Source organism: Sitophilus oryzae, unplaced genomic scaffold (assembly GCF_002938485.1).
Source record: "Sitophilus oryzae breed Bouriz unplaced genomic scaffold, Soryzae_2.0 scaffold_172_pilon_pilon, whole genome shotgun sequence".
Classification (NCBI taxonomy): Eukaryota; Metazoa; Arthropoda; class Insecta; order Coleoptera; family Curculionidae; genus Sitophilus; species Sitophilus oryzae.
The window spans coordinates 7,899,928-8,000,923 of NW_022146424.1; the positions used below are offsets into that span (position 1 = coordinate 7,899,928).

The 100,996-nt window shown below is 32.9% G+C and overlaps 2 protein-coding genes across 4 annotated transcripts; one reads left to right on the forward strand and one right to left on the reverse strand.

The window, feature by feature from the left end:
- Nucleotides 1-2,405: 2,405 nt before the first annotated feature.
- LOC115881747 lies at nucleotides 2,406-72,343 on the reverse strand. Of its 3 annotated transcripts, none has more exons than XM_030899381.1 (10): nucleotides 71,997-72,343; nucleotides 70,497-70,743; nucleotides 21,148-21,367; nucleotides 15,994-16,122; nucleotides 14,829-15,124; nucleotides 14,662-14,691; nucleotides 6,986-7,135; nucleotides 6,745-6,924; nucleotides 3,983-4,109; nucleotides 2,406-2,675 (listed from the first exon to the last, which is right to left on the reverse strand). In XM_030899381.1, the coding sequence occupies exons 1-10, from the start codon at nucleotides 72,186-72,188 to the stop codon at nucleotides 2,501-2,503; spliced, it is 1,746 nt and encodes a 581-aa protein (XP_030755241.1). In that variant the 5' UTR covers nucleotides 72,189-72,343; the 3' UTR covers nucleotides 2,406-2,500. The 3 variants fall into 3 exon arrangements, with proteins under 3 accessions (XP_030755241.1, XP_030755240.1, XP_030755242.1); XM_030899380.1 differs by having other exon boundaries at nucleotides 14,644-14,691; XM_030899382.1 differs by lacking the exon at nucleotides 14,662-14,691.
- LOC115881749 lies at nucleotides 54,549-68,511 on the forward strand. Its single transcript, XM_030899383.1, has 6 exons — nucleotides 54,549-54,722; nucleotides 63,999-64,131; nucleotides 65,127-65,300; nucleotides 65,529-65,721; nucleotides 67,230-67,485; nucleotides 67,696-68,511. Exons 1-6 carry the CDS (start codon nucleotides 54,707-54,709, stop codon nucleotides 67,809-67,811), a joined length of 888 nt encoding a protein of 295 aa, XP_030755243.1. The 5' UTR covers nucleotides 54,549-54,706; the 3' UTR covers nucleotides 67,812-68,511.
- Nucleotides 72,344-100,996: the final 28,653 nt, after the last annotated feature.

Sequence of the window (100,996 nt, forward strand, 5' to 3'; positions counted from 1 at the left end):
TTGTTGCGAATTCTATTCTTTTTAGAAATTAAGGTGTCAATAAAACAATTAAAAAAGTAAAAAACCAATAAGTAAACCAATCAATAAAATTCACTTAGGGTAAACTAATTATACCGTGTTAGTCTTAAATAAGTGCAAATATTTTTAAGGGTAGTATATTTCGACCCCAGAAACCCGATTAAGAGGTTTTTTTGCCAAAAAAATTGAAAATTTTGAATTTTCTGAAAAAAAATTTGGATTTCTTTTAGTTAAAAAACATAATTTCTTGATAATATGGCAACATAGGTAGTAGATTAAATTTAAAAAAAATAGAAAAGATCCAGTGGTTTGTAAAATTTGGAAATTGTTTGGAAATTTTCAAAGTAAAATAACGGTAAAGAGAAAATAATATGTTTCTTTTAAATTCTTATAAGGCTTTAATATTAATGAACCTAAATCAAAATACTGTTTTCTGGGCTTAAATACAATTTTGTGTATATATTTTTTAAGCAGTTTTCTACTTCCAGAACTCATCATATTTTGAAATGTTTATAATAAATTAGTATTAATACTAGAGGTTGCTCATAAAAATATGAAAAATGGTATATCTTTTCCAAAGTTTAAGAAGTCAATTTTTAAATTTGGAAATCCCAATTCTGATTTATGTGAACATTATCCAACACTATTTACGTTAAATATCAACTAGCAAATAATATTTAAAATATAAACCTTAGTCGAAAATATCATATTTTCATTTTCAACCTCTTTGAGTCATATTTTCCACTCCACGTACACAAAACGTTCGATACCAGGAAGCTATGGATTGAATATAAACTAGGAAAGTTTTGTTCCAAAATATTCTTTATTTTTACGTTCCATTGGACAAGAAGGAAATAACAATTGCAAACAAGACAGTCTATTTACTAAAGTTAGAAAAATATCGGATTTTTTGATTATTTTTATATTTTTTAATCTTGAATGGCAAATAATAAAAATAGCGTTCTTCAACTCACATCGAGTCAATTTTAAGAAAATGCGAAAGGTCTTTATATAAATTTAAAAAAAGTAACAACACATACCGGGTGTTTCTCAAAAGTGGCACATCCATATAACTTTTCTATTTTTTTCAGATAAAAAACGAGATTTCGTATATGACGAAAATTGATAAATTCGATTAATTCATTAATTTTGGCGACTGCCTTGTTTCATGGAAAATACTACAACTTTTGATTTTTAAATGACACTCCCGGTATTTTTTACATCAATTGAGAGAAAATAGAATAATGTATCAACAATATATCAACTTTTGATATTTTCAATTAAAAAAATAACATTCTAAATTTCAACTTAGGGTGCCATAGCCATAAATGTATACATATAACGACAATTATTTAATTCGAAATATCAAGTATGCGGTATCAAATTCTTCGGACAAAAATGTAAACATGATAATGAGCTACTATCGCTCCGTTTGAAACAAATTAGTTATGTGATTGCTTCATCCACTTTACCGTAGATGGAGCTAAGAAGGCTTAGGTAGGGTATATATAAATAAACAAAATACGAGTAGCGAAAAAAGGGGCCAAAAAAACCACATATATGCTTATTCTCTGCATTAAGTTCATCAAACCGAAGGGAACAGACATTCGACGACCGGTTTCGGAGATTTTTCTCCATCGTCAGGCCGACTTTGCTGTAACCCTCAATCTGACCATCGAAAAGTAGAGAATAGCATTTGAGTACAAAACGTACTACTATGGCGAGAGTGCTAGACGCTCTACGCCATCTAGCGGCAGCTGTGACAATCACAGATCGTACCGCCAAAATTAAAACCAGCGGCCTGCTGGACAAACATGCTTGCTTCATCCACGTTACCGTAGATGGAGCTAAGAAGGCTTAGGTAGGGTATATGTAAATAAACGAAATACGAGTAGCGGAAAAAGGGGCCAAAAAACCCTACATATGTGCTTATTCTCTGCATTAAGTTCATCAGACCGAAGGGAACAGCCATTCGACGACCGGTTTCGGAGATTTTTCTCCATCGTCAGGCCGACTTTGCTGTAACCCTCGATCTGACCAACGAAAAGCAAAGAATAGCATTTGAGTACAAAACGTACTACTACGGCGAGAGTGCGTTATGAGAAATTGAAATGAATGAAATTAGTTATGATTAAAAATACGATTTGGGCATCTTTTAGCCAGTCAGGACAAGACACAAAAAGCATTAGACGATCAAAACTGTTTTTCCAAGGCTTCTTGATTAGAAATTATTGTTTTTAATACAGCCATGACATTCTAGGGTGCCATTTAAAAATCAAATAGTATTCATTTCAGGTGAAACAAAAAGTGACCGAAAACAGTTGAATACGGCATCAATCAATCTTGATTTATGTCATATACTAGGGTACCAAACCACGTTTATTTATCTAAAAAAAAATAAAAAAGTTATAGGGGTGAGCCACTTTTGATAAATTTAAGAATATATTTAAAAATTACATATTATGTATCTTAATATAAATAATCAATCTTCTTCTTCTGATTCCTCTGATTCTGATTTGATGATTCCCAATGTTTTTGCTACTCTCTTCACTTTGTAGATCACTTCCTCTTGGACAAGATTGAAACTCATTGCTAGCAATGATATTCCGAAGAGCAGATAGAGAGAACACAGTGCAATACTGACAGTTGCATGGTATCTAGAGAAGAGAAAAATTAATGTAAATAAATATTTTTACAATGAAGACTCTTCAAATTTGTGACTAAAAGAATGTTAAATAGATAATTTTAACATACTACAAAGATAATAGCGTTGATTCAAACAATTGGGAAGATACGCAACTTAATGAGCGAATTCGTGATAAGGCTGATTTGATTTCCCATTATGTCTCATGTGCTGTACAGTGGAGCCACTACTCGTCGTGCGACTATCGTATAAAACACTCAATTTCTCTAATTCTGCCAGCGAAGGAATATCGATGACGTTATGAAACTGCGACAGTGTTGCCATATTAAAATATGTAATATCTGTAATACGTTTGACGAAAATATCTTTAGATGAAAAATCCGCGTTTATGTATTGAAAATTTATTCGCGTTAAACATAGAATAAACAACAAAAATAAAAATTCTTTTATATATGAACTGAATACAGTTCCTGTCGTATGATCGAAAAAAGTCGTTTAGTTGGCTTGAAAATGACGATTATTGACATTTACCATAATATGAAATAACAGCGATCTTCATTTCCAAGCCAACTCGAATCGCCGTTCTTTTTTAATCGTATACTATTATATTAAATTGTTTAATCTGTAAAAATCCGTAAATCTACGCATTAATCCGTAGTTCTGGCAACACTGTCTCCGGCAACCACTCACTCTGTCGACTGAAAGCAGAACTACGGTACAGTAAGAATACTGTACCGTAGTACTGTAATACTGTACCGTTTACAGCACATAGGATAAAGAATTACCCTATGTGCTGTAAACGACTAACATCGCGCAGCGGCGCAGAGCTAAACTAAATCTCGGACAGGCTGACAGTAACGCCAGCTACATCTCAGACATGTTTTGTCCCAACGCTCATAAGGTTGCGCCTCTTCTTATTGCTTCAATCGACGATAATACGTAATTCTTGGGCACATCAATGGGTCTTATGAATAAAAGTTAAGCAAATACTTTTACTTAAATTTCTTGAAATAGACTTATACAATTTGTAAAGAACCAACAAAGATAGTTCTATAGAAAAAGCAATTGCTTCTCTTTATTCATCAGGCCCAATAAGTATTTTTCAATTGAGCTCTTTTTGACGAAAGAATTTTTATCTACAACCTCTCGGAATATGCTTTCAGGTGACATTAATTCAAGTGACTTGATCAATTCATATTGAACAAGGATCATTGATCGTGCAAACGCACCTTTAAAGTAATCGAGCACCAATGTAATAAAATATAAAATGCGAATTTCGAAATCCAAAGTAAGAAAATAGTTTGATAAGAAGTTTCGTACTTGTTTTGAGTTACTCCTTTCGCCGGCACCAAGTCTCCGAATCCGATCGTGGTGAGGGTGATGAAACAGAAATAAGCCGCATCCAGATAATCCCAGCCTTCCCAACTTTTAAACAGATAAGCTCCGGCTGCAATGTAATCAGAACTTTGCTCAGTTCAATAGAAAACCAACTATATTATTATCGTTATGCGTTGGAAAAAGAAAATGGGTTAGTTAATAGTCTTTTAGAGCGCCTTAAGAAGTTTATTGCGCAAGTTTTAACAAGTTAATTCTCAGTAATATCATACAATGTGTGTTATCTTAACTGCTTTATAAATGAGTATAACATTCCAAGACCAATGCTTAACATCTTGTTAAATGTTTGTATAAAACGATTCGGGTAAACAGAAATCACGTCTAGCTTCATTCAGAACCTCGCAATTAGTGGAATAAATTAGTGGTTTCGGTTACACTCATAGTTTTTAGTTTACGATCATTCACAATGTCTAAAACCACAATTAAAATTAATAGAATATCTTAGCAACAGCTTGCGGGAGTGAGGTGTATCCATAGAGAAAGAGTAATCTATACTAATATATAAAATCCTTAAGTGACTGACATACTGATTAATCACGATCCTGCTCAAACCACTCAACGTAAGAAGCTCAATTTTGGCATACAGGTTGATTCTAGGGCGTAGAGGTTCGATAAGAAGGGATTTTTCGAAATTCCAGTTCCAAGAGGGTGAAACCACCCCTCAAATATTACAATATTTTTTATTTAAAAAACGGTCAAGTGTCCGAAAAACGCTTAAACACGTATATTTTATTTTGTTTTTTACATATTTTAAGATTTTTTAAAAATATATACAGGGTGTTTCTAAAAATCTGGTCATTGATTAATCACGATCCTGCTTAAAGCGCTTGACGTAAAAAGCTGATTTTTGGAAAACAGATTGACTTTAGGGTGTAGAGGTTCAGTAAGAAAGGATTTTTCGAAACTCGAATTGTAAGGGGGTGAAACTATCCCTCAAATATTAAAATATATTTATTTAAAAATCGATGAGTTTTTCGGAAAAACTCTTAAACACGTATATTTTATTTTGTTGTTTTACATATTTTAAGATTTTTTATAAATTTATACAGGGTGTTTCATCAAATATGACCATTAAGTAATCACGATTCTGCTTAAACTACTTGACGTTTAAAGCTAATTTTTGGCAAACGGTTTGACTGTGGGGTGTAGAGGTTCGATAAGGAGGGGTTTCTCGAATCTCAAATTCGAAGAGGGTGAAAACGCCCCTCAAATATTACAATATTTGTTATTTTAAAAACGGTTAGTCTTTCGGGAAAACGCTTGGAAAAGCATAATTTATTTGGTTTTTTTACATATTTTGAAATTTTTTAAAAAATCATACACGGTGTTCCAAAAAGTTGAGTAATTTTTGCTTGACATAAAAACCTTATTTTTGGCAAACGGAGTTTTCGAAAGTCAAATTCCAACGAGATGAAACTTACCCCTCAAATATTACCAAGTTATATAATAATATCGCCACATTGTTTTTTCTCATGCTGACATAAATGTGAGAAAATTTTATCCATTTTTTATGTTAATGGAAATTCTTGCATTGCTTTATCATCACCATTACAAATGATTAATTCGACGCGAACGAAGTCGCTGGTACACGCTAGTAGCTTATAAAACAATAAACTTTTGATTTCTAACTACATTTTCTCTTGACAGATGGTAATCAAAAGCCAAAATGACATTCTTCCCAAATTTTGAAGATTAATTAGTGGAAAATTTAAAAGTTTGTTAACTTTTTCTACTAACTGAAAATTCATTATACTAATTTATACTTTTTAGTTTACGATCATTCACAATCCTTAAAAAAACACAATTAAAATTAATAGAATATCCTAGCAACAGCATTCGTTAGTCAGTTGTATCCATAAAGAAAGCCTAATATTGAGCTTATAAAACAATCAACTTTTGATTTCTAACCACAGTTTCTCTCGGCGGAAGATAACCAAAAGCCAAATTATCATTTCTCGCAAATGTTGAAGTATAATTAGTAGAAAAGTTAAAAGTTTGATAACTTTTTCTGCTAATTGAAAATGTCTACCAATAATTTTGACGTTCTGAATGCTTACATTGAAATTAAAGGAACAAACTCCTACGCTAATTGAAACCACTAATTTATTTCTATCTAATTGCGAGGTTCTGAATAATGCTTAAACGATAAAATTAACTAATTTTATTGTTTTTTTTTCATTAAATTCACCTGAAAAATCGACAACGGTAACTGACTACACTCACCGGCACGAAAAACGAGCACCTTAAATTTTGATGTATTTTAAAGTTTAACATATTTTGTTCTGGTGAACCGATTGTGATGATTTTTAAGCAATCTGTAACTAATTCATATGACTTTTTGGTGTATCTTTCTAAAGTATAAACGTAAGTTTCCATCTGACAATTATATGAGGTAAATAAAAATGGTGATATTTTGGTGATAGTTTTTTGGTGAATTTAAAAATCATTTTATCATCTAGGTACATTTTTCATCGATAGTTTGTTTTTTTAGTTTATCTCAATAGCTTTATTTTTTTAGAGATATTCGCTTTTGAAAAAGACAGTAACAGTAATCGATATAAATGTTATGGTAATAATATACAGGGTGTTTCAAACTTTCGCCAAAATAATATTTACAGTCGAGGTTACAAGAAGGGTCGGCATTCGAAAAAAAGTATTCAATTGAATAAACTCAAATCTCCTCTTACCCAGAATGTAGCTGATAACCAAAAGCACACAAAGCCAAATCGGTACAGGTTTTGACTTTTCACGGCCAACTGGTTCATAATAAGAGCCATAATCTTCATATTCGTCCGAATCTGGATCATCCAAATACTTATTTCGGTGTCCATAACCTAACGGTGTCATCATTTTTGGACTTGGATTTGCTGGAATAAGATTTCATCCAGGATAATAAAAAATTGATTGAAGAATTTAGTTATGGCTTACGTAAAGGTGATCTAGATCTCCTTGGTTTGATTTTCTTCCTGCTTCTTAGAGGTTCGTCAATTTCTTCTGGGTCTGATGAAGATTCTGGCGTATAGCTTCTGGGAGGTGCAAGATAATTGGATGTTTTGGGGACAGAAATTGCTCTTCGTCCTACAGAATAAATATCAGATTATCTAACAATTAAATATGCATAGCTGACCAAGTACACTTTGCAAAAATATCTGCGTTATGTAAATGAATTTGTAACTATATCAAAAAAAAACTTTTATATATAGATTAGTTTAAAGTGTAAATATTATTATGTAAAATTTCCAGTAACGCAGACCTTTTAGCTTACTCTATACAGAGTGTAAAAAATAGTGCACCAAACTTCAGTGGGTGATATTTCAAATAAAAACAAAAGACAAATTTCCTATGAACATATGCATAAAGGAGCTTCCTGATGAACAGAATCTGTGAATCCTACAGCCCAGGCCCTGTAAATTTTAGAACATATCTAGTAAGTAACTACATTGCTATTAGTTTTAATAGACTCCATTCAAATTTCTACTACATACCAATCAAAAATTTTCTTAAATATCTTAATTTGGCTAAACTAACCTAACCTAATCGACAACGTTATTCGCTTTGTCATTAAAAAATGTGTGTAAAAATACCAAATTTCAAAACCAAGGAATAGAAAATAATGAAAAACAAACGATCTAGCTAGAAAAGTAGCAATCACTTCACTAACTCGACCAGAACCGTTCTACTTCTTGGAAAGTGAAAACCAAAGATATTTAAACTCGGGAGATACAATGATCCATTCATAAAACGCTCCAAAGCTTCATCACACATTGGTTTGCGAAAATCAACGAGTGCAAGGGAGAATGGATAGAGAAGGAAGTAGGGGTATCTGCTCGATGGCAACAATATCTTGTTCCAAACCTTGTTCGTCTCGGGCGAATGAGATTCCCTCTATTAGTTATTTTAACCTAATAACACAATATTTTATATATAAAATAATAAAAACTTTATTATTATATATATATGAATTTTAAAACTACAATAAAAAACAGTGAATAAAATTTAAAATGTGCCTTATAATTTTTATTAGTTCACAATTGTACATTAATGAGGGAATAAGAAGTAAGAAAATTCAACATTTATTTACCTTAACTTTCATTTTAGGGATGTTTCAAACACAGTAAATCAGAACTGAAAATATAAGATGTATATTATACCCTATGATCGAATAAAAACGGCGTCAGCGATGGCTATGAAATGAAGATCGCTGTCATTTTATATGTAAATTTATATAGGAAATGCCATCGATCGTCATTTCCAAGCCAACTGGACGCCGTTTTTATTCGATCATACGGTATGTAGGTATATATCTAAACAAAATTATTTGATATTATAATACACAGTCATCAGAAAAGTCTAGCGATAATTTTACAAAATCATAAATAAAATAAAATGGTGATTGTTTAGTACACGGTTCTTAGTTTAAAAAAATATTTAGTTTTTTTTCTCTTGTTTGCAAAGAAAAATTCATATTGTTTATAAATAATAAAAAGTACATGTGCAAAGAATTTCAATACAATAAAATGTAAGAAAGTCATAAAATTCATGTAATAAGAACATTAATTATATGTATGTCAAAAGATGTCCATTTACATTATAGCAATCAAAATTTAAAACAAAAGCCGTATAAAATTCTAACGGCAACAAAAAAAGTAAGGCCGCAAAATTCCATCTTTGGTACACCCCAATAAAATTTTCACAAAAGGTAGGTAATGGTTTGTCAAACCCAAGTAGATACCTAGATTAGATTTATTCTTATAAGAAAGTACGGTTTTTCGAAAATAGATGTTGTTTACAAATTACAGGCGGTTTATAGAACTTAAATTTAATTTTTAACATTCAATACCCTTTCTTAAAAAGGAAACAGAAATTGTTATTAACTTATTGGTAATTAGTATGTACCATGTACCTTTTTCCTACAAATAATTAAAATTAATAAATATATAATTTAAAAAACATAATAAATATATGATTTAAAAAATAAACCTAAAAATGTAATTTAGAGATCTGCTATTTTTTATGTCTAGGTACGCCTCTGATCTACAGATATAAAATAAGATATAGTAATATACCTAACCCTACTTATTTGTATTTACCGGTGAAAAGTTAAATTTGGATTTAAATGATACACTCTCTTGTACACAATACATGAATGCACCATATTTTCAAATTAATGTCCACAGAAGTCCACAAATTAACGCAAAAATACTATAATACTGCAAATAAAAAATATGGAGCTTGATCGGCGGCATAGCAACATCGCAAAAGGAGAATCTAGGATTTTCCATTCATCCTCGAAATACGTGGTACTACGCCGGCATATTTCTAAAACTGACGTTGCCAAACTGCTTGTTATTATTAAAAGAAACACGACCATGATATTTTTATTCCATTATAAAATTTAAAATAGTAAAGCAGTTAAGCAAATGAAAAAATTGACGTTGGCAAATTAATGTAGTTGACATATTACAAAAATATAACGAAATTATTTATTACTTAATAATTGGTTGTGGTATTTAATCAAATACTAATACCAATATACAGGTAAATCTGGTAAATGTTTTCGGTGTAAGAGAGATGGGAAAATAAGGATAGAATAATGGCTGATGAAGGAGAAAGATAAACAATTGTATCTCTTGAGTTTAAATATCTTTGGTGAAAACCAACTTATAGAGAAACTCAAGAACCTGGAAGGCTCCATCAGTAACCTGGAATAGCAATCCTCCAACGGTCTAAGACACTCAAAGGAATTTCTCAGAACTTACTACCGAGAAGAATCAAATATTTTTCTCGTTTTAAGTAAGAACAATATTCGGAGTATCACGGAGTTTTTAACAGGACACTGTCTCGTCATTGAATATCTCGTAGATTGAAGCTAAGAAACAATGGCGAATGCAGGTTCTGTGAGAAAATGGAGAAAACACCAGAACACTTCATCACTGGCCGAGATGACAACCATTCGAGCTATAAAGTTTGTTACGACTAATATCGGAGATGTAGAACTACAACCTCTGTAAAACCGCCTCAGATACTGGCTTTTGTCAAAGCCCTGAGACTGTATGATAAGTTATAACCAGTTATAACTCAAGAAAAGGGGGGACATAATTGATCTATAAAGCGCTTTGATTTAATAACTTCCCTTTTTCATACAATCTACAATCTACACTACCAAATTTCAAAGAAAATGATTTACAAATGAGGCAACCAGCGCAAAAACGGCCTAATCCACTAACCAGAACATTTAAGATGGATGATATTTATTTTATTAAATTCATTTTGTATCTAAATTGCTTCATTAATAGTTTTCGTGCAATTATTTATAATTAATTATATAATTATTATTAACATAATAACCTAACCTAACCTTACAAATAATTTCATAAAGAAAAACGGCCTAATCCACATTTTTTAATAATCAACATTTATTATATATACAGGGTCCGGCAATAGTGCGTCGGGCATCTGTAGCTTTTAGAATAAAAAACTTGGGAATTTTGTTTAAGTGCAAACCTAAAGTATATACTAGGATGCATTTCAGGAAAATATTTTAACTTCTATAGGGTGGCTCAAAAAAGTATGAGTGGATCGGGATGAATTTTTTTAAAATGGAACACCCTGTATATTATTGCATTTTTGGCTTCCTTTCAGATCACTTTACATAATCCTAAGACATGAATAAGTATATTTTGATAATTTCAGAGATATTAATAAATAAATAAAAATTATATATTTTTCAGCCTTTCTTAAAAAAAATATTAATAATACAAGAATGGTCCTGAAATCAAAACTATATTAGATGTTTACTTTAGATGGTCTGTACTTACTTTGTTATAAATATGGAAATCGTAAATCATACAGGATGTTCAAAATTCTACGGCAAACTTTCTAAAATATAAAATAATTTTACTTCGTTTTTTTTAAATGGAACACCCTGTATATTATTTTTTCAATAGATGGAGAATTAAAAATTGAACATTTTTTGTATTTAGAGTATTTCAAAATTTTAACGGTTTCGAAGATATTCCCGGTTTTATATTTCATATGGCATTTTCCACAGTAAATTTTTATCAAAGCCACCCAATGATTTTTCTCTCGTATTTTACCACTGAAAGCGCCATATGAAACAATACTGCGTGTAGCCGGAAAACTATTAAAAATTTTGGAATACTTTAAATACAAAAAATGTTAATTTTTTCATTCTCCATCTAATAAAGAAATAATATACAGGGTGTTCCATTTAAAAAAACGAAGAAAAATTATTTTATATTTTTGAAAGTTTGGCGTAAAATATTGAATATCCTGTATGATTTACGATAACCATATTTATAGCAAAGTAAGAACAGACCATCTAAAGTAAATATCTAATATATTTTTGATTTCAGAACAGTTCTTATATTTTTAATATTATTTTTAAGAAGGCTTGAAAAATATATATTTTTGATTTATTTTTTAATATCTCTGAAACTATCGAAATAGATTTACTCATATCTTAGGATTATGCAAAGTGATCTGACAGGAAGCCAAAAATGCAATAATATACAGGGTGTTCCATTTAAAAAAATAATCCAGATCCACTCACACTTTTTTGAGCCACCCTATAGAAGTTAAAATATTTTCCGGAAACACATCCTGGTACATACTTTAGGTTTGCACTTAAACAAAATTCTCAAGTTTTTTATTCTACGAGCTACAGATGCCCGACGCACTATTGCCGGACCCTGTATACTTATGTTACTTCCCCTAGGAGATGCAAGACCTTGTCTTTGGTGGGGAAGCTCCTGGTCAGGTGCTGGGGGGAATCCCCCTAGCGTCTGGCTTGGTCTAACAAGCATCTTACTCATCGTCTTGTCCCTGGCTGTAGTGTCGTGGCCAGGGAATTGCACCAAGACATATAACGATGCCGGACGAGGCTACCCCCTACCTGTCAGTCATACCAGGAACCCTCTACTGGCTGTGGTCATATCTCGCGGGTAGAGTGTGTGGGGGGGCCTTGGCTTAACCGCCTGGACCAAGAGGAGACAACCTCACCAAAAACCTAAATCCTGCGATGGCGGGACCAGGTCAAAGGGATGCGTGGCTAGATAGAGGACTAGCCATTACTGGCCTCAACCTTGGGGCATCAGGGGGCACCCCATTGTATTTACCCCTTACTTCTACATGCGGAGCTCTGTAGAAGTGGACCGACTATCCCTAGCGACTCGTGGGAACACTATGAGATCTAGCATTAAAAACACCACCGGTGAAGCTGTGGGGAAGCCCCCTAGCGACGACTGGGAACATTACAAATGAAAGTTCCAAATCCAAGGAAACTACAAAAGAGGCGGCTGACACTTGCTTGGGATCATCCTCCACAAGTGGCACATAAGCTACTACCTTCTCCAGCAAGGGTCGGGAGCCTACCTCTTGACCCAATAAGCGACACAAGCTACCGTTTCGTCTACCCGGCCTGGGTCAACCAGGCGGGCTAGACGATCCTCTGAAAGTAGGTCTTAGCGGAACAGAAGCACGAAGATACCTCCCACTGCTCCACGAAGGACTTGCTCCAGCGGAAGCAAAAGCGAAAACACTCCTCCGAAAAGGGAAGAGTAGAGAAACCAAGAAACAACCTGACTCATCCCCATCAAAAGGTAAGAGAGGGAGAGAGAACCTCTCACCTCTTCTTCGGCAGGGAGAGAAAATAGCCAGGATGGAAAGCCATACCACACCGGGAGGCAAGCAGGGACGTATCACCAGCTTTGCCGCTATTGCTGGACAAGTGAAAATGGCGATGCTGCCAAAGGATTTCCCAGGGGTTGCTCTGACCACCGACCAGCAAACGTCTCTAGAAGAGGTTATACTGGACGAAGTAGTGGCGATCGGATCGCAACACAACGATCTACAAAATGTGGGTCAGCTACGTTTTGCGGGGATACACTTCAGATGGCATGATCCTCATAGATTGTGTATCTCAAGAATCTGCGAATGGGTTGGTGGAAATCGCACCTAAGCTTAAAAATTGGCAAAGGCCGAAACTGGTTGCAGTGAAGAGAGAAAACATCCCTAAAGGAGCGGCCATCACGGTCTTTCTGCCGAGGAGCAATGAAAAGACACCACCTACCTGCTGAGCCTTATCCAAGGTCAGAACTTCAATGTAAGGACATCGAGTTGGCGAGTCATCAACTCGAGGGAGGAGGGTCATGGCCAGGTCCTCACAATAATAATTGACCTCAAATCCAAGGAGGCAATAGAGAAAGAGAGGGACATATCCTCTATTATAGATACGGGACAACACCGGTATCAGGTCTAAGGAGAGATCAAGTTAAAGAGGTGAAGAAAATGGAGACAGATCCTCCAGCCTCCACCTCACGGGTTCCTCAGCCGGAGGCAAGCTCCTCGACTTTGAAGGGCGGCACGGAGGGCCAAACTCCACCGTGCAAGGGTGTGTACCCTCGAAGAAAGAACTGTTGTCAGAGGAGGATGGGAAATATCCTGTCCCCTCTACAACAGGGGTATGATGGGTTATAGACTGTGTGATGACTCAAGGAAGGGGGGCACAATAGATCTTTAAGGTCGCAGTGAATAACCCCCCTCTTACTCATTCTACATTCTACTTATGCTAGGGTTGCCAACCGTCCTCTACTACAGAGGACAGTCCTTTTTTGATCTCACTATCCTCTTTTCTCTCGCGTATTGAAAAGTCCTATTTTTTACATACCAAACTCAAAATCTAACTAATATTTGTCTATCGCCATAATGCTTTATAAGATTGTTAATCTGTGTCTTTTGCTACTCCCACTTGTTTGTACAGAAGATAAAATGAAGAAATATTAATGTATGTACAAGAAGTACTTCTGGAAGAGCTAAACATGTTTAACTATTTTATATTTACTTACTGTAAGCTTTTTGAAAAAAGTTTTGTTGAAATTAGTTTGTTTTATTTTAATAAGTTTTGAGTATATTTTTTTAAGAAAGTAAGAAAGACCGTGCATACCGTTTACATAACTTTTTGGTAAATTCTAGACATTTGGGCGAGGTTTGAAAAAACGTTTTGCCTGTACCTCTTTTTTATCCCCCCGTCCTCCTGGTAAGTAATGTCTATATTATTAAAGTAACTTATGTCTAAATTTTAGTTCATTAGGTCCTCAGACAATAATATAAAAATTGTTCGGAAATTAAACTAATAGCGCTATTGTCATTAAACTTTATTTCAAGTTTTCTCAAACGCATTTTGTCTCGCATTTTGGTATTAGGCCGTTTTTGAGCCGGTAGCCTCATATATTCAAACGAACTTTTTGATTTATTTTTATCTGATGTAGTGTCACCCACTAAAGTTTGTTACACTAACTGTTTTTTACACTCTGCAAAACAGAATGATAGGATTACAAATGAATATATGTATAAGTAAATGTGCAATAAAAAGATAAGAAGTTAATTATGTAAACTTAGTGAATCCAAGTTCCAAAATTACTGAAATACTCTTAAAAATATATAGGTACATAGAAAAAACAGGGAAGTAGTTAAACCAACAACAGGTGCTGAAAAAAGTCATTTTAGAAAAATTGGGTTAGAAATATTATTCAAGGAGCCAAAGTGGGACATGAGACTGTTTTTACCTGGTATATTATCCTTACCATATCTCTCTGACTGTCTAAGAGTTACACCTAAGAATGAAAAGATAATGTTTGATAACATATTCATGAATCAAAAATAGTTTTTACTCTTTCCTGATCTGAAACTCTGTTTGAAATTTACTCTATTTATTACTTTAAGTATTTTTTTTTCTAAACTTAAAATTTACCTGGAACTTTAGAACTGAACGCATCATTCCTTCCCACCACATATCTGTTGCACAGAATTGGTGTTTTAGCCAATAAAGTCGGATCAACATCAACTTCCTTCTCTTTCTGTTGATTTTCGTACTTTTTCCTGTCTAAAGAACCACCACGTTGACCCACAGAGTTCTGTCGGTGATTTCTATCTTTGGCAGAAAATTTTCTGGATGGTGCTGACGATTCTGTAAACCGGTTTGGACGGCTCGGAAGACTGGAACCTCTTTGGTGTAGTGGAGTAGATCTGTCAAAATCGTCTGGATATCTAAAAGATTTATAATAAAATTATTATACTAATATTTTATAACTTTTCTTTAAAAGATAAAGTCAAAATATTAATATGTAGTGATGAGAGCTTTGGGATGAGAGATGCGTCTTGTGGTTTTGGTTTGGTTAACTCACTTTAATTTGTATGTTTTGAGCCAGAATTGAAGACATCAGCCTTGTATTAAAAATGGAATAACCTCATTACTCTTTCTTAAACTTGAAATAAAAATAAAACACTTATCAATAAAAGTAAATTACATTAGCAGAAAAGAGTCCTCCTATTCTGGGTGCCAGCTCACTAATGGATAGAAGGCAATGAAAAAGCAAACGATGTAGCTAGAAAAGGAGCGAACACTCCACTAGCTGGTCAGAATCGTTCTGCTTTCCAAGTAGAAACCAACTTAAATCAGAAGTCTGGGGGGGTAATGGAATGCTCCAACGGTCTAAGACACGCGAAGAAATTCTTTAGGACTTACGACTGAGAAAAATTAAAGATTTTCCTTAATCGCAAGGAAATCTTCGGATTATCACGGAGTTTTTAACATTGACACTGTCCTTTCAATGAAAACCTCAGTAGAATGAAGCTAAAAAAACAACGGCGAATGCAGATTCTATAGGGGAAATGGGGAAACACCAGAATATCTCATCACACAGAGTGAGAGATGGAGAACTAGCCTCTGTAAAACCGTCTCAGATACTGGCTTTTAACAAAGTCCTGAAGGGAGGAAATCCCCAGCGTAAAATCTACTATCGTTGATTGAAAACCAAACCAATCCAATTCTTTCAATCAACGCTACTATCTAATCTACAAGTTACATTAATGCAATGAATAATAAAATCAAAATCAGGAATGTATATTTATATTACCTTAATTCTGTATCAGAATGATAACTGGGCATAATGTCAGAAACTCCATATCCACTATCAGCTGATTTTCCAGATGTTCTAACAGATCTACGAAAGGACATTGTCGACCTGGATCTAACAAACCTAGAACTAAAATTAATATACTGGAAAAAAATCATTGTCTTCCAATCGTCATCAAAAGAATGCCCTCAGAATTTAAAAAGTAAATGATATTAAAGTTGATGAAATTCTTTTCTTAATGTTCTTCCTTTGTTGTTGTTTATTTTTGCAGATTGACGTTCTTGTTTTCTAACAATGTTAAATGGTTTCTATTCGGCACTAAACTAACTCAGTTTTAATTGTTTGCAGCTTCAAACCAATTTAATAGCTTTAGCAACTGAATTTCTCTATAACAGGTGCAAAATATTGCACAACAAAGTTAGTTAATAGGTTTTCAGGTACTCCACTCCTTGTTATAAATGATTTTTACACACAACACGTTCCCTAAAAGATTTTGAGGAACTAATTTAGATATAAATTTTAATGTTTTGAATTAAGAGTTTTTCCAGGTGTGTTTTTCTCTTTTAAATATGTTTTACCTTGTAAAATAGATTATTTTTTTAAACTAACTCTTAGTGGAACATAAGATAATCTACCTACATGTATATGTTACAGACCATATGTGAAAACAGACTGTATATGCAGGGTGAGTTTCCTACGATGTTCTCTATTTCTCTATGGGTATCTCGGAAACTACTGGAGATAGAGAGTCGGTTAAATGGGAAATTGCAGTTTTGTGGGGTCATAAACATACGCCTTTCAGATTTCGGAAAAAGTCCATGGCTTACAAGATATTTCGAAAAAAACAAATTTCGGCTATTTCAAAAATTGTCCCTAATTCCATTATAATCTCTTTTAGACAAAAAGTTTTCAGATAAAAGTTGTAGATAATCACATCCTTAATGAGTTTGTGTTTTTCCTTTTTTTCCAAAGCCTGTCATTTTTGACATATGACACAAACATATGTTTTTTTAAATGGAAACCATAGTTGGCCATAACTTCATAAAAAGCGCAATTTTTTAAGCTTTTCAGCGATATAATCTATAATATGTTATAGCCAATTCTTAACATTTTTAAACAAGTTCACTTAGTTAGCCATGGTAACAAGTTCAATCGTTGTTGTTCTCAGTAATGTGAAACTGTCACATCCAAACTTTGTAAATTAAAATAAACAAAAATTAAAAATTGTAAATATGATTTCAAGTGAAGAAAAGCATGTAGGATTATTGGTTCAACTTTTCTTGACCATACGTTTTCGAGGATACGTTGACCGGTAAACGTTACTTAGTTTTTAGAAAAGTTAAATTTAGATACTCGCATATCCATAGAGTGGTTCTAACATGACTTTCATTATGACACTCCCCCTCATAATGAAAGAAATGTTAAAACTTATTTATATCATAATTATGCAAACTCAGGGATAGGAAGAGGTAAACCAATTGCAGGGGCCTCCTCGATCACCTGACCTATCATTTTAGATTTTTTTATGCGGTATGGTTAACAAAAGAACTTATAAATTAAGAGAGGCATTCGAAGAGGCGGTACGGGAGAAGTTAATTAAAGTCGACCAGCCGTTCTGTGGGAAAAGCATGTAATTCAGTTTTAAAAAGATGCATTTTATGTACTCAAAACTCAAAACAATGGCGGTTTTTTGAACATTTGCTAAAATAACTTAAAGTGTATGTATTGATATTAGTTTTTTTTTAAGTTTTAGTTTTTCTAATGTAAATTGTAAAGAACCATTTAATAAAATAGTCTGTCTTCTTATAAGTTATAAATCATAACAGAATAAGAATACCATGCCAAGTAAGTGAAATTAGTAAAGAAAGATAAGAATTGGCTATAACTCAGTAATTTTTCGAAAGAAACATAGTATAGCTTATATCGCTGCAAAGCTTAAAAAATGACGCTTTTTATGAAGTCACGGCCAACTATGGTTTCCATTTAAAAAAACATATGTTTGTGTCATATGTCAAAAATGACAGACTTTAGAAAAAATCGGAAAACACAAACTCGTTAAGGATGTTATTATTTACAACTTTTATTTGAAAACTTTTTGGCTAAAATTGATTATAATGGAATTAAGGACAATTTTTAAAATAGCCGAAATTTGTTTTTTTCGAAATATCTAGTAAGCTATAAACTTTTTCAAAAATTTGAAAGGCATATTTATGCCTCCACAAAACTGCAATTCTTTCCCCATTTAACCGACTCTCTATCTCCAGTAGTTTCCGAATTACCCATAGAGAGAGAGAGAGAGAGAACATCGTAGGAAACTCACCCTATATATGACATGGTTTTTGCCTACGAGATCTGACTATTTATAACTACAAATTTGCACGAAAGAGCTTTGAATGCGTTGGTTTTAACTTCTTTGGGGATATTTTTAACTTCTTGGAGGGATATGGGGGGGGGGGATATTTTTTTTGTTTCAATACGAATCAGATGATTGACATAGGTATCAATGCACAGCCGAAACCGCTTGACTTAGAAGCACGACATTTGGAACATACGTTCCTTGAGTGACTCGGTAAATGAGTATTCAGGGATTTTTGGAAATTTGACCTCTAAGCGTGTGAAATTAGGTATGAAAAATTGCATAAAAAATTGTTAAAATCTGTTCTAGGAGTATGAAATTTTGCATGGAGGTTCCTTGGGTAACGTAATTGAGACTCATTTGACCTGATGAGTGAATCTTGTATACAAAAAAAATAAAATCTGTCCTAGCAGTATCAAAATTTGCACAGAGATTTCTTATATTGCGTGATTGAACAGGTAGAAGCGATTCTCTGAAATTCGTCTTGTAAGGGGGTGAAACTGGGGGTGAAATTTGTATGATTTTTTTTTTAATTAGTACAGAGGTCCCTTAAGTGACGAAAGTGAGTACTTGGAAAAGACTTTTTTTGAAAATTTATCTCTTATCTTTTTCTCTTAAGAGGGTAAAAGTAGGTACAAAAATTTGTTAAAATCGGTAATAGAAGTAGGTATGAAATTTTGCACAGACGTCTAGACATTCCTTAGGTAGCACAATTGAGCACTACAAAGCAATTTTTGGAAATTCGCCCTCTAAAGGCAGGCGGCCACTGCGAGCGAAACTAAAGAAAGCTAAGAATATAGAAAGAAACGGTAACTAAACGAAAATAAGCTAAGTCAGCTAAGTTAGCTGCGTTTTCGTATTGTGTCTCTGCTATCATAGAATTAATCGCTGTGAAAAATTCGCTGGAACCTGTCACGAACTAAAACGAGCGAAACTCTCTATTGAATCTTCGTTCAAATATTTTCGTTCAGTTTCGCTCAAATTAGTGATGGGCGGTTATTGGTAAAAAACCGGTTATAGGTTAACCGGAATTATCTTTCAAAAATAATAACTTGACAAAATTAACCGACACAAATTAACCGGTTATTCAAATAACCTAACCTAGCAAAACTAAATATTTAGTTTTCCTATAGGTTTACTTACCTCTACACTCCATAGGTCTACTTCAAATTTAGAAAATAAACTTAGTTAAATCGCATGATTAAATAGAGATTGTAGCAATGTAAGTATGTATATGTACAAAATGAATTTAAATAAAAATGCTAACCTCACTTTTTTGAGTAGACATGGATATGATATTAAAACTAGTAATTACTTAACGTTCAAACAAACCACACAACTCACAAGTTCTACAATCTACAACCAAGTTATTTTAATCAAATACCAAAGAAAAATAAGGAGACTGAATGAATAGATAATGAAAGATTATCTTCATTCATTACTTGAACTTTAATTTTGTATTCTTTAGTCTAAGCTTCAAGAGAGACTTCAAACTACATACTATAAAATATATTTACGGTGAAACGTGGGTGAAACTGGGCGAAACCATGGAAAACTTTTGAAGAACTGTTGAAAATCCGTTAAAGTCGGTTAAAATTTAAATATAGAATTTAGAGAATCTATTTGTAGTTAGGTTCGTATCACTTGGCTAGCTGGTGGCTAGTAGTAGTCTATGCCATTAGTACTTTGTTTTACGGCCTGACCTGTCAGGACCATTCGGCCGTTGTTTTGATTATTATCATGAGGGGTTCGCCTGATGCCTGATTTAATTTTGACATTTGATGTTTGATGTCATATATTTTCGTTTTGGGAGCGGGATCTCCCGTTATCGTCATAATATCTGGAAGATCCGCCGTTCGCTTCTTCGAAATCTTCGATCTGCCGTTCGCTTCTTCGAAATTTACGATTCAAACAGCTAATATTTAATTGTTACTTGTTTTAAACAAGTACGATTTTTTAAAAAATAACCGGCTATAGGTTATTGAACGTAATGCAAGGTTATTAGGTTAACTGGTGAAAAAAAAACTACCTTTAAATAACCGGTTATTTTAGAGGAAAATACCGGTTATTCAAAAAACCGGTTACTTTTGCCCATCTCTAGCTCAAATGGCCGCTGATGCATTTAAAAGTATGGGAGCTGATTTTTAAAAATCTTATCTTCGCTTGGCTTAGTTTAGTTTCGCTCGCAGTGGCCGCCCGCCTTAAGGGTGTGAAATTATAGGTGAATATTCTGATAAAAATCTGTCCTAGGAGTTTGAAAATTTGCTCCAGAGGTTTTGTAACTTCAGAAGCACAAAATTTAAAGAATTTTTTTTGAAAAATTACCCCGTTGCGTTGGCGGGGTAGGGAGTGAAAAATTTATTACATCTGAGTCTAAAAACGTATAAAATAATAAATTAAGAAAGGTTTTTAATGAGCACACTACAAAATATCAATCAATTCAAATAAGTGATTTTGTAAAAATTTGTTTTTAAATTTACAGTCAGACGACCTGAAATTCGGAATGCCTGATTTTTTGTTAGCCGCAGCCCATAAAGGGAATTTATAAGAAATTCGAACTTTAACATTGCATAAGATAAGCGAATATTTAAATATGATCGTAAATATTAATTTAAGAAACTATAAGTTGACCGGCTGGTACTGAATAGTCTGTGGTGTTGCCATAAACGACGTTAAATATCGAAATTAAAAAACTTGTCATGATTTTTCTTCTTTAAGGGTACTTTTTCAACAATGTGAAATGAAAATATCAATTACAGGAATAATGTAATTATTATTGAAATGAAATTGGTTCTTACTCGTTTCTAGGTGGCGCTCTAAACGATCGTGTTCTCTGCTTCTTTTTAGGTTTCTTTTGACAGGCATAACAACAAACTCGCCAATACAAAAACCGAAATGATGTCGCCATAATATCGCCTATATTTGACAAACATAGCAGCATAAGGGGAATTCCTAGGATTGCGTAAAAGATAGTCACTACTTTGCCCCAGTTGGTTTTAGGCGTTATATGACCATAACCTGGAAAAGAAAAAAAAATAGTTAACTCAATAATTAGTGCTAATTTATATTTTAATGTTTTAAATTTGACTCAAAATACTAAATTTGCGGTGTCAAATTTCAAATTATTCTTAAAAAATGCTTTTTTCAAATATGCTAACGAACCGCCTCTGTTCCATTTGAAAAAATTGCGACATGATTAAAAATACTGTTTGGGCATCTTTTAACCGGCCACGAGAAGACACGAAAAACATTAAACTAATCAAATTTATTTTTCCAAGAATAGGATTTGATTAAAAATTAGTGTTTTTAACACAGCCATGGCACTCTAGATTGAAATTTTAAAAACGGTTTTTAAACGAAAATGTCAAAAGTTGACATATAATATGCCATTCTATTCAGAGTGTCATTTTCTATAAAATAGATATATACCGAGGGTGCCATTTAAAAATCAAAAGTTGTAGGTGGTAAAAACCAAAAACGGTAAACTAATAGGATTGCTCATCCTCATAAGACGTACGTTCACCTCTTCCCGCCCTTCAGCTGACAGTTGTGACGTCATTGTAGTCCTCGTCATGATAGTGTGTATTATTAGTTGCCTTGGCAAACTTATAAAAATAACAGCTGAGAAATTTTGAGTTAATTATTTTGTCAATTTTAAATGTGAAAAAGGTGTTGTTAAAGATTTTAGAGCTATAGAGTTTTAGTTTTCGTTTAAAAGGTGAAAAGTAGTCTAATCTTCCTAGAAATTTAAAAAAAAAAAAAAAAAAAAAAAAAGTGTAAAGATGGGCAATTGCAAGATCAAGTCTTGGTCTTGGTCTTGCTTAAGAATCTTGCAAATTATGGATTATTTTAATAATTTTCACTAGATGCACTTTCTACGCAAGACCGCAAGAGTCTTGAATGCTTGTTCATGATCTAGGTCTTGCGGAAGTCTTGCACTGGTAGCATAAGAAAAAGTAAGAGCAAGACCGTAACAAGACCAAACTCGCTCATTACTATTTAGTAATTTAGTACTTGAGAGAAAAATTCTGGAATATGAAAAGAAAAATTAACATTCCAAGTATAACTTTTGACCACCAGATACATTTTACACATGTGTATGTATAAACCATGTAATTAATGATCTTTTTATTTTCATCTACTGATTTAACAAGTAAAACACGCAACATAAATTTGTATACCCATACAACAAGTCATTTAATTTCGAACACACACATATAAAAATTTAAATTAAAAATACATATTCTCTCTCTCTCTCTCAATTCCAATTGATGAAAAAAAAAGAAGGAAAATAAAACAATGATTCGTTAATTCGACAGGTATTTTACGTCGACATTGACCGAAATTCGGACCGTCTCAAATTTCGTCCTGTCATTGTACCGGGACGATGGTCATTTTGACTTTGTTTCTGTCTGGCAATCGAACCGACTATTTGGGTGATTCTCTTCAAACTGTTTAAAAAATATATGTTTTCTCAAAGTAACCAGACGTCTGATTATGCTACCTTAGAATAAATTAAGAAGTGAAAGCAAAATGATACTAGAATAGATTTTGAAGATTTTTCCTAGTTTAACAGACAAATTATTATTAAATTTTGTTTGTCTTTTAGGGACTAATGGTCATAGAGAAGGAATATTTACAGTTACAAGTTTACAGGAATATTTACAGATCAATAAGTTATAGGCACACACAGCCGAGGGAAACTAAGCCTGTCGGGGGCCCGCACAGTGCTTCGCCCCATGGACAAAAATCGAAAAAAAAGTTAAAATTTAATAATATCTGAATATGTAATTTTATACTTATAGCAATGTTCAGCCATCCTGTATATTATTTTTCATATACAGCGTTTTTTGTTAGCAAATATTTTCACTAAAAATTAATTTTGCGATCATTATCTTATATCAGTGAAAAGAATAGCATTCATAGTAGTTCTGTATATGGAGTTAAACGGTACGTACTTAATTGAAAGCCACTATGGATATTGTTAAACAAGGTATGTACTTTAAATTTATTTCTAAACAAGTTCGTGATTGTTTAGTTTTTATTTATTTTTTAAGATGATTCTTAAATGGGTATAAAAATTTTACGTTTTCAAACTTCAAAAAGGCATTTAAAAAAAACATATCAAAACATATCGTATTTATTGAATATTTGTGTTGTCATATTCATACACTTTTAATTTTTGTATAGTTCACCTGCGTCTGCTTGCGACGAACTTTATTTTATAATACTTTTCAGATGGAGTAAAATTGATTAGCAATGCCGATCTGGTTAATACTTGGCTTGATCATAAGGACAAGAACTCAAAATTATTTGTATTTCAAAAAATATGTTCTTTATTAGATATTGATGAACCTTCCAGTCAAATGAGACACCACTTGTGCCTGAAAAAGCCCACTATATTGGAGCGAAACATCGCATAAAAAAGTTTTCATCTTTCAATTTATTATGAAACCTCATACCCAAAAAAAGGAAAAAATAATATATGGATATGGTCTATTAAAGAGGTAATTAACATCCGAACCCCTCATACCAACAAAAAGAACAGTAACTACGCGAAAAAGTAACATATTAGAAAATGATGTACAGAAATATCTTATATGTGAGGATATTTCATCTACCTGTGATTTGGGTACTATAAATTTGGAAGATTCTGTCAGCAGTGATTCTTCTGAATCAGAGTAGTTACGATCTATGCATTTTGTTGTCCTAAAGTAAATTTATAGTATCTTAAGTTTTCTTTTTAATTAAATATAGCATTAATGTTTCTTTTTCATTAAAGAAAAACATTTTTTTCTTATATTAGGCTTATATTGTAGGTTTGATTTGGTTTGTTATTTCAATTATTTTTTATCACAGGGATTTATTTAATACTTACAACGTTTTCATACTATAAATTATTATTTCCTTAGATGGAACACAGCTACAACATTTTTATTATTTATAAGATTTTTTTTCATAAACGTGGGACTAAGCACATCATCATTTAGTACAATGAGAGTACTCATCATTTGTGTCAAATAAACCTAGTTTGAATAAATTGCCTACAATAAAAAAGAAGTTTTGCATTTTTGTCCTCTAGAGCCATATGTTCGAAGCACTGTGGCCCGGGGCGGCGAAGCTAAATGTGGCCCCCGGTCTGTTCAGATAGTGATATACACAGGTGATATACTTCTAATGCACATTTTGTAAAAATTGAATGACGTATGGATAATGGTTGACCAAATTCAAGTATTTATACAGGGTGTCCCAGGCTGAGCCTGCATCCTGCATTTGAAGTTTCTAGAGAACTGCAGTATCTAGATATGGGATTTTGTGCATATGATTGTTTCACAACGAGATCTATCGATTAAAAATATTTTCAATATGGCGGCACTTTCGGAAGTACCGGAAGTTGACAGCAACTTTCTTATTTTAAATGGGTGACCCCATTTTTATTACATACTTAAATTCTCTGTAAATTTTATGAATTTTGATATTAAACACTCTATACCTAACGTTAACCGTTTTTGAGAAAAAAAATATTTATTATTTTTGGAGGAAAAAAAACTGCCTGTCAAAAATATGTATATAGCCTAAACGTCAAATTTAGTGATTGTCACAGCCACTCTACCATAAAGAGAAGACATGTGGCTATCTATGTCAAAAATTAATTTGTCCGAATGTCATATAATAATGGCCGCATCTGTCATGGAATTGAGCGATTAAAAAATAATCATAAATCATTTTTTTTTCAAATGGAAATCCACTTTTTGGAACTCGTGAAAAGGCTTTCGTTTTTAAAATTTGTTACTTTTTGACTATACATGTTCCTGTACCTAAAATAAATCGTTTTTAAGTTATTTAAGATTTAGCTTTAAAGCGTATATTTTTCTTGATTTTAACCAGTAGCCTATTACAGTATAGTCTGTCCAACGAGAAGATCCTTGACAGTGATAGATGTGTCTGTCATTTTAATTTCAAAGTAGTTTATTTTATTTTACAAAGAAATAAGTTGGTACAACTGGAACGCATAGCAGGAAATATTTAAAATTTGATTAACAAGATGACAAGTGATTACTTCAAAATTGTATAAAACTGAAAAAATGTAATCGAGTTATTTTATTTAATAAAAACGGTATGTGTTAATACAAAACAAACAAGAACAAGGCACTACATACCAAAAAAATATAAAAAATAACTATTATTTACTTTCAAGCTTTATGAAACTACCCGCATTTATGATTATATTTATCAATATAACTTATGTACAAATACAAATTTGTAATATTCCACAGGTATAAATAAAACAACATAGGTAAATACAACAACTATTTTATTAATAATAACACCTACCAAATTTTATACCTTAAAGGTGGATTAATTACCTTTAATCTTAATTTTTTTAAACCAGTACCTTTTGACATTATTTTTCTGCACCAGTACTAAAATCCATTATTTACCTATCGTGTGATGTCGATATTTTACAGCTACTCCAGTTTTTAGTATGTGTTTAGTTTGATCCTTATATACGAAATGCACTTATCTACGACGAAATGGTATACAAACTTTATCGATGGCAACTTCATTGGTGTATAAGACTTTCTGCCTGGGCAGCGTGTATTAACCATAAACTGTGCTCTGGGCCTACAGTTAATTTTCACTCGATTTTTCCTCCACTTGACTTCAAAAGACACAAAACACACGTAATAATACGAATCAAAATGCATCATCTTCCAAAACGCAGGGTATTTAACAAAAGTTGACACAAAATTATAACCTATAATTTGGCAAGACTTTGACAAGCGTCAAAAATGACAAAAATCTAAAGGCGAGTTCATATGCATCGGCGTCCGTTTGTCGTTCATCGTTCCGTCAAACCAATAAAATTGAAATACGATCTGTCGTTTTTTAAATAAACCAATAAAATTGGTTAAAAACAACAAGACACGACGTATGACGGATTTATATTTAAACCCATCCATAGATAACTTAAAAATGATTAGAAACTTTTTTTAGTAAAATAAATAGATTGGTATGGGACGTCATCTGCTTTTCTTCTGTCATCGTCTGTCGAAATCTTACCTGAGAAAAAAAAACAGAGTATAGCCACATGTCTTTTCTTTGTCACAGGGGCTGTGATAATCACTAAATTTGACTTTTAGGCTGTACAAATTTTTTTGACAGGTAGTTTTTTTCGTTCATAAATTTTAAATACTTTTTTCTTAAAAATGCTTTCAGGGAAATACCGCGACAAAATATCGCGATTTTATAAGTCCTCCAAGATCCAAGGGGCCCCTTTGCTGTCTCAGGCCCATGGCCCCCGTTATACTAAAGACTTCACTGCTCATCATCGGTAAAAAAGCTAGAATGCAAGTTATGCTGTGCATTGGTTGTAATTTAAAATGTTTATTCAGTAAAAATAAATAATGAAACCATTGAAAAATAACTTAAATAAAAAAAGCTAAAATAAATAAATTCAGTCTCAAAATATATAAAACATAATAATTATTCGATATTTTAAACAAAGAAAATTACCCCTTGATTTAATTTCCTAAATAGAAAATGCCATTGACAATTACTGGGGCCTGATAAATTATAATTAAGTAAATATCTGCTTCCATTTATACTGTTTATAGTTGGCGTATACGTAATACTCCACCCACAAACTACTTTATAACTTCTGAACACATATTGGCCTTGTTTGCCAGTTATAAAAAATTACTTATTAAGATTCGGGAGGCCCCCTAAAAGACGGGGCCCGTGGCGGACCGCCCCTTTCGCCCCCCCCTTAGTCCGCCACTGACGCACAGAAAAGACACGATTATTTTTACCTTCTTTAAACTGTATGGTATTTACAAAATGCATTATGACAGGGTCCGGCAAATATTTTGTGAAAAAAGTACTAGTAGAGGCGAACTATTCTTAAAAATACGAAAATATGGTTATAAGCCCTTCGTAATATAGTTATTTGTGTAACTAGTACAAAAAAGACATATTTGTTCCACGACGCATGAGTTTTCGACTTCGTCTCGAGCTGCAATCATGCTGAGTGCAACAAATTGTTTTTTGCACATGTTGCACACAACATTTTTTCCACGATCGAATTGAAATTCTTATTTAAACGTTTATTAAACAGTTTTTACAGTAATTCACAGAATATTACCACTAACAATGACACTATTAACAAATATTAGTTTTTTAATAACTTTTGAGTTCATTTTAATTTTAATGCCGTAGTTTGAACAATTCACTACGGTAATTGATGGACAAACTTCATTTCCAGTAATCTTTTGAATTTTATTTTCATTTCTGCTCGCGGAGGTCTCGGGTTCCTCTTCTTCACTTAATTTTTTTTCCGCAATGTTGCTGCGAGGTGTACTGGTACTTAGTTACACAACCTTCTAGAATTTGACAAATTTTTACAAAAATTTACCTGTCAAAGAGTCCAAGAACTGGGAGACTGAACCCTCCATATAGCCCTTTGTCAATGGCTTATCACTGACTAATACAAAAGGCATTGTAAACAGAGCCTATTTTACCATAAGGCCCATAAGGCCCGGGCCTTAGGCCCGGTGGTCTTGGGGGCCAGTAAAGGTTGTAAAATATTCATAATTTTTGAATTTTATCGGAAAAGAGGGCCCGAATTTTTGCTTGGGCCTTAGGGACCGACCAGATGAAAAATAGGCCCTGAGTACATGCATATTATTTCGTATATTTTTCATTTTATTGATTTTATGGAAAGCACTGTTCATGAAAAAGTTGTATCCTATGTTATAGGGCTTATTTCTCTCTACAATTTTCTGTCTCACAATGTACCGTTTGTGTCCAGGAAGAGTTTATAGTTTCATAGTTGTCGATTTTCGAAAGAAATCAGTACATATTGTAAACACTTACATAAAATGGCTGCCCCCACGGTTCGGCAATCCCATCCCCACTATAGCTTTGACAGTCTTTGACAATTCTGTTTTTGCTTATTAGCCATAAATTTAAGCAAATATTTTCCATTCTTGATACCAATTAAACTATTAGTTACGTAATCGAGGGTGTTATTTTTAAATTCATTTTTGCCAACCATGGACATATTCGGCGCCGCGCCGGGATGACTAACTGGAATTTAAATTTCCCGCTGTGGATTCAGGTAGCAGTTTTGCTGTAAAAATGTCAAGTTGCCACAATATTTATTTATTTTCTGACATTGTCATTCGTTTTGACACTTTAGTTTTGTGTTACGAGTTTTTGGTTTAAATGAGTTGTGTTGTGATACTTTAAGCTTAAAAATATTTACTAGCAGACCCTGCAGTCGAACATTATTCTTTTTAGAACCTCTTTTAGTCCAAAGTGTATAAGATAGCTTAATAGCCGCAAAAGATTCGCATTTTTATTAGAATATTTTGGACGGAAGAGCGGTAGTAATGGCCCTTTATGTCCATTAAATGCTGTTAAGAAGGTGAGTTTTGTTGATGGAAATAATAACTGTTTATGTATTTATAATTAATTTATTTTTGTTTCCTAAAATATTTTGATTAAAAGAGAATATGTAAAAGTGAGCAACGCTGTGCGGGTCAAGCTTAATCACGTGACTAAAAGTTTATTTGATATGAACTATATAAAGTTTTTCGCTTTCACCACATTCTAGGAGATTTGTTGACCACACATCAAATGTATTCCAATGTAGTAACATTTTACAAAGGCAAACTGCTAATTCTATTAAAAGATTGATAATGTATATACGACTGGGAGCAAACCTGTGCAAGACATAATAAATTACAATTTGAATGGAATCACCCATTTCGCTTTTTTGTTTTTATCAGTTAATTTCCTTTTTCGCCATGCGTTTTCCGCCTATAACTATATAACTATGCGAGGATTGCGAAATACGTACGCTATTATTACGAGGACGATCCGAACGATGCGATGGACCGCTTTTAATTAATTAATTGACTTAATTGAATTGTTTTAAAGTCCGAGAAAATCAAGGATGTTTTGTCATGGACGAGGTAACAAAACACGGAATTAGAAAAATCCGTAAAATTTGTGAAGTTGTTTTAATATACCTATGTGACACTTTTATAGAAATACAGGGTGGTTATGAAGATATACATTATACACATACATATATACTAAAAATATTTTGTTATACAGGGTGAGTTTTCTACGATGTTCTTTATGGGTATCTCGGAAACTACTGGAGATAGAGAGTCGGTTAAATTGGGGAAAGAATTGCAGTTTTGCGGGGTCATAAATATGCGCCTTTCAGATTTTTGAAAAAGTTCAAGGCTTACTAGATATTTAGAAGAAAACAAATTTCGGCTATTTTAAAAATTGTCCCAATTCCATTATAATCTATTTTAGACATAAAGTTTTCAAATAAAAGTTGTAGATAATCACATCCCTAATGAGTTTGTGTACTCCATTTTTTTCCAAAGTCTGTCAATTTTGACATATGACACAAATATATGTTTTTTTTTAAATGGAAACCATTGTTGTCCATGACTTCATAAAAAACGCCATTTTTTAAGCTATTCAGCGATATAAGCTATAATATGTGTTCGGTCTTTTTTGTTATTTGAATATGGCGCGAACAACGACAGCGCCTCTGTCGCCAAGAAGTGAAAAGAGGGCGTACGTGACCAGCACCGAAGAGGAGTCAGCTGTTGACGACCGTCTAGATATATCGTATCGTATCTTAATTGTTAGAACTTTGTATTTTAGAATAAATAAAGTCATTATTAAAAATTCACACCATCTTAAAATATTTGTTGCAAATTGTACTCGGCAACACAATCGTATTCATTGGTCCTTCGAGCCGGATAGAAGATCAGAAGAAAAGCAAACAATTTCGAGTCAATCCAGTTTCCAGGCAATCCGAAGCTGAAATCTATACAGTCGATCAATATTTTAAATCAAAGTAAGATCAGTCCTTAATCCTAATATCCTTTATTATCCTTTTTTAAACAATTGAGTTAGAATAGTTTCGTAATTTTCATACATTTTATTTGCATTTATAAACATACAACTTGGTACCTATAAATAATTCATATATTCTCAAAGATTATTCAAAATGGCTGAAGCAGATGCTGAATTAAAACAATTAAAAAATATTCGTGCTACACATAAAGCACAACTGACAAGGTTTAGAAACTTTTTAGACAAGTTTAAAACACAAGATGTGCCAGATTTAGTTCAGCTTGAGCTTCGAATGAATAGTTTAGAAGGCATTTTAGATTCTTTCAATACAACACAAACAAACATAGAGGCTTTAGATGTAGATACGTCCGAGGATGAGCATTCACTCACGCGGTGTAATTTCGAGGACAACTATTTTGAGTTAATGTCGATTGCAAAGAGGTTTTTGTCATTACATGCAGTCCAAAATGAACCTAATGTGTCTATACACTCATCATCAAGTGGAATACAAGAGGCAAGTACACCTAATATAAAGCTACCACAAATTACTCTTCCAACTTTCGATGGAAGTTATGAACACTGGTTGTTTTTCAAGGACACATTTGAATCTCTAATACATAAGGAACCTTCAATTCCTTTAATAAACAAATTTCATTATCTTCGTTTGTCCTTGAAAGGTCAAGCAGCAGACCTTCTTAAATCATTAGAATGTTCATCGAGTAATTACGAGGTAGCTTGGCAGTTGTTAGTAGATAGATATGAAAATAAACAATTATTAGTAAAAAATCACATCAAAGCTTTATTTCAACTTGACTCAATCAGTAAAGAATCATTTTCTGGGCTACGTAACCTCTTAGACAGCATGACAAGACACTTAAGGGCACTTGAAGTTTTAGGTCAACCGGTTAGTTCCTGGGACGCATTGCTAATCCATTTGGTTTCATCCAAGCTAGATAATAATTCAAGACGTGAATGGGAAGCTGATTCTTCAAAACTAGAGAGTATAACTATTGCTGATTTCACCAAATTCTTACAAGAAAAATGTAAAATCCTTGAAAGTATTCAGTCTACACAAACACCAACTACTTCAAGAAATATTAGAGGGATGTCAGTAAGTAAACACACCCCAAAATGTTGTTTCTGTCAAAAGGAGCATACTATTTATAACTGTAACTCTTTTATTGCTCTAAATGTCCACTCACGATTATCAGAGGTTAAACGCCTTAAACTATGTATAAATTGTCTTCGAAATAATCATGTTGTAAAGGATTGTCGCTCTATTCCATGTCGAAAATGTCAGCAAAGACATAATACATTGCTCCATATTGATTATACTCAAAACTCTAAAACAAAACCTATTCAGAATAGTCCAGATCAATCATCTAATGAGTCATCTAGTTCTAATCATGAAATAAATCAAGACAATATTAGTTCAAATACTATAAACCTTTCTGTATCATCGTTTGATTATAAATCTGCTAATGTTTTATTATCAACCGCTGTTGTCAATATATTTGACAGCAATGGACGAAGTCATACATGTCGAATTCTTTTAGATAATGGTAGTGAAGCTAGTTTTATTTCAGAAAGTCTTTTCGAAAAGTTGAAATTACCTTCAACAGCAGTTAATTTGTCAATTACTGGTATTGCTCAAAATCAGGCAAAGGTCTTAAAGCAAACAAAACTTCTAATAGAATCTAGACAATCAAACTTTAAAATAAATATCAACTGTTTAGTATTGCCAAAGATTACTTCAAAAATCCCTTCATTTGTTTTCGATAAATCTGATTTAAATATTCCCGCAAACTTAATATTAGCAGACCCATCTTATCATATACCAGGTAGTGTTGATTTGCTTATAGGAGCCGACTATTTTTGGGATTTATTAAATATTGGTCAAATAAAACTTGGCAAAGACTTGCCTATTTTGCAGAAAACTAGATTCGGTTGGGTCATTTCTGGTAGATTTTTCCCTAAGAAATACATTCAAAAGGATAGCTCTGGGCTTTCTTGTAACTTTTCATCCATAAACAATTCCTTGGAGAATATGTTGGAGAAATTTTGGAGTGTAGAAGAATATAGCTATTCTGAACATCTTTCTCCAGAAGAAAAGACATGTGAAGAGTTATTTGTAAAATCCACTGTAAGAAATCCAGATGGCCGTTTTGTCGTACAGTTACCTTTTAAAATATCCCCATCTTGTCTTGGTGATTCAAAAGAAATCGCTTTGAAACGCTTTTATTCTTTGGAGAAAAAATTTCAAAAAAATCCTCCTCTAAAAAAGGAATATTCTGATTTTATACGTGAATATGAAACTTTGGGTCACATGACTAGAATTGATTCAGTAGACCACGAGAAACCTCACTTCTATCTACCACACCATTGCGTTTTTAAAGAAAGTAGCACTACTACGAAAGTTAGAGTAGTGTTTGACGGATCTTCTAAAACGTCCAGTGGCTTTTCGTTGAATGATATCCTTTGTGTGGGTCCTACTATTCAGAACGATCTATTTTCAATTATTTTAAGGTCTAGAAAGCATAAGATTGTTTTAATAGGTGATATAGCCAAAATGTATAGGCAAGTTCTAATTAAAAATAATCAGAGAAATCTTCAACTTATATTGTGGCGATCTGATCCAGATTCAGAAATTCAAACTTATCAGTTAAATACTGTAACTTACGGAACCGCATCAGCCTCCTATCTATCTACTCGTTGTTTACTTGAATTAGCCCATGAATGCTCTAAGACAGACCCTGAATTATCTAAAATTATATCTAACGATTTTTATGTAGATGACCTTTTTACAGGAGGTTCTTCAGTTGAAGACGTTTTAAACATTAAAACTCGTATTTTGCTCATTTTAAATTCGGGTGGTTTTGAACTTAGAAAATTAATGTCGAATAATATTGAAGTTGTAAAGGAACAACCATCTTCTGAAACACTATTATTTTTTGATCAGTCATTAGAAACTAAAACTCTGGGTCTTACTTGGGATTCTAGGTCTGACACGTTTAAATATAGTATTTGCTCAAATAATGACACTAGTTTTACAAAGAGAACAATCCTCTCAACTATCGCTAAAATTTTTGATCCTCTTGGTTTAATTGCTCCAATCATTATTGTTGCTAAAATATTAATACAAAGGCTTTGGCAGTCAAAGATCGATTGGGATGAGTCTATACCCTTGGATATCTATAGAAGCTGGATTAATTTCAGATCACATTTAATAGACATCAATAATATTAACATACCTCGTTACATATTATCAACTAATACACTCACTACTGAGTTACATTGTTTTTCTGATGCAAGTGAACAGGCATATGGGGCATGCATATTCATTAGAACCATAGATACAGATAATAGTATCACAGTAAATTTGCTTTGTGCTAAAACTCGTGTGAGTCCGTTAAAAATTATTACAATGCCTCGGTTAGAATTATGTGCAGCTCTTCTAGGGGCTCAACTTCTGAACAAGGTAAAAGATAGTTTAGATATCAAGGTCGATGAATACTTCTGTTGGTGTGATTCACAAATTGTTTTATCCTGGATTTTATCACCGTCACATCACTGGAAAATATTTGTTGGAAATCGTGTGTCTCAGATCCAAACTCTCACTAGTAGTGATGCATGGTTTTATATAAATTCTAAGGAGAATCCCGCCGACCTTCTCTCTAGAGGTGTTACACCTGGAGATTTGATAAATAATCAATTATGGTGGAAAGGTCCTACTTGGCTTTCAGCATCTAAGGAAAAATGGCCTACGTATTCTCCCACTGATGAGAGTGTATGTGACATAGATGTTTCAAATGAACGAAAAACAGTTAAACCATTATCATTCACAGTAACCACTAATGAAAACAATTTCGATTTATTAACAAAATTTTCATCCTTCACAAAATTACAACGTGTAACCGCTTACTGTATAAGATTTTCTATAAATTGCAAAAATCCTGATATAAAAAGAACTGGTTCATTAGACACAAAAGAATTAACAAATGCTTTAAATATTCTTATTCGTTTAATACAAAACGATGTTTTTGCCAAGGAATTTTCCACATTAAACAATTCAAAATCTGTAAATAATAAAAGCAAATTAATAAAATTACATCCTTTTATAGATCGTGATAATATAATTAGAGTAGGCGGCAGACTTAGACACTCTAATTATAATTATGATAAAAAATTTCCTATTATTCTTCCCGGAAAACATTACTTCTCCAAACTTCTTGTAGAATATGAACATAAGAGGTTACTTCATGCAGGGCCTCAACTTTTACTTTCTTCTATACGTGAGAAGTTTTGGATTCTTTCAGGAAGAAATTTAGTTAGACAAGTTGTAAGAAATTGCACTGTGTGTTACAGATGTAATCCGGTCCCTTCAGAACACCTAATGGGTGATTTACCATCCTATCGAATTAGTCAGTGTAGACCGTTCTTTAATGTTGGTGTTGACTTTTGTGGTCCATTTATGTTAAAAGATAGGTGCACACGAAATTATAAAATAATAAAATCTTACGTTTGTATATTTATTTGTTTATCAACCAAAGCTATTCATATTGAATTAGTCACCAGTTTGTCAACAAGTGCTTTTATTTCAACACTTAGACGTTTCTTTGCTCGTAGAGGTATTAGTGGTAATATTTATTCAGATCATGGAACTAATTTTGTTGGCACCAAAAATGAATTTGATAAATTTCTTAAAAATTCTAAAAATAAAATTCAAACTGAACTAAGTTTAAATAATGTAAAATGGCACTTCATACCTCCAAGGGCACCCCACTTTGGAGGATTATGGGAGGCAGGAGTAAAATCCGCTAAGTTTCATATAAAAAGGGTTATGAAAGATGTACCACTGACGTATGAGGAATTCTTAACCATTTTAACTCAAATTGAAGCCTGTTTGAATTCCCGACCTTTATATCCTTTAACTAACGATCCTTCCGATATTCAACCATTAACACCCTCCCATTTTCTGATCGGAGAAAGGATTACGACCATACCAGAAGATGACTACACTACAATCCCAAACTGTCGTTTGTCCAGATTTCACATGCTGCAAAAAATAATTCAGCATTTTTGGAAAAGATGGTCGAAGGAATTTATCTCAGAGTTACAACAACGCTCTAAATGGCAACGAAATTATTCTCAATTGCTCAAGCCTGGTGTCATTGTTTTAATTAAAGAAGACATATTCCTCCTTTGAAATGGAGTTTGGGTATTGTTGAAGAAATCCATCCTGGATCGGACGGCGTAGTTAGGACAGCCACTGTCAGAACTTCAGTAAACACTGTGAAGAGACCTGCTGTCAAGTTGTGTGTACTACCAAGTGAAGATTTACAATTATAATTATTGAAGCCACGCTGACTTCAAGGGGGGCGGCATGTTCGGTCTTTTTTGTTATTTGAATATGGCGCGAACAACGACAGCGCCTCTGTCGCCAAGAAGTGAAAAGAGGGCGTACGTGACCAGCACCGAAGAGGAGTCAGCTGTTGACGACCGTCTAGATATATCGTATCGTATCTTAATTGTTAGAACTTTGTATTTTAGAATAAATAAAGTCATTATTAAAAATTCACACCATCTTAAAATATTTGTTGCAAATTGTACTCGGCAACACAATCGTATACAATATGTTTTTTTTTTCAAAAAATGACTGAGTTATAGCCAATTCTTATAATTTTTAAACAATTTCACATAGTTATCCATGGAAACAAGTTCAATCGTCGTTGCTCTTAGAAATGTGAACCTGTCACATCCAAATTTTGTAAATTAAAATTAACAAAAATTGTAAATATAAATGTTTCAAATGAAGAAAAGCGAGTAGGATTATTGGTTCAACTTTTCTTGGCTTTTCGAGGATACGTTGGACCGGTGAACGTTACTTAGTTTTCTAGAGAACGGCTTTGAAGACATGTTAGAAAAGTTAAATTTAGATACTCACGCATCAATAGAGTGATTCCAACAAGAATTTGATTATGACCCCCCCCCTCCGCCATAATGAAAGAAATGTTAAAAATGATATTAATGATGTTAAAAATTATTTATATCATAATTATGCAAACTTAGGGATAGGAAGAGGTGGACCAATTGCATGGGCCTCCTCGATCACATAACCTATCCATTTTAGATTTTTTTATGCGGTATGTTTAACAAAAAAGATTTAAAAAAGAACTTATGAATTAGGAGAGGCACTCGAAGAAACGGTACGGGAGAAGTTTAATAAAGCCGACAGTTTTAAAAAGATGCATTTATGTACTCAAAACAATCATGGGCGCCGGACAGGGGGGGCAAGAGGGGGCATTTGCCCCCCCCCCCCTGGATCACTGAAACAATAAAAATAAAAACTTTTCTTACATCTTCTTACATCCATCTGTAAAAAAAATAATCATTATTATGAAATTGTTATGTGTTACCTGTCAAATAATAAAAAATGTGGTAATTATTGGGAAAACTGGAAATCGTCCGATTTTCACCAAAATTGGTATACACACTATTTTGAGGTCGTAGATTACGAATCTATTTTTTTCTTGGCGGTCTCTTACCGTTTTTCAGAAAAACGGAAAATTATTTCAACATTGAATTTTTCTTTATTTCGGCCCTATAAAGTAATAATTTCACTATATTTTCATTATATTATAGTTTATCTAAAAGCCACACTTGATTGGGGATAGAAAAGTGTCCAACATTTTACTAAAAAACACTTTTCTTAACAAAATAGCAAAGAAAATTGAGACCAGATGGAAGTTTGACATTTGATATATCCTTCTTTCTCTCTCTTATGTAATAAGATAGACAAATATATTCTAGACCTAATCTAAAAATTTGAAAATTTACAACGTTGCCATATCTTCTATTTTTTCGGGTGATTCGGGATTTTAAATAAATTACCTATTATGAGATCGACAATAATTAAATATACACCTATATCCACAAAACTACGCGGAAGAGTTTTGATTGCATTGGTTTTAACTTCTTTGCGGAGGGGGTTGAGATGAACCGCCTATTTAAATATAGATATATTTCTTTAAATCTAAAATATTCAGTTTTAAGACACTCTGTATACATAAATAAAATTACTGATTTTTAAAATATTATTCGCAAAAGTAGGGAGAGGGAAAGAGGCGACGACCAGAGATGATAGTTGTAAGAGATTAGCTTTGAGACTACGATTCGAGACGCATTGATGTTATTTTTGCTTCTTGAGTTTTGTGACAAAGAATGTTATTAAAGGTAAAGTAAACATTTTCTCATTATTTAACTAATGTTAACTAAAGCATATATTTTATTTTTCTGTTCTAATATTCTGTATTAAAGTTTTTCCTTGTTTATTTCATCTGAGAATTATATCATATAACATGTGTATGTATTTAATGGAATCTATTTATGCTGTAAATAATTTCAGTTTAAAAGTAATCTAAATACAATAATATGCTGTCCAGTCGTGTCGATGTTTGTGGTTCCGAGGTGAGAACAAGGGCCTTGTTGAATGTACTAATACTTTTCGACCGTGACTGGGCGAATATCTTAACTCGCAGAGGGCAACTAAAAGCAATAAATATAGTATTAAGATATTTACACCAAACATCCAACTTTAGCTTCGAGATCCGAAACCAGGACCTTAGTACCTGCAGGCGGCGACGTGCTAACTAACCAAACACTCTTCAGTTTTGAATGATATAAATGTGGCATGTTTTGAATGTATAAAACTACAAACCTTGGTATGAGGACAGCTTCTATATTATTATTGTTATTTCTCTTTTATTAAAGTTAAGGACAGCATAGTTAGAGTCTCTGGAATAGTGATCATGGTTTTCTCTGCCGTGCTCTTTTACATGTGAATTCCAGGCAGAGTACGGCACTCCTTTCATTTCATTTAATAAAATAAGTAGGGCTATTTACAAATTTAGCGTTTTATTTACATAACGTATTCTCCTCAAATTTCCCAAAATATTGCTTCTGTCGAGGCGCATCCGAGGTAATCACAATAAAAAAAATAACACAACGTAGGTTCCTTTCTTTCATTTAAATTTCTTGTTATACAGTTGGCCAAAAATATTACCTCTTCAACTTTGTTGCCGAATTTGGGTTGTTACCCTAGAGGGTTAATCTTTTTTTAGTTAATCTAATAATATAACAACAAAAGATTAACACCCTCTGCATGGAAGTTGTAACCAATGCAATCAAAACTCTTTCGTGCAACTTCGTCGGTATAAATAGTCAGATCTCGTTGGTAAAATAGCAGTTATGGGAAGGAGCCGTTCTTCTGGCGACCGCCTTTCGTAATTCCAGAATGAGCGAAAAAAACACCCTAAATTTAGGTTTAGCATTGGCAATGTTGCTTTAAATGCCAGAAACACATAAACTTACTTCGGGTTTCTGTTATTACCGATTCTGAACCGTCCTAGAACTATAATGCGTATGCGCAGAAGGAAATATGAAGACATTATTTCATTTGCGCATGCGCTGCAAGTTCTTGGACGGTTCAGAATCAGCTTCTAACAAGAACGAACAAGCTATAACCTAACATTTTCTGATTGTTTAAAAATTTATTTTAGCAAATTTTCCTCTATTATGCATAGAATTGGTTAAAAAAGTAGCAGAAAATAGCAAAAACATTATTGATTATTGAATACCTAACAAAATATGTGCTAGAAAACATTGAAAATATGAGAAATTAAGAAAAATTCGATATTGAAATTATTTTCCGTTTTTCTGAAAAACGGTAAAGACCGCCAAAAGAAAAAGTTCAGATTCGTAATCTACGACTTCAAAATAGAATTGTATACCAATTTTGGTGAAAATCGGACGATTTCCAGTTTTCCCAATAATTACCAAAAATGTCAATTTTTTATTAATTTTTACCTTGCCCCCCCCCCCCTAAATTTCATTCTTCCGGCGCCCATGAAAACAATGACGGATTTTTTGAACATTTTCTAAAATAACTTAAAGTGTATGTAGTGATATTATTTTTTTAAGTTTTACTTTGTGTAATGTAAATTGTAAAGAACCGTTTAATAATATATTTTGTCTTTTTATAAATATATATAAAATTCAGTTTATAATCATCTGCTGATGATGCTAACATGGTTAGCGAAACGCGCGTCCAGTGTAAAACTAAAAGTGTTTTGGTGTATTGTGGTGATTTATTGTTTTTATTTTGCTGTTTAACACCAAAGGTTCCAACCCTCAACTGTAATCTTTTTATAAGTTATAAATCATAACAGAATAAGAATACCATACCAACTAAGTGAGATTAGTCAAGAAAGATAAGAATTGGCTGTAACACAGTTATTTTACGAAAAAAAAACATATTATACATGTCTTCAAAACCGTTCTCTAAAAAACGTAAGTAACGTTCACCTGTCAACGTATCCTCTGAAACGTATGGCCAAGGAAAGTCGACCCAATAACGCGTCCATTTACTTTTGCACGCTTTTCTTCATTTGAAATATTCATATTTACGATTTTTGTTAATTTTAATTTACAAAGTGTGGATGTTACAGTTTCACATTTCTAAGGGCAACGACGATTGAACTTGTTTCCATGGCTAACTATGTGAAATTGTTTAAAAATGATAAGAATTGGCTATAACCTATAACTTTGAAAAAAACATATTATAGCTTACATCGCTGAAAAGCTTAAAAATTGACGGTTTTTATAAAGTCATGGCCAACTATGATTTCCATTTAAAAAAACACATGTTTGTGTTATATGTCAAAAATGACAGGCTTTAGAAAATATCGGAGAACACAAACTCATTAGCGAAGTGATTATCTACAACTTTTATCTGAAAACTTTTTGTCTAAAATAGATTATAATGGAATTATAGGGACAATTTTTCAAATAGCGAAAATTTGTTTTTTTCCAACTTTTTCAAAAATCTAAAAGGCGCATATTTATGAGCCCACAAAACTGCAATTATTTCCCCCTTTAACCGACTCTCTATCTCCAGTAGTTTCCGAGATACTCATAGAGAACATCGTAGGAAACTCACCCTGTATATGTCACAGGCGTATAGAATAATCCGTTTTTTTTTGTCAAAAAGACTAGGCATATTATAAAACGCCGACTTTCTTCACAAAAGAAGGATTTTTACAAAAAGCCTATCTATTTTCAGTCGCTTTGCAAAAAGCCTAATCAGAATTAGGCATATAAACAATGACGATATTTTCTGTACACTTCTGCAAAAATACTCTCTGTTTTCAGTCATTTTACAAAATGCCAAATCGAAAATCGAGGCCAGAAAGGTTAAAAAATGATCAAAGTTTAGTCAGCTATGAGCATAAGCATATTGAATAATTTACACTTTAATAAAAAGAATATATTAATTTAATAAAATTAATATATAAAATATTTTCCTATATAAAAACAATAATTATTTATGTCAAAATTTTATTCTGTTTAGACGAAAACAACTTGAGTTCTATTTCATAAACTTTAATTATAAATAACATAATTTTAAATACAAAATATATTAAACCCTTAATATTAATATCTCATTTAATTATTTTACTCTGTAGTTCGATACCGTGTACATTCTACGTACGATTGCTGTACGTAAAGTTGTAAAGTTTTTCTTTTTAAATTATAGAACGATTTGATTGATTCATTTCCCAAACTAATATTTATTTTCTTGTTTCATCTTTTAACTCTTCCAACTTATTCAATTTTACTTAGAAACTCCATGTACAAACTTTGAAAAACTCACCCAATTTATCAATGTTGTTCACTGGCAAGCAATTACTCCAACATCAAAATTTTAATTTGTCTTCCTTCTCTTAAGAAATATTTTTAAAATTCTGTTATATACAGGGTCAGACAATAGTACGTCGGGCATCTGTTGCTCCTAAGATAAAAAAAACTTCAGAATTTTGTTTAAGTGCAAACCTAAAGTATGTACAAGGATGTATTCCAGGAAAAATATTTTAACTTCTATAGGTTAGCTCAAAGAAGTGTGAATGAATCGGGGCTTTTGTTTTAAATAGAACACCCTGTATATTAGGTATTGTATTTTTGGCTTTATTTCTTTTTTTATTTCTATAATTTCAGAGATATTAATAAATAAAAAATAATATATTTTTTTCATCATTCTTCAAAAAAATTATTACAAATACAAGAATCTGTCTTGAAATCAAATACACTGAACCAAAAGTCGACATAAATATAATGAAAATGTTTATTAACATAATGAATTAAATCATCAATTTTGAGCTGATGAACGATTTCATTGGCACTATGAAATGTAATTCATTAACTCTATGAACTCTAAATTCATTAAATCAATGAACAGTGTTCATTAATTTGAAGAACACATTCATTGGTACAATGAACAGATTTCATTAATATAATGTACCTAAATGACCTAAATATAATATGATATATAATGGTCTACGTTTTCAATAATAACGTTGTCAACTGTAATGTTATGGATATTGTTGCTCATTATCTTGGTCTTCTTCAAGTTCACTTTAAGGCCAATTTTCTGGGATTGGTCATTTAGCTCATTTAGCATGGTGTTTAGTTCTTGAATGTCGGTGCTTAGCAAGACAATATCGTCTGCGAACCTCAGATGGCTAAGGTATACCCCATCGATGTTTAGACCTCTATTTTCCAATTCTAATTTCTTGAAGACATTTTCCAGTGCCAGTGTAAATAACTTGGGAGAGATGGTATCTCCTTGTCTCACGCCCTTGCCGAGTAGTATATTTTCTGTTTTGAGGTCATCATCTAATTTAACTTGGAAGGTTGCACTATCTATATATTTAAGTCATAAAATCAAGCTGGGCAAGGAAAACCAAAATACGGAGATCAAACGCAGGATCCATTTGGCATGGGTAGCATTTGGAAATATGAGCGATATTTTCAAGGATAAAAAGGTGCCCATGAACCTAAAGAAAAAGGCTTACGACAGCTGCATTCTACCTGTGCTTACGTATGGCTTAGAGACTATGGCAATTACTCGAAAAACAGCAGAACAACTACGAGTAACACATGAGAGAATCATGTTGGGAGTCACCATTAGGGAAAAAATACGGAATACCCACATACGTCAAAAAACAAAATTAATAGATGTCGTTAAAAGAGTGGCAAGTCTGAAGTGGCAATGGATAGGACATGTGGCAAGACAGGATTCAGACCGATGACCCCAAAAAGTAATCATATGGAGACCTAGGGAAACAACAAGAAGTGTGGGCCGACCAAAAAAGAGATGGGTCGATGACGTCAGGGCAGTGGCGGGAAGACAATGGATAAGATTGGCTAGAGATCGCGAAGCATGGAAAAACCTAGAAGAGGCCTATATCCAACACTGGATGGAACCAGGCTGAGAAAGAAGAAAAGAAAAGAAAGAATGTACCTAAATCCTTATATTAATGAACCGTATCATTAATACAATGAAATAATTTCATAACCTATTTAGTTATACATTTAAAAGTCGACACTATTAGTAACTCTTGTTACACCGTATAATCAATGATGAAGATCGCTGTTATTGATATGAAATGTCATTGATAGTCATTTCCCAGCCAACTACCTGAAATAATTCTACTATAAATAGATTTCCATTTGAACAAGCCCTTAGCTACAAAGGTAACAAAATTACTAATAATGCCGACTTACTTACGAGCACAGTAAATTTTTCCATTAGGGATTATTAATAAAAAAACAAGTGCAATAAACTAATAATAATTTATTAAACTCGATATAGCATAATATACAAATAAAAATTTAAAAAATCGAATCGACGAAGAGAATAGTAATGTTATTATTAATTTGAGGGTAAATTATAATAAGAAAATTAATTTACCAGTCGATATCCTGAGGGATTTCTATAAAAAGACCATTTCTTCATTATATTAGCTGTATCCTTAGACTTGATAACGTCTAGACGAATTTGCAACAGGCTTTTCAAGTCGCATCAAGTGGGTACGATGTTAAATTGTCGAATTTGAGGGCTTGAAGGCTGGTCTCAACATCTTCCGGTTCTAAAAGACATATATCAAAATAATTAAAATGCCAAATATTAAAAGAACACTCGAATTTACCATAATTAGTTCCATGCCTCGACTTGTTACTATGTTTTTCTTCTTTTTGTTTTTTATCTTCTGAAACATATTTGGAAAAAAAAATTAAAATATTTAAAATATTGAAGAGAACGCTTACCGCTCTAATGAAACTAAAGCCTCACTGAATAACTCAACCACACAGACGTTATTAAAGTGCCAAAGTAACCGATCAACATGGCGGACATTTAAGCCCTAATATTTTATTCATGATATTAATAACCGCGTACATTAATATAATGTAGTGTGTTCGTTGTATTAATAAAATTGTTCATTGTCACAATGTACAACTCATTAATCAATGATTTAGTACATTAATATAATAAATATGTGTTTATTAAAGTTTCAGCAGTAAAATAAAGAACGCGTTAAAGATATGCGTTCGTTATATTAATGAAAATCTTACATTAATTTAATAACCTGCAGATTTTCATTATATTGATGAAATTAGATACATAGTATTAATAAATCGGACATCGATCTATGATTAACAAATCATTATATTAATGAAAAAAATCATTGTCCCAATGAAACAACAGTTAATAATCAATGTTCATTAATATTATAAACAATATTTTTTTCAGTGTACTTACTTTGCTATAAATATCGTAATCCTAAATCATACAGGGTGTTCAGTATTCGACGCCAAACTTTTTAAAATATAAAATATTTTTTCTCTGTGTTTTTTAATGGAATACCCTGTATATTATTTTTTATTAGATGGAAAGTTAAAAAATGAACATTTTTTGTATTTAAAGTATTTCAAAACATGTAATGGTTTTGCAGATACCCGCAGTATTATATCATATGGCTCTTTCAACGGCAAAATGCGAGAGAAAAATCATTGGGTGGCTTTAATGAAAATTTACTGTCGAAAATACCATATGAATTATAAAACCGCGAATATCTGCAAAACCGTTAAAAATTTTGAAATATCCTAAATACACAAAATGTTCATTTTTTAATTATCCTTCTATTGAAAAAATAATATACAGGGTTAAACCACTTAAAAAAAACGAAGGAAAATTATTTTCTATTTTAGAAAATTTGGCGTAGAGTTTTGAACATCGTGTATGATTTACAATTACCATATTTATAGCAAAGTAATTACAGACCATAGTTTTGATTTCAAGACAGTTCTTATATTTTTAATTATTTTTTTTAAGAAAGACTGAAGAATGTATATGTCCCTGTAAATGTCCGAAATGCGGTAAAACCTAGGATAAGCGCGCTAAACCTAGGATTTACCAAAAGCAAGTGGTAAAAGCCCAAAAACTTCTTTATTTTGCTTCCATTTCGGACTTTTACCGGACCCAAACTGTAAATCTTAGGATTTACCACACCGCATTGGTAAAAGTACAAATTATTTTTCTTATGGCAACAATATCGACAAATTAATGCATTGGTTAGCCTGGTTATTTGGGGGGTGTTAATGCATTGGTTAGGTGGTTATTTGGTGGGGTTGGTTGGTTTCTACTACCACTTGCTTATTCGTACTTTTACCAATACGGTGTGGTAAATCCTAAGATTTACTGTTTGGGTCCGGTAAAAGTCCGAAATGGAAGCAAAATAAATAGTTTTCGGGCTTTTACCATGCTTTTGGTAAATCCTAGGTTTAACCGCATTTCGGACATTTATAGTAACATATATTTTTTATTTATTTATTAATACTCCGAAACTATTAAAATATGCTTTTTTTACTCATATCTTTTTTTTACTCATATCTTAGAATTATGTAAAGTAATTTGAAAGGAAGCCAAGAATGCAATAATATACAGGGTGTTTCATTTTAAAAAACTCATCCCGATCGACTCACACTTTTTTGAGCCACCCTATAGAAGTTAAAATATTTTCCTAAAATACATCCTAGTACATACTTTAGGTTTGCACTTGAACAAAATTCCAGTAGGTAGGACGTTAAATTTTTTTGATTTCACTCAAAATGAGTTACTTGGGTCATAAATGACCAAAATACGAAATATTTTCATGGTGTCTGTCTGTCTGTGTGTCCGTCTGTAACACGATAACTCAAAAACCGCTGAACCGATTTTAACCTAAGATTTTAACCAAATTTGGCACAAAAATACTGTGGCACCCGAGAATCTGGGCATTAGTTTTTGGTGGAGGTGGGGGGTTGGTAAGGGGGTATGGGAGGGGGTCAAAAATTTAAAAAAATCGTAACTCCAAAATTACAGTAGCTAGCGAAACGCGGTTTTCAAATTAAGATTAGGAATAATATTTGCAACAAAATTTGTAATAACATCAAAATCAGTCAAAGTCGCAGTTTTCGAGACATTAACATATTTTATTATGGGCGGCTATACGTGCCTCCCAGCGCCAATTTTTTATTCAACGCTTTTTATTTTTATTTAGATTCGATTCTGAATAAAATTGAGCAATGTCAGCTTAGATGGTATGGACATTTGATTAGAATGAACAACGACATACCAGTAAAAGGCGTGTGGGAAGTTAAAATGCAGGAAAAGAAACCAATGGGAAGACCAACTAAAATATGAAATGAAACAATAGAGAAGATAGTGCAGGATAAAGGACTAACATTAAGAGAAGCCAAAAGTTTAGCAAGAGACAAAAATAAATGGAAACAATTTCTGTATAGTGTAGCAATTAAGTGAATTTATTTAATTTAATATACCTTACACCTTCGGGTAGAAAGGTTTTTGATCATATATACAGGGTGAGTCTTAAATAAGTGCAAATATTTTCAGGGGTGGCATATTTTGACCCCAGGAACACATCTATGAGGTTTTTTTCGCAAAAAAGGTATTGAAAATCGTGCATTTTCAATATCAGGAAATATCAATTTTCGGGTATTTTAAAGTCTTAAATCTATATTTTTCTACTCAGTGGTTTTATATAGGTATGGACGAAAATTTATTACGCTTCAAACCAGTTAAAAAATATGTAGGTGGCGCCCTCTACAAGTAGGAGTCATATTGACATAAAAATCAAATTTCTCATGTCAAAAAACTCCCAGACACCAATTTTCATTCAAATATTGACGTTACTTTATATATTATTTGAAGAAAATCGAAATAAAAATGAAATTTCTACACCCTGTATCTCCGAAACTAAGCATTTTAGGACATACAATTTATACGAAGTTTTTTACTTATTTTAATCTGCAGAATATATGTTGCTGAAGTTTCCGGAATACAGTTCGGACCACCCTGTATATACAGGGTGAGTCTTAAATAAATGCAAATATTTTCAGGGGTGGTATATTTCGACCCCAGGAACACATCTATGAGGTTTTTTCGCAAAAAAAAGAGATATCGAAAATCGTGCATTTTCTTTTAAATTCCCCTGTATATTTTTCGAAAACTTTTTAGAACTGCATGTTCACCGCAAATTTTCTTACGGTATAATTTATTAATCTCTGATATTACCATAGTTACAGCTTTACTCTATGGTTACGACACTAAAAGGGATGCAAATACAGAAAAAATCCGGTGGCTCTCAAAATTTTTCCAAAAAAAAATTAAATAACTCGGTTATTTTGGACTTATCTGAAGAATGGTAAAGAGAAAATATGTTTCTTTTATCGATATCTACCAGCCCTGAAAATATTTGCACTGATTTAAGACTCACCCTGTATCGAGCCCTGTATATATGAAATGTTATTTAGAAACATACTGTAATGTGGTTTTGATTCAATTACACTGTATATTATTCATTAAACTTTATCATAATCAATTATTATGCAGACAAGGCAAAATTATATGTCAAAAATAAATTACAAAACTGAGTTGGGTTAGCTAAAATGTATACCCATCATGCTCGTTCGGAAAAGAGACGTCAACTTACGTAATACGGGTTTATAAAATTTGTCAGAATAAATTTTAATATACTTTTGCATTAAAACACCAAATGAAACATGCATTTCCAGTCCGTATTACGTCAAAAATTAATGATACAGTTATTTTGAAAATAATTATTTCGATACAATAAAAGTCAACCCATGTTCGAATAATAATTCGGTTGAAATTAATGAAAAATATTTTATTCAAATCGTAGCCAAATTATTAATAAAATAACATTTATTTTGTCCCTAAAGTATACAATTTTCTTTTAATTTATATTTAATAACGAAAAAAACATGTAAAATAACAAGTTGATTAATTTATTTATTATTTAACACGTCCATTTCTATAACTGTATTATATTGCGGTTAAGAATATTAAATTTCTTCATATTTTAAAAACTACAGGCTGATACTGTTATATTATACCCATATACACTATACAGTATGTCCCCGAATTGTCTTTACAAGAGGAAAACCCTTTTTATTGTTGACCTTTTGAGAAAAATACATTCTTCATAAAAAAGTTTGCTTGTTCTAAAATTATTATATTCGCGTCCAGTCCGAATGTATTATCTTGATTTTTCTATACGTAGTACCGTCCCTGCGTGCACAATTTTAAAGCTATAAGCTAAATTCCCTCCCGTTACTAGTCTAGGTGGCGGCGCCGGCCCTGGCGCGGCGGTCGGTATCCATTCGTCTTTCGTGCACGGTGCAGTGCGGATTGCAGCTCTCCGATATCTTCGTCGTAGATCGATGAAGCCATTTTGTTTATTCTCTACTCTTTTTAGATATTACTATGTAATATACGGTGTTCTACAGCTAGGTAGAACACAAGGAACAATATGTAAGTATTGTATAATATTTATTTTTAGAGAAAAACGAAGTGGACGTAAATAACGGAATATTAGAATTAGATAAAAGAAGAAAACAATAAGAATATCATATATATCGGACTGTTGTACTCTCAGTGAGACAAAGTTCGTACGTGTAAAGAATGTCCTTCTCCTTGTGAGAGGAATTCTCATTTATATAAGGTTCTATATCTCGCAGTCAAGAGAATATTATAAATGCCAAAGTGTTGCATCTCCGAGTGAGTCAAATTTCGTACTTTTAGAGGATGGCCATATGAGAGAGATTCCTTTTATAAGTCAATATTGATATCCCACTATCGAGAGATAAATTACAGGTATCACAGGTAAGTATCTTATAATATTTATATACAGGTAATTAAATAATGGAGGGAAATAACTGAAGTGGAAGCAAATCTCTAAATGTAAAAATTAGAGGCAAGGAGGAGACAATGGAAGTAGACAAATGGAGAAAGCAATAAGAATATCGTATATATCGAACTGTTGTGCTCCCAGTGAGACAAAGTTTCCTATTTAGAGAATGCCCTTCTCCTCGTGAGAGGGATTCCTATTATATGAGGTTAGAAATCTGGCTATCAAAATAATATTATAAATATCGAACTGTTGTTCTCCCAGTGAGGCAAATGTTCCTATTTAGAGAGAATGAATTATGAGGTTCTAAATCTCTCTATCAAGAGAATATTACAAATACCGAAGTGTTGTATCACCCAGGGAGTCAAATTTCGCATTTTTCGAGAATGGCCGTCTCCGTGTGAGGGATTCCTTTTAAAAGTCATTGTTGATATCCCCTATCAAGATATTAATTACACGTATTACCGGTGAGTATCTTATAATACTTATTTTTAGGAAATCAAATAATGGATGGAAATAATTAAAGTAAAAGCAAATGTCGAAATATCGAAATTAGAGGCAAGGAGGAAACAATGGAATTAGACAAAAAAATGAGAATAAAATATATATCGAAATGTTGTCCTCTCCGTGAGACAAAGTTTCGTACTTACAGAGAATGCCCTTCTCTTCGTGAGAGGGATTCCTATTATATGAGGTTCTAGATCTCGCAATCAACAGAGTACTATAAATGCCGAAGTTTTTTTATCTCCCAGCAATGAAATAAGGTATGGAAATAATTGAAATCTTGAAATGTGAAAATTGGAGACAATGGGATAGAGAATGTCATAATATGTAACAGACTTTTGTTTCCCTAATGAAACAAAATTTTGTACTTTTAGAAAATGCCTATCTCTGTGTGAGAGGGATTTCTTTTTTTTTATGAGATTTTAGATCTCGCTCTCAAGAGAATATTATTTATATATTTAGGTGCCAAATGTTTGTATCTCCCAGTGAGACAAAATTTCGTACTTTTAGAGAATGCCCATCTCCGTGTGAGAGGGATTTCTTTTATACGTTATCGATAGCCTTATCGAAAAATTAATTACACGTATTACATGTAAGTCTTTTAGAATATTTATTTTTAGACGAATATTTGATGAAAATAAATAGACGTACATCCCGAAATGTGGGGATTAGAGGAAAGGAAAAAACAAAGGGATGAGGAATATTGTATAAACACGGACTGTTCTTCTCCCAGTGTTCTTTTCATAGCGAGACAAAGGTTAGTACTTTTAGAGAATCCTCTACTCCGTGTGAGAGAGATTCCTTTTTTAAGATATTCCAGATCTCGCTATCGAGATAATATTATAATAACCGAAGTGTTGTTGTCTCAATGATACAAAATTTTGTAATTTTAGTGAATGCCCTTCTCCGTGTGAAAGGGATTCCTTTATAAATGACATTCTCGGTCTCGTTATCGTAGAAGTAGATTTCACAAAAGAATTTCAAGTGATAAATCTAAAAATTTTAGACTCTCAAAAAAAACGATGTATTTCAACAGGAAAACTCCTCCAGACATTATATTTATAAGGCTGTACGTTCAAAAAGCAGGACAGTCGCTATTTAAGTGTCACTATCTCATAACAGATCGAACACAAGCTCAGCAACTAGGAAGAGGAAAATAACCAAATCTAGCGATTTGTGCAGTTTGTTGGGGGAAGGGCAATCCAAAAAGACTACAGAACATTCGACTCTTCGATGATGATACATTCTTCTTCGGGAGACGAATTCTGTCTTAGCCAATGATTTGGCTTCAGCACAGAACAAGGTCCAACTTTTATATTTGCTAAGCGGCGAAATCTACTTGAGAAAATATTTTAACTCCCTAATTTACCAAGAAGCCATGGCATGTCGCCTATCCTCTCCTGTGTCATAATTGTTAAGATGAAGTCCAGCATATATATTTTTTCGAAATCAAACTCTTAAAAAAAAATATCTGGGTTATAAAATTTAACAATAGTCGTCGTAGACTCAATATTCTTTTAAAGGAAGAGAAAAATATTCATAAATATATCATGGAACAAATATGGACGGTTGTTATAGATACCGGACGCATAGTCCTAATGTGGTTGACGGTATCTTGTACAAAAGGCATCAACTATTTTTCCCTCTGAAGGAATTTTTAGGACTTTTCAAAAATTCAGTTATATTATATGTATTCATGTTTTTTTTATTTTCTCTAAAACGGGAAGAAAATTTTGGAAAAGTATAAACGGGATTAACCATTTTAGAACAAGCAAAAATTGTTGTGAAGAATATATTTTTCTAAAAATGTCAATAATAAAAAAGTTTTTCCTCTTGTAATGACAACCCAGGGACATACTGTAGTTTCCCACATTTTTTTCTATGTTTATTTTTTTATTCTAATAATCAAATGATTTTCCTCAACATTAACATGGCAGCAATCTTAATTTCTAAGCTAACACATATCACATTTCTGTATGCAAACAATAGATGTAGAAAAATTGTTAAAAAAAAATATTTCGTCAAAACTAATAATAAAAAATTATTTAGCATAAGTACAAACAATAAAATACAAAAAAGAAATATCAAATGAAGTAAGTTATTATACATCGTCTTTCAGAAAGAAGAACAAATTTTTTCTCCTAAAAATACTTAATTGATGAACATTTTTTGTGTCGTCAGGCAGAAGGCATTATACAGTTGTACACATTCAAAAAACCATGACTTTTGGAGTTGTGTTGATTTAATTTGCGGTACAAAGTAAAGGTGGCGAGGACGGCATAGTGATTGAGGCTGTAAAACTCGGAGGAGGAACACTATTAAAATGGATTAAAGACTTATTTAATCTATGCCTTGAAAAAGGAATAATCCCGTCTCAATGGAACAACGCCATAACGATACTTCTCCATAAAAAGGGCGATATCACCGAGCTTGAAAATTATAGACCGATAAGCCTTCTTTGTCACTTGTATAAGCTGTTACCAAAATCATTGCCAAACGTCTCGAACGTAAACTAGATTTCTATCAACCAAGAGAACAGGCAGGCTTTAGGAAAGGTTATGAAACAAACGATCATCTTCAAGTAATTAAAGTCCTGATAGAAAAATCTGTGGAATACAACAGGCCCCTAGCATTGGGGTTCGTTGATTTCTAGAAAGCATTTGACACAGTAGAATTAACATCAATAATAGCAGCATTGGAGCAGGGAAGAGTAGATTATAGGTATACAAGGCTTATAGAATACATATATAGTAATGCCACCAACTGTAAAACTTCACGAAACAACAGATAAAATTGAGGTAGGCAGAGGAGTTCGACAAGGGGATACTATTTCGCCTAAAGTTTTTACAGCTGTCCTTGAATACGCAATGAAATCACTCTCTTGGGAGAATAGGGGCATAAATATCGATGGTGAAAGGTTGACACATCTATTCGCAGATAACATCGTCCTTGTCTCACATAACATCGGAGATTCAAAGCAGATGCTCGAAGAATTAGTGCAGGCCTTATTAAAAGTCGGTCTCCGGATAAATACGAGTAAAACGCAAATAATGACAAACTTAGTGCTCACACAGAACATCAGAATAGGTGACGCAGACATAAAAGAAACACATATATACAAATATCTCGGGCACGAAATACAAATCGGAAAAAACAACCAAACACACGAGATACAGCGCAGAATAGGTTTGGGTTGGGCTGCTTTTGGCAAACTGCGGGAGACCTTTAAAAGTGATATACCCATATGCTTGAAGAGGAAAGTTTATGAACAATGCGTCTTGCCGGTAATTACATATGGAGCGGAAACTCTAACATTAACGAAAAAGTCAGCAGAAAATTTAAGAGTAGCCCAGAGAGCCATGCTTGGAATAACTAAAAGAGACAAAATTCCTAATAACACTATCAGACAAAAAACCAAAATTAAAGACATAGTGGAACACGTAACTCGAATGAAATGGAGATGGGCAGGTCATGTGGCGAGAACATCTAAAGATAGGTGGACTAGAAGATTGTTAGAATGGCGACCTCGAGCAGATAAACGTAGCAGAGGCAGACCACCGACACGCTGGACCGATGATGTAAAGAGGATTGCTGGAAATTGGATGATGACGGCCCAAAATCGAGAGACATGGAGAAATATGGAGGAGGCCTACGTTCAGCAGTGGACAACGATGGCTACATGATAATGATGATGATGACAAAGTAAAGACTTTTTGATCGCATATTGTGATCAAAAATGTTGGCTCTTCTCGCTAAGATATCTGTATAAGTAAGATCTGTGTGTTCAATTTTGTAAAGTAAGACTGGTTGTTTGAGCTTTCCTTGTCACTTGTTTTAAGTTTATATCCTTCATAATATCCTATTAATATTTAATTGATATGCAGCTGATTATTGGTCATCCTTTCGGAACCAATCTTGTGACTACTTCTGCAGTGCCGTCGAAGGGTTCTGGAATTTATAAATGGCATTGAGGAGCCTTGTTTAATCATTTTATCTGCCTTTTTGTGATTATGCACAATGTGTGTAATAAACTTTACTTTCTTATTATTTAAAATTTTACTTCTTCTTTCTTCTGCTTAGTATTGTTTGTTTTGATTAAGTTCTTAACCGAGGATAATCGTAAAAAATTCTATTTACGGTGCTACTAATTATGAATTCGAGGAGGTGTGCAATTATTACTTCTCTTCTGCTTAGCTCGAATCGTTGACCCTGTATCTGATATTGCAGACGAGAACTGAATTAATAATAATAAACATATATCAAAGAAAAATGTCGGTGATTTAACCTGTCTTATACAAGGTGATATGCTAATGTCGAGCCAACTTCTAATGATAAATCTATATAAAAGGATATAGAGCAAGAGTTTCAAGAATCCCAAATTATTGTATCTAATACAAAGCTAATAATACGACGAAATTAGACTAATCTAATAAGTTATATATAATCCAATTATGGTGTAGCCTCCCTCACCTACTCTCTTTGTAGTTGGGCCCATTTTTGTCTATTGTTGGCTATGCGGATCCAAGTTCTCCCAGCTAATTTCCTAATATCATAGTCCCATCTCAAGTTTGGTCTTCTTCTAGGTCTCTTAATTCCTCGTGGGTACTATGCTGTATTTTTTGTTATCCATCTGTTGTCCGTTCTTCTTGCCAGGTATACTGCCCATTATTCCCATTTGAAGGATTAGACTCTGAGGATGGCATCTATTACCTGGGTCTTTTGTTGTATCCACTCTATTCTTTTATTACTAGAAATAAGTATTTTAACTGGTAGTATAGTTCTACCCTAGAAACACCCCCACGAGGGCGAAAATTTTGCTAATTGAAAATGCTAAAAATTTTATGTTTTTCTTGACATTTTCCCCAAAATATTGAAAAACTTTTGAGAGCCGCTTGTTCAGTTTGCGGAAATTTGTTTCTGGTGCATACATACAATACAATGTTGCCACCTCCTACGTTATCCACATTCTGTATGTTTATAAATTATAAATTCAGATTATTAAATTTCGACAAAACAAACTTAAATACATTGTATTCATTGTAGATTACTATTAAGTATAGTGCAACGTCTACTATTTGAAATGTCTTTTTTACAGTTTAGTAAACTGAAATAATGAATCTCTAAATAATGAACAATTATAGCAGTTTTTTTCATTACTGTGGATAATTTCATAATCTACAATTTTAGTCTGAGCTATTTTTTTGAAAAAACTCACCGTTTACGAGAAAAATCCAAAAAACTGAAAAATGTTGACCTTTGATTTTGAATAACTTTTTTTGCATACGTGAGATCGCTGGGTATTTTTTTGTCTTCTTTATAATGATAATCCCAAGGTCTCTTACAAAATTCAGCTTTGTCAGAAGTATCCTAATTTGATCACTATTTTTATGGCTAAATTGGCCGGATTACTACCCTCTAACGAACCAACGAAGCACATTTGTATAAAGAAAATTTGTATCTATGGCTCAAAAAATACGTAGTAGTTTTATACCCTCGCAGTATTGGGACACCCTGTATATCAAACTGAATCATATTTTAAGCGGGAAAATCCCATCCTTCCTCTATCTACTATACCCGACTTCATTGATAAAAATCGGCAGGTTGTGCGTTCAAGAACGCGACTCAAGGTGGGGTCACTCGATGGCCTGCTGAGAGTGCTGGGGCACCTCTTCTGCTGCTGCTGCGGCACCCCACTAACAACCGGCTCCGGTATAAGAGCAATAAATCATTTTGGGGACCGGGTATTATGTAAGAGCTGGTCCGGAGTAGACCTAGTGATCTAGATTTTTTGCGAGGTGCATTGTTTATGTATATTGTTGACCTGGTGAAATAGTTTTTTCACTTTCAGCTTGGAAATATGAATAAAGCTATCTGTAAGTAACAAGTACTTAATAATAATGTCCACTTTATTTATATTTAATTTTATATACTGTCTTGTTTATTTTATTCTTCTGTTTATTCAATTTTTTTTTTAATTTTATTTAATTGACATATTTTTTAGTAATATAAAAGAGTAATTTGTTAACTGTATTTTATAAATTAAGAAATTAATATATTTCTTAATTTATTTTAATTTATTTAAAAAAAAATAATATGCCTTTTGTTAGCAATTAGAAAAAAAAACATATTTTCTCTTTACCGTTTTTCAAAGAGGTCCAAAATAACCGAGTTATTTAACTTTGAAAATTTACCAAAAAAAAATTTTTTTTATAAATTTTGAGAAACACTTTATCTTTCTTGGGTTTTCTTTCTTGTAAATTTAATTTACTACTTATGTTGCCATATTATCAGGAAATTATGGGTTTTAAGTAAAAACTAAAAAATGTTTCAAACATTTTTTCAAGAAATTCGAAATTTTCAATTTTTTTTTTCGCGAAAAAAACCTTATAATTCAATTTCTCGGGTCGATATACAGGGTCCGGCAATAGTGCGTCGGGCATCTGTAGCTCCTAGAATAAAAAACTTGAGAATTTTGTTTAAGTGCGAACCTAAAGTATGTGCCAGGATGTATTTCAAGAAAATATTTTAACTTCTATAGGGTGGCTCAAAAAAGTGTGAGTGGACCTTGATGATTTTTTTTAAATGGAATACCCTGTATATTATTGCATTTTTGGCTTCCTTGCAGATCATTTTACATAACCCTAAGATATGAATAAATATATTTTGATAGTTTCAGAGATATTAAAAATAAATAAAAATATGTATTTTTTTTCAGCCCTTCTTAAAAAATTATTAAAAATACAAGAACTGTCCTGAAATCAAAACTATATTAGGTATTTACTTTAGATGGTCTGTATTTACTTTGCTATAAATATGAAAATCGTAAATTATACAGAATGTTCAAAATTCTGCGCCAAACTTTCTAAAATATAAAATAATTTTTCCTCGTTTTTTTAAATGGAACACCCTGTATATTATTATTTCAATAGACGGAGACTTAAAAAATGAACATTTTTTGTATTTAAAGTATTTCAAAATTTTTAACGGTTTCGCAGATATTTGCGGTTTTATATTTCATATGGCATTTTCCACAGTAAATTTTTATCAAAGCCACCAATGATTTTTCTCTCGTATTTTACCATTGAAAGCGCCATATGAAATAATACTGCGCGTATCTGCGAAACCGTTCAAAACTTTGAAATACTCTAAATACAAAAAATGTTAATTTTTTAACTCTCCATCTAATAAAAAAATAATATACAGGGTGTTCCATTTAAAATAACAAAGAAAAATTATTTTATATTTTAGAAAGTTTGGCGTAGAATATTGAACATCCTGTATGATATACGATTACTATATTTATAAAAATGTAAGAACAGACTATCTAAAGTAAATACCTAATATAGTTTTGATTTCAGAACAGTTCTTGTATTTTTAATAATTTTTTTAAGAAGGGCTGCAAAATACATTTTTTTTATTTATTTATTAATATCTCTGAAACTATCGAAATATATTTATTCATACCTTAGGGTTATGTAAAGTGATCTGAAAGGAAGCCAAAAATGCAATTATATACAGGGTGTTCCATTTAAAAAAAATCATCCAGGTCCACTCACACTTTTTTGAGCCACCCTATAAAACTTAAAATATTTTCCTGAAATACATCCTGATACATACTTTAGGTTTGCACTTAAACAAAATTCTCAAGTTTTTTATTCTAAGAGCTACAGATGCCTGACGCACTATTGCCGGACCCTGTATACTACCCCTAGATGTATTTACACTTATTGAAGACTCAATTTATTGATATATGCTTGATAATATATATATACTTTACCCTCAAAATTTCATTCTAAAAGCTAAAAGTACTTGGAAGAAAATTATAATAAATCGAAAAAATATTAAAATGTTAACACCCTGTAGCTACGAAACAAAGCAGAATCGTACCTATGTTAATATGAAAAATAAATATTTTTACGTGAGGAATCTTCCCACGAGAGATGGCACATGTTTTTTGAAACACGCTGTATAAAACTTTAAAATACATGAAAGATTTAAGGTGCCCGTTTTTCGTGCCAGTGAGCAGGTTTTTAGATAATTTGTGCAAGTTGGTTTGCGCAAGCCAATTTATACAAAATTTGCTCAAATCTATCTTTTGTTTACACTTTCAGTTGATCCTATTTTTCTGACGAGTTTAAATAAAAACCTAAAAGACATTTGATAAACAACATTTAGACGCTAAATCTCAACCAAAACGTAAAAATTATATAAAGCCACTAAAATTATCCTAATTTTTTAAAAGCATATGACATCATCTCCGTTTCTATATGGGACTCCATGTATATTTTCTGGTTTTTGAAATACAACCATTTTTATACTAAATCATTTTCCAAACTTTTTCAAAATTATAAAACCCATATTTATTTTTTCCCACTTATTATTTTATGTGTTCCTAAATGAAATTATTTTTTACCCAACTTTATTCTATTTTAACAAATCAAAACCATAGCGTTTTCTGAACACTGGGTCACCCTGTAAATACAGGCTGGTTCGAACTGTATTCCGGAAAGTTTAGCAGCATAATCTGTAGGTAAAAATAAGTAAAAAATCGTATAAATGTATGCTCTTTTGGTATGCCCTAAAATGATTAGTTTCGGAGAGATACAGGATGTAGAAGTTTCGATTTTATTTCGATTTTTTCCATATAATTTCTGAAGTAACTTTAATATTTGGATGAAAATTGGTGTCTGGGAGTTTTTTGACATGAGAAATTGGATTTTGATGGCAATATGACTCTTAGACTGACTCCACTACTTGTAGATGGCGCCATCTACATATTTTTTAACTGGTTTAAAGAGTAATAACTTTTCGTCCGTACCTGTATAAAACTAGTGAGTTAAAAAATATACATTTACGACGTTTTTTTTTACGCAAAGAAGGTGATCTTGGTGAAAATCTCTGCGGGTAATGGTTCTCGAGATATTTGAAGTTGAAATTACCAATACCTGTCATCATTGACATAAATTAAACATGACTAAATAGTTATTAGACTGAAGTCGTCCAAACCAAACCAAAAAAAGCCAATTTGCGCATATTTTCTGATGCTAGTCTAAATGCCTCTTAAGAAGAATTTTTTACCTGTCATATTTAAATGTAAATATTAAAAAATAGAATTAATTGCTGCCATTTTCATATCTAATTTCCCTTTAGCGCACTTTTTTATTTGCACCAAACTGCATAAGTTTCCAGATGCATTTATTTAACTGGCTGTTACGTTTCATATGCTAATACAACCTATGTTTAATGCAACTAAATTCAATCCACTGTAATAAACCGCTGAAGCACAACAAAAGGTCTTTTTGTTTGAATAAATCGTTTGAAAATCAAACCGTTTAAAATAAAATAATAAAATTATATTCATTTACGATCAATTTATTTCTTAATTGATATAAGTAGTGTTTTAACTAGTGTTTTATTTTGCTAGTGGTTTAGTGTTAGGTATTTACGTATTTTTATTAATAATTTCAAATCATGTCAAATCTTCTTGTCATTTGTTCTGCTGATACCACAAGACGATAAATTTATCACTTCAAAATATTACAATTGGAGTAGCTGTTTAAACACCCTGTGTATAGCATACCCAAATATACACTCTGCTTAAAAGTATAGCTTAATTAGTGAAATTTAACTTGTGGATTAAACCATTTCATTTTTTTTTAATCACACTATACATATATCTTGACAAAAATTGAGTTTTTTTCACTTATTCCGATTTAAAATATTTTTTGGCGTTGCTGCGTTTTAGCAGGTTGATTAGTATACACAGAATTTAGAATTCTGTGTATACTAAATTCTAATTCTAGTATACACAGGTTGTCAAACAAGAACATACAGGATAAGAAAAAAAAATAAAAACCGATTTTTTTCATTTTCGGCAATTTTTTTAAAATACAACATAACCTAAAACTAGGGTCAAATTGCATTTACAATAATTCTTACATTAACGTCTTCTAACCGTACCAGGTAAGAAAAATGAAAAAATTTAATAAATAAAAAAATTTTTATATCCATCAGAAATCGACAATCGAAATCTTTCAAATTAAATATATCGGAAACTGTGCATTTTCAAATCACAGTTTAAATGGGGCGAATATAGAGCTCCACTAGCTCTATCCGTAGAGGCCTCACTAGTCGTTTACCTTCTTACCATTTCCGAGAGGAAACATCTTATTTCTATTTACACCTTTATTTTTTTTCTGCTGGTATAATTTAATGTAGCGACCAAAATTTTCGAAGTAATGTCCACACTTAATTTCAACGTTAACACTCAAAAATTATTTAGAATCAGAAAAAAAGGCCCCCTACAAAAACTCACGGGATTTAATATTTGGACCAGACGAAATAGAGTGTTTTAATTTCATTAACAGTCAAAAAGATAATAATATAAAAGTAGTTAATAGTTAAATGTATCAAAAATCTAAATGATACTGGTTTAGATTTTAATACTTGACCTAGTCAAAGAAATAACACCAATTCAAATCTGCCCACGCGACGCCTTGACATATTATTGACATTGTAATAGTCAAACCTATGTCAAGTATTTGTTTAATATGACCGAGATTTACTTATAAATGCAACCTTTGAATTAAAATTTGCATTAAATAAATTAATCTTTGACACCATTTAAATAATACAATTTTTTACAATGCTATTTTATTGTTGGGATGAAGAGGAAAAATATTTAAAAATGATTTTTAATTAAATAATTTCAGTTGTTTTTACAATTTTATAGATATACAAATTTAAAGAAATATAGAAATATAGTTTTTACAATGCTATTTTTATTGTTGGGATGAAGAGGAAAAATATTTAAAACTGATTTTTAATTAAATAATTTCAGTTTTTTTTACAATTTTATAGATATACATATTTAAAGAAATATAGAAATACTATAGAGTGTAATTTCAATATACAGGGTGTTTCAAAACATATGCGAAAAACTTCAGGGGGTGATTCCTTGGTCAAAATAAAGGGTAGTTTACTTCATAAACGTTGGGTTAAAAGTCAACCATTAGGAAGATATTGCGGTACAAGATGGCGGAAAAATAATGTTTTTATTTTTTATCTTGAAAACGAAAAGAGATAGACTAATAAAATTTTATGGAAGCATTACTGTTATGAAAACACACTTTCTGGTAATTTTTTCACTTTTTTAAAATGAGTGGAAGGGGTTGAAATAAACTACCCCTATCATTCTTGTTAACGAAATTTAAAGAAAAATCTTATCAAACACATGCAAAAAAAATAATTTGGATAGTTTAGTTTATATAGAAACTTTTTTATCTCTTGTATTTTTTTGATAAAACTCACCGATTTGAAATTAAGAAATAAAATGTAAAGCATTGCATGTCAGGACAAAAAACATTTTCTGATAAAGAATCTAGTGGGCTGCTGTAATTTTTTTAGAAAAAAATCTAGTCGGCCGCTGTTACTTTTTAGGATGTTCCTAATATTATTTTATTTGACATTACTCTACTGCAATACGTTATTATCTAGATGATTATTATTATCGTTATTATCACTAGATTCTTAATCTAAAAATGTTTTTGTCCTGACATGTAATGCTTTACATTTTATTTTTTAATTTCCAATCGGTGAGTTTTATCAAAAAAATACAAGAGGTAAAAAAGTTTCTAAACAAACCAAACTATCCAAATTAAAGCATTTGCATGTGTTTGATAAGATTTTTCTTTAAATTTCGTTAACAAGAATGATAGGGGTAGTTTATTTCAAACCCTTCCACTTATTTTAAAAAAGTAAAAAAATTACCTGAAAGTGTGTTTTCATAACAGTAATGCTTCCATAAAATTTCATTAGTCTATCTCTTTTCGTTTTCAAGATAAAAAATAAAAACATTATTTTTCCGCCATCTTTGTACCGCGATATCTCCCTAATGGTTGACTTTTGACCCAACGTTTATAAAAGCAAACTACCCTTTATTTTGAACAAGGAATCAGCCCTAAAGTTTTTCGCATTTGTTTTGAAACACCCTGTATATTTTAGATTATTTATATAATAATTATTGGGGAATTAGATTAGATTAGATTTATTAAAAGTGCCTATTTGTCAATTATACGAGGGAAAACAAAATGTTGATATTTTAGTGAAAGTTTGAAGCACCCTGTAGAATATACAGGGTGGCCCATCGAGAACGTTCCGCAAGGCATAACGACCAGGGTAATTTTTTTTCAAAAAAAATTCAAAAACACTTCAATTTTGTTTGTTAGGGGACAACTTTTGCCCCAAAAATGATTACAATATCTTTAACCCTTTAAGCGGGGATGTCATCCCCCAATTTTTCAAATGGGAAGGGAGTCAAGTGGTATCGCAATGAAAAGGGCTTTCTATTCTCTATACTTCCCCGCTTCGTTTTTGAAAATCGGTCGAGTCATTGAGGAAATATGAAGGATTGAGATTTGAAAGGTTTATTTAAACATTTATCAGAGTAAATGATAAGGATAAATTCCTTCGACCAATTTGCTGTTTTTCTTATTATTTCTAGATGTTTACGCATTTTTCACTTGCCACAAGGTTGAACGATCAGGTGCTGTAGTTGCTAGATAGTTGTTCTGTGACTTAGGGTAAAAACATAGTAGAGCGACGAGGCTAGAGGCACAGCGACGAGGTAAGCGTCGCGACTTGAATTTGATCGTGTATTGTAATGGAGGCAAACATAGTAAAGAGATTGCCGAAGCGTCAAGCGACGAGACAAGCGAGGAGATGCGCGTCAAGATAAAAATATGATTCCTTGTCGCGTTGACGCTGGAATGCGTGTGGCCTATTTTCAGTTGACTGGTATCATTAAGTAGGAGTACTGCTGGTATAGAGACAACATTTATCGTTCGTAATGGCTATGAATAATATAATAGCATCCGTATTCAACAGGCGTGCTTTATGGAATGCATCTCATCCAGACCAAAGAAACCGCTATGCATTAGACGAACTTTGGGCAGAAGTGGCTACAGAATGTGGAATAACAGGTAACACTGTCGGAGAACATTGTACATACTGGTTTGAATTTGGAAATTCGAGCAATAAATCGCAGCTTTTGTCTCCTTACTATGTACGTGTCTCCTATCGCGTCGCTTATCTTGTCTCTTACCTCGTCGCGTCGCTGTGCCTCTAGCCTCGTCGCTCCACTATGTTTTTACCCTTATGCGTTGAAGTTCTTCTCAATATCGTTAAACTTTTTAACAATTATGGTGTACTCACTTGCAGAAAAAGTGGAAATAATCGAACTTTATTTTAAAAATAATGAATGTGGCAATCGGGTTGCGCAGATATTCAATGAACGCCATCCTGACAAAGACCTTTATGGCAAAATTGTTCGCGAGTTAGTAGCAAAATTTTGCGACACTGGTTCCGTTATGAATAAAAAGAGGCAGAGGGAAAATCCTGTAGTAAATGAAGCTATGGAGGTATTCGTATTGGGTCAAGTTGCCATGGATAGTTCGCTGAGTACAAGAAAATTAGTCAATGAGACCAGCGTGAATCGTACAAGTGTCCAAAGGATATTAAAAAAACACAAGTTCCACCCGTACAAAATTCAGTTGGTACAAGAACTCAACGAAGACGATTTTGATCGTCGCTTGCAATTTTGGGAAACTATGAGTAAACGAGTGGCGAATGAAAATAATTTCCTATTTAATGGGTGTTTTTCGGATGAGTGTACTTTCTTTTTGAACGGTGTAGTTAATCGGCACAACTGTCGGTACTGGGCTGAGGACAACCCCAGGGTTTTTCACGAGGTGCACACACAAAACCCTCAGAAATTGAACGTGTGGGCTGGTATTTTTGGAAATTCTATTGTAGGTCAGTTTAACGATATTGAGAAGAACTTCAACGCACAAGTCACAGAACAGCTATCTTGCTATAAGTCTGTTGACAGACCAAAAGCAAAGACATGGTTTTGATGTAAAAATTACGAAAAAATGTTAGCGTCTTCTTCAAAAGTTCTCAAAAAAAATAAAACTATTGAGATGAACCAAAAAATAGGCTATCGAGAAAAAGTTCACCTGGATGATGAAATCATTTTCAGTCTTGCTTTTTTACATATTCCACAGGGTGTTCCAAACTTTCACCAAAATAACAATAATTTATGTTCTCTAGTATAATTGACAGATGGGAACAGTCATTTTTAATTTAGAAAGAGATACTAAAAAGTAAAATATTTTAGCTACAAATTCCTTAAAAGATTATCAAAATCGGTTCACTATAATACAATATCTAAAACTTTAAAATACCTCAAAATATTAAGGTGCCCGTTTTTCGTGCCGGTGAGTGTGTAAGTATATTAGAGGATATTAGGATGCACAAAAAAAGTAAATATTTAAAAAATATAAATTCGTATGAGAGACGCCATCCTGTATATACTCAATTTTCTTTGCAAATTATCTGAATATGTGTATTTCGCTCGTTCTCATTCATTAGGCTACGCAAACACTCCATTCCGCCCATTAAAGAAACTCAAATACAAGCCTCCCTGAATAACAATAGAGTTAATGTTTAATTATTTGCAATAGCATTTCTTTAGAAAGACATTATTTGTACCGTAATAGTACTGTTTCCATTATATAACAATTCGTTAATGAGATAGTAATAATGTTAGTCAATAATTAGATCCATCGAACCGCAGAGTCTTGCACTTTGAAGTTGTTGCAACGTCCGTTGGAAAATTCAGTACAAACGACTGCAATTAATGGGTTACGGGGTCTTTTGTGACTTGAAATACTTTTCATTTTATAATATCATTAATAAAAACCGTAAAATCAAAAATAGCGGCCTTACAATGACCAATGAAATGACGATCAATGATATTTTTGTCGCATTTGATTGGAATGATATTCTTACAAATATAAATCACATCGCAGAATAAATATATTTTTTCTATAAGTTTTATATAATTTATTAATATCTAAATATTGTTAGAACCGTAGAGTTAAAAATTGTTAGAACTTTTTTTATTCTTTAGCATATCATTTCCTTATTCCAAAATTTCGACATTACATGTGAATCAAATCTGGCAAATATGGTGGATCTGTGAAAATTGTTAAAATTTTGTCTTGTCAATGACGCAGATGTGGAATATTTTAATAAATTTTCCTTGTCATTTTTAAATTTATTCTAATTTATTTTTTATTCTTTTTCAGTTGTAATTTTGGTGGCATTTGGTGCGGGGACATATGCCGACAAGGACGACAAGAGATGGGTTTGGAGTGGAAACGGTAGATCCAATGAAAACGCTCGAAATTATAATGGAGGAGGAGTAACAGTAGTCAGACCGTAAGCATATAGAGAAAAATAATTTGTTTAATATGCTTTTTAAAGTTATTACATTATAAGTAAAAGTTACCAGGACTCAAATTATGTCGTTAAAGCTGCTACCGTCACTTTGAGTATTTTTAATTTAGATTCAGAAGTCATATAGAGGTTTTATTGCTTCTTTTTCGTTGTTATTTTTACAGACAAACTAAATACAATACCGCTAATCATCATCTTCATCATCAATCTCAGCTTATTCAACCATTTCCAATTATGGTGTAGCCTCCCTCACATGTTTAGATACTCTCTTTGTAGTTGGACCCATTGTCCATTGGTGTCTATTGTTGGCTACGCAAGCCCAAGTTATACCTACTAATTTCCTAATATCATGATCCCATCTCAGGTTTGGTCTTCCTCTAGGTCTCTTAATTCCTCGTGGATGCCATGCTGTAATTTTTGTGGTCCATCTGTTGTCCGTCCGTCTTGCCAGGTGTCCTGCGATTTGAGGGATTTGACTCTGTGGATCACATCTATTACCTGGGTCTTTTGTCGTATCCACTCTATTCTTTTACGGTCTTTCATAGTTATTCCCAGGATATTTCGTTCAATTGAGCGTTGTGCGACCTGCAGTTTTCTTATAATTTCCGTTTTAAGAGACCAAGTTTTGCATGCACATGTCATGACTGGTAGTAGATATTGGTCCAATGTTTTCTTCTTTAGATAAAGTGGTATTCTAGATTTCAATATGATTAAGTTTCTTCTATACGTATTCCATGCGAACTTAATTCTTATACAGCTAATAATCCAGACAAAATAGATATTCCAGTTTGCATTAATGCCCAACAAAGCTGTATTTTTGCCATTCATTCCTCGGTATCAAGTTGGACCTATACAAAAATTCCGATTGTTGGGAATTCATGCAACCTCAGCACTTTTTTCGTTTATTTTGTCTGGACTATAAATACAATGTGTATGAACACAAGTTTTACTATTTTTTATTCATTTCTTTTTGGCAGACAAACTAAATACAACGTATATGAAGACAATGACTACCGCCCTAATGCGCCCATAAATGGGGATTATTTCACCCCAAACGTCATCAACCAGGGATCGCTGGTACTTAACGAAAGGCCGCCTCTTTATGAAAACAGACCACCCGTTTCTGGAGTTGGTTTTCTTCCAGAAAATAGGTACATACAAATAAAATAAAATATGACATGTAAAAAAACGGCGTCAGCGATGACTATTGAAATGATGGTCGCTGTCATTTTATATGTAAAATTATATGAAGAATGTCATCAATGTCGCCAACACCAACTCGGCTTTGGTTTGGTTTAAAAATCATATAAATATTTTGTTACAAAGTTTCAATCTAAATACGCATTTCTATAATTTCTAAACCAATTACTAATGTTTAGACCTGGTGGAGTATATAATAACATAAATCGTCCATCGTATGGAGGATCAGGTCCGTACATTCCCGAAGGAGATGAAAGCCCCGGAATTCTAACTGGTCCAGTACCATCATGGGTGAAAGAGGGACCCTTCAAAGAGTTCGACAAGTGCAAGTGCACCGAGAAATTCAACTGTAACAGTCCAGGAATATCTTACGTAAGTTGACAGACAAACCAATGCATGACTTCGAATTAAAATAAAGAAAAAATACAAATTTTACCATATTTTAAACATTCTTAATTGATATACTAAATTTACCTTAAATTATTTTTATTCGTTCCACTCACTCGTTCCTCTCACTACTTCATCTAAATAATTGCAAAATGTCATAAACTAACGTCATAATTTACACTAAAGGCCGAACAGAAACAACAATTCTGCAAGTGTCAGATCGAAAGAACAAGTTAACCAAAAGCATAGATATCTATGACCAAAAGATCCTAAGTTTTCATAATAAAACTTGTGGTCAGTCTCACAAAAAAATCTAAAGTTCAGACTCTTTCAGAATATATCCAAGCAAATTATCTGAATTATCTGATGTTCCATGATCATTGACAGTATTATGAAGGTTCAAAAAACTTCTACTACCAGAGACATTCTCAATACGTTCTGAAAAACGGAAGAAAACGTTATTTCAAAAATAACGGAAGAACGTGTGTCATCAGATCCAAAATTATTACAAAGATATTTAAATGCTTGTGATAATTTAATACAAGCTTTTCAAGATATAACAAATCCCAAATCCCAATGCACAAATAGACATGCCTCACAGACACAGTTTTGGGAAAATTAACTGGTAGAGCAGCTGATCTTATTGTATCCCCTCTGAACTAAAAACATGAACTGATATTAAAAATACATTCAATAGAAATTGCATTCATAAAAAGAGATCAATGGATTGCTTAATTCAAGATTAATTAATTTAAAACCATTTAAAAATGAAATTCCTTTAAATTTTGAAATGCGTATCCAAGACTCACGCAGTTTATTATTTTCAAAATTAAATGCAACAAACGAACTTGCAACTGAAAAATTAATGAAAATAAGACATCATGAAGAATTTTCTTTAAAAACTTTCATTAATGGATTACCTTACAATCTACAACTAATTGTAAGATTAAAAAATCCAGATTTAATAGAAAAAGCCATGTCTTTCGTTCGAGAAGAAGAAAATTTCATATATTTCAAAAATCATCCACAGTATAGTCAATTTACTACAAATAATTACCGAAATTATCTTAATTATACAGTGATCTACCCATTCATGCCAAAACAAAATAATTTTAACCAATCATTTAATCGAAAGAACAGGTTAACCAAAAGATCCAAAGTTTCATAATAAAACTTGTGGTCACTCTCACAAAAAAAATTAGAGATCAAACTCTTTCAGAATATATCCAAGCAAATTAAGTTCACTCACAGTATTTGAAGGTTCAAAAAACTTCTACTACCAGAAACATTCTCAATAAGTCCTGAAAAAAAAAATATTTGAAGAATGTGTATCATCATATCTAAAAACAATATGATACTACTTTCACAGTTCTAGTATCGTATGAATATGAATGATGGTTTATATACTTATATATATATTTATATAAAACTCTAAAACAATTAAATTATAAACATATATGTAAATTTGACTATAAAATTTAAATCTGTTTTAGGGCCATTGCGATACAGGCAAATCGTATTGCTGTTACTCCACCAAAAAGCTCCAAGGAGGACCTCTTCCTAGCAAACCAGTGCATTCAATAGAAAACGGGATTCTTGTTGGACCTGGTGGACCAGTAGATCCCATCCCGGGAGTTGCTAGTTTTAATAAACCACCTAAACAATTTGGAGGAGCTGGATATTACAGACCTGGAGGATTCCAAGGACAATACAACAATCATGGAAGTAACTATGCTGGTATTCGTGGAGGTAATTTAGATTGAAAAATACTTTTTTAAAACTTTGAAAGTATTTTCGGCTAACTATGCCTTAACAGATGAGTAAAACTCAAAAAGTTTAATGGAATGTTTTAATCGTCATATTTTAAAAATGTATTTTGGTGTATAGTTGCTGATTTGTGTTATTGTTATTACCCCTTAAAAAAATCAGAAATATTTTAATTTAATATTTGTTTTTCAGAACCAAACGAATATTCTCCAGCTAATGGTATTCTTGTGGGACCTGGTGGACCCTATGACCGGCCAGGAGCAGGATTTTTAGAAGCGCGTTCAGGAATAGCGAGTAAAAAAGCCTAGATATAGTTTTAAAATAGCTACTCTAAAGAAAGGGACCACCATTGTCTAATACGGTTTTTATAGTTCTATTACAAGTGTATAAGATGTATAGAGATTAATTCCTAAAAGAACAAGCAATATTGAAGTTACTTCTAAATAAGATCCAAAGTTTATCTGTTGTATAAAGCTATTGATTTTGAAGTGTATTTAACTTTTTTCATCTTTTAAGTTATTCTTCTTCGACTTATTTTTTAAGACTGCCATAGTTTGTAAGTAAGATAGAGAAATCATATGAGACGTCAAGTTGCAAAACCCGCCTTACCAATTTAAAAAAAATGGCTTAATGAGATACATTAATAGTGGACCCTAAAATCTACATAAACATAGTCCAAACTGCAGCAAAACTCGCCTATTGCTATATAAAATTCACTACAAATTACGTTACTGCAGCAAAATCAATCTCATCCACTTATATTTGCTTTTTATTGTAATTATTGTTGCAAATTCGGCATTTTTTCATAGGCTTTTTACACAAGTATAATATTACTACAATTTTAATAAAATACCTAATAATTCCAAGTTACGATGCAAATATCTTTCTTTAGCAAAACCTGCAAAACAAAACGCATACAAAATATGTGTCCATTAAGTGGAATCATTGTTTTATATCTCGTTTTTCTAGAAATAAAAATTAATATTTAATTTTTATAAAGGAAACACAAAAATAATTTGGATAAAACACCTTATCCGAATTATTTTTTGTGTTTTTTCTCTTTAAAAATGAACAATTAATTTTTATTTCTACAAAAACCAGATGCAAAACAATGATTCCATTTAATGGACAAGTTTTTTCTAATGCTTTAAACATTTGCTTGTTTTTGGGATAAGCCCGGTTTAGCAACTTGACACGTCATATTATATTGATAGAAGTTTGATTAGTATGTATTACTTAGTGTTATTTAGATTTAGTTGTTATTTTTAATTATAATTCTACTTATAGATTGATACAATATTGTACAGAGTAACGTTTCCTTTGTTTCAATAAAATAATTTGTTGGTGACATAATAAAAAGTACCTTGGTTTGGTATAGTAAAAAAAATCTGGATTTTATAAAACTACCGATTCTTTGCCAGTGTTATCTATAGTCAATCCATATATTTTACATCAATTTGTTTATAACCAACAAATACTACAAAAAAATATTTCAGTTCAAGATTTTCGTTAATAAACTATTGCAATCCAAATATAGAGAGAAATTCAGTTAAAATAAACTATAAAAGATAATTGAGGAACAAGTAAAAAGTGTATCAAAATGAAAAGCAGCTAAGCTCGGCGTAACGGCGTAACGACCTTGAGTAGATTTCCAGTAATTTTATTGGCTGAAAAATTCATCTGTCAAAAATTTTATCTGTCAAATTCATCTGTCAAAAATTTCAGCCAATAGAATTACTGGAAATCGATTCAAAGTCGTTACGCCGTTACGCCGATACGCCATTTTTAGGATAGTGTGGATGCACCCTCAGGGAATATTTCGACAGACGACACCCAAAAAATGACCGGAAATTAGATTTACTTCCGAATTAAAATGACCATAAATCTCACTGTAATATAAGTATCCTGTCGTGGGACAGCATTTAGTACAAATAATGGCATAAATCACAGAACAAACTAGGTAAAGAATAAAGTCTTCCTACTCTGGGTGCTAGCTAGAAGGATTTGAAAATGCAAACGATCTAGCTAGAAAAGGAGCCAAACCTTGGACCAGAACGGTTCTTCTTCGCAAGTAGAGGTGGGAATTCTACTCTGGGAATTCTATTCTGACGCACTTGACGGCTTTATAAAATATAGGAATTTTATAAGGACTACCCAACGCTATCCACCCCACGAAATAACCAACTTAACCAACGCAACTAACCTCGACACTGATAAAAAATATAAAAAACAAATATAAATTAGTAAAAATCAACCAACCCCACCAAATAACCAACTAACCAATGAATTAACACCCTCCAAATAACCACGCTAACCAACCCGCCAAATAACTAAACCAATCCAACCAAAAAGAGTGAAACCAATGCAATAAGATCACGCTATAAGCAAAAAAAATATAAAAAAGCTTGGTCGGCGTGAGATTTGAACCACGGACCATTCGCTTACGAAGCGATAGCCTCAGCCACTGACCCACAGGTGCTCTTGCAAAATGCTTAAGGGTAGGCAATAGTAGGCATTACTTTCCGCCGACATGAACGACGTCACAATATCTATTAACGGCATTTTAGTAGGCTACCGTTTAACGGCTGTTTAAAGTACATCGTATTATATATCGGTCACAGTCTCGATCCCGGAATAGGTCCTGAGAAACTAGTTCTTTGAGAAACCCGGAACTAGCTACCTTTAATTCCGGGGTGGGAATAGTTCTTTGGAACTAGTTCGTTCACGAACTATACACCTCTATTCCCAAGTGGAACTCAAGAACCTGAAAGACTCCATAACTAACCTCTGTAAGATCGTGTCAGATACTGGCTTTACCCAAAGCCCAGAGATTGTATGATGACTAAACATAAAGTAAAAATAAGTAAAAGAGTAAACAAAAAAGGGGGACACAATATATCTATAAGGTCGTGGTGATTATCTTTGCCCCTCCCATATAATCTACAAGTTACTTATTGAATTTAAAATTCAAAATTACATGAGTTTTACTTTACCTATAGTGGTAATAACAACGATAGAGTAAAACAGTGCTCCAGCCCTAGTCCACTGCACCTTATTGGCATCTTCTTCGCCATCCCAGCCATCTTTAGCCATTGCTTTGAGAAGAGAGTTCTCGAATTCTTTTAAATACTGAACGGCAACTGGAGTGAAATTTTCCTCGCGCAACGTAGCCATGTCATGTGTGAAGTTCCAAAGGTACAGGGTGGTATTGTCCCTGATATTGCGTATATTCTTCTTAACCTTTAACAAGAAAACATTTTTATAAAGAATGCGTTTTTTCAAAAAAGAGTTTCCTCTTGTAAAGAGAATTTTGGGAGACACGCGATTTACCATGTTTTGTATTTTAATGTTATGTTTTTATTATATATATTAATAAACAAAAAATTAAGCTTCATTCAAAATGTCAAAATTAGTGGTAATAATTTTCACTTAAGCTTCAGTCAGAACCTCACAATTAGTGGTTTCAATTAGCGTAGAAGTTTCTTCCTCTAATTTAAACATAAGCATTCAGAACGTTAAAATTAGTGGTAGGAATTTTCAATTGGGGGAAAATGTTAACAAACTTTTAACTTATCCACTAATTATCTTCAAAATTTGCGAGGAATGTCATTTTCGCCTATGATTATCATCCGTCAAGAGAAAATGTCGTTAGTAATAAATAGTTTACTGTTTTATAAGCTAATTATTAGGTTTTCCCAAAGAATACAACTTTACTGACTACGCAAGCTGTTGCTAGGATATTCTATTAATTTAGTTGTATTTTTTAGATACTGTGGATGATCGTAAACTTTTAAGTATAAAGTATAATAATTGAAACCACTAATTTATTCCACTAATTTCGAGGTTCTTTACTTTAGAAGAAACTCAACAATATACAGGGTGAGTCTTAAATAAGTGCAAATATTTTCAGGACTGGTAGACCTCGATAAAAGAAACACATTTTCTCTTTACCGTTTTTCAAATAAGTCCAAAATAATCGAGTTATTTTACTTTGAAATTAAAAAAAATTGATTCTTTGTTTAAATTTTGAGAACCACTGGATCTTTTGTGGGTTTTCTTTCTTGTAAATTTAATTTACTACCTATGTTGCCGTATTATCAAGAAATTACGTTTATTAACTAAAAACTAAAAAAAATTCCAAAACATTTTTCAAAAAATTCTGGTTTAAAAAAAAATTACGAAAAAAACCTCATAATCGTGTTACTGGGGTCGAAATATACTATCCCCAAAAATATTTGCACTTATTTAAGACTCTCTTTAAAATGGGCAGAGAAATTTTGAAAGGTATAAACAGGATTAGCTGTTTTAGAACAAGCGAAAGCTTTCATGAAGTTTGAATTATTAACAATTTGTTGTTATTGTTATCAATATAATTTTTTTCCTCTTGTAAAGACGATCCTGGACACAATATATTTACCAAGTTTTGTATTTTGTAGTTAAAGTTATAAGTTTATTATGTTTTCATTATAATTAATAAACAAAAGTTAGTGTACCTGAACCTCATGTTCGACTTCCAAGGCCTCAAAGGTCACCGCACCTAAATAACAATAAGAAATCACCATGGAAATGAGAGTTACATGTGAAAACAAGCACGTTATAGTTTTCCAGCTGTAATGGAGAAAACGAGAACAAACCGTCGGTTTTTCCATATCCAGCGACTCCGGATCCGATCTATAAACCGACATTTTTATACTTAATTTTCTTGTTCAAAAAGTTTTTATCTATTTTCCGATTTTTTTTTCACATCGCGATCGACATTTCTTAGAATTGGGTTAGTGAGGTAGCGGTAGAAAGTTTTCAAACACTGTTTTAACACTAACTGACGCTTCTGGTGGGTATTTTTAACGTAAGTTCCCAGTTAAATCCGAAAAACTTAAAAATAGAACATCTCAAATCGCGTAAAGTTCTTCGATACGAGCCATTAAACTAGAAAGATTTATGGTTTGTATCCAGAGTGGAAATACATTAAATTGGTTTAAATTGGAATTGACCAATGGAGTATCTTGAATATTACGACCAGCTTTATTTATGTTGTTATTTTTATTAAATTTAAATAAGCACAAATCTACCAATTATTATTTTTTATTATATTAAAAAATATATATTTTTATTATTTTAAAAAACAGACAAGTGCGAGTCAAGTTGTGCGTCTCAAAAGTGGCTCACCTCTATAACTTTTTTTTAGATAAAAAAACGAGATTTGGAACGTTAGCATATGACATAAATTAGAATTAACTGACGTATTCAATTGTTTTCGGTCACTTCCTCTTTCACCGGAAATGACTACAACTTTTGATTTTTAAATGACACCCTTGGTATTTTTTACTTTATTCGATAGAAAATGACACTCTGAATTAAATGAAATATAACAGGTTAACTTTTGACATTTTCGCATATGGTAATTGGAAATTATAACATGTGGTTCATAACGACAATTTGACCCGAAATATCAAATGTGTGATACCAAATTATTCGTAAGAAAATGTTTTTTCCAAATATGCTAATGAGCCATCCTCGTTCTATTTGACAAAATTGAGATATGATTAAAAATACGATTTCGCCATCTTTTAACCGGCTAGGACAAGGTATTAAAAAACTAGACGATCAATTCTACTTTTCCAAGGCTTCTTGATTAAAAATTAGTGTTTTTAACACAGCCATGAAGTGTCTAGATTGAAATTTAAAATATAAATAAAAACTACGCTTTACCTATGAATTAAAATCAACTAACAGCCAACAACTGTCACTGTCAGGTATTCTCTCATCGGGCAGACTATATATAAAATAACTAACTTTCGTTGCACATCATAATACGACCACCAGCTTATTTACTTACTGCCATTACTCGCTGACGAGTATTTGACACGCATCAGAAAATGGTTACGCAAGGGCTTCCTGTGATGAGCTTTTCTGTGACTGAAAAGCCCGACACGTGATGATATTTGCCTACCGCACTGCGGACATCAAAAATCTCATTACGTTGTTGCCTCTTTACTTTTTGGTTGTTGTTATTAACTGAATTTACAATTCTTCTCCATTGCGTTCTATTGTACGCTGCTTCCTCCCACTTATGCTGCATACTTATCCTCTTTAAGTTTTCATGAAAAACATTCTTGTATCTTTTGAGTTGTCCACCCGGTTTCCTCTTACCCTCTACAAGTTCACCGTAAAGAAGAGATTTCGGTAGGCGGTTTTCTTGCATCCTGCATACGTGGCCAGCCCATCTTAAGCCGGGTCCATATATGTAGCATCTTCGTGTATCATATCTCCGTCGCGTTGCACCAACATGTTTCATGATCGCTAGTTTGGACGCCGAATTAACGCGATCATATGGTACACCTTTGTGATACCGTATCTGATACATGCCAATCCGAATTTTGGCGCGTATCTTAACACTGCGTATCGGATACACGTATTACGATCTGTCATTTGGACGTGTTTTGATACAGTATAACGATACAATTGACTTGATACGCCGTGACCCGTCTTGAGGCGGTTTTTCTCCGATCATCAAAGGGGCATTGAGGGTTCGCTGAGAAGAATTGATGAACATGATACGACGATACAAGGTGATTTGTTGTACCGTCCATATACAATGATACGCACGCTTGTACGCTGGTACGTATGAATTTTATAAGTATGGACGCTTACTTTGGCACGATATGCATATTCAGTCGACACAGCCCAAATAAACGTCCATACTTATGATACAAGGTCTTGATACGTGATACATGATCCTGATACAATAGAGTGCTACATATGTGGACCCGGCTTTAAGCGAGAGTTAGTAAACATGACTTCAGCGCTTTCGCAGCTTGCTTTTTCAAGGACTGATACGTTTGAGACATGGTGGTACCATTTGATTGTTAACAGTTGTCTAAAGCCGGGTCCACATATGTAGCACTCTATTGTATCAGGATCATGTATCACGTATCAAGAGCTTGTATCGTAAGTATGGACGTTTATTTGGGCTGTGTCGACTGAATATGCATATCGTGCCAAAGTAAGCGTCCATACTTATAAAATTCATACGTACCAGCGTACAAGCGTGCGTATCATTGTATATGGACGGTACAACAAATCACCTTGTATCGTCGTATCATGTTCATCAATTCTTCTCAGCGAACCCTCAATGCCCCTTTGATGATCGGAGAAAAACCGCCTCAAGACGGGTCACGGCGTATCAAGTCAATTGTATCGTTATACTGTATCAAAACACGTCCAAATGACAGATCGTGATACGTGTATCCGATACGCAGTGTTAAGATACGCGCCAAAATTCGGATTGGCATGTATCAGATACAGTATCACAAAGGTGTACCATATGATCGCGTTAATTCGGCGTCCAAACTAGCGATCATGATACATGTTCGTGCAACGCGACGGAGATATGATACACCAAGATGCTACATATGTGGACCCGGCCTTTAATGCGCACGTGTGCCGGCGCGGCGCGGCGGCGGCGGTACGGCATCGGCACCCAAGTTTCGCTTCCATATAACATGATATAGGGCAAATACGTTTAAATTACCTATACGGAGGGTACCGCTTAAATTCCTGTCCCGATGTTAAAGGATGGCTATAGAATTTCAATGCATTTCCTACATAAGTCTATCCTTGTGTGGTAGGAGGTTTGACTAAACAAGGATGAACCTGTCTTGAAACCATTCGACTCGATTTTTTGTCCTCCGTCAATACTGGGACATAAATTCTCTCATTGCTCTTATGGGGAGGCCGCGGTATAGGTAATTTAAACGTATTTGGTATAGGGATTATTACTGCTCGATACACTGCAAGTTTCGTTTTTATGCTCAGGTCATGATTGTAGAAAACCCTGTTTTTAATTTCCAGAATGCTCTTGAGGCGCTGCTAATGATGTGTTGAATTTCAAAGTCGATATTTGCCTTTTCCGAAATCAAACTTCCGAGGTAATTAAATTCCGCTACATATTCCAATAGTTCTTCTCCGATTTTTATAGCGCTGTTGTGATTTTCCGGGGGAGTGCATATGATTTTAGTTTTATCATGACCAACATGACAGATAGGCCAGAGACATCGATTTGTGACGTCACCGCACTAGTCCGGCTTTTGTATTGTGCCATATGGTTACTGCATATAGGTTTTGCATAAATAATAGTATTTATTGATAGTTTTGCCAGATATAAATATGAAAAATATTATACAGAAATGTATTAAAAAATAACATTAACTTTTTATCGCGTTAAAGTAATTGAATAGCATTAAAATTTAGATCTAAAGCACGAATATTAATATGAAATAAACTACAGCATAAGATGAACAAAATAAAATCTAGATAATAAAAAGCGTGTCCTAAAATTGCGTTAGCGAGTATTTAGCAACTAGTAATAATATACCTGTGATAAAAAGCTTCCAAATATTAAAAAATTTGAAAACTATATGTTTATCGACAAGTTAAGAAAATGTATTGTACATGATAACGGCAAAATACATTTTAAAGTTTAATTAAACAATTGGTTTGTTTACGACTACTAATTCTGGACCACTTCGGTAGAACTGTCAAAACAGTCAGGCCTTGAATATGGCGTTAGCCACGGTTTTATTGATGTTCAGTTTAAGGCCCAAAGTCTCGTATGCCCAGGTATATGTGTTCAGCATTTCCTGTAATTGCTGTAAATACAAGGCTGTAACGTATTTACAACTACAGCGCAGTCATCAGCGTATTGGAGTTCTGTGATGAGTTTTATACGTGTTTTTGCCCTAAGTCTTTTTATGTTAAACAGACCGCCGTCATACCTGTATCTAACACCCATTCCTCTTTCCTGCAGTTTGCTGTCCACTATAATAAAGAGCGCTGCCTTGAATATGTTGAATAAGAGAGGAGCTACTTCTACACACATCCCTGCCTAACTCCTGCATTTGTTAGGAATGGATCGCTCAGTGATCCATGATGTGACACCAGCAAACTCCATAAGACGACGCATGGTGTCATTGATGACGTGCAACAAAAGTTGTTCCAGTTTCCCTATTGTTCTATTGTAAGCCTTAATTTTAATAATATTTGCAAAAATAATCATAATCTCAACTTTAGGATATTATATGCCAATTCGTAGTTTTAAATTATCTTCAGTTCAGTTGATTAACAGCAGAATATGTGAAAACGATGCGCAAGAATTTAATGTAATATTTTCGTCAAACTTAGTAGAATTTATAACTGTTTATTATTGGAAAAAACTGATTATAAAAGTTATCGAGGACTAATGAAAGAAATAAATTGCTACATTTTGAAAGCCTATCTAATAATTATGGAATATTATAGAAAAGTATTTGGAAGCAAATATCTACCAAATAAAAGTGTAGTTTACGTGGTTTTTTGTCAGAATATTATATACTAGTCGCTAAAACAAAGTTATAATAAAAATATCTGTTTTTTTTTCATAATATAAACCACATATTTAAAAAGTAGGGACTTATTAAAAAGAAGTAACTTTCGCCATCTGTTACTAGATATCCGTACTACTACATTAAGCTTAACAGGTTTCATTTCGCTATTAACAGTGCAATTTTTCCAAATACCGTTAGATGGCAGCATACAAAAAATATTTTAAATTTCTAATAAAAATTGGAATTTCTTGTCGAAATGTGAAAATAAATGAAATAATAGTATATTGTTTTATTAGGGGAATAAAAATTATAATTTTTTTTTAAAACGTCACAAAAGCATTAATTTTTGCGACGTGATTGACAACATAAAAAAAATCATTTTAATACCTAGGCATAAAAGTAAAGAACTTTTACACCTAAGCCTAAGTATAAAAGTACGAAAATATATTATTAAACTTACATAAAGTGTCAAATTCAACGAGCGTAACCATAGTTTCTCGCAGAGCCGCGTTTAAGTGTTTTCTTTGTACATGGCGTTTAGGTATATTGGTACCCTAGGCACCATTATTTTTTTGCCGCCCCCCTCAAAAAATTTCAGTAAACTTTTTTACACCTAATACAAGAAACAATATTTTCGTTCTTTCATGCTTAAGCGTAAAAGTGCCTTACTTTTAAGCCTATATAGGCGTTAAAATGAAGTTTCTATATTGTCAATCACGTCGCAAAAATTAATACTTTTGTGACGTTTCAAAAAAATGACTTTACTTATGGTTCTACAGAGTACAGAGTGACCTAAGTTTCCGAATAAACTACAATCATTCCAAAAAAAAACATAATACCAGGGCATGTTCTATACCGGGTGGGTCTTGAAATATGACTATTTTGAGATAAAATTTGATGCACATTTAATTTTTCTCTAAAACTTTAAAATACCAATACAGGGTTAGTCTAATAAGTACACATAATAATATATATCACACCTATTATAGATGTGATATATTTTGACCCCACCAACACGTTTTTTTTTTTAATTTCTGAAACAGTAGGGAAATATGAAAGTGTATAAAATAGAATTAGCCATTTTAGAACAAGCACAAACTTTGACTGGAAAAGTTAGCAATAAAAAAGTATTTCCTCTTGTAAAGGCGTTCCAGGAACAAATTATTGTAAAAATTGCGTTTTAATGTGAAGAAAAAGAGGTACATGAGCGATGATTTGAGTACTAATACGGACAGTATTATTTATGGTGCTCATTAAATGCATTTTTGTTTGTTTGAAATTGCTTCGATCGTAAACCTTTTAAACCATAACTGGTATTAACGTACATACCGACCACAGTCTAATAGCTTATTAAATTTCTAGCACAAATAGTAAGTCCCGTTTCATCTGCGTCGGACAAAAATCACCAAAGACCATGGGAAAGGATGGGCAGTGTGCGTTTACCATTTGGCTAACGGTACCGAACGTATAATTAATATTGTATATATGTGGAATAGCCCAGATGCAATATTTTAACATCAATAATTACCTACAAGGAATTTATCAGAGCTAGTGATGTTCTTTACCTTACAAATTCAAATTATGTTAAATTCCTATATAGATTTGATACACTTCAGCTTAATTACTCTTAATAAACGTGTAAAAGTCTTAATTATAATGATAAATCTATATTCAATACCATTTAAAGTTTTAGTTACGTAATCGAGGGTACGATTTTTAAATTCATTGTTACCAACCATGGAAGTATTCGGCGCCGGGCTGACTGAAATTTAAATTTTCCTCTCGGGGTTCAGGTGGTAGCTCTGCTGTTAAAAAGATGAAGTTGCCACATTTATTTATTTATTTCCTGACATTGTCATTCGTTTTGAAACTTTAATTTTGTATTAGGAGTTTTTGGTTTAAATTTTGGTTTGAATGAATTGTGACAATTGTGTTGTGATCCTTTAAGCTCGTGTACAGGGTGGGTCAAATTCAGCGCTTTTAAATGGAAACAACTTTTTCTATAGGACATAGATAAAAACTAATATCGGTGTCTGGAGCTCAATTTTTGTCAAAAACATGATGGTGAAAACCGCATATTGATATCTGTTACCGTTCCGGAGTTACGGGGTGTTTTTCAAAAATATGAATTTTTAATAAATCGCTGTAACTTTTTTGCTATGGAAAATTTTGTATTTTTATGAAAACATTTCCAAAGTACCTTTTTACGTAGAATTTAATGGTTCAAGTATAATTTTTTTAAAATTAATAATTTAAGAATTATCAACAGAAAATTTGATTTTTTATATGGGACACCCTGTATATTTTTAATTTATTGAAAAGAATTTAAAATTACCTGTCCAAAAATATAATACACTTGATATTTCGCTCGATTCCTCTTCGAGATATAGAGTATATAAAAATTCGCCCGCTTTAAATAAGTAGGTTTTGAACGGCACCGGCTGTAATGCAAAAGAATTCTAGCTGTGAGTATGAATTAAAACGAAAATAATATTTGCTATGAAAGATGCAGAATTTTATAACAATTTAAAATATATTTAACCAACATCAACACATTTAAACTATATCTAATAACAAGAAAAATAAATAGCAAACCAAGACATGATATTTTGCTACAGGCGTTCGACATATCGACCGTCTTCTGTTATGGACAGACGGGGTAGTTTTTGAACATTTCTTGCGGAATTCATTAACTCAGTGAGGGTGAAAGATACCCTCTCATAACTGCTAAGTATTTCTAATTCTTGTCTAGATTATACGGAAGAATAAGGAACATTTATTCTTCTGCAAATATATCCATAGGATTAGATCCATGGGCACTATGGCGGCTTCGACGGCCAACGGCTGGGATCTTGGTTAGCTATTCAATTATTCTTGAAATTGGCTGCAAAAAATTTGCTGATAACTTCAGCGTTCAGAGGCGGTGCGTCGTCTTGCTGGAAAAATATGTTTTCCAGTTCCATTATGGGCATATCATCAATAAGGCCTACTAGTTAAAAGTGGCGAACTTTTAAAAATTCTGTATTTGGAAGGGGATTATAACAAAATATCAAGTGTGCTATATTTTTGGAAAGGTAATTTTAAATTCTTTTCAGTTAATTAAAAATATAGAGGGTGTCCCAAATAAAAAATCAATTTTCCTGTTGATAACTCTGAAATTATTAATCAACCTGTACAGGGTGGGTCAAATTCGACGCTTTTAACTGGAAACACCCTCTTCTATAGGAGATAGACGAAAACTAATATCGGTGTCTGGAGCTCAATTTTCATCAAAAACATGATGGTGAAAACCGCTCATCAATATCTGTTACCGTTTCGGAGTTACGGGGTGTTTTCGAAATACAGAATTTTTTAAAGTTCGCCACTTTTAACTAGTAGGCTTTGGACCCCTTATTGATGATATGCGCTTAATGGAACTCGAAAACATATTTTTCCAGCAAAACGACGTACCGCCTCTGAACGCTGAAGTTTTCAGCAAATTTTTGCAGCCAATTTTAAGAATAATTGAATAGATAACCAAAATCCCAGCCGTTGGCCGTCGAGATCTCCTGACTTAGTGCCAATGTATCTAATCCTATGGATATATTTGCGAAAGAATAAAGGTTCCTTATTCTTCCGTATAATCTAGACAAGAATTGGAAATACTTAGCAGTTATGAGAGGGTATCTTTCACCCCCCCCCCTGAGTTAATGAATTCCGCGAGAAATGTTCAAAAACTGCCCCGTCTGTCCATAACAGAAGACGGTCGATATGTCACAACACCTGTAGCAAAATCTCATGTCTTGGTTTGCTATTTATTTTTTATTGTTATTAGATATAGTTTAAATGTGTTAATGTTGGTTAAATATATTTTAAATTGTTATAAAATTCTGCATCTCTCATAGCAAATATTATTTTCGTTTTAATTGATGCTCACAGCTAGAATTCTTTTGCATTACAGCCGAGCCGGTGCCATTACAAGCCAATTATTTAAGCGGGCGAATTTTTATATACTCTATATCTCAAAGAGGAATCGAACAAAATATCAAATGTCTTATATTTTTGGAAAGGTAATTTTAAATTCTTTTCAATAAAGTAAAAATATACAGGGTGTCCCATATAAAGAATCAAATTTTCTGTTGATAATTCTTAAATTATTAATTTAAAAAAAAATATACTTAAACCATTAAATTCTACGTAAAAAGGTGCTTTGGGAATGTTTTCATAAAAATACAAAAGTTTCCATAGCAAAAAAGTTACAGCGATTTGTTAAAAATGCATATTTTCGAAAAACACCCCGTAAAAAGAAACTGTAACATATATCGATATGCGGTTTTCACCATCATGTTTTTGACAAAAATTGAGCTCCAGACACCGATATTAGTTTTTGTCTATCTCCTACAGAAAAGGGTGTTTATATTTAAAAGCGTCGAATTTGACCCACCCTGTACAAGATAGCTTAATAGCGGTAAAAACTCATAGCAACTTTATTAGAATATTTTGAACGGGAAAGCGGTAGTAATGGCCCTGCTGTTCCCTTAAGTGCTGTTAAGAAGGTGAATTTTGTTGATGTAAATAATAACTGTTTATATATTTATAATTAATTTATTTTTGTTTCCTAAAATATTTTGATTAAAAGAAAATATCTAAAAGTGGGCAACGCTGTGCCGGTCAAGCTTAATCACGTGATTAAAAGTTTATTTGATACGAACTATATGTGCCAATATGTGGTGCGTCAGTTTGATAAACCGTGTATTTTTTTAATAACGCCGTAAATAAAAATTAATTATTAATTACCAAACAAAACATAAAATTAAATATTAACAAGTCCGTAAAGATAAAAGAAAAAATAAAGTCAAATACTATAATAAAACTCATGTGTACCATCTCTCGTGAGGAGATTTCTCACGTAAAAATGAGATTTTTTCATTTTGATCAACATATGTCAGATTCTGCCGTGATACGTAGCTAAGGGTGTTAAAGTCTTATTTTTTATTTATTATAATTTGCTTCTAAGTGCTTTTAGCGATTCGAATCGAATTTTGGAACGTGCAAATGGGTTATCACTGGAATATTTTTCTAAAAAATATGTACGCCACTGACATTTTTTTTCTCTTGTAGGTAAAATTGCGTAGGCCGTTTAAAATGTCGAAATAAACTTGTAATATTTAAACGCAATCACAATTAATAACAATGAAATTAATAAATTATTTATTTAACCCGTTTTATTATTAAATTTTATAATACTGATGTTCAGTGGTGTCTACAGCAAATTCAAGAAATAAAATGGCATTCAAGATAATTACAAAAGACCTGTTTTTTTAGAGCTTTAACATCCTGAAACCTTAAAACTATGTATTTCCGCACCCATGTTTATAGGAACCCTTTTTCATATTTTTTGATGAGGAATCTATAGTACGAGAGCTAGCAACGTCGGAAAAACAAGTATTTTAAGACGTCTGGCTCTTTGATATATCTTTTACTATGCTCTCTAGAACAGCATGCGGCCCGTCTGGTTGCTGGTAAACGTTGCGTTCCCTACTGTGCATTGAAAGAAGATCCTATATTTTTATTAGTCCTTTAAATTCTAGTATTGAATATAAATCGAACATGTCTCCATAGCGCAGTGCGTAGATTTTCTGACTACGAACCGATGATTCAGAGTTCGACTTTTTTATTTTATTTTCGTTTATATTCTAATAGTAAAGTACCGTATGATCGAGAAAAAACGGCGTCAACGATGGCTATGAAATGAAGATCGCTGTCATTTTATATGTAAATTTATATGGGAGATGTCATCGATTGTCATTTCCCAGCCAACTGGACGCCATTTTTTTTCGATCATACGGTATTATATTAAATATTTTGTTTTTTTTTTAATTACCAGAATTATTTAATACTTTACTATCAGAATATAAACGAAAATAAAATAAAAAAGTTTTTGACCTGACCCGGATTCGAACTCTGAATCATCGGTTCGTGGTCGGAAACTCTACGCACTGCGCCATGGAGACATGTTCGATTTATATTCAATGCTAGAATTTATAGAACTAGATTAATAAAAAATATAGGATCTTCTTTCGATGCGCAGTAGTGAACGCAACGGGTATCGGCAGCCAGACGGGCCGCATGCTGTTCCAGAGAGCATAGTAAAAGATATATCAAAGAGCCAGACGTCTTAAAATACTTTCTTGAAAACGCTGCTAACTTTTAAACTACTAGGTAGTACACTTTTGCCAGTTAATATAACATTAAAAAATTTACATGTTGCTATTACCCTTCTATTACTCATCGATTAAGGCAAATTAATAAAATTGTGTTTCAAGAATTTGTTTCAACAATTGTGTTTCATTGTGTTCTTCTCATCAAGAAGACTGAAATCGAGGGTTTCTTTTACGTTTTTTTTTAGAAAAATATTCTAATGATAACCCCGTACACGTACCTGGTAAAACTGTCGGCACTTTTTTAACAAAAAACGTTTAAAGCAAATTGGAAACATTTTTTCGGGCTTGTCCGATATTATTCAAAATGATATAACCGGTTGTATTTCAGAACACGCCACAGAAATAAAAGAATCCGAAATAAAAAGCGCGTTATTTTATTCGGTGCAAGAAGACGATAAAACAGATATTACAGAAAAGTCTTAGTGAGCTATTTCAATTCGATATGTTAATAAAAGCGGTTAAGTCAAATATCTTTGCGCTAAATAGACGCAACTAAAATTTTGTCGCCTACCCAGTCACACGGGTCACGAGCCGCCACTGGAACTTACGACCGAGAAAAATCAAAGGTCTTCCTTGATTTAAGTAAGAACTAAACTAAAAAGTTCTCAATGAACTATAGCTGCGTCAAAACCCCTGTATAGCTTAAGAGTTTAAAGAAGAGGTATTGTGTTACAAAACATGGTACCTACGTTCGAAATTCCATCGCGTGTAATTTCTTCCGAGTCATCGAGCCGCAACGAGGGAAAATATATTAATATCGGCTCATCGTTGCGTGAAACTGCGGAAACAATACCCTACTCGTCTTTATATTGCGAAAATTGCAGCAGCAGGAAAAAAACGAGGGAGACGAGCAGCTAAATGTCGGCCTCGAAAACGAAAATGGAGACAAAATAACGGACGTCGGACGATTGATGCGTAACAATATTTCAACACGATGCGTAGATACAATAAGAACAAATTTCTAATAACTCTATTACCATCAGGTCTCTATCATTGGAGGCTTGATACTTCTTTGATTGACATAATATGTAGGTATCTATACTTGATTGTTTATTTCAGGTAAATAGGTTTCATTCAGAAATATTAAATTTGTGTCTAAGAATGAAATATTCTGTATATACAGTATGTCCCCGGATTGTCTGTAAAAAAGGAAACACTTTTTTATTACTGATATTTTGAGAAAAATGTATTTTTCATAAAAATGTTTGCTGGTTCTAAAATGGTTAATCCCATTTATACTTTTCTAAATTTCCACACCGTTTTAGAGAAAATTTAAAAAAAAACATGAAAATATGGTTTACTTTTTTATTCAAGAAGGCCTAAAAATCAGAACGCGTTTCTATGGTTATATCGATTTCATTTTTTGATAGATGGTTATTATCATAGATAATAGAAACAAGTTTAGATTGAAATGCTCGGCTAGTCGCCAAAACTTATAATAATTGTTTTGAGCGCATACGTTGTAGGCGGTTGTAGAATGGTGCTATAGCGGTTAGCGCCCAACAAGCAAAATTTATTGCTGGAACATTGCCAAAACTTCGCAAAGCAAGGTGTAACATTGCTTTTTTCATTGTAGGCAGGTTTATGCAAGGTAACAAAATTAAATAACATTGATTAAACAAAATAACATTGCAATGCAAGGTTGAAACAAATGTTGATGCAAGTTTATTGAAACCTTGTCACAACCTCGTGAGAAGATTTCACAATATTAATGAAACGTTGCTAATGTAACGTTCAAGAAAGTACTAATTTGAGATTTATTAGCAATATTGTTAATTTTACGTCAATTGTATTTATTGTATTGTGTATTATAATATTGTACTTATGTTTCAAAACTTATTGTCCATTAAACTTTCTATTTTGTTATAACTTATTAACTGACTTATTGCCAAAATAATATAGCAAGAAATAGATAATGTTCGCAATAAAAAACCATTTCATTCATCGGAGAGTATACATAGAAATGATTTTTTAATATTTACTTACCAATTAATGAAAAAGTTTTTTCTTATGAACATTAGCAATTTTATGTTAACAATAATACATCAGTAATAGATTATAATCAACAAAAACATTAATGGGTATTAAATTGTTGACTTTCAGATAGGTATAATATACTTTTACTAATATTGTATTGACTAAAAACAAACAATATTGATAAAAATATGCATATCTCTATATCCTGATTTAGAAAAATTAAAAATGCTCGGTATAAATATATCCCTACCAAGAAAGTCGAATTTGTCAAACAAATTGAAAAAAACAAATAAAAATTAGAAATGTATCACTTCTTGTTTCAAAAATATCAAAAATACTGTCAAGTACTAAGAACTTGCTGATCTTTTCGGCTGCTCATTAAATAAGGAATTACACAACTCCGACCTCTGAGTCGAATTTCTAAAAAAATCTTAAAGTTGAATGTCTGAAATAATACAAAATATATAGGTACAGTATAAACATTATTATATATTTCTTATTCAAAAATACAAGAGGAAAGTATAACATTAAATATATATACAAGGAAAGGCAAACTTATATTTTAATTGATTTTTTGGATCTTTCATATTTTGACTTCGCATTGTCTTTATTCAAGGTTTCAAATTCCTCTTCGGTAAAGTTTTGAAATCTATATCCAATTATTTCTAAAGTAGTAAAAATAAAAACAATCAGTTATAATAAATATAAAACAATGAGTAACTTACCTCTTGTGACAGTAAACTTTGCGGCCCCTTTATGTCCTTATTTTAAAAATCTCAAATGATTAAGACATCATTAAAAAAATATTATTGAGAAAAATTAATACTGAATATTATTTGTGATTTTATCATTAGATTAATGTATTCGTATCCTGGTTTTATCTACTTCAATTTTCAGTTGGCTAAAAGCTAACCTAAAACAAAATTTAGCTTATATAAACAAACTAAACAAAATTTGTTTAGTTTTGATTTTTTTAAGTATTATCGGGATTAACCATTTTAGAACAAGCAATGTCAATAATAAAAAAGTTTAAAACAAGTACAAAGTAGGTAAGTAATGTACAACGAACTAGTAGACAGAAAAGCCATTCTAATAAATAACAATAGAAATAGTAGAAAAAAATTATTTAAGATAACTATTACACAGCTCAAGATCTCTTCTACCAAAAATCAACAGAATTAAGTTAGCATGGAGTACTTATGGAAGAAACTCAATCATATTCAAACCTAGAATGCCACTTCTTATTTGACTGGCCTATAATGAATATGCTTACAATACCAGGTACCTGTACTCATTCTTGAACGAACTAAAATCATTCAGATATACATATAGCAACCAACCAATATTGTTGCTGATAAATTAATCTTTCGATCGAATTTTTGTTGTGGCCATGCGAGGCCTGCAGCTGACACGGAACATGTCCGTTATCCATTAATAGATCGCGAATAATTAATTCAAAATTCACACGAGACAGAACTGAACCACGGGAAACGATAGTTCTATTCTAGGTAAATTGATTTCTGTTGTAGCTTATGAACGACCGAGAAACAAGCCGATTGTGGGTTAGAATTAGATGTAGGGGAAGGCGGGGTATAATGGTTTGTTCGTACAGCCATAATCAAGTCATATAGTAAGAAATATTACTTCTTTTTTTAATTTCTACAAAGGTATACTTAGACATTATTTGTCATTATATATGACATAAGTCATAAGTAGGTTTCTTCAAGATCAAGGAAATAAATTTAGATTGGAATGCTCGGCTTCCCGCTAAAATGTATAATTGTTTTGGGTCGCATATGTTGTACGGGATCTGGTTGCTAAGAACAACAGCAAACAAGAACAGAAAGAATGTTCCATGAATGTTCTCTTGTCAAAGTCAGAAGCAAAGGTCAGAATCTTCAAAAATTATAAAATCTTTAAAAATTTAAACCGCCCGCATTGAAAAAATACCGAAAAGTATTCAAAGCGTCCATTTTCAAAGTAATTATTGCTATCTCGTCAGTTTAATTTAAATTTTATTCACTCAAACCCCTGATAATTGTGAAAAAGTGGCATTAAAAACTTAAGCTGTGTGAACTGTGGACTGCAAAAACCATCATGGCATAACGTCGGTTTCCAATGTTCCAGGTATTTCATACATGTTTCTTATATGCAACACATTGTGTTTTATTTATAAAATTAAAAAAGAATAATAATAAATTTGATTAAATGATATATTTGGCCACCTAATTCCGGAAAAAGCTAAACCGCTCCGAAATTATCAAAAACTTTGGGTCGCGACCATAGTCGCGACCGTTGCAAGAATAGCGCCGATAAGTATTTACATTGTCCTTATGGACACCTTCTAATATTCAATCTAAACTTGTTTCATTTATCTATAGTTTCTTCCAAAGTACTTATGAAAGAAATTCAATCATATTCAAATCTAGAATGCCACTCTATCTAAAGAAAAAAACATTCGACCAATGTGTACCACCAATCATGACCCATGCCTGCAAAACATGGACACTTAAAACAGATATCATAAGAAAACTGTAGGTCGCACAACGTTCAATGGAACGAAATATACTGGGAATAACTAAGAGAGACCGTAACGACAAAAGACCCAGCTATATAGTAGATGTCATCGACAGAGTCGAATCCCTCAATTGGCAATGGGTAGGACACCTGACAAGAAGAAAGGACAACAGATGAACCACAAAAATTACAGCATGCATGATACCCACGATTAATTAAAAGACCTAGAAGAAAACCGAACCTACATGAGATGAGACCATGATATTAGGAAATTAGCAGGGATAACTTGGACTCGCATAGCCAACAATAGACAACAATATTCTGTATGTGAGGGAGTATGTGAGGGAAGCTACACCGTAATTGGAAATGGTTGAATAAGCTGAAAATCATGATATTACATAAAATTGGTAAACTTTGCCATATTTTCACATACTTCGTATCACTTATAGTTTCAAAGAAATTTCTCAGAACTTCCGATAAAAATCAAAGATTCTCCTAGATTTAAGGAAGAACAATCGTCGGATTGTCACGGACTTTTTAACAGGACACTGTCTCCTCAACGAACACTTCAGTGGATTGATGCTACGAAACAAACGGCAAATGCAGATTCTGTAGGGAAATGGGGAAACACCAGAACACCTCAACTCTGAGTACGCCGCGCCGAGACGACAACCATTCCTGAACTTTGGTACGACTGATATCAAAGATGGAGAACTAACATTTGTAAACCTGTCTCAGATACTGGATTTTGTTAAAGCTGTGAGACTGTATGTAGAATGTACAAAGTTTAGGAGGGGACTTAATCACAGCGACCTTACAGATGTATGTTCCCCTTCCTTGAGTTATAACGAGTTTTAACTCATCATGCAGTCTCAGGGCTTTAACAAAAGCCAGTATCTGAGGCGGATCCACAAAGGCCAGCCCTCCGTCCTTGGCATCAGCGATACCAAAGTTCATGGCTCGAATGGTTGTCGTCTCGGCGCACTCAGTGAAAAGGTGTTTGGGTGTTTTCCCATTTTCCCCACAAAATCTGCATTCGCCGTTATTTCTCAGCTTCAACCTACTGAGGTTTTCGTTGAGGAGACAGTGTCTTGTTAGATACCCCGTGACAATTTGAAGATTGTTTTTACTTAAATCAAGGAAAACCTTTGAAGTTTCTCGGTCGTAAGTTTTGAGGAACTTTTTCGAGTGTCTTAGACCGTTGGAGGACACCCATTCCAGGTTGCGGATGGAATCTTCCAGATTCTTCAGTTCCGCTTTCAGTTGGTTCCCGCTTGGAAAACAGAACGGTTCTGGTCCAGTTAGTGGAGTATTCGCTCCTTTTCTAGCTAGATCATTTGCTTTTTCATTGCCTTCTATCCCTTGGTGAGCAGGCACCCACAGTAGGAGGACTTTATTTTCTTTGCCTACCCAAGTAACAAATTTTATTTTATAAAGGCTGTATAAACAGCTATGTGATAATTTTTATAGGATACGTCAATTCATATAACGTGCTATAAGACCGTAATATGATAGCTTTACAACCAAAAAAGGCCCATTTTTATACAACCGTTTAGTAGTATAGAAGTTCTATAAAAAGGGTATACAACTTTGCAACTATTTTACACAGCGTTATATAACTATTATAAAACTTGTTTTATTATGTATTACGTGGTCACATCTAAGAAACAGAACAATAAAAACATTTGATCATTTAGCGAGGTAAAAGATTTTTTTATTTTTTACCGAAGAATATTAGGAGCAAATTATATTTTAAGCGTGTCGTAAAATGAATCTAGAGGATGTGGATTGTTAAAAAGGAGACTTTACTCGACAATGAAAATGGCGGGTAGAGCCAGAAGGTACAAACAAATATAAATATGTAATATAAAAAATCATCAATAGGGTTTGAAAAGTAGGGACAATTTTTCTTGCGCCGAAAATTTTACTGGTAGATTATAGGTATGTATTTGGCAAAAAATTAAAGCGCTTTAATTTCGATTAAGCTTTACGTATAAATTTAAACAATAAAATAAAATAAAGTTTTCAAAAATTCTTGTTTTGAATTTAATTAAACACTTTATTACTGTTATGTGGGAATCTTATCACAAAATAGTTCTCAAAAATAACATTTTACAATTTATTTTGATGTTTTTAATTTTGCTTCATATAATGGCGGCCATAGGCCATACAAAAATTCTGCCTTAAACATGGCGAATTATAATGCAATCATTTTATTATAAATGAATCCCTTAAATAAGTATTTGTTGTAAAATAAAACAGTATAGGATAAATATCTATCATTACGCAGAATTTCCAGGCACTATAGAACTATTTTGGACATATTGAGATTTGTGACAAATAGATGTTGCCAAATCTCATTTGATTAGTATTTAAACTAACAAACATGATCAGATTTTCATGGATTCATGCACGCAATGCATTTCATGCGTGCCTGACGAGTGAGCGGCAACCTATAAGGACTTGGAAAAATAACAATAAAACAATACAAACATTACTACAGTAAAACTTTTACATCAACGTGGCAACAATGCTTTGAAGAAGCCAGACAACCCGAGAGATTTTGGCTTTTAGGAACCCAGGGAATTCTCGGGATTATTTGCCGTAATTTCGAGGAGTTTTTTCTTACATGCTCTTTATAACTACCACTGCGTTTGTTAACCTTTTTCCAACTTTGTCCAGAATTCATAATAGATGTGATTGATTATACTCGTACGTAGATATTACTTTTGCAACAACAACGATAACAAAATAAATAACTAGGTATACCATTTAATTTAAAATGAGATTATATTATACATTACCAGTTTTATAATGCAGATATTACAGCGAATTTATTTTGTTAATCACAATTTTATCATATAAGGCTACTGGTGTTGTATATAGCACCGTAGTTTAACGCAATATAATATTCTATCATACAACGTAATACAACTTTAATAAGACGAGTTTAAGTAACTATTATATGATCTTGTGACTACTAGTTATATTAATATTATAGAACTCTTACATGGTGGGTATAAGAGTCTAATAAAATAATATGTTTGTTATCATATACCATTGTCTTATTAAGTGTTATATCATACTAAAAGAAATTATCGTTTAATGCGTTATAAGATACGTTGTAAAAACCACTAGAAAATAGTTTCATATGACAACTTAAAAAACAGAATGGTCGAAACCAAACGCTTAATAAAATCAAGCAGTCCTTAAGACAACGCTATTCGACTGTTATAAAATAATTCAATCCTTTCAGAATTTCTTTTTGCTACTTGGGTAATTTGTTGAGCTTCTCTAGGCATTCTTTGACCAACTTCGAATTGATGGTTCCAATCCTTTTTATTACTCATTACTACAGTGAAGTGTTTCTAAAAGTCAACCAAGACAAGTATTGATGTGAGTCATAAAGCAATATGCTCAGGAGTCATGGTTCTGACCGAAAAATATTGATTTAGAAAAATTTACTAAGGAAATTGTTGCACAGAGTGTTTTAAAGTTCAAGAAGTTCAAAGAGGGTAAAAAAACAACCCTTAGATTAACCCTTTATAATAAGCCAAATACAAAAGTTAAAAAACTGAGTTGACCAATTAAAGTAGATATATATTTTTATGCAATTAACTAAAATAAGAGTAAGAATTAAAGAAATGTACTACTTTCAATTTTTGACAATAATTTATTCCGTTGCATCTGAGTGTATAATTTAAATCTTTGATTGTGTTTCTTAAAATGAGAAACAGAAATTCCACTTAAAGCAATTTCAAGAATTTCTTTTCATGGTGTGCAATAAAATACATCGATGCTTAATAACCACTACCACTACTACGCACCGGAAAGAATTCTTGCAAGTTTTACCGCCATCATACTTTTCTACTGCTTCTTACCGAACAACGACTAAAGTGTATACAGGGTGTACCCCTAAATACCTACACATGCTATATAACACCTTTGTCTGATTGTGTTGAATTTAAAAAATTTGTGCCGGTAGGCACGTATAGCCGCCCATACTAAAATATCTTAATAAAAAATTGGTAGGCAGTTCTTTTAGTTTCAAAGTAAAGGAATTTTTGCATTTTTATTTATCTCAAAAACTGCGACTTTCAAACATGTTATTACAAATTTTGTTGCAAAAATTATTCCTAATCTTAAATTGAAAACCGCGTTTCGCTAGCTACTGTAATTTTGGAGTTACGATTTTTTTAAATTTTTAACCCCCTCCCGTACCCCCTTACCAACACCCCACCTCCACCAAAAACTAATGACCAGATTCTCGGATGCCACAGTATTTTTGTGCCAAATTTGGTTAAAATCGGTTTAGCGGTTTTTGAGTTATCGTGTTACAGACGGACAGATAGACAAACGTATAAATACGGAGAAATTAATAAGGTTAAGCTTAGTGAAGCATTCAAATATAGCATACCGGACAAGTCACCAACTATGTCAGCTTACAAAATGGCAAAAATAATTCGCGCAGCATACCATAAAAATACTCCGACTGTCCGTTGTGATGAAGACTTCCAGATGCCGTACTGGTGGAACGAAGACATCCAAACAAACATTTTAGAAGTAAAAAAAAGAGAAGAAGGTTTCAACGAGAAACAAGAAAATGCAAAAGGAATTCCCTAAAGAATGGAAGAAATCCAAATTAACCCTAATAGAGAAACCGCGGAAGCACCTAAATGATCCACCAAAATATCGTCCGATTTGCCTCATTGATGTAATCGGGAAAGTCTATGAGAAACTCATCACTGCGCGACTCTTGGAAGAAATTAGGAAGAAACGAAATGGTATGCATCCAAACCAGTATGGATTTGTAAAGGAGAAATCTACCACACATGCAATGAAGAAAATATCGGATATCGTGAAAAGAAAAGCCACTTGGCATAATGCTTTGATTTTAATCGACGTTAAAAATGCATTTAATTGCGCGTCATGGGAAATAATTATTAAAGAACTTAGAAGATGGGGCATAAGTGGCTATTTCGTGAACATAATAAGAAACTATCTTGATAATAGTTCTCAATAGAGAAGCTGAAAGGGAGATATTCGGTGGCGTCCCACAGGGCTCGGTGCTGGGGCCAACTCTGTGGAACATATTATACGACAGTGTCATGGAGCTTACTGTACCAGGTGGGACAGAGTTGATCTGTTACGCCGATGATCTTGCTGTGATAATAACAAAAAAAATTAAAAGAAACAAAAAAATAAACGACCTCGACCTAATGCAGACTGTGGATGATACACTAAAGATCATAGCCAGATGGATGCGTGAGCACAGACTCGAAATAGCTGTGGAAAAAACAGAGGCGATTTTACTGAGCCGCAAGAGAAAAGTTGACCATATAAGGTTTAATTTTAAGGATATAATAAAAAATCCAGTAAAGCAAGTCAACTATCTTGGATTCCACATAGAGCGTGCACTCACGATGGGCCTGCACATCAAGGAGGTGTGTCTGAAATCACAACCAACTGCTAAAGCGTTGACCGCAATACTGCCAAACGTTCGGGGCCCAACACCAGCAAAGAGAAGAGTGTTAGCATATGCGTGCCAGAATATTATTATGTATGGAGCACCTGTGTGGAACGAAGCAACCAATATGCACGTAAATAAAAAAAAACTTGAAGGTGCACAGAGACTCATGGCTTTGAGGGTCTGCTCGGCGTATCGGACAACTTCAACTAAGGCAGCCTTGGTGATATCGGGTCTGGTGCCCTTGCGCATCTTCTCTCAAGAGAAAGAGAACGACTCTTTCTCAAGGGTGAAGTACAAACCAGGGCAAGCAGAGAGATGGAGAGAAACCGCATAGTGCAGCAGTGGCAGGCAGAATGGGAAGTATCACAAAAAGGCAGATGGACATATAAGCTCATCCCAAATATAAATATGTGGATTAAAAGAAAGCATGGAGAGGTAAACTTCTATCTTACTCAAATATTGAGTGGCCACGGAAATTTTGGGAGTTACCTGTGTAAAATTGGAAAGAGGGAAGTCGCGGAATGCCGATACTGTGCTGAACCCAATGATACTCCAGAACACACAATGTTTGCTTGTCCAAGATGGGAACAGGAAAGATGTGAGGTACGCATGACGATTGGTGGCAACATCTCCGCAGTTACCTTCTTAAAATCGGTAACAGAAAGAAGAGAAAACTTTGAAACCATCTCAAAACTGGCCCAAAATATACTAGAGGCAAAATACAGCGAAGAGCAGGGGTAATGACAAAAAAGGAACAGTCCGGCGTCTACTTGAGGAGATGCGTCCAGCGGGTCCAGGTAGACGTGGCAGGAGCGAGGGGTGATGTTTAGTGAGTAGTGTCCTCCAGGCAGCTTAAGGAGAGATTGAGTCCCACACTCTCCGTACGTAAAGGTATTTTACACCTCCAAAGATATAATAGCCTACCGTATGGAGGGATTATATCTTTTTAAAAAAAAGATATAATAGCCTACCATACCTATTGGTATGGTCGGCTAAAAATGAAGTTAAATACTTACTGTTTCTACAGTCACCGGCACGAAAAACGGGCACCTTAAAATATTGATCTATTTTTTAAATTTTAATAATATATTTTGTTCTAGTGGGCCGAATTTGATGATTTTTTAAATTTATAGCTAAATTATTTGACTTTTTAGTATCTACTTCTAAATTAAAAATGAAAAAAAAAACTTTCTATGTCAATTATACAAGGGAAAACAAAATGTTGATATTTTAGTGAAAGTTTCAAACACCCTGTGGAATATGTTAACAATGCAAGAAATTTAAAAATCGTTTTATCATCTAGGTACGTTTTTTTTTTCGATAGTTTATTTTTCGATTCATCTCAATAACTTTATTTTCTTGGAGATTATTCATTCAGATTAATTTTATCATTGATTTTGGGTCCTCATCGACACACTTATAAAATAGTGTAATTTTTTTTGTAATGCCGCTATCATTAAAATGTTATATTATTACTGTTTATTGACGTTTACTCGTTTTTTACGTTATTTTTGATGGAACAACCGGTAAAACACTCTGTAGAAAAGTATCCTTTTGGATGGTTTAAAGAAAGTCTAAATAACTTAAACAGCTGAACTTTACCTTATGCAAGAAATATGTAAATATGATTGCAATATTTCATTACTATAATAATTTTAATATATGCGTTCGGGCGCACCCTGTATAACTCACGTAACGCGAATATTTTCGCTAGGGCGGTTACCGCGTCTAGCTGAATAGGCACTTGGCCGTGCCGTTTCTCACTGTGCCCACGCCGAAAGGTCAGCAGATGTCAGGATGTCAAGAAAACATGCCGGGGAATCAGTGCCGCCAACCGACATACTTCCAAGCATGAAGCGTTCGTGTTCTTCATTGCAGAAGTAGCTATTCGTATTTAAATTTCGATAAAAGTCTTATTGTAAAACCAAAGATTAGGATTGACTCTTTGGCGAGCTCTTTGGTAAAACACTCAGTAAAGATATAAAAATATTTCTTTTCAATGAAAAATCTCTGAAAATGTTTTCTCTGCAGTTCCTTTTTTCGGGGTGGACATTTCTAGACATCCAATAAAAATTACTTGCTGTTTCTACACTCACTGGCACGAAAAAGGGGCACCTTAAAATTTTGATGTATTTTAAAGTTTAATATATTTTGTTCTATTGGGTCGATTTTGATAATTTTTTAAGCAATTTGTAGCTAAATTATTTAGCTTTTTAGTATATCTTTCTAAATTAAAAATGAAAGTTTCCATCTGTCAATTATACGAGGGAAAACAAAATGTTGATATTTTGGTGAAAGTTTGAAACTGTAGAATATACCGTATGATCGAATAAAAACGGCGTTAGCGATGGCTATGAAATGAAGATCGCTGTCATTTCATATGTAAATTTATATGGGAAATGTCATCGATCGTTATTTCCAAGCCAACTGGACGCCGTTTTTATTCGATCATAAGGTATTAATAAAGGAAGGATTTTCAAAATAATTTTCTGATCTAGGTACATCTTTTCTCGAGAGTGTTTTTTAATTCATCGCAATAGCTTTTTTTATTAGAGATATTCGCTTTTGAATAAGGCAGAAAAGATTTACAGCAATTTTAGCCTTGATTTTGGATTCTCACCACCACACTTATAAAATAGTGTAAACTCTCTGACGAGGGGCAGGTGATTCAAAAAACTCACAATCTTTTATGATGTTTATTTCAAAATTTAATGTGATTTAAAAATGGGGCGACATGTTTCGGGATTCATTTAATTCCCATCTTCAGGCCCAGAAAGACACTCGGAAAAAATAATATTGCTTCCTGGTGTGACTTGTGTCTTTCTGGGCCTGAAGATGGGAATTAAATAAATCCCAAAACATGTCGTCCCATTTTTAAATCAAATTAAATTTAGAAATAAACATCATAAAAAATTAAGAATTTTTTGAGAACCCTGCCCCTCGTCAGAGGTTTTACATTGAGATGTAGGGGAGATCGGGGCAAGTTGGCGAAGTAAAATACAAAAGGCTCCAAAACACGAAGTAACGGGTTTAAAAAAACTCCCATTTCATCTGTTAGTACATTTATTCAGGTACATAATAAAACATAAAAACAAAATAAAAGTGTACTCTTGAAAAAATATAAAGAAACAAACAAAAACGTGCATTTTCGTCAACTTGCCCCACTACCGGGGTAAGATGACGAGCCTATAGGGGCAAGATGACGATTATAAGCAGGTATATGTGCCATCTTTTTCATAGACTGTGCACGACTCGTGCCACCAACTCTCGCACGTGTTACATTGAATCCAGTCTTCTGTAGGAGGCTCAGTATAGGATTCCTGGCAGCCAGGACAAAAAATGTCATTACTTTTCTTCTTCTTTTCTACCTGCTTTTCATGATTTTTTTGAAATGCATTTCTTTTGACTTTGACAGAATCAACCTTCCTTCTTTTAATTTTTTTAAGTTTTTTTCATTGTTTTTCCTTTCCTGCTCTTCTTTGTTGGGTGTTGAGGTGATGACAGAAGCCCTTTGTTTAATTCTTTTGGTAGTTTTTAAGGGACGTGCATATTTGGGAAAGGGTTTCATTTCAAGTAGCGTTAAGGTGCGTATTCATTATCCGAACGAACGAACGAACGAATGAAAGTGCGGTATATTTAGACGGGGACCGAACGCATGCGGCCGTTCGTTCGTTCGTTCGCTCGGCCATCCGTTTCGAGTCGGTACATCAAAGGCTTTCGGTATCGTACGGTCCCCGTCCATACCACTAGCGAACATTCGTTCGTTCGTTCGTTCGTTCGTTCGGATAATGAATACGCACCTTTACTCGACTATCAACATTAGAGATTGTTTGACTGGAGCTGGATGAACTTATAGTACCAATGTGCTTCATTGTTTTTTGCAGATTTTTTTGCTGTAGGACTGAAGGTCCAGGAAGGGACAAATTCATTGACCTTGCCGTCTGATTTTTTTTGGAACGCAATGGGGGTTCAGCATCTGGTGTTTCATAGTTTGTATTCTTTGCAGAATCCATTTTATTCAATCCGGAGGGGCCTGGGAGAAATGAAATTAACAAGCTTTTCTGTCTTATACTACTTTATACTATCTAGTCCAATACCCCTACCTAAATATCCCCATCTCACATATTCCAATGTGTAATTGTGCAAATAAGTACTAATATCAAAGCAAAAGTTTTGGTTAGTAGTAATTTTCACAATTACAATATTAACTTTTTTTCAACATTTGTTTTTTCAGGAACGGGTTTTTTTATTTCTGAAATTATTGTATATTGAAATAATTTCGAAAATAAAAACACATTTTTTTTGCGAGGCTATCAACGCCAGGATGGAAACTAAAAGTGAACATAAAAAAGTGCATATTGTCAAGGTGTATTACTGGTTGCATAACTGCATACTGCTAAATAATCGCAACGTGCATTGAGGAACCTGGCGCATTCGCCAGAAAGTAAAAGAAAATTATAGAATTCTTAAGAAAATTCCAGAAACCATCGCCAGGGGGTATATAAGGCCCGCGCTCTGACAGTTGGACAAGTCTGAAGATAGTCTGAAGTCTGAAGTTTGAAAATACCGCGAAATACCATTAGAGTAATAGTAGTTGCATAAGTTGTGTTGTAAATAGTATAAGTTGTGCGTACAGAGTGAAACAAATAAATTCGTTAAGTATTTTATCGTGAGTTTAAATAGTGGACCCACGGAATCCGTAACAATATTTTAGTGTGAGAAATCCGAACAGTTATTGACAATCAGTGAACAAAGACTTCAAACAATAATTAGTGCGTGCTACCAACGCAACGTGAAGATAAAACCCTGAGAAATTGGATTGAGGACCAGCAGAGACTAGAGATCCATGAATTTTATTGTCATCGATCTTGTGTGTCGACATACACATCCAAGACCCACATTGCCAGATTGTTCAACAAAAAGTAGGAGACAAGAAGTATCTAAACCAACAGTGACCTAAAACCGCAAAAAAATGTTCACCGTACCTTTCCAGCTTTTTCGTCTGGCTTCCAGACTATATCTTATGTTACGTAATAACCTGATTGTGGAGGGGACTGTTATGTTATCTGTCAAAATTTTCAAGTTATCACATCTAAAATCTGATTCTCATTAAAATTGTATAGTGGTCATTATTCATAAGAATTTCTATAATAAACCGGCTATAGAGATTGCTATAAAGATGTATCGAGATTGCTCACGCACTATGTGTCCACATTCAGGCATTCAAAATATATTTAAACGAGCAATTACAATTAGAAAACAAATAATAGAACATTTTAAATTAGGTTTCGGTACTTGCCCTAGTTTAATAACTCTCGATGAATGCAGATTATCATTAACGTACCTGCTGGTTGTTGAATGTACGCATTAACCTGATTTCGACCGACAGATGGCGGTACAACTCCAATGAGATGCTACGGTAAATCTCTCGGTGTATAGTTGTTGACCAAATTATCACCTTCTTCAACATCATCGATCGCTTATTAACAAATGTAAAATTCATTATCTATCGGCTCGTCATAGGCCATAGATGTTAGAACTAATAGAGAGCAAAAAGAAGCGGAACTTAAGAACCTGGAATGCTCTATCCGTAACCTGGAATGGGAATCCACAAACGGTCTAAGACACTCGAAGGAATTTCTCAGAACTTACGACAAAAAAACAAAGATTTTTCTTGATATAAGCAAGTTAACAATGAACTCCGCAATAGATTGAGGCTAAGAAACAACGTATGACTGATATCAGAGATGGAGAACTAACCTCTGTAAAACTGTCTCAGATATTTACTGGCTTTTGTCAATACTGTAGTTATAACTCAAGAAAGGAGAACACAATAGATTTGTAAGGATGTGGTGATTAACTTTCACCCTCCCTTACATTGAATCATTGAATCATTCTACGATAGAGTGCAGTATTTAGTTAAAATACCGTAGTACCGTAAATCACAGCCTATTTACTACCAGCTGGTCATCTTCACTTGTTTTTGATTATTGATTTTTCACCTGCTCCTCTGGTATATTTCCATGCAAACAATCGTAAGTTAACATGCTGGGTATGAATAGGCTGTGCCCTAATCTATATTATTTTTTTAGCACAAATCCTTGAAAATGTACACACTGATAAAATAGTGACCAAAAGAAACACTAGTGTATTTTAAAAACTCTATACCACAGGTCAATGAGTAAATATAGAGGTTCTCTAACATACAGAGTGATCCGAACTACCCGAATACCCCAAACTTCATAGAAGACAGAATTATTTACTTATTTTTTAATATTCTGTGCTATTAATTCATACTATAAAGAATGGTATTTTGACTCACCCTGTAAATAAAAAGCAATTTAGTCTATTTTAAATACTATCGTTGGAAAGCATCAATATATTAATAACTTAATAGCTTGAGTAACTAATAACTTTAACTTGCTAAAAAGACACCTCTACAGGGTGAGTCTTAAATAAGTGTAAATATTTTCAGTGCTGGTAGATCTCGATAAAAGAATCATATTTTCTTTTTACGGTTTTTCATATTAATCCAATATAACCGAGTTATTTTACTTTGAAAATTTCTAAATAAAATGATTTTTTCCTAAAAATTTCAGAACCACCGCATCTTTTCTATAATTTAATATTATAATCTTTTTGGTATTTTCTATTAATAGCTTGGCTGTTACATTCCAAATAGTTTTTACCGTAAAATCCTTATAGTCTTGGCCGTTTTTCCTTTTCATATTAAATGCCCAATCGGTCAAAATATTGGCCAGTCAGTGCCGAGATTGAGATGTTCGCTTCCAAAATGTAGTTTCTATCTTTTATAAAGTCCATAAACTGTTTGCCTACATACTGGTGATTAATTATAGTGTTTTTCGACTTCCTTTCGGCAACTTTTTCTTCAATTGCACTTAAAGAATCGTTTCCAAATCGAGACATTTTGAGAATACCTAGACAATGTGTCATTGTCACTTAGACATTCTGCGGGAATTTTTCGCCGGTTAATTTTCGATTTTAGCGGGCAATTTTTGCCGAAAATTACCCGCTTCATATGAGATTTTTTGTACATGAGTGAAATAGTCGTGTTACTGGGGTCAAAATATATTACCCCTAAAAATATTTGCACTTATTTAAGACTCACCCTGTAGAAGATTATAGTAGTTATTGAACCTTTGAATAAGAAGACTAAGGAAGGAGCATAATGCTATCCATGTATTCATGCATGGTGGGCGGAAAAAGGACTCTAGGGTGAGGATCCTCGACAGTTCTGTTTAACGATTCATTTGACACATTTGAATTTGATTTGAAATTTTGTGGATTTGTCAGTCTTTACGGAGCTTATTTTATGTTATTTATTATTTATTCTACTGATAGTTGTATAAAGGTAGTAAATCTAGATGGAAATTGTGGCAGCACTTAAATTAACAGTGACACTATCGCGATTTATCGAAAAAGACTCTAAAATAGTTGGTTGTGTAGCTTGCGGTAGATCTCGGCAAAAATCGAGTGAAATAATGGAGCAACTTTTCGCTAGTAAGTGACTATATAATATACATACGTGTAGTAAACCGATCATTTATGAAATTCACTTAAATTAACTATATTATATGTTTTTCTTGCATTTCAGCTTTTATTTACTACTTGTCAAAGATCAGATCAAAGATCAGAAATTACATACGTTAATTTGACTTACCTGCTTCGGTAGCGTATCCGATGTTTGTGTTAATAAATAATTATTATAACTTATCTATTTTTATTAGAATTATATATTTTTATAACAATTTTACTGCCAACATTTATTCACAACGTAAAATAAAACAACAAATTATTGAGTCTACCCCACGTCTACCCTACATCATTGTTTTACATTTTTAAATATAATTGGAACGGCACCGATATACCGGAATTTAGGTCGGCCATATTTGAGGCCCATCGCGGTGGACCTAAGATTTTTGATATGCTCCTTCCTTAGTCTT

Bases quoted from the DNA above. Each gene is read 5' to 3' on its own strand.
- LOC115881749 (XM_030899383.1), top strand. The intron at 65,301-65,528 runs GTACATACAAAT...ACTAATGTTTAG, and splicing joins GGTTTTCTTCCAGAAAATAG to ACCTGGTGGAGTATATAATA. The intron at 67,486-67,695 runs GTAATTTAGATT...TTTGTTTTTCAG, and splicing joins CTATGCTGGTATTCGTGGAG to AACCAAACGAATATTCTCCA.
- LOC115881747 (XM_030899380.1), bottom strand. From the start codon at position 72,188: ATGTCGGTTTATAGATCGGATCCGGAGTCGCTGGATATGGAAAAACCG. The intron at 21,368-70,496 runs GTAAAGTAAAAC...TTTCTTTTCCAG, and splicing joins CGTTGTTATTACCACTATAG to GTTATGGTCATATAACGCCT. The intron at 7,136-14,643 runs GTAAAAACAGTC...TTTATTCTGTAG, and splicing joins TGGTAAGGATAATATACCAG to GACGAAGAGCAATTTCTGTC.